The sequence below is a fragment of the Falco cherrug genome, chromosome 6, assembly GCF_023634085.1.
Source record: "Falco cherrug isolate bFalChe1 chromosome 6, bFalChe1.pri, whole genome shotgun sequence".
In the NCBI taxonomy this organism is placed as follows: Eukaryota; Metazoa; Chordata; class Aves; order Falconiformes; family Falconidae; genus Falco; species Falco cherrug.
In genome coordinates, this window is record NC_073702.1 from 87436926 (window position 1) to 87579750 (window position 142825).

General features: G+C 40.7%; 4 protein-coding genes and 1 long non-coding RNA gene across 11 annotated transcripts; 3 read left to right on the forward strand and 2 right to left on the reverse strand.

Moving 5' to 3' along the window:
- Positions 1-10113: 10113 nt before the first annotated feature.
- Positions 10114-17435, reverse strand: LOC114015841 (uncharacterized). The gene is made up of 5 exons (XR_008732734.1): positions 16243-17435; positions 14724-14866; positions 12897-13032; positions 11994-12121; positions 10114-11236 (listed from the first exon to the last, which is right to left on the reverse strand). It is a non-coding gene; the product is annotated as an uncharacterized LOC114015841 (long non-coding RNA).
- Positions 17436-17593: 158 nt separating this feature from the next.
- PPP3R1 (protein phosphatase 3 regulatory subunit B, alpha) lies at positions 17594-58569 on the forward strand. Of its 4 annotated transcripts, XM_055713504.1 has the most exons (8): positions 17621-17820; positions 38514-38750; positions 38856-38880; positions 41067-41106; positions 50510-50686; positions 52952-53011; positions 54010-54194; positions 56397-58569. In XM_055713504.1, exons 4-8 carry the CDS (start codon positions 41094-41096, stop codon positions 56442-56444), a joined length of 483 nt encoding a protein of 160 aa, XP_055569479.1. In that variant the 5' UTR covers positions 17621-17820; positions 38514-38750; positions 38856-38880; positions 41067-41093; the 3' UTR covers positions 56445-58569. The 4 variants fall into 4 exon arrangements, with proteins under 4 accessions (XP_055569478.1, XP_055569479.1, XP_055569480.1 ...); XM_055713505.1 differs by lacking the exon at positions 38514-38750; XM_055713503.1 differs by lacking the exons at positions 38514-38750; positions 38856-38880 and having other exon boundaries at positions 17594-17820.
- A 1326-nt stretch (positions 58570-59895) lies between these two features.
- Positions 59896-65310, reverse strand: PNO1 (partner of NOB1 homolog). Its single transcript, XM_055713502.1, has 7 exons — positions 65064-65310; positions 64690-64839; positions 62648-62731; positions 61923-61983; positions 61250-61367; positions 60653-60723; positions 59896-60160 (listed from the first exon to the last, which is right to left on the reverse strand). The coding sequence occupies exons 1-7, from the start codon at positions 65241-65243 to the stop codon at positions 60093-60095; spliced, it is 732 nt and encodes a 243-aa protein (XP_055569477.1). The 5' UTR covers positions 65244-65310; the 3' UTR covers positions 59896-60092.
- A 7-nt stretch (positions 65311-65317) lies between these two features.
- On the forward strand, positions 65318-73912 carry DNAAF10 (dynein axonemal assembly factor 10). The gene is made up of 8 exons (XM_055713501.1): positions 65318-65587; positions 66508-66608; positions 67632-67762; positions 68244-68345; positions 69729-69844; positions 70199-70333; positions 71803-71900; positions 72658-73912. Exons 1-8 carry the CDS (start codon positions 65396-65398, stop codon positions 72863-72865), a joined length of 1083 nt encoding a protein of 360 aa, XP_055569476.1. The 5' UTR covers positions 65318-65395; the 3' UTR covers positions 72866-73912.
- Positions 73913-85530: 11618 nt separating this feature from the next.
- C1D (C1D nuclear receptor corepressor) lies at positions 85531-100814 on the forward strand. 4 transcript variants are annotated; one of them, XM_055714223.1, is made up of 5 exons: positions 85531-85661; positions 95445-95591; positions 96943-97009; positions 97483-97538; positions 100266-100814. In XM_055714223.1, the coding sequence occupies exons 2-5, from the start codon at positions 95445-95447 to the stop codon at positions 100440-100442; spliced, it is 447 nt and encodes a 148-aa protein (XP_055570198.1). In that variant the 5' UTR covers positions 85531-85661; the 3' UTR covers positions 100443-100814. The 4 variants fall into 4 exon arrangements, with proteins under 4 accessions (XP_055570198.1, XP_014135417.1, XP_014135416.1 ...); XM_014279942.3 differs by lacking the exon at positions 85531-85661 and adding an exon at positions 85668-85905; XM_014279941.3 differs by lacking the exon at positions 85531-85661 and adding an exon at positions 85668-85864.
- Positions 100815-142825: the final 42011 nt, after the last annotated feature.

Here is a 142825-nt window from a genome sequence, read left to right on the forward strand (position 1 = left end):
ATATAAGCAAGATAATAAGGAGTTGGGCCTCAGTGGATTTTTGGTATTTAACAAATATTAGGTTTATACATCTTCTCTCCTATAAGGATAATTAAAAAAAAAAAAAAAGTATATTTCTCCTCTGCTCTATGGCCTGTTTTCACACAGAGAACTTAGTATTTTGGAGAATTTTGCTTGTCAAATGCAGCTGGATCATCACTGCATACACCTTGTTCCTTAAAGCAAGCTATAAAAGGCTTTGCAAAGTGTCAGTGGGAGCAATACTTCTTCCCTTGGCGATGGGTTTTGGTTTTTTAGGTTTTTGTTTTGTTTTTTCTAAGCTCAAATAGTTACTGGCATTCACACCATTAAAGATGCAGCTATCGACAAGATTTTAAACCAAAAAGGGGTGTGTGGGTGTGGATGTCTAATCCAGAACACTTACAGCCATGATGTACGCTCCACTGCAGCTCACTGCTAGCATACCTTAGCCCTCATCTGGGAGGACCACATTTAGCCTTTGTATCCATTCCCTGGAAGAGTAACAGGAACTCAAATGTTCCAACAGCATTCTTTTCATCAGCAGTGCCAGAAAGTCAATGTGCACAGTTCTTTTAGGAGGCTACCAGATCACTCAATCTGGCTAATAGATGAAAACCTTGCACGGTACTAACACCACATATGGAGAGCTGCAGACTCCAGTTTTCTTACATCTATGTTCTTTTTTAAACAGTACTCAGAACACGCACAAAATGTTTTTATTAGAGCTGCAGTCAAGGACACATCAGCTATAATGAAACAGTAAAATTTAACTGCTGCCAACAACATTCTGCTTTGCTCTACAGTCAGTCTGAGCTCCTGCCCAACATCCACTTGCTATCAGGCTCCCACAGAGTGACACGAAGCTGCTTCTTCAAGAGTCCTAAAGTTTATTTTGCTTTTACTGCAACTCTTCACTATGCAGTTACGCAGTAGTAAACATGACCTTAACATCAAGTGGAAGTTTGGCAACAGCTTGATTGCAAATGTAATCTACAACAGCCACAGAAGTTAACCAAGCCAAAAGCAGATACAGCTCTTAAAACCTCAGACTATAAATGGCTACACAAAATCACATTTCACACTGCAGTTTGCTAGCGTGATTAACTGTAATTTGCGTTACACCTGCAAATCATTTATCTTTTTGCAAATGCTGCAGAAGTAACGTAGATGCCTCAGTACCTGATTGCCTTCAAATCAGGTAACAGTACAGGAAGAGGAATAATTCAGTGGTACCAGCTGAAATATGCATCATTAAACAAATGTGCAGGTCTCCATAGGATCAGGACCTTGGATTGTGAAGTGATGATCTAAAGTGCACTGGAAAATAGAATGGCACCATAATTTTAAAGACTCAAAATGAAGGCCTGGTTAATGTAGCAGATAAAAAGTAAAAGGTTTCATCTGTTTTTAGGATAAATGTTTTAAAAGTTGAGTCCGTAAAGATTTATAGTTATAAAACACATCCTATTGCAATGTTTTATAAGACAGCCAGAAAAGAAATATATGTCAGATTTATTTACAAATAGGCTACAGAAATAGCAAGCTACTACCCTTGCTGCTGTTAAAAAGAAAGCTGAAGTAAAAAGAGGAGGCTTCTCTGAAAGTAATTGTCTAGGTACAGACAAAAAGAAGATAAAACTGAAAATAAAGAGATGCAATATGCTGATTGTAACAGAACTCCTGAAGTGAACATTCTGATTAAATACTATGGCCACTTTTCAGACGTCAGCATATGAGAAGAGACATCAGTTTTCTCTCCATTTAGCATTTTCCTTTCTCAGAACAGCACTTTGGTATAGGCAGTAGGTATACTTGGCTCCGGAATATACTGCTGAACTCACAAAGCTACTTCAAGTTTAATACGGGTTAGATCATTTCCTCACTTGACCTGGTTTAATTTCCAACCCAATACCTGTTTTCCAACGATTTCAGCTACGGCATTGTCAGGCCCTAAACAAGAAGCTTTGTGAACAGCTTAATTGGTAGCTGTTTCTCCCCACACTTATCACAGTCATACATTCCTGACTCTTCCCAGTGCCTCAATAGTGCTCATGCAGTCACGTGGTCAGCCAGATCGGAAGGTCAATTTGGTGTACACTAATTTGGGGGAAGGTTATTTTTCAGTCACACTAGCTCCCTGTTTCCACCACACTTGCAGCCACAGAATACAAACGGTGGCACAAGGAAGAGGTGAAGAAGGTATAGCAGGGACTGGCTGTGCCTCAACCAAAAACGAAACCGTGCTTTCATACGGGAGCTCAGGCCTTGGCTCACTACAGTGTTTGCAACCCTGCTGAAAGCAGCACACTGACTTGAGACCTCAGTTACTATGGTGATGAGCATTGAATAAATGTTTATATATCATTAGATAAATCCTCCCTTCAAGAAAGCAGTAGTCCTTCTTACATGCAGCTACTAATTTTTTTAAATAAACAGATTTTAAAAAAGTATTAACATTTTAAAGCTTAACGATTGCTACTATTCAAGTTAATGGCAATTTAAACCTATGGCAAGAATTTTAAAAAGCACATGAAAAACTGGTCAATGAGAATCCCATTTCTTCCGAAGTCTAAACTACTAAACTCCCTAGAGATTAAGTTAATGCTTGTTTTTATACATTTTAGGTTTTTGCTTAAGAAAAACAGGAATGATTAATAAAACTACCTTATTTTTTATTATTGTTTAAGCTTATGAAATACTTACTCAATAAAAAATGAATGTATGAGTCCTTTTCTTCTATGCAATCACTTAACTAAATCACTTTTATTTGTAAAATACAAGCAGTATTTCCTAACTCTAAGCTTACTGTAAAAGGAGTAAGCCGATATAAACAAGCTAATTTAGTTGAAATGCTTAGTTCATAAACTCATGAGTAGCTTACTTCCTTTTACAAAAGATTATGAATCAGTAATTACAGTAGAACCATCTGCCACAAAGATTAATATTCTGCTCAGGGTTTTGAGGAACCCTTTGCCACAGCATTTATGTATAACTTAAGACTTTTTATTATTATTAAGAAAATCCAGTCCTAACACGTGATCACTAGTCATATTACGTAGCATCTAAAATTGCTTTAAATTTAAGGAATACTAAACTCAGATTAGACAAGATGATTTCCTAGAATCAATGAGTATAAAAACTAATGACAAAACTTAACCAAATGCTGAATTCCTACTTGAAGAAAAACAAATTGGCAAAATGCAGCAGAAACGTTGCCAGCTGATGAGCTGCCTCATTCTTCCCACTACGATGCCATCTGTTGCCAGCTCTTCCCTGTCCACATGCACTACGCTCCCAGCCTGACCCAGTTCCAGCCCTGATCTCAATTCTGATAGCAAAGTCCTGCTTTACCCACCTTACGGGTGTCAGAAACTTGACAGCAGGCAAGTAAAGATATTTCTACTCCCAGCCATTTATTACAAGCTCTTTTCTTTCACTGAAATTTTTCTCCCTTCTCCCCAGCCTGCCAACTACATGTGTATTTGCTCCCCAGGTCAATTGTCAGAGTAATTAATTTTAGAAAAAACTTCAACCACATAAAGTGTTAAGCTAAGAGGGATAGCATTTTAACTGAGTTAGGAAGCAACCACATGCAGGCTCATGCAAGTAGATCATATGTGGGAAACTTCCAGTAAGAAGGGCAAAACCAACACCGTATACTCTTCCTACAGCACAGCAGGAGCATATGTATGCACCTGGCACCTACCCACACACTACAACCTACTGAGAATAGTGAGATCTTAACCCTAAAAAAATGATTGACTAAATTTAGTTATCCTTTACATTGAGGCTGTAAATTCCTCCAAGGCAAACACTTGCTGTGCAAGAGATTAGTAGGAAGATGTACATTTCATCGTGAAGGAGAGTGTAATTTTGACTTGCTCCAAGAACAGGCCAAACCCTTCCTCCAGTTTGCACGCAAATTTATTACTGAAAACAACGCAGGTATTTGAGGGAAGAAACTCAGCTTAGAATCTGAATATCTCCTCAGGGACCATCCAAATCAAAAACAGATCTTCACAAACACCAAGGTTTCCAGCTTTACCACCTTCTATCAAAGGATTTTTAAGTGACAAACATTTACATATTTACAGAAGTGATCTTTGTTTCAATTGAGTATTTAGCTCTAGCTGCAGCCAGCAACATGTTATAGCAAAAGACAATAACTAGATAATTAGGTCAAACTGAATCTCTTTTTATCCTTAAAACCCATTCACAAAACATTCATTTACAGTTACCAGATAATCCATAGCATGGAAGCAGACATCCCCAAACACTGACACTAGAGCTATCAGTTGTGCTGAGAGCCAGGTCAATTACTTATTGTTACAGCTAAGACATCTTGAAGTGGATTTTCTTATTTAATACCTTTAACATTTTAAACTCGTTTCAAACTTTAATGGCACACAGTCTTAAGAGATCCTGTTTTCATTTAAAGATGAAAGAGTAAAGAGTTTAGGTGAGTATCTTTACTTAAAAAACTGGATTCACCACAAATTTAGATTGTAGCACTGAAACAATGAAAATATGCAGCTTTTAAAGATTTTTCTCCCTTTTAATACCCAAAATTGTATTAGTGAGCTATTCTGTTTCTCTTTTATATGGATTTTTGCAGCTAATAAAAAACCCTCACCTAACACTTTGAAACTTTTATAAGGCAAAAAGACTCCTTTAATATTTTTTTCTCATTTTTGGTCTACAAAAAAGTATATAGGTTGGATGTGTCAAGCAAAGTTGGATTTACCATATTTGAATATCATGTACTTTTTTGTAAGTAATTATGGATTATACCACGCAAATATCAATGCACATATAAATATACCACACATTTGTGTAAGAATTTCTGAATCTTCCACCTAACCATGCTATGGCCTTTCAAAAAGGACATTTCAGAACGGGCCTTAAATTTTACACGCCCACCTGAGATACCTAGTGCGTATGGTCACACAGCAAATGAATGACAAATTTGGTGGTAAAAAAATCCTCTAAACTCAGTGGTGTGAGCAATATATTAGTGGAGGTGTTCCCAAAGTGATACCCAGGAAAGCATGTACGCTAGAAAATTTGTCTTAGACTTTAGAGTTAACACTAACCCACCTCATGGATGTTAAAGTGACTGATTTGTTAATAGCTGTAGCAAAGAATCACTGTGGTCCTGATCAAGGTTTGGCATCCCTAACTCTACAGTAAACTTACTACTTAAGTGCTTAGTAATCCCATAAACCAGAACAGAAATAACAGGGTGTAAGCTAAACATTATGCAGATAAGAATGTCTGGACCTGTTCTGTGGCCTTCATCACCACAACAGCCAGCCAGGAGCACACTACTACACATTAGGAGACATTGGCCAAGGTGTGGCTCCTGAACAGGACCACACACCGCATGGAGACATTAAGGATGCCAAAGAGCCTATATGCTAGCATTACCGGAGTGGCAAGAGGGGCTGCTCACAGCAACAGCCTTCCGTTGGTCTGCTCAGTGATTCAGCATGCTTCCAGCTGAATCTCATAGCTCAGCAAAACCAGACAGTCACTGGGAAACTATTTTCATCTCTTAACTGGAAGTTATCTGCAGATTAGCCCCAACCCAAACTCTCTCAAAATATAATTATCCCAAAATCGTTATGAGATACACAGGAGAAGACTCAAAGCTGGCTTCTCATGAATGGAGATCTCAAGCAAACACTTAAAGTGGCGGCTATCATGCCAAGTACAGAGTATTTTAAGCTTTCATTACGTTCTATAGCATACATCTATGGATGAACGCAGCCAGAACGAACACCCACATATTCAAAAGAAGATAAATGCACATGTTCACTAACAAATTAACCATTTGAGCAGTAAAACGTGCACTGAATGTTACTACAGTAACAATAAACTGAAGGACATCACTGGGGAGGTGAGTTCTTCCTTAACGATTATACAAACCAGGTACCTAATTGAACACTGTTCAATAAAGCTCTTAATTCTTAGTACTTAATTAAACAAGCTATATTCCCAAACCTGGAATTACCGTACTGCAAGTTCTTTTTTTCTTTTCTTTTTTTTTTTTATTCTTATATACATTTCACTCCACATTAACAGGAATTAGATGATGGCATAGCCCCTGGTTAAATTGTATTTTAGTTTGGTTAAAGAACTCCTAAGAATTTAGTGCTTGGTAGAGTACCATGGGATAAAGCCCTGAAGAGAAGTGGAGCCCAAGATGGCTGGTTAATATTCAAGAATCTCCTCCAAGCTCAGGAGCAATGCACCCCAACAAAGACAAAGTCAGGCAAAAAATCCAGGAGGCCCCCCGGATGAACAAGGAGCTCCTGGACAAATTTGAACACAATAAGGAAGCCTACAAAGGGTGGAAACAAGGACAGGTAGGCTGGGAGGAATACAGAGAAATTGTCTGAGCAGCCAGGGATCAGGTTAGGAAACCTAAAACCCTGACAGAATTCTGGCCAGAGATGTCAAGGGCAACAAGAAAATCTTCTATACGTACACTGGTGATAAAAGGAAGACTAGGAAAAATATGGGCTTTCTCTGGAAGGAAACGGGAGACCTGGTTACCTGGGAACTGGAGAATGCTGAAGTACTCAACAATTTTTTTGCCTCAGACTTCACTAGCAAGTGCTCCAGCCACACAGCTCAGGCCACAAAAGGCAAAGGCAGGGACTGGGAAAATGACAAACCAGTCACTGTAGGAGATCAGGTTTGAGACCATCTAAGGAATCTGAAGGAGCACAACTCCATGGGACCTGATGAGATGCATCTGCAGGTCCTGAGGGAACTGGTAGATGAAGTGGCTAAGCCACTATCCATCATATTTGAGAAGTCATGGCAGTCTGGTGAAGTTCCCACCAACTGGAAAAGGGGTAAGATGGAAAAAAGGAAGACCTGGGTAACTGCAGGCCACACAGTCTCAGCTCTATGTCCGTCAAGATCATGGAGTAGATCCTCCTGGAAACTACGCTAAGGCACAGGGAAAATAGGAGGTGATTGGTGAAGCCAACATGGCTTCACTAAAGGCAAATCGCACCTGACAAATCTGGTGGCCTTCTATGACAGGGTAACAGCATTGCTGCATCAGGGAAGAGCAGCTGACATCATCGACCTAAACTTGTGCAAAGCATTTGACACCGTCCCACATGACAATGACATCCTTGTCTCTAAACTGGATGTAGATTTGGTGGATGGACCTTTCAGTGGATAAGGAATTGGCTGGATGGTTGCACTCAAAGACTTGCAGTCAAAGGCTTGATATCCAAGTGGTGACCAGTGACAAGCAGTGCTCCTCAGGGGTCAGTACTGGATTGAGCGCACCCTCAGCAAGTTTGCCACCACCACCAAGCTCTGTGGTGTGGTTGACAGACTAAAGGGAAGGGATGCCACCCAGAGGGACCTGGACAGGCTTGAGAAGTGGGCCCATGCAAACTTCATGAAGTTCAACAAAGCCAAGTGCAAGGTCCTGCACGTGGCTTGGGGCAGCTCCAAGCACAAATACAGGCTGGGTGGAGAATGGATTGAGAGTAGCCCTGAGGAGAAGGACTTGGCAGGATGTGTGCACTGTGTTGGCAGATGAGAAGTTCAACATGAGCCAGCAATATGTGCTTACAGCCCAGAAAGCCAACCACATCCTGGGCTGCTTCAAAAGAATGTAGCCAGCAGGTTGAAGGAGGGTGATTCTGCCCCTCTACTCCACTCTCATGAGACCCCACCTGCAGTGCTGTGTTCAGCTCTGGGGCCCCCAGACTTTTTCCAAGGGCAGGTAGTGATAGGACAAGGGGCAGTGGCTTTAAATTGAAAGAGGACACATTTAGAGTATATATAAACAAGAAATTCTTCACTATGAGGGTGGTGAGGCACTGGCACAGGCTGCCCAGAGCAGCTGTGGATGCCCCATCCCTGCAAGTGTTTAAGGCCAGGTTGGATCGGGCTTGGAGCAACCTGGTCTAGTGGTAGGTGTCCCTGCCCACAGCAGGGAGGTTAGAACTAGATGATCTTTAAGGTCTCTTCCACCCCAAACTATTCTATGATATGATTCTATGCTTTATCCACAGATCCCAAGTGCTTTAGAAGATTCCAGCTCTAATTGCTTCAGTGATGGATGGTTTTTTTTTTTTTTTCTTAGTACCACAAGCTTTAATGGCTTTAGACATTCTCAGCTCTTTTTTAGCACCTTCAGAAGCCCTCATCAGGTAGCACCATTTCCTCTTTAAAAAGTCCATCTGCAGGGTCACTCAGACTTTGCAGGAACTGGGAGGCTCTGAAAGCAATACAGCTCTCAGATCAGGAGAATTTTTTTTGTTTTGTTTTATTTTTAAAACATTACTTACTCCACACAACTATTTCAAAGGCTTTGACCTCCCAAGGCTTGCAACAAGCAGTTTTCAGCTATATCCAAGCCGAAATGTTCTGAGTGTTGACAACCAGGTTATGCTGAAAATTATTTCCCTGGAGAATTCATCTAAAATATGCTCTATTTATTGCACTCAGAACAGCAGTGCTTAAAAAAACCTAACAGCCCACACAAGAAGAGCTGCAGGTTGTTCAATGTGAAAGGTAGATCTGCATTTATGTGTCTGAGGAAAAAAAGGAAGCCTCCACACACACTGGACAAATTCTCTGACTGTACCAGATGTGGGTACATCTGGCATGCTGTCAAGACTGTCCTGGTCAACAGAGGGAGAAAGGGGTTCACTCCCAAGAGGATTACATACATGCTTCTTCTCCATAAGAGCAGTCCTCCTCTCTTCCCTGACCCTAGGCTAAATCCAGTAGTAACTGCTGCTGTATTTGATCAGCAGAAGACTGACTGGCATAATTAGTCCCTTTCATCCCAGGGTACGATTACAGGATGCAGGCACAGGGAGTGAAAGCTTTCAGTTGCTTGCTACTGAGGTCTTGCTCAAAGTATTGCTAGAGCTGAAGAGCTCATATCCAGCAGGGCAAGACAGCATCAATTCCCCGTATTTATCCTTTGCTACGTATGCCAAAATCAGTAAGTAGCATGCTGCCTCACCATGCCACGAGGGGCGTTTCTCAGAATGGTTTCGATCTGCAAGGGGGCCACAATATAAACATTTCCCAGACACGTCCCACACTTTTAGCTCTGCTGGTTAGCAACAGGAAGGTAGCAAAATACTCCTGTGAGTAGAAGTCAGCCAGAAGACTGCAAATTACGTTGACCAAAGAGCCACCACAGCGTTGTTTATTCTAGTCCAAAACTGGCACGAGCTGTAACAGGACAAAGGCACTGACTGCAACTACACTAAGAAGGTTTCTCAGAATGGCAGCACTGCCTCATCCACAGGTCCAGCAGAACTGTATACATCTCAGTAAACCTTTGTCCAATTTCCAATCCATGCAGTTATAGCATTAGTCGGAGGCAACATGCTTATTACAACACTAAACAAGCTTCCATACTTTTTTTTAATACTAAGATTTACACGCATTACAGAGCTCTCACAGCATTGCGAAGTACTCTTGCGTACTTCGCCTACCTGTGCATTAACTCTCCATTGCAGTTTTACCAGCTATCCCTATGTCTATAGAAAGGGCCATGTGACAACTCCAGCTGAATGGGAGGAGATATAAAGTTGAAGTTCTTTACACACAGATATGATTTTTTTCAGCACAAATAGTCTCATAAGTATTACCCTGATAACGAATAATTTGTACTATTCTTTTTTGTGTGATACTGTCCTCTTAAATCTCCATTTGGTTTTTTATGCATAAACATATGCACCCATGTCACAAAATGTTCTGTTGAGCTCCCCACCAGCTGAAAAGCATTAGAACTAGTACTACTCTTATTCTTCCTGCCACAGACAAGGCTTAGAGGAGCAGGTCTTTTGAAACTAGACTCTACATTGAGGAGTGCCTGGAGTATGTCTTGTTGTATGATATGTGGTGCTTAAACTAGGGACAGCACATCTGAGGAGATTATCATCCAGTGGTAAAATTGTTTGGGCTGTAGGAAAATTCCAGTGGTGGCACTTCATAGTACAAAATTCAAAGCTGTTTTCAGTGTGCAAAGCAGGCTGCAAAATAAAATGCACAATTTCCGGGGAAAACTAGTACTGTATGACTAGCTCACCCGAAGTGTCATGGTATTTACTTAGGAACTTCACTTTCATTATGCATACCTTTGGTCTGCAGGGAAAGAGAAGTAGCGGGGGAAGTCTGATATGATAATATGAGCAAATGCCTTTATTCTGACTTTTGAAATCTCCTCTGGAAACTCTGCATGTCCTTCTGGAAAAGGAAAATCTCTGTTTTTTCCTTATGGAGAATTTCTTGTGGGAAGTTCAGTGACAGGATGATTGATGAGAAGCTAATGCTAAATCCACTAAAGTTATAAATCCATTCCACACCAGGAAGTAAATGGTACTTTGTCAAATAGGTATGAAGCAGAAACATCATGATTTACAGCATATCACAGTAACAAGTTGCACCTCGTCCCTGGCAAGTGCCCCTTTTAATTAGGCACTCTTTTGCAACCTGAAGGCCCAAAGATTTAAGTCACACAAAATCTTCAGATTACAACTTGGCTGGACTGGCTGTTAATCAGTGTTAATTCCTGTAAGGGATTCTTTAACCTCTGTGCAAACCAAGAGCTCCCAGCAGCTGTATTGACTCTGCACAAAAAAAAAGTTGCAGTCTTTCAACTGTTGTTTCTCTAAGGAAGAGGAGGGTGCCAGGAAGCTACATCTTTTATGATTCCTTAGGTGACCATACTATGCTAAAAGTGCAAAGTGTAAGCATTCAGCAGCAGTATCTATCCCTTCTGGCATCGAGGGGAAAGGATAAAACCTAGGATGTCCAAACACTTTGGATTCAGGACTTGAACCTGCTTTATGGGAACAAAAAACAGAATCCCCATCCAGCAGCGCGAGAGTAATTTCACTCTTCTACTGAAAGCAACAAAGCAGGACTGAAACTTCACCCACCACCAAAGAGCTAAGGCAATTTTCTAGTCCTGTGCTGCAGATCCAGAATATTTAAAGTCTACCACGGTATGAAAAAAACAGTATTCAACAGTGATCCAAACACTGGCAGACAGGCACAGGTGACAGACTAGGTGCTTTGCACTTCAAGGAAACAGCATCACCAAAACCAGTTTCACCATGTCTAAAGTAGTAAAAACCTGTTATATACACACAGGTTGTATTCTGTGTTAGCATCAAATTAGTTCCTTGCAATTCTTAGATGCACTTCTGAATTCCTGTGGCAAAAAAAAAAAAAAAAAAAAAAAAATCACATCCTGTGGCAAACAGACCTAGTTGACATACGGGGTTACACTCTGTCCTGTGTCTCAAACTGAAACTACAAACCACATTGTCCTCAATATACACTCTGTTAAAGGCAAAATTCACACAGCCATGGGTATCACTAGGCTTATTTCAATCACAACTCAGAGTTGGGCCACCACCTCAGTGACTGGCAAAGAACAAAGGGATACAGCACAGCTTATATACACTTATCAAATCATTAGCCAACGTCTGAAGTTTTTAGAAGTTTCCTTTGGTCTTGTCAGTTCTGCAAATCCATCACCTGACCCTGTCCCAGTTGATTTATCTATTTGGTTCCAGTCTCTGCCTCAGTTCCAAAGTCCTCCTCGGATCACGATCTTCTTTCTGCCTGCTTTAACTCACACAATCCTTCAAGCACACCTAGTTTTTGAACAAGCAATTCCTACTTACATATACTAATTTTTTAAAAAACACCTGTGTTTCTGAAAGCACCCGTGTATACAAATTGATCATCTATTTTTTCTCTATTCTCCCACTGATTAACTTGGCTGAGTTTTAAATCAGCCTTGGATTAGGGCCATACAAGTGACAAGGCCTGGTTCTGCCACTTAGCAGCTTCAGCACTTTACATTTCTTCATTCAAAATACATTTTCTTTAACACACTCCTAAGAAAGTCTCTGCATGGAACAGAGGCACACAGTGGAGAATCACACACGCATGGTGCTTACCTCAGTCTGGTCTCATCTCCTCAGCTGAGGGGGCCTTGAACATTTACATGAATACATCTGATCATGCTGCATCATGTTTTCCTTGACAGCTCTAACAAGCTGCTTAATTTTTCACACAGATGACTGCACTGTAAATGAAAACAGATTACATGAGTACTGAAAGCACAGCAATCAAAGCTATGGAAAAATGCACAGCTAAGATGGATGCAATTTACCATATCACACCACAGACAGCATTTGTTAATGCAATTCTTTTTCTCTTACATGAAAACAAAAAGGGTTAACAGACACAAAAATTGATGCTACATTCATTAAATTCCCTGCAACGGATATTGATACATTAAAAGGTACTCCACATGACAACAACATCTATTTTTATTAGTTTTGAGTCAGGTTACTTACTGGTTTTCAAAATTTGTCCCCAGCTCAAACTGTTAGGGGATCAACAATCAAGCAATTCTCATTTTCTCTCTACCACAAGAAAAAAAAAGAACTAGAACTTCTGGCATTGTTTCAGTTCAGACTCCACTGTTTCACTATTAAATTATAGGTCTAGTTTGCTACCTCAGTCATCATCTTCAGAATTTATACTGGCCCAAACCTGAACCTGTCAGCCAACATGTGACCAGTAATAAAACAGGTACCAACTTAAAATAATTCAAGTAATTGTTTCCACAAGATTGAAGTTACATACATTAATAGCTCATTAATATCTTGTGCAGGCCAATCTCTACTGCCTACTCAGTTACTGCAGGAAGATAAGAACTTCACAAGTCAGACTGCCACATGTGTATCTCTAGCAGAGTTAAACAAAAGCAGCAAGCCGTTAAAACAGTGGTAGGCAAGCACAACAGTGGAAGAAAAAAAACCATAAATCACTGTATTTCTGCTTGCAGCACTTACCTCAGTTGTTACAAGGTCTCTGAGCAGTCAGCCCACAGCTCTTAAAGGTTCCCCAGAACAAAAGTCTTCAGGAAAAAATGGCCAATTATACCAAGCGTAGCTACAGCTGGATGCCATCAAGAAATCTTATCAGCTGCTAGGCAAATAAGATCACTACATGAAATTATTATGCAAACAGCACAGTCTCAAGAAAAATGTAACCTTTTAGTCTCAATCTTTCTTGCAAATTGTTTCCATATATTTGTTCTGTAGGGAGCTATCTGATATCTTCTGCCATTATAGGCACAGTGTCAAAGATATCAAATGCATTTTTATCCCCAGTTTATCCTAGCCAGAACTGGCAGTAAGGTTAGGAAATCAGAAGACCACTCTTTATAACCCAGTTAAAAAAAAAAACCCACCAAGTTTCATGCAGTGATTTTCAGTCTCTAGCTTCAAGTCTCTGGGGGCTGTTAATTACCACCAAGAGCTGAAAAGGGTACCCGAAACAATAATCCTGCTATCAGGACTTTTAATTCACGCCACCTTGGGCAGCAAGATCCACAGATCAGAAGTATTTACAACCACTGTCTCAGTAAAAGCACATGTGCTAGAGACAATCATACATCTGCACATGCTCTAGCAATTTAAAATCCAATATCCTGCAGTGATGCAAAATGAACCAACGGTTAACCCAAAACTACCCTATTAACCTACAGCTTCACAAGGCTTCTGTGACCCACAGCTTTCTTCTGGTCTTAAGGAGAGCCGTATTCTTTGTTTTCTAGGTAAAGTGAAAAGCCTTCTCCTGTGTCCCTACCCTCTCATTTGACCAGTTCTTTCAGCTGTGCCTTACTGGATCTGAAAAGCATCATCTCCCTCTCCTCCCAAATCCTGGCAATTTATACATACTCTCACAAATATGCAAGAAAATAAGGGCAGATTCCCTTTGATTTCTTTCAACTGAAACGACAGATGTAGGTGTAAAGGAGATATAATGAGGCACGCTTTATCTTTCCAACCATTTGTCAGTTCTACTCAGTATTGTATCTTCAGATTTGCTTATTATCCTACCTGTTATTACAAATGAAATGAGAGTAATCAATATGGTGCATCGCTTTTACAGACATTAGAGTTCAAGACCTGCACTAACAGGGCAATTCACAGATGCTGAGAAAGGACAGTTTTAATTTCTATCTAAAAAGGCTTCCTCTTGTGCTGATAAAATACTGCTTCTCCCACCCACTATAGATGAAAGCACTTTCCCTCAAAGCCAAAGACGGTGGTTTTCCTTTTCTCCTTCTAGAGCATCAAAGAAGTGAAAGGATTTACTTATTTTTATAACACACTACTGGAGCCCATGAGAATATGCACATGCTTAAAAATCATGTATTCTGAAGCTTTACTGCACTGTCCCAAGAGCCTACCTGCTTTGCTAGGAAAAGCTGCTTACAGTCTGTAAAGGGTCAGGGCAGAAGATTATTTAATTAGGTGGCAGCCCTCACCTTGGGTTAACAGAGGGGGGGAATGCTTCATTCAAATTGCATCCAGTTATGTTTCTGAGTAAGGGATGTTTATATGGAGACCAGCGCAAGGCAAGTCAAAGGAAGATATGCTTGGGGGATCAAAGAGACGTGCTATATTATAAAAAACTCAAAACTTGAAGACAGATAAGGCATCACAAATAGCAGTTTAAAAGAAGCGTGCTATCAAAAGAACTGCAGCTGTAGTCCAGACACATAAGCAGAAACACAAAAACTGTTTTCCAGGCATTAGGTCAAGCACTATGTAAGCCAAGTCATTACTGTTAATAACACTGAAGAACCGAAACAGGTACAGTTTACATACCTGTTTATTTAGCTGTAGCTAAACAGGCTTACAATTACATGAAGATACATATTTATCCTAGTTTGAATGGTTGCAATTATGTTGCAGATGAGCTTTACTAAAAACCAGAAACTGACAAAATACAGACTTGTCTGAAGCTTACTCTAAAAAAAAAAAAAAGAAAATTGAAATACCGGTATTTGCAAAAAGACTAGTCAGAAATATAGATAATATAATGCAAAGTGTTAAATGCAAGTCATGTTTTTATATAGACTCTTATCTATACATTAACACATGCCATCTTGCGTTTTTAACTTTTAGAAGTCAGAAAAGAAAAGCAACTTCAACACATATGCACAACAGAAAAAGAAATTAACAATGAATTAGCTCATCTTTGTACTGCATCTAGAGGTTCAAAACTACTAGCAATGACATAACTGCATTACAAGGTAAGAATTATATTTTCTAAGTTCTTGGCTGTCTCTACTTGGAACTTAAAAAGGTAACAATTAAGGTATTGTATTCCTCATTCCTGCTTATTTCAGTCCATTAACATTATGCAATAGAAATTCTAGCCATATTCAACTTCATTTAGTTCATTTTACTCCAGAATTGCATCTGCTAGATAAGGCTGCAGTGAGAGAGATGTAAGCAGCAAAACTGTTTTACATCAAAACTTTTTTTTTTTTTTGAGATCTTAAGTTATTATAATTTCATTTTTTGGCTAGAGTCCAGTTAGTTTTAATACAAGTTTTAAGTGAAATCTAGGAATGTTTTATTCCCACACATCCTAGCAACTAGATTCTGCAACCCCCACCCACCCCCCACCCCCACCCCAAAAAAAAGAAGAGTTGTCCTAGCCACACGTGTCTGTTAATAACAAAAGCCAGGAGATTCCTTCCTTAGATCAGACTATTTTACAGTTTATAATCTCTCACTGAGGCCAGGCAGAGGATCTTACCAACAAGGCCTTTTTTTCTGATTTGCTATTAACTCAAAGCTTACGGTTATGCATTAGTGGTTGGTTTGTTTTCTTCTGTTGAAAATTACCTTTTATTCATAACCATTTAGTTTCACTCATCACCATGTTCTTTTTACTTATTTTTCCCAGATTTTTCTGTGCAATGTCCCTAATCCACTCTTACTTCCTCCTGGCCAGCCTCACCCCGTTCTGCAGATGTGAAGGCATGCTGAATATCAGTTTCCAAACTGAACCTGCATCAGTCATTAACAGTTTCTAAGATCTGCACATTTATAGCCATGCTTGGCTTCTATCTTTCAGATCAAAACTTCTAATCTGTTCTTGATCTTCACAGTCTCCCTTTATTTATCTAGGTTCCTGAGCAGGCTTCGCACGGAGTATAAGAGATTCCCCATTCCTCTTAGAATTTGCACATTAGCATTTGATTTCAAGATCCCAGGTTTCTCCAGGAATTCTTAAGGTAATTTTTGCTAGCCTTAGACCAGCTCAGACTCCCACAAACAAGCCAACAGTGACAAGGCAGTTCCTTTTACAGAAGCTGAAGAGAGAAGAAATTACCATTTTAGACTGGAAAGTTCATGCTCGGCTATGGTCCTAAAAAATTAACCTGGTTTTAAAGTAATAATCCAGCCTTCCCTTCCCCCACAAATGAGGTTGCCATTCACCTTGAACTTGGCAGGATTGATTTGCATTTCCCTGGCAAAGTTTCTAGCTATTGTGAGCCAGATAGCAAATGCCTGAAAAACAACATCAACATCAACTGAATCTTCTCTTTGGCAGTATTAACACAACAGTATTTTATATGTAATTATTATTTTCACATCACCACTTCATTTGTCAAGTGTTATGCGCTGTGTCATGGTGCTCCAAAATAAACACATTCAGCAGATCGAGCACAGAGAGAAGGGCAAAAACAGCAAAGGGAATGTGAAATCAACCCATCATTACTCACTATCTTTCTTTACCCTTCACAGAGATTTTCAAAGGTGTCATCTGGCCTACTTAAAACTTTACAATACAGAGATCACTCCCTGAGGGTCATCCTTCCTTATGCAAGCAGTTGCATTGCCCTAAATCTTGCTTCAAAGGGCTTACTAAGACCGAATCTTTCATCTTTGTTTGCATTCAACTGTTTCAGTCATTTTATTTTGTAAACTATCCAGGATACCAAGCACACAAACATACATGTAAATGCATTTAAAGAATAATCTAATTACAGCACAATTCCTTTCCTTTTGTGTAATTAGCACTACTGAAACACAATACCCTAAAATCTGTTAGGTGCTGGAGCACCTTCCAGCCTGGATGGCCTCTTGAGCTGTAAGGTTAAAAACCCCTGAGGGAAGTAACAACTAGAACATCAGGAAAGCAAGCACCACTCCCACCTATGCTGAGGTTTCTCCCTGTCTGCGTTTTTTTTATTTTTTTATTTTTTTTAGCAAAAATAACCTGTGGAAGAAAGCTAGAGCAGCAAAGACTCCAGCAACACGGCTGATGAAGTAGTTGAGAGAGGCCAACCTAAGCAGAGGGCACGTGGGAGAACCAGGGCAACCAGCTGCTTGCTCTAATAGCTCCTGAACACCCGAGGGAACCTTTCCCTAGGAGGAGACCTGAGGAAGCTAGCACAGGCCTATCTTGTGGCAACAGATAACACTCAACGCCTTACAGAGGGGACGTCCTAGCAGCAGAGCCAAGACCCCACAACTCTGCCTTCACAAAGGCTTCTCCCCCACCCCGTACCCTTGGGGAACCCCGCAGAGCAATCGAAACCGCCCCCACATCTCCTCTGGCCGCCATTTTGTCCTGCCCGCCTCTGCCTTCCCTCCCCCGCCTCGCTGCCTGACGTCACGGCCGCGCCCCGCCCCCGGCGAGGGCGGTGCTCGGCGCGGCGGGTGCCCGGATGTGGGAGGCCCCGCCCCCGCTGCTGAGCGTTAGTGCCGCTCGCGCCCCCTCCCTCGTTCCCTGCGCGGCGTTGCGGGTCAGCGCGAGCCACTGCCGCAGTGAGGGGAGCCGGAGCCGGCGGCAGCGGTGGGCCCGGGGCACGGCGGCGGCGACGACGCCGAACGGGCACAGCGAGGCCGGGCTTCGGTGGATTGAACTGCGGGGGAGACGCCTGAACGCCCACCCGCCGCCATGGTGAGGACCCTCCTTCGCTTCCTCTCCCCGCGGAGCCCCCCGCTCCCGCCCCGTCGGAATATTCCAGACCGGGCCAAGCCGCGGGGGTGGGGGGCGAGGCAACGGCCCCGCGGCCCGGACCGGCGGCCGCCCCGCCTCGCTGCCGCTGCCCTGCCTCTGACCCGTCTCCTCCGCCTCCCGCCCCTCACCGTCCACGTCCTCCCGTGGGCGAGCGCCTCGCTGGGCTCCCCCCCGCCCCCCCCCTCCCCGGGCCACCGCGCTGGCCACCCCGCCTCTCCCCGGGGGCCGGCACGGCCCCCCGCTTCCCCTCCGCCGCCCACAGCCGCCGCCTCGGCCCCCCGCGCCCCGCTGCCTCCCCGCCCCCGCCCCGGCAGCGCTTCGCGGGCCCGGCCTCCCCCCCCCCCCCCCCCCGCCGCATAGCTCTCAGGCCCCCCCTCCCCTCACCCCCGCCCCCGGCGCGCCCCCTTTCCCCAGGCCGGGGGTTCGCGCTCCCCGGCCTGCGCTTCGGCTGCTCCCCGGCGGCGCCCTGAGCGAGCCCGGCGTTGTGGTAGCGGTGTCTTGCGAGGGTTGTTCTGCCCTCTCGGGGGGGTGCCCCCCTCCCCCCCGCGCCCGCCGTGCGGCGGCGTTTCGCTGTTCATGTGCAGACCGGAAAGCTATAATGCACGTAGCCCATGGCAGGGAGAGGGGGCACATAATGCATACGTTAACGGGGCCGGGTTCGGAGAGCTGACGCCTCAAATGGGATGGGGATGTGGGCTTTGAGGCTGCGGGGAGAAGGTAGGGCCGTATGGGCAGGTGTGTGCATTTGGGTTGCTTTGCTTTTTAAATCATGATGGTTTAAATTTCCCTTCTACTGCCGTAAAATTCACCCGGAGATACAGTATGGAGTCCTGTAGTATTTTACGTCGACACTAGGGGTGTCTCCTGCTTTTCACCGCTGCCAAGAAATCAACGCCCTTTTTTAATAAACATTTATTTTAGCCTAAATTATCCAGTACCCTGGCTGCAGGAAGACTGGCAATATTTTGGTTTTACAGCGGAGAAATACAAGTGGTTTGAACTTTTTCGTTCTTAAACCTTTAAAAACAAGGCCAGCTGTTTATCACATTTCATGTCAGACCTCACAGGGCCTGGGAGCCAAAAATGGGTTTCCTTTTGTTTTTAAGCAGGGAATTGCAGTCGTTCTTCTGAAAAATAAAGTTATAGCAGAAACCAATGCGCCGTGCTCCTACTGTCTTAGTTGTGTATGCTTTAATGTCTTGTTAAATGTGCATTTGGAGAAATACTTTGAAATGTCTACAGGTTTTGGTTTCAGCTGGGGACTAAACCAGCGTGTTTACTGAATGCCTTCATGCAGGCTTGGAGTATGTTAAGACTGAGAAAAGAAGGCTTGTATTTTGAGAACAAGATATTAATGAAGTGGAGACTTTGAAAAAAGTTATGATTAAAAATTACACCGTGGTTGCGATACCGCTAATTGCTGTCAATATATAGATGAACAGTGATCGCCTTCCATATGACAGTTGTGCTCATGCTGCCATTAGGTGGTGGTTCTGTGAAAGTTTTGTTCTCAAAGGCTTGCCTGACAAGATGTGCTAACATGCATGAAAGGAAAGAAAATGTTGTTTAACCATGATGTCCGTGTGTGTTAGTGTCTTGTAATGAACTTTCATGTATGATTAACTTCAGTTACTTTTTCTTGATTCTGCTGTAACTAAAATGGTCCTAGCATATTTTGATGGTATAATCATGACTGATTTTGTGTATGATCAGTTGCAATGTGTAAATGCAGATGCTAGGAAAAAGTTATGCTGGATGTTATGTCTGCCAGTAAAGGTGTTTGTTTGCTCGTGTAAGCAGTAACAACACCAGGAGAGTTGTCACCCTAGCTGTATCAGTACACTGATTCTGATAACACCTGATCTTAGATGCCTTGTAGTCTGAAAACCAAGCTAAAACTAAACAGCTGGTAAACATTAAAAAACAAAACCCCAAACATTTCATTTCAGTTAATTTAGTTATTTTTACTGTCATTACCTTGTGGATTTTTCACTGAAGGAGTTGACTTTTAATGAAAGAGTAGACCTTGTTTCAACCTTTACTTTATTAAATAGAGCAATTCTCTTTCACAGTTTGGTGTAACATTTTTTCTGTGTTCTTACAGGGCCAGGGAGATGACAGTTACAGTGAAGAGAGATGAACGTATTGTTGTGTTCCTAGTAGGTAGCTTAAGATAACACATAAACGTCTAACGAGTCAAAGAATGTAGTTCTGGATGCTTTGGTATTAGCGAGTTCTAAAATAATCGATCAGGCAGAGCATAAGATGAGTCCATTACATAATGCTAGAAGTAATGTTGATAGGCTACTTCCGTCAGAGTTGACGTAGCAAGTTTTTCCTATGAGTAGTAATTTCTAGGAAAAGGTAAATAGCACAGATAGATGCTATTCAACAAGTTTTGGGTTAGGGTAGATAAATCTGTTTTCTTGGTATGGTCTGTATTCTGGTTTATATCCAGCTCTTGAGATTTATAGTTGTAGGACAGAAGACAGAATTCCACAGGAGTCACCCAAACAGTGTTATGTAGTGCACCTATCTTCTTAGACTATTCAGATATTTTAACTTGTTTTACTTGAGTGGTGGTGCTTCTGGTGCATTTCTTCCAGCTGAAGCTGATCTAACAGTGTTTCTAAATCACTGAAGCAAAGAACTACCAAAATATTTTTTGCAATAAAACCCTCAGAAGACCATTTTTAAGCATTGCTTACTATTTAGCAGGGAGGAGGGTATTAAATAAGTTGGTTTTAGCTGAAGATGACCCTAGTTTTACCATTAACAAATAATAATCTCACCGCTATCATTACAGATATCTGAATAGTCTATTCAGTGTTGTAACAGGTGGCAGGAACTGAGAGGCACTCACATGGTCCATCTTACAGCTTACTGATGGTCTTCTGCTGCAGGTGGAATGACTTGATTGAGGATTCAAACTGTGAAGCTCATGTGTTGGTCTTAAGTATTTGGTAGGCTTATTTAAGCCAGTTTGTTTAATAAAAGTTTTTATTTTGGAAGTAATTTTCAGAGGAGTAGTTCAGAGGCCAGTTTGAATATGGAAGTTTATTTAACTCTGTGATCTACAGAGGAAGAATCTTCCTGTTGGTGAAGAGAGAAGAGACTTTAAAAAGTAATCCTGTGTCACTGTGTGGTAGAAGTAGAATTCTGTATTTTTGTGGTTAAACTATTAACAATAGGGAGGATTGGAAGTTGGGTACTTCAAGAGAAAGCGGTTTGTGATGGGCATGCCTCGGGAGCTTCAGAACCACCCCTCTTCTAAGGCATGTGGCTTAACACGAAAGGGGAAGCATTAAGGGATTGAGTTAATAACATCTAAATTGAGAGTTTATTCATATTTTAAGAGATGGGAATATCTTCTGTTGATCAGTGCTAGAAAAGGAGCCTTCAGTAATTCTGGTATTTCTGGGGGGACAAATGAGGCAGAAATGCACATTTTAGTGACGGTTTCTCAATCTGCTTCTGCCTCCTTGTTTCCCTTCTTTTTGTATGTCAGAAAGACATACAAACTGATGTTGAGTTGTAGACCAGGCTGCTATGAGAAAATTATTTATCAGTTTTGATTGACATAATACATACTTTGAAGAAGAATCTAGCAACGAAGCTCTTAACAGCTTTCTCGTAGCTGGATGTTGAATCAGTGCTTGCCTGACAGTGTTGCAGAAAGAGTAGCTTTTTTAAATTGTAGGTGTACTTAAATATTGTATTCTCCTACTGTAGTTCATAAATTACACTTGCATAAGATTTTCAGCATTGCTTTGATTTCCCTGCTAAAAAAAGAATTTTTGCTTTCCCTCCCCTTTTTTAACAAAACACAGCTAAACACAGGCAGTAAAGACAAATACATCCTTATGGTAGTGGGGCATGAAAGTGTTAAGACTTTTTTGGTTTAGTTTCATGGAGTGGTGACCAAAAATTGTGTTCATAGGACAAACTTTTTGTAATTTGAGCTAATATATAACTTGAAAGCAATTTGCTCTTGTTTTCCTTGCCCCTCCTCTTTCCTCCTGAGCCTGTTCTCCCAGCTTCGGGTAGTATCATTTGTGAACTTCTGACAGGAGAAAAATTTCGCTGCACTGTTCTTTGTTGATTAGCAGCCAATTCATTTAGTGACACATTTCCCTGTTTTCTGTCCTTTCCTTCTTCTGGCCTGTAGGTTTTTATCTTTTCCTAAGCTTGTTTATTCCTGTGTGTTTCCTATAGAAGGACCACAGGGGTAAAGCGGGCTGGCTGTTCCCACGCTTCCTACGTGCTAGTTCTTTGCCAGAATCATCATCAGAAATAGGCAAGGTGCTACTGTGTGATGTCCTTGTCACGATAAAACTCCTCTGCTTCGGGGAGAGCAAGCATGGGAGGGATGGGGGAGTAAAGATTGAAGTGATGGGGAAGGAATGATGGGAGGAATGGGTCTACGTCAAAAGAGAGGAGTGAAAAGTGCTTATGCTTAAAGGTTACACAGCTGGAACCTTCTGAGCAGGGTATTGTAAGAAAATTAGTATTTTGTTTTACTTGCATGCCTCTGTTAATTAAAACAGAAAAAAGTTAGGACTCCTGGAAGCTGTAAGAATTTTATTGGCTGACTTTATTATATAAATTACTTAAACATGTTTTTTCTTTTCCAAAGACCATAAGAGCTTGTCTTGCTGTGCTCTCGTGAAGCTGGTAAATATTGGCCTTGTTCTACAAATGAAAAAGTTTGAGGTCGTGGTGGGATAATAACTTATCCGAGGTCCTTTTTATTGTTTAGAAGTTAATGTTAGTATGTGATGTAGGAAATGGATAATGTGTTTGTAGCTCTGAAAATAAGTAAGTCTAAATCTAACTGCTATAAATTTTGAGAATTTGGGGCTGATAAATTGTTTGAGTTGGTGCAGCCACTAGAAAACGCGTTGCGTGTGTCCGTTTGGCTTAAGACATGTGATGGTGTGCAGCGGTTGAAAGCTTGGTCATACACTGCCTTTCAACATCGTTGTAGCGTTGTTAGCCACTTAAAGTGACTTATTTTAGAGATTAGACCTGGAAATGGGCCTTTTATATCTCATAAAAGCGATTCAGTTTCTTAGATGTCATGGCTTAAACTAATCTTGACACCAGCACTTTGAGAAAGATCTGCTGCAAAGATTGCCTTCATGTGCTGAATGAAGTGGGACAGACTTGAATATGGACCAACATCTTTTAATCTGGAATGGATAAATCTTTCGGTGTACCAACTCAAGTATTTTGGGAATGTTTTCACTGCAGTTTCCCTGGATCAATGATCTTAAAAGACTTGAAATTCGTGATTTCTTAGTGATTTAAGTACGGAACTAGAAGCAATATATTCTGCTTGACGTATGATGTAGCTAGATTATTTTGGTCACTATGTGAAATACTATATTTCCTTAGTAATATTGAATATTGAGATGAGTTTAACCCAGGTTAAACTATGGCTTGTCTTCCTATACAGGTCTGTTCTACAGAATTGGAATGGCAAGTCTGTGGAGAGGTTTGTGTTTGGTGGTTTTTTTAAACTTGCAAGTGTTTCTAAGAATAAACCCCACATTTTTCAAGTGAAGTGATTTTTGGAGTGATAGTTCTTTTAAATAGGAAAATTTAATCTTGACATTTTATGTAACTTTCTGAATGTGTATCTTGAAAATTTTAATTTAGTAACTATTGTATTAGGCCTTTTCCACAAACAGAAAGACCATTAAAATGTTTTATATATCGCTTTTAGATTATACCTAGCACAGTCACTAGGACATTGTTACTTTAACTGCTTGGGAAAATTAGGTAGTTGGTGCAAAATGGGCTGGAGATGATAGCTGACTTGCTTGTAACTTGGCAGTCAGTTGGCCCTGCTATTGATACTCCATTCCACAATTAAGGAAGAATCCCTAGTGATATAAATAATCCTTAACTGCATTAAAGAAGTCTCAGAAACCCTTGAAATGCTTTGGATTGAAGGATGGCATTCCTCATGAACTGCCAATAAAAATCTTGGCATCCAAGCTGTGAACAGGTTGTGCCAGTTAATACACTCAGGTGAATATTTGTGAAGTTGCTGTTGATGGACACTTTTTAACAAACTTAAGGCAAAAAACCGGAACTCCCCCAGTAAGCTGATACCATGCCTATTTTAAAAAGCTTATGCAGTCAGATTGAAGTTCACAAACACTTTAAATCATTGTCTAAGGTGAAGTAGGAATTAAAAAAAAGTACCAAGACATTTGTTAGTTGAAGAACTTCAGTCAGCATTCAGGAGGGGCAGAGAGGAAGGGGTAGGGTCACAGATAGGAAGCCCGGGAAGGAGGGCCAGGGTTAATACGTTTCTGGGAAGAAACTCAGCTACTGGGAAAGTGGATTCAGCTGTGATTCTTACAAGAATATAATCTTCAGATCATCTTTAAATGCCGTGGAAATACTTATCTTCCTCCAGTATATTTGTGACAAATGTGGAGGCTTTTTGCCCTTTATTTTAAGCAGCTGGAAACTTGGGAAGGAAGACCTCTACTGCTTCTCTGTTATCCTGTGAATAGCTCCTCTATGTATGTTTACCAGGTGTTTTGGGTTTTTTGTAATGGGTAGTAAAAGATAAAAAACAACTGTTGTTCCATTGCTGAACATGTAAGTTCTGAATAGCATCACTGAAGCTGAAAGAAGTCACTTGGAATTCCCTCTGCTCAATGATACTATGGCTAGCAGAGGGGACTGTTTTTTGAAATAGACTCCATGAATATGGCTTTAGGCCTGAGCTTATGAGGGAGAACATAACTATGTACTTTGCTAGCTTGATGACTGAACAGCTTTTTCAGTGTTGTATATGTAAGGATGTTCCCTTGGGCAAGTCTAATTTAGTATTGAGCTGCTGCTTAACAGGCTTAGCACCTCGGTATCTGAGCAGTCGTGGGTCCATTTTGTTGGTAACACCAAAGGAACACTTCAGATGTCCCAAATAAGTTTGATTGCATGTAGAGCTGCTAACAAGTCTAGAAAAAAGTCATGATAATCATGACAAATAGGAAAATGTTTAAATGACAGTAACAAAAAGTGCAGTATAAATAGAGACTTGATTTTTATATTTGACTTTAAGTAGGCTATCTTAGCACTCTAACCACTGTTCTTCATGGGGCATCTAGTGAAATATCTATACCTTGCTTAAACTTTTTCAGTGATTCTTAAAAAAAATGGTACTTTCCTGAAATATTTTATTGGTTTGGTTATTCTAATAATAAGATTAAAGCATTTGCATTGGGTGCCGCTGCTGTTAGCTTTTTATTTCAGATAGTGCATTGAAAAGTCAGATTAGTGATAAGTGCAATTTACAAAATATGGAAGGTTAGCGAGTTTGAACTCATGTAGTTTTGAATGTTAGAGTGCAACATTCTGGTGTTGGTGCAGCTGAGTTTGCCCGAGTTCGATCCGAAAAATTCTCTTTTGAGAGGCCTTGAAAAAACGAGCTAGAAGGCAGCCAGATTCCCTTCCTTGGTGAGACACCAAAAAGTTACATAAGTGAAAGACTAAAATTGAGGGGAAATAGAAGATGGTGATTTAAGATTAAGGCATTGTATGTAATGCTGTAGTAGTACTGTAATGCTCTGTAGTAGGGGACAGAGCAGCTGAAGATCCTGGAAGAACTGGTAAGAGTTGGTTTGAGTGGGAGTCAGTGGTTTTTAGTGATGGTTTTATCTTGGCTACTTTCTCAGAGGTGGTGTTTAGCCTATGTGTAGGGTCATAAATGTTTTGTGTAGTCAATTCATGTTACCTAGCATCTCACAAAGAATAGTTAAAACACTTTGCAAATCAAAGAACATTTTTAATTTTAGTTCATACTACAGACTGGTGTACGAACGTATGCATGTATGTTGCCTTTAAGGTTTCCAAGCAGTAAATGTAGCCTCTGAAGAGAGAAGATGGGAAGTAGCAGAAAGATGGTAGCCTGTGGTTCTGTGGTCAAATTGTGTGTACGTGCACAGTTGTCTCAGTCCTTGGGGGATGAATGCAGTTACTTGTGCTGAGTCTTGGACTAGAATCACTAGATTGACTGTGAGGCTCCAGAGTGACTGGTAATTATTACTGGAAGTCACCAAGGCTCTGCAGGGGTGCATCCACTTGACTTATTTTTGGGACCTGTGGACCCTATAAATAGCAGTAATTTTTCTAATGCTGCTTTGTGTGTACTTTTATGCTTGCTTTTATGTACGTTTACAACTCTGGAAAACTTACAGCTCTTCAGGACAGCTGGTTTTAATTTTACAGCGATTAATAAGCTTTGATTTCTGACAGGATGAAGGAATATTTTTTTTTAGCAAGTGCTATTAGTCTTTACCAAATACAATGCTAACATCTATAAGTAAATGAGATGTAAAATGTTTGAAGAGTTATCCAAAATATGATTCTTTATAAGCTACTGAGACTGAGTTGGAATTCTAATTACTTTGAGTACCCTTTTATTAGCTTGTAGCAAAAGTGCTAGGTGTCTCTATGATACTCAATGTTAAATATTTGCATTCCTTTACATAAATACAAGAACCAAGTCAGTTCCTGCCCTAAAGAACTTAACATAAAATATTCTATCTTTTTAATTGCATTTGAATATTACTTCATATAAGCAACTCCCGAATGAAAATCACCTCAGCATTATGATTAAAAGAGTCAGTATTTTCTCCATGACACAGGTTGCGTAAAGAAAACAGTTTCAAGATTTTGGAATATTCCATAGCAGTGAAAATCTTAATTGAATGCAGTGTGGTAGTTTTCTGTCTTCTACTGTGTTTCATTTTGCTTTCCTTTGATGGGAAGTCTGTGATAAAGATACTCAGAAGACTTTGGAAATTTGCACTGCATCCTTTTCAGAAAAAAAAATTCCTAATTTGCTGTAAATTAAGTATTCACTTAGAATGGAAGCTGGTAATGCCCAGAAGACCTGTTTAATGTTTTGTAAAATTCTTGATATTTTAATTACAATGCTTTTCATAGCTCTGTATTGGATCACAGTGCTGGTAGAGCCTGTTTTCAAACCTTATGACTCATCTTTATTCTTTGCTGAATTCTTCATGAGTCCTTGAGTGGCATAAAGTATCTCAATTTAATAGCTGTAAGTTCTGATGAAGTTTTTTTCTTTTGAAATAATAATAAAAAAGGCACTAAGTATTAAGATTAGCATTAACTATTAGAGATGGTTAACAATACTGGAATACAGTCTCTATTTTGCAGATTCTCTGTCTATGCAACAATTCCCCTTCTGTATGGTCTGCTTCTCGCTTCGATTTGCACATCTTGCCTAGTTCTGTCTGCATCTTTGCCTCCTTGGTTATCCTCTGTTCTGACTTTGTGAAATCAAATCCCATTTTTGAACTGTCTTCTCTTTTCAGATGTGTCCTTGACACAGTTATTTGCAGTGTTCTTCAGTCTCTTTTGTGACAGACCCTGAATGACATTTTAGTAATTGTCTGCTTTCATTTATGATTTTTTTTTGTACTGTACTGTTTCCATCTTCTCTCTTCTTGTTCGGCAGCCATAAGATGCTTATCTGCTTTGTTTCAAACTCGGCTTTCCCTTTTTCCTGCTAAGTGGCATTGAACTGTTTGTAAGTTTCTTAAATGGGAAGAAGGGTTGGTGATAACATCTATTTATGCAACCTGTTTCTGTGCTCTTAGACCCTTTGATCAAGTAATGTATACTGACTGACCTGTGTGACTTCCTTAAATCTGTTTTAAGTCCTTGTGTTATAGCCCATGTGAATTGGCAGTATTTGCTGAATTGGCACTTAAACTTCCCTGCTCAAGGGTGTTTGAGTCTTTCAAACTGTTGGTAGACTTGTATGCCATAGAGCTGCATCAGCTTTCTTTTTCCTCTAGGCCTTCTCGGATCCATTAAAAAATATCTGTATAACTGTTCCCAAAGCCTTAACCTTTGCATTAACTCATTACTGAATACACTGTTAAAATCTAAAAACTTGAGATAATCAGTTGGTAGAGAAATATGAACTGGTCACATTGTTATTGGATATTTCCAACCTATTTCTGTGAACAGGGAATTATATTCAACTGTAGTATATAGCCTTGTGTACTTTATATGATGCAGTATAATGTATTTTCTTAATTTCTAGAATGTATCTCTACTGTTTGCTTCCCCTCTTCAAATACCACTTGCAGCAGTACAGTGCATCTGTTATGTTGAACCCCCCTGAAAAAATGAAACCTTCTAAATTACTTCCTAACTGATACTGATCTCCCATTCTTTGCTTGCACAAGTTGGCGAGCAGTTTGTGGCAAGGAAACTTTACCAGATACGTTGGAAACAAATAACATCAATTTGTACATTTGTCGGTTGCTGTCAGAGGATAACATGCTCCATTTCACTTCCAGCTAGGTTCTCACCTTTCATATTTGCCTCAGCCTGATGGATATGTGAGATATATCTGATCAGGCACAAGCAGGCCTGTAGCCATGTCTTAAAGAAGTTAGGGAGTAGGTTTGTTTTCTCTACTGAGGGTTCTGTGGCTACGGTAGGTCGTCTTCTGCTTTTGAAAAACCCTCTGCAAAGAGAAGTATTATTACTCCTTTCTAAGGCTCGCAGCGTTGCTGAAGAGTAGTAGTATGAAACCTATCTAATGATTATCGGTTTTCTTCCTGCCTGTGGAGTCAGGGCGTTCAGTGTTATTTCTGATAATCTTGGTACAAGCAAAATAAGGAAGTTCAGAAACTTCGGAAGAGTGGGCTACTCTTCGTTTTACTCGCTTTTTGTATTTGGAGTGTTACAAATTATTTTTAAGTTAAGAGGTACAGTTTTTGATTCCACAGATGTTGGCAACACTTGCCCTTAGCTCTTTGAAAATTATTCCAAAAATAAGTTTAAATTTGCAAGCATGGTAACAAATACTATACCTTCAAGTGACAGTAACTTCCACAACATACTGAAGCATGTTTTTTAAACAATGCAGAGAAAAGAAAGCCTACCTTTCACATCCCTCATCAATCTAGTGGCAAGAGTGCTTGATGGGAAGTATTACAGAGAATATAATTAACTTCTTGACTGTTGCTGTTAATTTTGGGGGGAGGTATTGAACTACCAATTAATTTGGCAGAGTTTTTTAATGGGATTGTTCTAGAGGACTGTTTGCTCAAGCTTCCCAGTTCTTTTTTGTTTCATTGTATCTGGAAGTGCTGAGAATTAAATTGGCATAATTGAAAGCAGCCTCATGAGAGTATATATATAGAAAATTGTATTTCAATATGGCTTTAGGTCAAGTTAATGTATTCTTGTAAAGTAACTGTTCTGTCCCTATTTCTATGTAGGTCAGCCAGTGGTTAATTCTCAGTTTTGCTGGATAACTTTTATTGTTTTGTGTTGAAGTTTTGAATGTTGTCTGTTTTCTGGGAAGGTGCTTTGGACAAAACCTGTTTCATCTCCAAGTTATTGCAGAGAAAGAAGACACTGAAGGAGGCTTAATTGCCTAGTGAATCTTTTACCTGTAAAATGGGTGTTTGGACTCTTTTGGGGTAGTTTTGTCTTCATTTGACAGACTATAGGATGCTAAATGATAGTTTATGTATAATATCTTTTAATTACTGGCAAACACTCTGATTTTGTTCATAGTCCCTCCAGGTTCTCAGTGATGCTTGCATAATTTGGCTTAATGTTTTGAGTGAAGTTTTGTTTCTTTTGTTCTGTTATTTACTTTTCTAAATTTGAAGTTGTTACTCCACACAAGCATGACACGATTTACTGTTTGTTCTTGTTTGGATTTTCCATGTTAACATTTGCCAATGAAGGGAAAAAAAATCCTTATTAATGAAGTGAATAAATGAAAAAGATAAGTGGACGATATCCGATGTGTATCCATCAGTCTCCTGAAGAACAAGATCAGTACGCTTTGGGTTTAGTTTCCTTTTAGGTATCCCATTAAGTGTAAGTTGGTGTCATTTCTTTGTTATTAAGATGTTGACCCTTAACTGATACTTCCATGATGCTTTTAGTCATTGTCAGTCATGTTTTATGCTTCCTCCCATAAAGCTTTTGCACTACACTTACTTAAATTGTCCTCTTTGAAATGCTCTGTAAAACTCTTCGGCTCCTTTTTTGTTATGCATAAAGATCTATATTTTGTTCTGTTTAAAATTTGTCATTAATGATTCTGTTGCCTTGCAGTCTCCTCTTCTACCTTGTTTTGTGCTTGGATTACAAATTTTCTGCTTGGATAGCGTAGTCTTGTTTTCATTTTCCCTAGTGTGGTCTCTCTGTGTAACAGCGGAGTCACAAGGTGAACCTTTATTGCAGTTACCTTTAAAGTTGAGAAAGAAGGCTGCTGTGGTCTCTTCGCTTAAGTTTATTCAATTCCCTTAGCTAAAGAGGAGGCTTATGTAGTAAACCTAGAAAGAGGTTTTGTAGGTGAAACAGTATGTTAACATAAGTGAGTATCCTGCAGATTTTTTTGACTCTTCCAGAAGCCATGGAGGACCAACCTGTCCTACCCCAAAGACTTCCTAATGTGAATTGTTAATTGCATCAGAACTTACTTTGATTTAGTGGTGGCAGAACTTTATTGTTCACCTACTGAAGGCTGAGTTGCTTTAGAATCTTTCTGGGAAACTACTTTCCTTGGCCTTTGGAGAATTAGTTACTCGTTTATGCTTTTAAAATTACAGGGTTCTGAGAATTTTCAAGAGTGATGCAAGCTTTAGAAATGCCAGCTCTGTAGTGATTACATAAGTAAACTGGGTCGTTGCTTCTAACAAGGAGTAGCTGGGAACTGCCAAAAGTGAAATTATCTAATATCACGCAGGGAATTGTACCTTAGCTCATAAAGTTAACACTTCTGTTCCTATGAATGGTTTTCTCTCAAGTTTTATTTACAGATTGCAGTGATGCAAGTTTTTTCCAGTGAGAGCTCTTATTTTGTATGAGAGGTTATGGTTTCTCATACATACGAGGTTTTGTTTTTTTCAAATAACAAGATTTGTTAGTTTTTTAAATGTGGCACAGTCTTTTCACTGCCTCACCTTGTTTTTAAAACACTGCACTGTTTCTCTAGCACTGTTAATTATCTTATCTACCTGACATATTGCAAATTCCACCAGGGAGATAGTAAAATAGAATAGAGAACTTTTAATATTCACATATATTACAGGTGCAACAACTGAGATAAGTGTAAAGCAATCCAGTTATCCTTTTGTTTTTATTCTGTCTACATCAAACTTGTGTAAGGTGATTTGTGGGGATAGACAGGGATCTAGTGAATGGTACAATCAATGTATGCTCTGACTTGGTGGCTCCTTTTCTCCTTCCAAATTCAGGAAGAGGACTGCAGTAAAATCATGTTCCACTCTGATCGTGCTTTCTTCTGAAGCAGCTTTGCAAATTTTTCTTCGGTGTTTCTACTGGGTCCTTATGTCTCACTCTGACAATTTTTTTTCTTGAAGACAACTTTAATTTATCTGCAGCTGAGTAGACAGTGTTGTGTGTCTGTATATATAGGTGCAGGATTAAACCAAGTACTTCACCGTACCATCAAGGTTATGCTCATTTAGACTTCCTGAAAGCTCTGTAATTGCAACTGGGTTCAGACAGGAAAAGCTATAGCATTTATGTATATGAATATAAATTGTAGAATCCCTACTATAATTGGACAGACTTTGCAGGTTGCTTTTCAGTCCTGAACACTTAGAATAAACCCATGCATTTTAAATTTTAATGTTTTGAATTTCATTTGAACATATATACTTTTTATTCCAATGTGTTCTGTAAGATTAATAAAGGTAAGGGGTGTTTTAAGAGGATTTGGCCTTTATCGTTATAATTACACTCTTTGATTCCTTTAGTTTTCCTGTCTGGTGGAGGCTTTGGCAGCAGTAGCTGTCTCTAATTTCAGGTTCGCTTCTTGCTTCAGTGGTTTAGGGCTTCCCTGTGATATCCTAGAATAGCTACTTGACTGTGAGATGGCCTTAAGCCATTAATATCTCATATTGGAGGAGACCCGTGGACAGTGGAGGATTTAAATAAAGCATAGCAGAAGTGACTGGCCAACTGCCAGCCAGAGGCCAAGTGGCTTCCCTGAAAATGACTGACGGAGCTTGAGCAGAGCCATGACTGGATTAGGTGGTGACTAAGGAGTAAACTGCAGGCTTTTCCGAAGACTTGTGCAGTCTTTCTTGCATCCTGAGGGGCGAGGTGGTAGAACCTGATGTACGTATGAAGGGAGGAATCTTCTGAAGAATCATCCCTTCTCTTGTTATCGACAAACTGAATAAATGCATCCAAAATAAGGTTTTTGTAGTAAGACTTGTTCTTTTTTAAACGTGGTAGGGGGAATTACAACACTTACTCTGTGTACTTGCAAAGAACAACAGTGCCAGAATGCTGTAACGGCTTTAACCTGACTTGATCTCTACTGTAATCCCAAATCCAGCAATCCCCTTTGCCTTGGTTCATTATCTCTGATGTCTGCAATTTAAATGCCATGTTGAAGAATTAGGTATTAATCTTTTTTTTTTGAGTTCCTCCAGCACTGAAGGTCACAGTGTTTTCTTTAGAGGCAGGATTAACAAATTTAGGCTGCTTTGGGGATAACACATTTAAAACTTGAAATGTTCTGCTTCCAAAGGTAAGTTAAAACAAGCTGTAGTTTGTATGTTTGTTTTTCCGGCAGTGCCCTTTTTTGTCTACAAAATGCTTGTAGCCTTCCTTGATGATTGTGTTCAGGTGAGATACTGAGCTAGGATATTAACATCAGCTGTAAGACCTCTCTCTTCTACCTTTGTAGTTTCACCTTTGAGTTAAGATCATATATAAAAACTGAGAACTGATACGAGTTCAGTGGTTTATCAGAATTCTAGGAAAGCTTCCAAGAAGTGTAACTGAAAGTATTGGGCAAAAAGTTACTATAGCTTCAAGGGACAACGATTACACTCATCAGCAGGCATAGGGGAGAGCACAGTTCATGCTGTAGTTCCAGGATGGAGACTAACTGAAGATGGTGGAATGAAAGGCTGTCGGCAGCCTTATGTAGTTGGCCTTTAACAGCTAGGAATTGTAACAGGGATGCTGAGGAGCTGTGGGTGTATCATGTCTAGATAGTTGTATCCTCTTGAAAATCGTGGCTGCCAGAAAATGGGAAATGCCGCCACCTCCTCAAAGGAAACCATAAATTGACTGGACAAGTGTGTTAACTAAATATAACTAAGGGTTTTTTTAATCCCAAATGAAATTTATCTGCTTTCTCTAGCTTTTTTTTTAAAGATAAACCATTAGACTTTATAAAGCATTTGACACTTCAGTTACTACGTTATCTGGGCTATCAAAAACATGCCTCAGTTTTTTCAATTCTTGTAGATAATATTTGTTTATATGACTAAAAAGTAGAGGAGAGCAAGTTAGCAGTCCCTTGGCAAATTCAGAGTTGAAAAATGTGTATGTGTTTGCATTAAGGTGCAAGAATTAGACGATAGCAGTTCGCAGTTTCTCTCTGTTTATTGGATAAGTTTGGTTTAGTGTCCTCAACGCTAGAAGCTTCGAACGTGGAGTTGTAGCTGAGTCAAGGAAGTTAAAAATCATTAGACAAATTCCTAAATGAAGGAAACTCTTGTGCTAGAATAAATAGCTTCTTTTTTTTTTTTTCTTCGTGGGTTTTCCCAATGATTAACAGTCATAGTTGGGAAAGCAAATGTGTCCCAGAAAGGCATGGAATAACTTAAAAGGAAGTTCAAAGTGGAGTTCTTTTTTAATATTTGGGGTACTTTCTGAAACTTGGTGGATGTTTGATCCATTTGTTATCTCTGTGTGCCTAGGGAACTCTTAACAGCTTGTAGGAAGTACTAACTAAATACCAAGATTTAAGGTCAATACATATATTTTGTAGTCTGCTTCTATAGATGTATCTTGTGTTCAGAGGTCCAGAAGAAAATAACTGTGATCTATTGCTATGATATGCACTCTCTTTTGGGCTAACTAAAGAAAACAAATGGTGGATACTTTTCCATAGAAATGCTGTTTATTCTTTTGCTAACATACCATTGGAATATTTCTTTGGTAAAGACTATGTCTGTGTTTCTTTCATGACCCATGCCATTCTGTGAAATATACAATGGCAATTCTAGCCGTTGGGATTTTGTTAAAAATTACTGGGTTTAGTGGGAATTTTTACTCAGAAGAGCAGGAGGTCGCAACTCTTCAACTACCAAGTGAATGACAGTAGTTTACTGTCCCATTTGTGATCTGTGCTACTTACCTGGTACAATTACTGCTGCTTCTATGTTTTTCCCTTGCCTTTTCTTTTCTTCTCCCCCCCCCCCCCCCCCCCCCCTCCACTAATCCCTTGCTTTTCTGGATAACCTGTAAAAATGTATTGCTTACTTGTAACCTGTTTAATTCATTCTGTTGCATGGCACCCAGATTTGAAGTGAAATGAGATGGTTTCCAACTTTTGAGTACTACATTGGGTTTATGGTCCGACAAGGTGATGGCTATAAAATGTGTGGCGGGAGTTTTTCACAGCTTTGGACACAAAAAATGAATGGGGCATAAGCAGAACTCAGATTGTGAACATTGTGTAATTGTGAAGGTTCAATAAATTGTTGACTTGGTTGGGTTCAGCTTGGAAGTCTTGCAGCTTAAACTGCTGTCATACTGTCTTAGGTTCGGGGTTAGAAAGGCAAGGACTAAGGCTGCCCCTCAGAAGAGTGAATGGATTTGTTGGTGGCCTGGAAAAATAATGTGAGATTGGGAAGTGTAGTACAGATGCTTCTAGAAGAAGAAACTTAATTTTGGAACTTACTGAATGTGAGGTGGGTGTCAGGCATTTGTATGTAAGTATTTAAATTCTGGTGGAATCCTAGAAACTAGGTTGAGAATTTGGGGTCGGCAGTGAAACTGTCACTGCCCTTAAGTTGCTCGAACTTCTACATGCCTTCTAATTTAATGCCCTCTAATTTCTTCGCTTTGCTTAACCTTAGAGGTAGATGTATTTTCTTAGTATTTCAGTAGAAGTCTTGTGCTAGACTGCTGCTTATTCTGAGGAGGTAGTATTTAGGGGAGTTGCACTCTGTGCCTGGAATACTTTTGCAAAGCAAGTACTTAGTAGTTGCTTTGCATAAAACAATGTAAAAGCCACCAAGTTGTTTTAAAAGTTAATTCTAAATTTTGGCAGTTAGTCAGCACTATTGCTGGCTTCTAAATTAATTATAGTCCTGTTTTCCTGTAACTGTTGTGATATCCCAATTTTAAGTAGACTTTTAGTGGCTGCAATGAAAAGCCTAAAGGTGACTTAATTACTCCAGAGTCAAACACATATGCTAGATTCCCTAGTGACCTTATCTGTGACATCTCTACAAGTTTCCTTTAGATAGTGTACAAATTAGGTATTCCTGTTAAATATACTGGAAGATAACCAGTAACATGTTTTTCTTGATTCACAGGCTAAGACACAACTTCTCTGTATTGAGTAGTTTGAGGGTGTTTTGTCTTTTTTTTTTTCTAATCAGACTTAACCAAAAAAGGTGAAGTATATTCATGCTGTTGCCAAATGGGGTATATGAAGGTGTTTTTCTTGCTGCTCTTTTCCACTGAAACTGTATTCCTGTTTGTCTTGTCTTAAACCACATTTCTTGTACTGTCCACAGAAATTTTGGGCATGTCTTTCATCTGTGCTCTAAACTCCTTTTAGGCTTTAATTGCTCTGGTAATTCACATATGAAATGTACAAATTACAGTAGGTGACATCTTGTGTATTTTTGTGACTGACATTTAATTCAGAAATTCAAACATTAAAGTGGCTTAAAGCCTCCTGACCTTTGTCTGAAATTCATTTTAAGAAATTTAAACCACTGTGGATGTGTCTGGCATGTTCAATTGATGCAAAAGTTTTTTAGAGCCTTGATAACAAATGCCATGCTTTTTAGTTTGCCAACTTGCGTAGTGTTTGTTGATGAAGGGTACAGTGCCAACCTATGACAGCCAAAGCTCTAGTAACTTATTAAACAAGGGTCATTAAAAAAAAGGAAAAAAAAAGAAAAAACAAAAATCCAACCCCCGAAGTTCTCTTCAGCAAACTGGCAGTTCTTCATCATTAAAGCTTTGTGAAAATGGCAGTATATGGAAAATGAGCTTGAAGGAAATGAGGAGAAAGAAGAATTCTCTGCAGCAGGTAGTTTTCATTAACTGTTAATTTTGGTGATATGGAGGAGAATGAGAAAAGATAAAGAAGCATTTTGTTTGTGGAAGAGGAAGAAGGGTCTTTTGAGCAGGTGCTTTTTAAATGATCGCTTGCCAGCTTCCACCATCTTTCTTAACACTCCCATTCTTTTCTAGTTGTAGTAGTGGGTGATGGAAAATTAGCTTTTTGTGTAACTTGAGAATTGAAATTTATTATCTTAATAATCCCCGGTTCTGACCCCCAACTGTTTCACCTGCCCACTCTAGTTTCTTTCTTGTGGTAACAAAGATAATTAGTAATGTAGAAGGTGCAGGAGCAAATGCAGGAAGCACAGCATATGGTGTGTTGACAATACCTCATGAGGTGCCTACATGTCAAAAACACAAATGCAGATACACTAATAATGTTCTGTTTCTGCGGAAAGCTTTGGTGCCTAGGTGTAAGCCAACTGGAGTGGCAAGGTGGTTTGTGTGTTTAAGGCCATTTACAACAAGGAGGAGCTTATTATGCTGCTTTCTATGTTGCTGCAAGAATTGTAGTAAATCTCAGACAGCTACTGCTTGGACATGTACTAAACAGATCTTAAGAGACCGCTCTTGCCACTTGTTAAATTAATCCGTTGTCTGGCTAGGGAAACAAATCAAACGCTTTGAAACAATCTAACTTTTCAACTCTTCCAGGAGTTCATTTGTATTTGTAGGCCCTTACAACACTGCCTTCTGAGGACTGAATTGGAACCAAGTCCTAAGCTGACACTGTGGCTTGCTGGCATTTAAACACATTTTCTGCTTTCTATAAAAGCAGAAAACTAATTGAAGACTGATACTGTAATTTAAGTCTCTGAACTATCTACAAAAAATGTTCCTTATGCAGCAAAGTAACATACAGTCAAACAGATCTAGAAAGTATCTGCTGATGTGTGCTGAAGGACTGCTCTGCAGTCTGATGTCTTAATGTGTACAAGCTGTTCTGTATGAACAACTTCAGCTAAAAATTTAGATTCTGTTGCTAGTTTTGCTAATTGCAAATTTCATTTTTATTTTCTATCCGCAGCTCTTCATGTCTTTTGCTGAGGAAACTTGTCAAGATAATTGCCTTTAACTGTTCTGTCTTGGAGGAGCATGTACAAAACTGATCTTAAGAAGAGAGAGCGATTAGTGTTTGAAGTAACTGCCAAAGAAAGAGAAATAAAGAAACATGTTTTTATGGATAATCTACAGAAGAAATAAAGACTAAAGTCCATTAATAGGTTATCCTTAATCAGTAAAGGCATGGCTGCTGGAAGGAGAAAAGGAGAATAATTACTAGAGAATGAAGTTGCAAGGAACATTTTTATTCTTAAAGAAACAAACTACATGTCATATAACTTCAGAAATACTTTACTGAAGTGGTTTAATTTCTCTAGTAAACTGATATTTCTGCAGTATTCAGTCTGTTAGTAGACTCAGCTGTTCCTTGATCCATAAGTATTTCTAAGTCATGGTTTTGCTGCTGTTTAACCAGGAATTAACTTGCAGGGATCTAACAGCATTTGAGAAAACTTCCAAGATTTTTCCAAAAGGATAAGGCTATTCAAAATAGCCGTAGTATGCCAGCCACTTGTTCTAATTGTATAACTTGAGAGAAAAGAGTTGGAACTCGAGCAGAATGGTACTAATACCCAGATGCAGCTGAGGAAAGCATGTTTTATACTAGGCGTAGGTGCCAAGTAAATCTGTTGTGGAGTGTTGATGCTGTACAAGCTGCATTTCTTCAACCAAGCATGTGTCACTTGTTTCTAAATGTGCTAATATGGTGTATATGAGAGGATACTCTCACTTCATGTGAGGTATGCTAAATATATATCTGGCAGGAAATACTAATATTATAATGAGGTTTTTAAGTTGGCAGTCTTAAGAGTGGTATTGGAACCTTACTTTACACATTTGTTTGTATAAATCAACTTTTCTGCATCAGAGATGAAATAACATGCTGTTCAGAGATTTTACAGTAATCTATGTCTTCATAAATGAGTATAATCTTAAAATCATAAAAAAGTCAATGCTGTGTTATTTTACTGAATAAGGTTTATAATTATGATGATATCTTGCAGTAACTGTCAAATTTTCTTTTAGTGCATCTAGTCTTGAAGTAGTATTTTCCAGCATTCTTTTGAATGCTACCTGGTCCCAATGTTAAGCTTTGGTAGTTCTCTGCATTAAAACTGCACAGATGAAAATATGTACCTGGTTTTCTTCCCTTTTCTTAAAGGGCTTATTTGACACTTTGAAGTCTCATAGCTGGGCTTCCCTCCCTGCTTTTTTTCATAATACATTAATGTGAGTATAGCTCTAGACCTTCCATCTTACTGTGTGCTCGTTCTTACAGAGCAAGAAAATGCACAATCTATTTAGCACTTGTGTTTCAAGGCTTATATTGCACCTTATAGCATGTGCACACATACTGATTGTATTTGGGGACAAAGAAGTGACGTTTTCATATTGCTGTTCAGAATAGGATGAAAAGTGCCTGCCCCCAAGACCAAACCATTAATCATCATCTCTGAGGTTCAAGTCTCTGGTATAGAGGAGCACCTTTGTATTTGTCCAGGTCACAGCTGTGCAAACTGGAATCTTGGCGTGAGTAGCGTGAACATTTATTTGTACAAAAAAAAGAGAAAGATTAAGTCTTTGTAAAACTCACTTTTGGATTCTTCTGTGAAGATGAACACTCAGCACATCCATAGCAGGTAACTACTTCTTAAAATACCTTAATTAAATACCGTGTTGCAAATATTGAGCAGTCATGTAATTTGTACATTTTCACTTAATATTTTTTTCTGATTTTTTTGTAGATACCCAAGTTCCAGTCCTGGATAGGTAAGTATTCTTAACACTTCTTTTTAGCAGTAACAAAGTTTCACAGTAAAATTAAGCTGAAATGTATTCACTTTTGTCCTCTGTTCTCCAAATATTTTTTATAGGCTACTTCATTTAGATAACTTGATTATGGTTTAGCACGTGCATCTAAATGCATAGTAAGACTCCTTATAAACATTACACTTACTCAGTTCGTGAACTGAAAAAAGTTATTCTTGTTTTTGTAATTCTTCCTGCTCAGTTTTCAGAAGCCTTTAATGCAGCTTTAGGGAGATTGATTTTGGTACCCTGTGCTAGAAATGAACTTTCTCCCAACACCTGAACAGGGATATAATTGCCCAGAACAGTCTTCTAATGTAGTTATGATTGTATATTTGTGTGTGCATGTGCATAAGTGCACTGGTTTTAATTCGACTTTCTCCTTTAATTTGCAGCCTTCCAGTCTGGTGTTTTTCTTGCCTCTTCATGACCTCGTGTCTTGAGCAGCCTAGCTGGATCCCCTGGTTCCTGTTTCTTCTTGTTTCAAAATTCTGCTTTCCCCCATTTTAAAACCCCTACCCTTTTATATTCATTTATGTACACTAGGCTTTTACTACCTGTTTTGATCTTCACTGTTTTTTCTAAGACTGGGTTCCATCCAAGATTTTCATGTGGCACTGTTCTCCTGGATTCCCTGCCACAGTGGGATAAGTTTCTCTTGTAGAGTGTCTCAGTCATGCTTTTGAGGTTTTAGGGACCTGATAGTCCTCATCCGTGTTTGTCTGCTACTTTGTCTTGCTATGAGTAGGCATTGGGGAAGAGTTAAGGCTGTATCTTTTGCTGCTCTACTTCTAAAGCAAATGTATTAACCTTTTCTAAAGAAGCAAGAAACCTTGTGGATTGGGGGGATGAGCAAAGTGAATGTCTTCTGGAGGTGGGAAAAAAAAGGCAACCCCCTGCCCTGAACAACACATCTCAGACATGTTTAGATTCATGAAATGTTTGTTCTGCCCCTTTCTGTTCTTATTAGGAAATGCAGTTGCATGCTTCCAGGCTAAATGTAGTTCTTCCTTATTTTTCCCCCCCCTTCTGTCAAGTAATCTCTGTATTTCTGCTCAATTTTATGTAATTTTTTGAGGAGTCTTTCTGTGCAAGTGCTCAGCTATGGAATCCCTTATGCTCCACACAGTAAGAGAATCACTGCTGAATAGTGTGTGTCTTAGACTCATCTTAAATGTGTTTTGTTTTCTTGTTTAAAACACTCCCTAAAAAAATAATTCTCGGTTATGAATCGCTTCAGTTACCTGGTCACTCTTTTGCTGACTGATTCAGAAGAGGCATTAAGCCAGTGTGTGTTGTGATCTTCTCTGGCTCAAAGCGAGGCATTTGGAGAAAAAATACTAACTTCTAATACTATTGTCTTTTGGCGTTCGTGTTGCAGTAGTTGCAGATTTCAATATGTGCAAATTCAAAGTGACTGTACCCTCAAGGTTTTAATTTTTCTTGCTCTGACTGTTATAGTGCAGCAAGGATTTAAAATCTTGGTATCTTAGTTCAACTTTCCACTCAACATGTTCCTGTTTTGTAGCTACCATAGTATGTTACAAAAGTATTTAATTGTAAAGCTGTTAACATCTGAATTTTTGGTCATGTAAACCACTTTCTTGCATCATTCTTCCTGTGTGAATCCTTTTTTGGGGAGTGGGCATGGTGGCTTGGGAGAAAATAATGCTGATTTTCCTATGCAAAGTGAGTAATATTTGGCATGGTAATTCATAAGGACGTGCTTGTTTCTGTGTATAAAATAAAATGGTAAAGCATATTATGTGAAGTTTTGAAATTAAATACTATTTTTTAACTTGAAAAGTAGCATTTGCACAATATATAAGTAGTGATTTTTTTTTTTTGAGTTTAGAATATGGAATTGAAGTTCTTATCATCGTGTGGACTGCTGATAAGTTCATGGGAATTCTCATCAGAGGAGACTCAATGGTTTTATATTTCTTTGTATGTTTTGGTAACATAGACCTATCCAAATAAAACATTGTCCCTGGTTGTTGGGTTTAAAATATGTGGTGGTTGTTTTTTTTTTAAAAAAAAAACATATAACTGGTATTGCCTGAGATGTTTACAGTGTTGAAACTTAAGATAGTTCCCCTGAGCTAATTTGGGAATAATTGCAACTTTGTTCTTTTTTTGTCTTTCAGGGAAATGAGGCAAGCTACCCTTTGGAAATGTGCTCGCACTGTAAGTTAACTGCTGCATTATATTGTTAGATTAATCTTATTTGGAGAAATTTCATGTATGAATTTACTGCATGAAGTTACGCAGTTTAGATACTAACCAAAAGAGTAAAACTAAAAGGTGAAAGATTACCTTTGGAAATAACGTAGCTTTTGCTGTTGGATTATAAAATCAAAAATCAGTCAGTCTTTGGGGGAGGGAATTGCTTAAAGATACTTTTTTTTTTTTCTCCCCATTAGAGCACAAACCAAACTTATGGTGGTTTTGCTGTCTAACTGGTAGTTCACTGATGGGGCTTTGCTGTCGGTCGCAGTGCCATTTCCTCAGAGCCGTGGAGCAGCTCATGGTGCAGCGTGTCCTGTGTTAGGAGCGAAGCGTATATTGCCTAAGCTGCCTTTGTGCCCTCAGAGGAAAGAGAGGTTGAGGCTAAAAAAGCGTTTTTTCCTGTGTATGCTTGCAGCCAGGCATTTAGGTGAGAAGCCACTTGGTGTTACTTGCTTTTGGCTGCGTGCGCATAAAATACGCTGCTCAGTCTCGTGGGGTTAGTCTGCCCTGTAAAAATAACAAAAGTATTTCTTGCCGAAAGCTAACCAAAGAAAGGGTTGTCTTGTGAAATGGCCCCATGGTGGTATGCTAAGCGTACTTATTTTTAATTGCTCTTTTCCTTGAATGTTTTTCTCCAGCACAGTTTGTGTGTAGACCTGTGTGTGTGTGTATGGACTGATGGATAAAAGTCCTCCTCTTCGGTGAATCAGATCTTGTTTTTAAATAGGGTAAATAAATTCTTCAAGATAGGGACTGTCTTCTAGATTGCTTTCACAATGCTAGTCATAACTGAACTCCAGCTCTAAGTCAAATAGTAATATAAATTACATGGAGGAATCTTTCTAAATATGTTTTTCAGAGAAATGAGACTTTATCTAGTAACTTGCAAGACCTCTATGCCTCATACACATGACCACATGAATTATAATTTGAGTCATCAGTCTGTAAATACTTGAGAATTTTACCCACAGCACTGCATTGCTGTCTTACGCTCGCTGTGTGTATTTTATTAAACATGGATGCGTGGGCAGAAGTTTCATATTTGATGAAGACTAAGTCTTTTTCTGAATCATGTATATCTGTCGTAGGTTACTGTTCCATTGGTCAGTTTTTCCTTAGGCACAAACATGCTTCTGGAGGTTTTAGTTGTTTTATAGCTAGGTATGTCTCTGCCAGTGTTGTAAGCGGTGTGTTGCCATCCTTAACTTCTGATTCTAGGACAAGTTATGTTTATTGGTAGCAACTGTCATCCTGAAGGTTTACTACTGGGCTTGTTTTCCCCCTTTTATTGTAGAGAAAGAGAAGATTTCCACATTCGATTCTGTGTTTAAACTGTATGTGGAGGATGTCGGTTGTGTAAATCTGAGGTTTCCCAGATTTTCCCAGAAAAATGAAGCTTTTTCTGCTTTGATGGCCCTTCTTGAAGTGTGAGCTGCTTCTCTGGGCAACATAACTATGGGAAGACGTTAATTACCACAGATACTCCTTTGCTTGATTGTGCCTAATCACCACAATGATTGTGCTGTGCTTAAAGAACTTGCATGCCTGAATATCCTGAAGGAGCAGAGTTTTTTGGAGACCTGTGCAGTAGCATGCCTGTGAATGAGTCCTCTGAGTAGGTGTTCACCTTTTTCTTCCAGTGTTAAATGTTCACGCTGCTTCTGGGTAGTGGTCAGGAACAGGACAAAAGCCTTTCAGAGAAAGATGAGGCAAGGTTTTTGAAGATCATTTGATCAGCTTTTGGAATGGATAGATTTTTGGGAGGCTGTCAGTTGGCAATAATGTATTTATGCTGTCTGCACAATGGCATTGGGTCATAACTTCTGCCTGGTGCTGCAGTTGCTACTTCGGTGTCTTGTTTTATAAGAATAATTTTGTTTTAATCTTGGCAGTTACAGAAAGCAAATTTCTGTGCCTAATTAAATAGTCAAGAATATTCTTTTTACCCTTCATTTTAGAACATCAGTTCTTTTCAGTGGGTCAATTAGTGTTGTTGGATTCCTTAAAGCAGTATGGTTTTGTTTCTCAGCTATGCTGTGTCTGAGAAATTACTGAAATCTAGTGCTTTTTTTACATGGTGAAGGTTTTGTCAGCCAAGCTGTGTCAAATTATTCATAAGAAAACTTCATAGCAAAAAGCTGTGAAGAAAACTATTTTATAGATTAGTAAACAATGTTTTATAGTGTAGTATTTTATAGTAGAGAGAAGTTCTTGGTATAGGATTTTGTAGTATAAACAATATTGTATAGTATATTTTGTTTTTAGGATGAGGAGGCCAGTATCTGTTTTCTAACTTAGGAAATTGTAATTGATGCATCTGAAGTCATGAAAAGGATTAGGCCAGCTGTGTGTAAGCATATACAAGACAAGTGGTTGAATGTGTTCTCAAGGGCGTCATCTTTTTGAAATCGGATCTCCAAGACTGAAATGGCTGTCTTGGTTGCTACTCTGAAACACTATATTCGTGAATCAGACAAGACTGTAGATAGAGGTGAGAGCGTTTGCTGAAGGTCTGTTTTATTTTGAGATCTCTGCAATCCATTCTTATGGGGGGAGGGAAATAACATTTTTTTTTTAAACCTGAAAACACTTAAAATTTTCACAACACGTTTTATTTACAAAACTTTTTTTCCAGTGCCTTAGCAATGTTCTTGTTTATAATGATCTCATATTTGAAAAATATGTGGAAACTGGACGCTCTGACCACACTGTGGTCTGGTTTTTGCTAGTTGTAACTTTGAGCAAGTATCTGAAATGCCAACGTTGTAAACAGAGGTTTAAACACTTAGGTAAACGCTTACTTTGCAGAAGTGCTCAGCATCTCTTTGCTGAGAGATACACAGCTTTTCTAAGGCTTGTATGCTTTGCAGATGCATACAAGGGTACTCTGCAGCAATGGATGTATGGTGCTTCTGAATACATAAGTAATTACCCTGTTAAAATACCACTGAATGTAGTGGATTTCAAGTATAGTCTTTTTATGGTGTTCATTACTTTTGACTATCATGTTAATAGGAAGCTAGCCTGTGTACCTTTATGTTGACTAGAAAAAAAAAACAGTTAAATGTTTTCTGAAATTACTTTTCAACATAGAGCATACTAGACTCCAGAAACTTGGATTTTAATGTAAGGTTTTTGGGTTGCCATTTAAATAAGTTTTATGATGCCATCTGAGCACCAGTTATGTGAATAATAGCTTGAAACAAACAATTGTTTTAAAACGTAATGGATAATCCTCTGCTGTTGTGTTGGGGGAGAAGAGTGGGTTATTCAGCATAGGTAGCAACGTATCTCCCAGTTGGATGCTCGCTAAAAAACCTCCTGTACTAAAACATTACACAAAGCATTTACGTGTAGTTTCTTGGAAATATGGAGTCCTTGCATTTTAACCCGATTCATCACATTTTTAGAGATGTGCACATGAATTTAAGATACGAAGCAGATATTGCTGGCTCTAGAGTTTTGATGCTTGGATGGAAGAGGAATCTTTTGAAAATAATGATAATTCTTTAACAATAAATCCTTAATACTGGAATGGCTTTAAACCACCTTGATGTGTTAGTTACAAGGTGAATGAAATTCAGAATGGATTATGAAATAAACATATATTACTCTGTGTGCTTTCAAACAGTGAGTAAATTGATGTTTCTACAGGGCTACCAACAAAAGCCTTTTAAAGAAAAAACATGTAGCAGGTGGTATTTCCAGCCAGGTAGTAAGTTTGTAGGCACAGGCATCTGTGCTAGGCTGATGGGATACTTTCAGATTCTGCTGAAAAGTGTAGGGAGCATAGAGCCTCGTGTTGGCTGGTGAGCAAAGCACAAAAAAGGCTAACTGGAGTTTGAGGTTGGAGGAATGCTCACTGTGACCAGAGCTCGAGGAAGCTCACACTGCTGGGATGAGTCACAGGCAAAGTCTGCCTCAAATGATGTAAACAAAGCTTGCTTCTCCTTATTTTGCTCAGTGATGTTACCACCCTTTTTACGCTGTTGTGGACTTGGACCTCCTTGGATTTCCTGGTGTTTTCATGTCTCTCCTGGTCTCCTGAGCTTGTCTTGGAAAACTTTTGTCTGCTACTGCCACCATCAGTCCTTCCAGCTTAAAGAAAGCTTCACTGTATCTGAACTGTCTTGTGCCTTACATTTCCAGTATAGCTTCGGGACGTTCATGTGGGCACTGGGATGGCTGTAAGGAGCATTAAGAGAAGAAGGAACACAGTAGTTTATCCAGGCTTTGAAAATTTAATTCAGTACTCTGTTCTTCAGTGAGATCTATGTGAAATTTTAAGCCAGTCAGTCTGTTGCTGAGTCCTGAGGAAAAAGCAGCCTTGTAAAAAGGGGGCACATCCATCATAGATGAGGACTGCTATATATGCACATTCAGGGAGGAAATCTGAACAAAAAATGAGCAGGTTGTTATTGAAATGTGCTGTTACATATAAATGTGTGCTGTTTTCATTTAAAAAATCAAAATCAAACCAACCCCAGAAAACCTATGTGGTTTTTAGGTAAGTTCAGCCCAGGCAGAGTTAGCAGAAATGGTGACTGAACAACTGAAGGAAGAAGGAAGAGACAAAGACTATGCAGATTTAAGGCTTATACTGTAATTGTTCCTTCCTTACTTTATACCCTTATTTTATTTATAAAGCTATTTTATGAAGACAAAGGTATTACTGAAATAGGAATTTTTAAGTGTCTATGCTTTTTAAATTTTGGCTTGTGGAAAGGATTTTAAAGGTAAGTGAGGTGCTCGCAATATATTTAAGGAAAAAATAGTTAAATTGTTCTGATATGAAGTTCTCATACACGCAGTTATAAAACACTGATCTGCAGATGTTAGTTTTGTTTATATATGTTCATTATGAACAGAAGTTTTCATGCTCATGAGCTATTAAAGGAAGTTTTCCTATTCCTGTAATTACTTTGATTTTTCATTATTTCCTCCTCCAGTACTCTCATCCACAGCGTGCCCACTGCCAGAAACAAAACGTTGGACGAGATTGACACTTTGTCAGGTTTTGGCAGAGATGTAATTTCTTTGGTACTGGCCTTTGACTTGCTTTTTTGTCCCCTGAGAGTAGAACCTTTCTCGGATCTCTAGTGCAGACACCTTCCTTGAATGTCTCAAGGGTTGGAATGAGGGATTTGTCATCCCATTTCTAGTAGAAACTGCTGCTGAAGGTCTGTACCTGGACTGCTTATTGCAGCTGAACTGGAATTGACTGTATGAGCTATGAAACTGGATGTGTGTTCATGTGGAGAAAAGTTAATTAACATTTTCTAAGTGTGAAGACTCTGATTTCATAATTTAGACAGCGGTTGCTTTGCTACAATTCAGCAGAATACAAAAAACATTCTTGAGAAATGTTCTTTCATGCCTTTCCAACATCTTCCCCTTCCCGTCATCTGATTGTCTCTATCATCCATAGTCTTGACCTCCTTGACTACAATCCTTAAAAGAAAAAAAATAATTTCATGCTTTCATCTTCTCTTCAGCATCGCTGGTTTGTACATTTAATTATCTGGCTGATTGTAAATGCAAGGCTGGGTAAGTGAACCGTGGTTCTGGGGCCCAGCAGATGACGGCAGAGCATGCAGTTTGTGTGGCATTGCTTGTTAACATTGCGTGTGGTGGGTCAGTTTCTGAATGTCCCAATAAAACGTTCTTTTTCAATTCATGTTGGTAGGTCCTGCTAGAGACAGATTAGCTCTAGATAGAATACCTCTCTGGCAAAAGATTTTCTTAGCACACCTTGCGTAGAAGATCTTACCTCTCCACTTCAGGCTGGTGTGGTGGCAGGGTTGCTCTTGCCTGACTTCTGTGCAAGCTGTAATCATTGAAAGCTGTCGCAGTGTTTGACTGACATACATGGTAACGAGCCCCACTTCATAGCAGAACATTCACGGAACTCTGGGTCTCGCTTTCAGTCTTTGCTTATATATTTGTGAGGAAAAACTACAAAGTTTGGCTCCCGAGACAGGAAATGAGCTGGAGTCATGAAATAAGACTTTTGCATAATGATACTTCTGGGTTCTGAGAAAATGATGCTCCTCGTGCCTGCGGGTCTCAGGCCTGGCTCAGGTATCTGTTTGATTACATTCTGATTTGTAAAAATGTCATTGCTCTGTTCTGATGCTTAGAGTTGTCTGAAGTAAGCTAGAAATGTTTCAAAGCTTGCAGTCTGTTACCTCATTGGTTTGTGTGGCAAGGGAGAGGAGAGTCAGCCTCTTTCATTTTCATCTTTATTAATGCTTCTGTCATTCTTCTCCATTGTGTTTTTTGTGAAATTGCAGAACTATGAAGTATTTCGGATTGCTTAGGAGGCTTTAATCTTTCCATCTTAGTCAGTGCTAGTCTTAATATTGGAAGTGAGATTTCACTGATCTGGTAAGAGGATAACAGTGCATTATATACACTATAGGTTAATATTCAACTTCCTGTTTAGTTGTTTTAAAGTGAAGTTTTTTGGTGTTTTTACAAAGTAATTCATGTACCTTTTATTGCTCTTGTTTTTTTCAGTAGGAAATAGTTCTAATAGTAACCCTCACAGAACTTGTTTCAAGATTCCCCACCGTGAGTTCTAGATGCAGCCGCAAACTCCTGGTTGCAAGAATAGATCATCTGTGCAGGACTTGTCTTAACAAAATAATGGCCAGTTACTTGAAAGACATTGTGATTTCTGAGTCCAGGTAAGGAAGCAGGAGAGTTGTGGTTGGACCAGGACATAATTTTCAACGTGACTAATAAAAGTAGACAGAGACCGATGTAATGGCCAGACAAGTCCTTATGTTATTGTAATATAGGTATAAATTTTATCTATTCATACATTTGTTTTACATGGGAAAAGGTATTCATGTATGTAGTGTGACAAGCCATGCTTAATGTTTTGGGGTTTTTTCAAATGCTTTTGCTGTAAGGATTTTTTTTAGGATATTAACACTTCCTATGCAAGTTGCAAGTCTGGAGTAGAGCTTGTAGTAAAAATGAGGTTTGCGTGTTAACAGCTCACCAAGGTGCTGGCTTTGCATTAAGCTGTAGTGGGTCCAATAACTGGCGGCAGGGCAGGGAGTGAGGGTGGATAGTGCCAACCATTTCAAAAACTGACTGACTCCATTTGCAGTGGCAAGGTTTTGAGGAAAACGGGGACCAAGGAGTTTCTGTGGACAGAGGTGAGAGTTGATAAATGCCTTCAGTGTTTTGGTGAGAAGCAGCGTTTTGTGCTGGTGGAACTCCTAAGCAGCTATAGGGGCTAACTGCCGGTGGAACTCTGCTTTGCCGTTTTCTTTTAATACTGTTTTTTAGTCTCATGATTATGTACCACGTGGTGAGATGGCTCCTTTTGTGAGATCCACAGGGGTTTCTGTGAGCTACGCCAACAGTAATGTGCTCCTGACGCTGTGGTGCAGTGCTGTGCCGTTAACAGTACATCCTCATCGTGTTCTGGGCTTCCACGCAAACGGGTGGAAAAAGGAATGTGGCTTAATTAATAAGGCTCTCGTTTGCAATAGAAATAGCAAATTGCGTACTGGGAACTGAGGAGAAACTACTTTAAGCCTCTACCAACGCTGTTTAGCCTTATTTTTGTAGCCTTAGGGGCAGAATCAGATCTGTAAGTCGCTGGCACGGCAAAAGGAAGATCATCCTTTTTTGCCCTCTGCCTTTGCAGTTGCAAGCAGTCACCAAGACTGACAAACTGCGGAATGTCAGAACTTACTGTTCGGTAAAATAAGTCTTGACAGAAAATAATCTGGGCTTCTGGCATGCTCTCTCCCTTTCTTTTTGCAATAGCATGGTTTATATGTATGTGTGTTTGGATTTGGGGCTTTTTAGACAAGGATATCAAGAAACTGAGCTGAGAGTTTGTTGCTGCTTTGGTGGAGAATCAGGTCTCTGAATCGGCCACCGTTTCCGAACAACGCCCTGCACGTTGGCTGACCTTGTGTATTGGGAAGGCTCAGTGCTGGTCGTTTTTAGTGCTGCACTTCTACAAAAGCCTAAGAAGGTATTAGCGTGATGTAAAGTGGACCAGATGGTATGTGCCTTATAGAAAATAAGATACAATTATTTTTTTTTTTACTGTTGGAGCAGACGCTCTAAATGGAGCTAAGAAACGTTGAGGAGACTGCGTTAGGAAGGAAATCGGTATGGGGAGTTCGAAAGCTTCAGGTTCTGTCAGGTGTTGGTGGTTTGCTGCATGCTGGCTGCTTCGAGGACTTCCGAAGAACCCCGCTTCCCCTTCTGTGCCCAGACGTGGCGAGCGATGTGTGAACTAACTTTGGGCTTGTAAATCAAGCTGCTGACAGGGAATTTTCAGGTTGTTGTGGGGAAAATTTTTCAAGCTTTTCAGCAGCAAACAGTACAAGACTTCTTTTAGTCATTTTTATGGCTTTACAGATTTAGTCCATTCCTGGCAAAATTAAGGTGTAAAGTAGGGTACTAAGTACATGTGTCATTTGAGATGCTCTATAAATTTGAAGAGGATAGGTGAAGCGGTACAGCTGCAGAACCTGAATCTGCTTTAATTTCTGGGACAAAAATAAATAAAAGTTTGTAGGTCATGGCTACATGTCTGTTTGAGGTGGAGGAAAAAAATTTAAGTCTGTTCAGGTCAGGGGTCCTCAAACTACGGCCCGCGGGCTGGATACAGCCCCCCAGGGTCCTCAATCCCTCCCCTGGTATTTACAGACCCACCCCCCGTCGGGGGTTGGGGGGGGGATCCAAGCAGCCACAGATGACCGCCTGCCACTGCATCTGCGCTGGCCCCCTGGTTAAAAAGTTTGAGGACCCCTGTTTTGGGTGATGTTTTGAGTAGCTGCATGATAGCTGGTCAGCAGTGGGACTGTGTTAACCTGCTTAACCTGGCATGTATCCCAGGAGACCGCAGGTTTGGTGTGCTGAAGAAGCGCTAGTTCTGCTAATGTGTTTACTAACACAATCGTCTTTCTCACTTATTACATTGGTCTAGTGTAAATGTGTAATGCTAGCTCCTTTGAACAAAACTTGGGGCTCTTATAACTTTTTTCATACTTGGCATTTGTAAGAGCTGTCTGACTAAGAACTAGCTAAGCATCCTCAATCCTTAAAAATGTTGTGTCAGCATGTGGTATTCAGTGAGACACAAGACAAACTGTGTTATGGCTGGTGCAGGGAAGAAAAAAGGTAAGGCTTGTTTAAAATAAAATGTATTAGTTTTCAGAATTTGTTGTTACCTTTATAATCTTCCATGAGAGCATTTAATAGCTGTAATAAATCAGGAGGATGTTTTGGTAGGAAAGCAATGAAATATGCATTGTGCTGAACTGGCGAAGGGTTTACTGAAGCCTTTCCGAGAATAGATGTCGTTTTTTTCTTTTCCTTTCAGTTGATGCTGATGAGATAAAACGACTAGGAAAGAGATTTAAGAAGCTTGATTTGGACAACTCTGGTTCTTTGAGTGTGGAAGAGTTCATGTCTTTACCTGAATTGCAACAGAATCCGTTAGTACAGCGAGTAATAGATATTTTTGACACAGATGGAAATGGAGAAGTGGACTTCAAAGGTAAGACGTGGTGCTTTGTGACAGGTTGGTGGCATTTTATCAGAATTCCTGCAGCTTGGAATTCAAATTTAGCTTCAGCTGAGCAAGGAGGGGTGAAGAAGACTAGTTAATCAAAATAAGGTGCTAATTCCTAATGAAACTGAATACCAGTAAAACTAGTTTCTCTGGCACATTAGGGCACTCCTGAATGAAATGCTTAAAAGGGCAGATTGTTTAGTAATAGCTTTCCAGGTCATACTGATTTGGGGCTACTCACTGAGTCTGTCGTAAGAGCCTGAATTAGTGTACTTTAATTGTGGTGCTGTCTGAAGTATATTCTTAGGCTGAAGAGACTGAAAAAAGTGGGATGGACTGCGTAAGTGGTGTCTGTGCGTAAGCTGTATTTATGCAAACTCTATGGGATCTGCCTTTTGTTGGAGGATTCTGAAAATAGTTTTCTGAATTGTGCAAGTGGTGCAGATTTTCTGTTGATGCTTCCTTTACAGGATTCTTTTGGTAGTTCTTAGGTGGGCGCTTGAAGTAAAAAACTAAAGTTCTGATTTAGTACATTCCTCTAAAATGTTAGACTTCCTTTGAATATTGATGATTAAAAGGGCCAGCAGGTGAAAAAAAACTTCATTACTAGTTGATGTTAAAACAGTCTCTGACCCTTAGAAGTGATGTCTCGTAGTACTTAGAATTTCTTGTTGCTCCATGACTAGAAAAGGTTAAGCAGTTTTTCTTGGAGTTTTATTTAATTGGAGAAAGTTCTTAAACCTCACTTTTATTGACAGGCTGACATTTTAAATAAAATATTAACATACAAAAGCTGCTAACCTAAAAAAAAAAAAAAAAATGCACCTTAAATTTCTATAGGGGGAACTACAGTGTAACTGGAATGTTGCATTTTTGAGACTTTTTCTAGGTATCGGCAGTAATAGTTGTATGTAATTGCTTAAAATCCCCTTGTGAAAAAAATACTGATGAAAGATGACGGTATAGTGTGTATGACATTGAGCTGTTTAATGTAATTAACAAGAGCTGTTCCTCTTGGGTGGGAAGAGGAAGTTGTCAGAATCAGTTTTCCATGGTAAAGTGATGCTGTCGCAGTAAGCGGCAATGAATTCTGTTGTTGTCTGGCCGCGTTTGGTTTTGATTCAGTTACTTTCTTTATATCTGTCTCGGAGGGAAGCTCAAAGGAAAGATCTGTAACCTGAAAGAGGGTAGATCAGTGCAAGAGATCTTTAACGATGGGGGTGGCGACATGCTGGAGGAGGCTGCCCACAGCACTTGTGGTACCCCTGCCCCCCCCCCCCCCCCCCCGGCAGCACCCAGGGCCAGGCTGGATGGGGCTGGCAGCAGGTGTCCCTCCAGGGCAGGGGGTGGACTTGTAGGATCTTTAAGGTCCTTTCCAGCCCAAACTGTTCTGTGAGCCCATTGAAAAGGAAAAATACTGGTCTGAGGAAAATGGCATTCTTGTGTTGAAAGACCTAGATGGTTTTTTAGATAGATCTTTAAGCATAATGTGGTGGGTTGTTTTGTGGTTTTTTTTTTCAAGTTAATAGTCAAGCAATTTATTGATAAATCGTATAGGAATTGTTGACTTAATTTTACAAAACATACTGACACTGTAGTAGGCCTTGCAGCCTAATGCTATATTTCCATACCTCTGTGTTATTTCTATACTGCAGTTTAGTTCGTGGTTTTGCACTATTGTTGTTTTTACCACCCAGAACTCTTAAGAAATCTAGTTACAGGATCTCATCCAGACACATCGCATCCCAGGGTTTTAGTGTTTTGACAATGCAGGACTTTGCTCCTGGGATAATGACTTCATTGTTAACGGTGTAAACATATATATATATTTTTTTTTACCCTATTTCTTACAGGAAAATATTTTTTTTAGGTATTTATTGTAGAGCAGTTTTCAGTTTAAATGTAACTTTGCTTTGAGAAATGCATCTCCAGGAGCTGTACAATTAAAATCCCCACTGGCGCAGCTTTAGTAGATTAGTATCAGAAGCTTGTGGAAGTCTAGCAACAAAATTACCTAAATACTGGTGTGAACAGGTCTGTTAGGGGAGTGCAGTATTGGGTTTGGAGTACTTTCTGCTAACGAACATTAAAGTATCAAAGTGTGTGGACACTTAAGTGTCTCAAGGCAGGCAAGATTTCAAAGTTTTTAGGGTAATTTAAAAAAAAAAATTCTAAAAATTTTTTAATGTTGATTTCCTTGATTTCTTAAAATATAAGCTTTTTTGTAAATGTTTTTCTTACTTTCTTCAGAATTCATAGAAGGAGTTTCCCAGTTCAGTGTCAAAGGAGATAAGGAACAGAAGTTGAGGTGTAAGTATTTTGATTTTCCTTAACAAAGATTTTTTTGATCCTCAAAAATACACTTTTGTTAGTTAACGTTGAGAAATCAACAGAAGTGGGAAATCACGAGGGGAGATTGTAAGCATTTTGCACGTGTTGTCATTTGTGTGAAGAATTTGCCACTGCTTTTCTCTGCCAGGAAAGTTTGAAGAGGTTGCCTTCTAAATATCTTCAGTTGCTTCCAATTTAAATTTAAAAAAATAATAAAATTAAGAATAGTTAATTCACAGAACTGTGTAGCAATGTGCTTTGCTTTATAGGAGCATAAGAATAATACAGAAGTTTTTGCTACTACAGCAGAACAGCACTAAATTCTTGTTTGAGGGCTGCATCTCAGGAACACAACGTGACCTAAGCTTCTTGAGTGGGGAAGGGATCCGGTTTAGTCATGGATGTGTAGCTTTTGATAACTAAGGCTAAAATGTTTCAAAATAAATGGCAGGTTGTTTGTGGCAAAGTAACCAGGTGGGATTTTATTCATCTGTTCCCTGGAAGGCTGTAATTTTTTCTGCTTGCAGATGAGCTGCTGCCTGGGTGCTTTACTTGTGGTAGTGATTTTCCAGTTCATTGTTTATAGAATTCATTTACTGTTGGTGCTAAAACAATTTCAATTGAGATTATTCAAGAATTTTTTTCTTTAAAAATCGATAGAAACATTAGAAACAATACAATGAATGGTGCCGTGTGTTTTTCAGAATGAAACTGCGAGGCTGTTTGAAATCTCACTTAAAATACAGTGTTTTTCTCAGTTGTGTAGGATTCTGTCACCAGTTACTGTTAATGCAACACACGTGAATGTATCTTGCTCTTTTCTGACCATAGTCGTTACGGAAGGCTTTAAGAAATATATATTTAATATATATTTATTTTAATGTTATTAGATGTAATATAATGATATGTAATAATATAATAATATATTATTTAATTTATATATTAATATATATTTTTAATATTTTTTACTTTTGCAGTTGCTTTTCGCATTTATGATATGGACAAAGATGGTTACATCTCAAATGGAGAGCTCTTCCAGGTGCTGAAGATGATGGTTGGGAACAATCTCAAAGACACTCAGTTACAGCAAATTGTAGATAAAACCATAATTAACGCAGATAAGGATGGTGATGGAAGAATATCCTTTGAAGAATTCTGTGCTGTAAGTAACCTCTAAAGACAGCTTTGATAATTCGGAATTAAAAAAAAAAAAAGGAGGAAAAATGGTGAACAGTATAAAGGATAAGATTATAGAAGCAGACTTGTTTCTTGGTGTGACAGCTTTATTACAGAGGGCGGTTTTGTTGTACGGCTTCCAGTAGAGGGCTGTGTCTGATGGTGTATGAGCACGTCATGGGTCAGTTCCATCAGGGTGCAGACTTTCCTCCTGGATCTAGTGTGCCTGAGGAAGATTGCTTTGTTCAGAGCACAGTGACTTTTACAAAGTAATTTGTGTCATTTTATGACACACTAAACACAAGACCATTCCCAGTTACTTTTGCGTGTAGACAAAAATGCTGTCCTGACACACGGACGTATTTTGGATTCCAGCCTCTGTGCCAGTAGAAAAGGGCAGCTCTGAAGATGAGTTGCAAGTGACTGGCTTGTCATAGGAGGCCGGTTTTCCTCATTTTCAACAGTTATGTTTGATTAAAAAAGAAACAGCACTTCCAGTTGTTTTAAATGTCTCTAGCTGCTTAACAGAATACACTGAGTGAAAAAAAAAACAAAAAACACCAAACCACAAAAGCATGGTGGGCAGGCAGGTACAGTCTGCCAAGGCGGGTGAAAAACCCCAGTGTATGTTGTAGCAGCTCTTTCCAAAAGTGTCACTGTTGGGGTGGTGGGTGGAAGGTGTGTCCTGCAGAGGTTAACGTTGGGTTAATCCCCTGTCTCTAAACTAGGTGTCTGGCCTGCCCCAGATCACCCTTTAGAAAGGTTTATCTTTGCAGAGTGTGGAGATTATCCCCATCTGCAGAACGTGGGGATTTTACGAGGCCGGGGTAGCGGGATTTGTGTCAGTTACCAGGCGAGTAACCCCTCGAGTGCTGCCCTTGAAAAAAGGACAAATGGGCACATTGTAAAAACTTCTGGGTTGAGTGTTTAGTGCTTGAGACTTGAAATGGTTGATTTTCATCTAGTTGACAGAGTTTTCAATTCCTACCGTCTTAAAAAAAAGTAAATGACACATTGAAATGCCAACATTTGGAAATGCAATGATGAGTATTTACACGTGAATTGTAAATGCTGTATTAATGAGCATACAGCTGGCTAGCAGAGTTTGAGTTGACAGGCAGTCAAGCATTGTTGTTTCCTACTCTTTGAATTTACAACTTCAAATGTGATGTGTTCATGATCAATGTGAGTTCTAAAAAAACCAAAACACCCAACAAACAAACAAAAAAAAACCAAAAGGGAGGGAGGGAAGTAATCTGCCCTCCCCCAAACTATTAAAGCAAAAAGGTTCTATTGGCTGCGTATGTTTTGGTAGAGTTTAGTTATTTTCATGGCATCATGTGACACAGTGTGGTCATCTGCAAAGAATTACCTCGATTGGCGAGATACCCGTTCCTTTCTCGGATGGCAGGAAGGCAACAGGCCCAGTACATCACATACAGTGTTGCCATTTCTTTTGTCCTTGGGCTTCTGCCCAGGGTTCCTGTCTTGTACTATGTTGGTTTTCCTCTTCCTTTCTCTTAGTTTCTTCAATTTTTGTTGACTCTGACAAGACACCTTTCATTCCTGCAGTCTCTTATCCTCTTGTTCTTGTGTTTCACCTTTGAATTTTGTGCCATCCATCTACACAAACACTTTTTAGTCTGTGGCACTCGGCTATACCTTTTGGCCTTTGAATATTATTTCTGCATTACAAAAAGTGCCTCTGACATCGCACCTTCCCTTTTTGCTGTGCATGAATTGCTCGCCATTGAACACTGGTAATTCTTTTTTTTTTTTGAGTGTGTGCGGTTTTGTGAGAAATCCTGCCGCCTTTCCTGAGGCCCTTTGCATCTCAAAGGCACACAGTTTTACTGGGTGTTTTAGAAGTCAAGTCAGCACTTCACGTAATGTGCAGGAACGTAGTACAAGGCCCGAATGTGAGGGGGGGGGAGGAAAGCCAAAATGGTGTCATTTGTACTGTTTTTCAGACCCTTGAGTGTGTAAATTGTACTAACGTAATTATTTTGGTTTGTGTGCATTCATTGGTGTATATATCACAGTAGTTGTGAAATGTAAATGAGTTTGGAGGGGCCAGGGAAGCGTGGCAGTTACAGTGGACCTGAATGTGCGTTCAGAATACAGTGTGTTCTGTGCATCTCGCTAACTGGCAACTCTCTCGTTGTTTGAACGCTTGTTTTTCTCCCAGGTCGTAGGAGGCCTAGATATCCACAAAAAGATGGTCGTAGACGTGTGACTCTGTAGGGCACCACCCAACACTTTTGCTTTCTTCTCCATCTCTGAAGATCTGCTCAAGACGTCCAGCAATGCTCTCTGTGTATTTCAATGGAAGTATTTTTCTCTGTGAAGCCACATTTTCCAACATGAGCCTCATGAAGCCAACTAAGTGTTATTGAACTTTTATTCTCTCAATAACTCAGTGTAGCACTTTAAAGTCTGAAGGACAGCAAAGATGGAAAGAGCATATCAGTGTGGTGGAGAAAGGGAAGGGGTTGGCTTTTTAATTTATTTTTCTTCATCTTTTATAACAAGGAAATATCTATCTATATATATGTGTGTGTGTATTTATATATAGATATATATGTAGCTTTCTATATGTAGTAGCTAGGTGGGCTTTAATTTAATATACTTGATTCAGAAACAAATCTAGAGTACAAAGTGCCAAGCAGAATATTAACAGTTCAATATATGGATATACATCCTTACTTTTATTTCACACAGTTTTATATATATAGTAGAAGAATGTAAAATTTTAACTGGGTGTTAGGTCAGCTCTTCCTTTTCCTGTGACTGTTGAGATGTTTCTATATATTGACTGGCTGACAAAGCATTGCTTCTTATTAATTCACCTTAATTACATTTTTTTTTGTAACACAGGAGACTAAGTTTATTTATACCTGTTAATATATTACCAGGGACTGTGTCTCTTTGCTAAATAACTTAGGACAATTCTACGTAATATGATAATATAGTTTAATGCTACTGCCAAGAACGAGCCCTCGTGCGCATATAGCAACTGCAGAACGCTTTGGCCGCTAGATTTTGTCACCTAGGAACAGGGAGCAGTGACAGCTGTCCCGAAATTAAGGCAAATCTGCTGTTCCGGATTCGGTTTAGATACAGCTGCTCAAGGTGTTAGATGCATTCATCATTTCCTCTTGTGCTTAGCTTAATGAAATTAGGATCGACATAACTGTGCAGGAATTCCCATCTACTTATTTTATACAGTACTTAATTATAAAACGTTCTTGCCACTTAAATTCTGTTGTTTCAACCATGATGGTTTCCCCTCTGCATTTAAAGAATACTACAGGTAGCATAAATAACTGGTAATATTTTATATATATATATGTATATAGGATTCATATGGGGGAAAATCTTGTTAACCTATGCCATAGAGGAGGAAAACTTCACACTATCTAAATTTATACCTCTTGGGGTTCTCCAGTCCTTTGCCTGGAGAATTTTTTTCTTTTCTAGATTTGTCCATATCATAATTTGTAATGGATGGTAACTTGATATATTTGTGTGATATAAAAGTAGCGAGCCATGTTTTACAACTTTATATCATCCCTTCCCTTTTCTGCAGTGGTACTATTGGCTGGAAGAAAAACATTTGCTAGATTTTTTTAGGACAGTACATCTTTCCTGTATAGTGGTTTTTCTATTAAAAAAAAATTGTTTTATAATCAGCAGTGGGAAGTGCAGGTTGTCTGAACCTACTTCAGTCGAGCACCTGTCTGCCATAGCTGTTCCTTCAACTGAGTGCTGCACATCATGGGCTCTGTCTGTGAGAGAGAAATCCAGGTGCTTGGTGTCCTTGCATGACATGGAGTTTTGCATGTAGATCAATTTGAAATGTTCCTCTTGTTTACATAATTTGCATAATTTAAAAGATAATGTTGCCAAACTTCGGTAAATGTTAATGTTCAAAACAAAAATCTCCACTACATGTAACTTTTCTTCCTCTGGATCAGTACGTGGTTTATAATCCCAGCCAGTGGTTGTATCTGTTCCAGTGTCAACTGCCATGTGCTCTGCTTCAAGGGGGAACTAGTCTTTTGTGAATTTTTTTGTACATAAGTATTTGTTACAAACATTTTAGCGAACGCTTTCGATTTCTCTTACTTGCTTGTGCATATCTTGGCTGGCATTATAGAAATTAGTGCTAATGTTATTTCCTTAGGGGGACTGGAAGGGGAGGGATGAGGTGTTTTGGTTTTTTTTTTTTTTTTTTAGTTTGTGTGGGGAAAAATGATTTGTTGAATGTTTAGTTTTTCCTCTGCATGCTACATCATATGTTGTGGGAACTATACGAACCTTCATACTATATGAATACAAAATAAAATATTCGAACCTTGGCCGGGGTGCTTCAGTACTTGCCTAGACCCTTCCTGTGTTCAACTTAGAGCAGCTTTGCGCCCTGCTCTGAAGAAAAGATGACTTGCTGCTCAGTCTTTTGTCCCTTCTTTGAATATGAAGATTTACTGAAAAACTGTAGAGGGTGCAGACAATCCAGAACACTTCCAAGTTTGTTTCAATGTTTTGAGACCACTTTGGTGTGTGGTTCTGTTAAAGGCACATCTGGATCTCCTTGCTAAACATCCCCAATTGGATAAAATACCTTGTTTTAAATCCTACATTCAGGATGATGGTCGAAGTGGCAGGCAGTTAAACACACACCCCCCCCCCCCCCACACACACCCCCCCGCTAACATTAGTGCAGGTAGAGAATGACAGGCAGCTGCTTTCTTGGGGAAGGGTCTGAGACCTGCTGGGGCAAGCGGCCCTCCCTGCGGCAGGTGCGGCCTTTGCAGGAGCCCTTTGCTGTTGCTCCTTGTGGTGTGGTTGTTCGGCCCTTCTGTGTGCTGCCCTCTCTGCTGCTCGTGGCTGGTGTCACCTGCCTTGGGATAGAGATCGGGTCACCCTTGTGTGTCCTCGCCTCGCTCTCCCCTGTTACATTTCACACTAATTGAGGTAAGTGACACAAGCAGCCAGCAAACAGAAAAGATGCCAACCAGGTAGGTGCGCCTTCACCTTGAGCCACTTCGAATGGACGTGCTCTTCCCCACTGTAGCTCAGGCTGCCAAGAGCTGTATGTTGGGGTCACTCAGCCAGTCTTAAATTTTGGTGATTGAAGCCTTGAATTTATTTGGCTATAATAATAATGCCATACTATAGAGTGCTGCGCTGGAATTGCAGACGGCGAGCAAAAACCACAAGTTTGCTAGTGGTTTTGATAATCTCATTTCAGTTTTTGTTTTCCTTCACAAACCAAATTATTTTGTGACTCGGCACTGGGTTTGGCTGGCAGGGTCAGGAGGAAAGGGCCCACATTTATGTCGGAGGGAGACTGCGACTGGTGTCACACATGTAGCATTTGAAGCAGACACAACACTCTACCGTTGTGCTCTGGTACTCTGGCAAGTTCTTAACCTGGTGCCTCTTAGCTCCATGAGGCTGCCCTGAGAGATAACTTTTGATAATAAAATGAAAAAAAAAAAAAAAAACCCATTCATATGCTATTTACTTCTGTTGTTTTACCGTTTTCATGTGATATGCTGTTCCATCAGCAGCAGAGACCAGCTGGGCAGCCTGCTGCTGAACATCAGAAGATCCCTGATGAAGCACACTTTTGAGGTTAAGTTTAAGTCAAATGAGGTGCCTGTACTTCTGAGAGAGACACAACAGATTTAAAATAACATTTAATGACTACACAGGAACATGAAGTGTGTTCCAATCAGACAGCACTTCTGAAGAGAGTCAGACTGCAGGAGTAGTCGTGGTTTTCTTCTGGGCATCCAAATCAAAGAGAAGACAGTGCTGCTGGCGCTTGGGCCTGGAGCACACAGGAAGCACCGCCAGCCCCAGCCCTCAGTGGTGCTCAGAACCTTTCTGCTGCTCTGCTGGCCACTGCCCTGATATTGCCATAAACTTTTGATGGAGGGCTTCCTGCAGAAGAAAGCACAAATGCAGTCAGCAAACAAGGTAACGTGTGTCAAACAGGTGTTCTGCACTTGTGTCTGTGTTAAAGTGGAGAAATAAGCCCAGGGGTGAGAAGGATGGCCAAGATCAGCCACCTTCTCTGTTACTGCAAGTGCAGAGCTGAACTGCAGTGGATGGGGGTTGCCTCCTTCAGCTTTCTAGACAGTGCATTCACAACAGCCTCTTGGGGAATGCTGCAGCTAAATCAAAAGGCAGAAAGTGCTTTCTGCACCACAGAGAGGCGTTTGGAGCCAGAAACCAAGCTCTGGGCTCCCTGCTGCTTCTTCCCCAAACCCTTCTCTTTATATAAATATATATGGGCAATGAAGCCAACTCCCAGAAAGCTTCCTGCTCCAAAAGCAGGTGTGGACGCACCAGGGGAGAAGGTAAGACCCACAGAAAGCAATCTCAAACTGCCAAGATCTGTTTCTATGTAATAGAGAAGATAACAGGACTTACCTAAAATTAGATTGCAAATTGCTGTTCGAGCCATTCTGATGTTCTGAAAAGATCCCAAAATATGAATTTTCCTGTAAAAAGCAAAGTAGCATCAGTTAGGCTTTTCCCCACTATCTGATTACATAATTGATGAGTTGGATGTTGAGAGGAATGTGGAATTTCAGACCAGTGTACTAGTTCCTTTTCTGTACTTGTAAATAAATCCCCCCACACCTCAAAACAAGAAAACTTACAACATAAAATCTGTGCTCTCCTACATCCTTTTTAAAATAGATGTTAACTTTTTGTGAATTTAAGAGTGTAGCAGCTTTATGGAGGAAAACATTGCAGGGCTGGTGGGTTCAACACCGATTATTGCTAAGGAATTCTTCGCTGTGGGGAATTACTCAGTTCTAGGTGGGCTGGTGACATTGGCAGCATTCTCATAACAAAGGGTCAAATAAGTACGCAAATAGCAGTCATTAAAAACACCACTTCAATTTGTTTTACTGCTGCTCTCCAACGGTTTTGAAAAACCCTCAAGTTGTCTTTCTTCCTGGAAGAGGATACGGATCAGTTATGGGATGGTGCTCTGCCTGGAAGAAAGTCAGTACTTACGCGTCAGCAAGAACAATTCGTGTCCTGGTTACGTTTTCTATCGTGAACTTTGTTTTTCCGCCTTTTCCTGCTATTCTCCCTATTGCTCTTGACAGATGATCTCCCTTCAAGGGTTTGACTAAAATGAGAAAAATGCTCAGTGTAACAACATGGAGTGTATTTTTGTAATGCTCCCCTTGTTCAAGTTACCAGACACAACCCATTTGAAGTAATACAAAAGCAACTTTCCAATGGTGAATACAGAAGTGAAAACAGCATCCAGTGCTGCCAGCCGTGAGGTCTTTAGTATCAGAGAGCAATTCTCATACAGGGCTCCCCTTCGTTACTGAGCAGTTAAGACTGAGGAAAGAAACAGAGCCCAAGTACACGCAACACCAGTAGAAATGAAATAGAGCAGATTTAGGTGCTGCTCTGAGGGGTGCCAGTGATACATGAAAAATCACTTTGAGTGATGTAATTTTAAGGATGAGGGTTGGGGGTGGTTTGTTGGGACATGTTAGAAAAATGACCACCCATTCAAGCCACCTCTACCTAGACAGTAATTCTGTGTAACGGCACAAAGGTTTTCCTGATCCCTGAAGGTAAGTGACATGCATAGCAGGGGGGAAACAAGAAAAAAAAACCTGCAGAGGGTATGCACAACTACTTCAATACTGCAGCAGAAACTACTCACCATCTGTAACTTCAAATGATTCTAGAAAAAGATCATCTAATCTGATGAGAGCAAGAGCATCCTGAAATATTAACAGATTTGTTACTAGCATGAGTGTTACAGTACCACAAGAGTTGAAAGCTCACATTTTATTTATACATGTAAACAGGGGACATGAGTAGTAGTTCACCACTTAACAGATCAAACAGGGCAGGCTAGACTGACTTTTTCAACAGCAACATAAATTTTTATTTCTGTGTAGAGAACCCTACATGTGCTTAGCCACCACCACCTTCACCCACCCCCAGCAGTACCAGTGAAGGCCGTAGGAGACTGCCTGCAGCAGTGCGCAGCCCCCGTAGCACTGCAGAAACGGGGCTGGTTTTCTCAAAGTAAAGCTTTGAGTTTGGGAAAGACTGAAGGGTCACTGGCTGGGCCTAACGCAAAATGAGCAGTCTGCACAGCTGCAGAGCATCTCAGAGCCCTTTACTGCTTCATGCTTGCCTCTCACATACAGTATTTCCTCTGTTTCGTCATTTTAATGACGTGCTGTTTGAAGGTTACTTTTTTTATCCTGCATTAGCCTAAGAAACTAGAATTGCATGCAGTCACAATTTCAAACAAATCTATTTCTAGAAGACCACCGAAACATTTTTATTCCTTTCTTACTGTAATTTCCAGAGAGGCCAAAGATGACATGCAAGTAAATTCAATTTACGTCATGGTCCAGCCACTGGGAGACTTACCTCTACTTGAAACCCAAGTATAAATGCTTTTACAAAATCAGCTGCTTTCGTTAGAGCACTGAGATCCTTTGTCTCTTGGCAAGTCTGCAAGGCAAGAAGTTATATTTGCAAATTAACTCTCTGCAGGCAGGATGAGGACTTGAAAAATCTAAGAGATAACAGTCTAACCATAAAAAAAGCCACATTCAGGTCATGCTCCTACACCGTCTTTTACTGAAAGTCTCAAGTAACACACTTTGTGCCTTTTTATAACATTGAACCTCAAGAACAAGAATGCATCAACTACCACAGCCTGTGCCTGGAGGGGAGGGAAAAAGAGATGCTCCTGAAAAAACCCCACCACTGACTGAGGAGAACCCTTTTTATGGAAAAAACCACCCCCAAACCAACACAAACTAACCTGCAACACAGAACAGCTGGAAAAAGAGAAGGATGATGGCAGGAGGCAGCTTAAGGAGAGAAAGTTAATCTATTGACAATATCCTAAAGGTGTTTTAGCAGGTGAACAGAAGCCTGGACAGGCTTAATAAAACATACGGGATTAGAAAGATTAACAAGGTACTTGGAACCAGGAACAAACTGACCCGACAAAGGAGCAAGTATTGCAGTGTTTAAGTTTTATATATGGTTTTTCCCCACCCTACCAGCAGAGGCCACAGGATTTGCCGTTTGGCACATTTTTTTCAGTTCATGTTCTAAAACCAAGCATTCCTCTGCTACCAGTGGAAAAGCTTGCGCACATCTGCATTTACAAAGCCTAACGGGGGCAGCTTGGAAAAGAGCAGTTTTTGAAGCTGTAAGAAAAGAAAAGCAAAGCAGGAAACTCTAATTAAGGAAGATACATTAATGTCTGGAATACATAAAAAGTATTCTGAAATGCCATATATGGCTTCTATGCCACATCAAAGAAATGACAGAAACTCATTCCAAAGTTTTCAATCATTTTACGTTCATGATAGATACAGACAAAATGAAATCTGCTTGATCAGGAACACAACCACCTCACTTTCCAACCAGACATCATTTTGTATCAAAAAGCGGTGTAAAATCCCAGCTTTTTCACCTGCACAGTTATTCAGTGGAATTGCAAGAGTTCCTGCTCTTCCTCACCTTTTCTTCCAAGTTATTTCTAAAGTGTAAGTAAGGGATAGTTCTGTCACCTTTCCTTTAGTTGCTACCATTGAACTGGCAGTAAGGTTCAAAGTTAGGACGCAAAATTCCTGTTGGTGTCTATATTTTCACTACTATGTTAGAAGATCTCATAACGCCAACGTTGCTAACACAGTAAGTTGTATGTCAAAAGCACAGTGTGAGCTTTGGATGTACATTTACAAACAGCTGGGCTCAATATTCCTAAGAAGGAATAAGGCTAAAGAACGAGCACCTACAAGATGTACAATTATGTATCGGTATCTGTACCATAAGCTATTGCAGCGCAATCCATTGAAGAAAAATCAAAAGCTATTAAATTACAGGCCCTTCTGCCACAAACAAGACATTTTTAGCTTCGGTGGCCCCCTCGAAAGATGCTGTTAATTCAAAACTGTCAGTATTTAGGAGCATACCTAAGTGTTTAGTAGCCTTAAATATCTGGAGAACATTGCATTCCAAAACTCTTAACACGTAGCCTAAGATCCTTAATCCTCGAGTATGTCATTTTCTCCTGAGGAGGCAGGAGTGATGTCCCCCCACCAGCTTGTGCTGGCCCCTCCTGGAAGAGATCAACACTTCTGAGCTTTTCCTGCATCAGCTACTGGCTTCTAAGCCGTAACTGGCAGATTCTGATCCCCAGTGAGGGTTCTCTGGTCAGGTGCAACTACACAGTTCCCATTTTCCGAGGCGTTATCTGGGACTTCCAAGGCTCCTCCAGCACTGAGATCTGTATGAGCCTGGAATTCTGGCCTGCTGTAGATGTTTTTTTGTTAATCATCTCATTTATTTCCTCTAATGTCCCAGAACTAGACCAAGAATAACTCTGAAGCACCCAGGTGAGGGGGGGGCACCCCTCGGGGCCAGCCAGGGGGGGCAGGAGCCGTCCTTACCTTGATTTCAACGTTCCTCGTTTTCAAATTAAACCTGATTTGCAGCTGCAGATGCTCCACGATGGGCGTGAATATCTTCATCCAGTTCTCCTTCAGCGGCGTGTACCTGTTGGCCGGCACGGGCACCTTCCGCAGCTCGCCCTTCCCAACCTGGTGGGGGGAGCGGGCGCTGAAGCGCAGGAAGGGCCAGGAAGGCGCTGGGGGCGCCTCAGCCTCCCCCCTCCCCACGTATCCCCTCAGCCTCCTCCCCCCCCGCGTACCCCCTCAGCCTCCCCCCCCCACGTACCGCCCCAGCCTCCTCCCCCACCACGTTCCCCCTCAGCCTCCCCCATCCCCCGCGTACCCCCTCAGCCTGCCCCCCGCTCCCCGCGTACCCCCAGCGCCTCGGCGGCCACCGGCGGGAAGGCCGGCCTCTTGCTGGGCCGCGGTTCCGCCGTGTCCATAGCCGTGTCCGCGGCGGCCCCCCCGGCCGCCCGCCGCTTCCGCCGGCCGCGCCTGGACACGACGCTGGTGAAGCCGCCCTCGGCCGGGGCCGCCGCCGCCTCAGCCTCCATGGCAGGCGGCCCGCGCTCCCGCCGCGCCACGCGCCGCCTCAGCGCCCGCCGGAAAGGGCCCGCGCGCCGCCCCGCCCCCGCCGCCCTGCTTCCGCCGGTGCCCGCGGCCCTGCCGGCTGCGCGGGGGGCGGGCGGGGGGTGCCGGCCCGGGGATGGCGGCGGCGGCGGGCCCGGAGCGGCCGCAGGTGGTGGCGCACGTTCAGCAGGCGCTGAGCTACACCCTGTTCGACTGCAAGTGGGTGCCGCGCAGCGCGCGGGTGCTGTGCCTGGGCAGCGCCGCCCGCGGCACCGGGCTGCTGCAGCTGTACGAGCTGCGGGGCGGCCGCCTGGCGCTGCTGCAGGAGGTGAGCGGGGGGTGGGGGGTAGGGACCGTGAGAGGAGTCGGGGGGGGGGGGGGGGGATAGGGACGGCGAGGAGTCGGGGGGGTGAAACGGGTCGGGGTGGGGGCCTGTGGAGTGAGAGGAGTGTGTGGGGTGAGAGGGGCGGTGGGGGGGTAGGGGTGTGAGAGGAGTCGGGGGTGAGAGGGGGGGGGGTGTGGGGTGAGAGGAGTGGGGGGGTTGAGGAGGGTAGTGGGGGGTGGGGTTGTGAGTGGGGGTGTGTGTGGGGTGGTGGGGTGTATGTCTGTGGGGCGAGACGGGGGGGTGTGTGGGGTGAGAGGGGGCTGCTGGGGTGCGTGGGGTGAGTGGGTGCAGGGCTGCGTGGCGGGGTGTGTGTGGCTGTGGGCTGAGACAGGGGGGTGAGTGCGGGTACGTGCAGGCTGACAGGGGGCTGGGGGGGGGGAGTGAGTGGGTGCGGGGCTGCGTGGCCCTGGGGTGGTGGGGTGCCTCACCCCCCGTGCCATCCTCTCGGCAGCACGAGGCCCCCAGCCCCACTCGGGACGGGCCCAGGCCCTTGCGCCACGCCGGCTGGCGCTGGGGGCAATGCGCAGCAAGGTGCAGGATTGGGCCTGGCTCCCCTCCTGGCTGGCATCCCCTCTGCCCTATATATGCAAATCAGCAGAGACAGCAGCCTCTAATGACTATCATTAACAAGCTAAAGTGCAAATACGTATTTTTTTTAAGACCGCTGAACTGGAGTCTCTGCTTTTCTCTGAAATAAAGGCAAAGTGTAATTTGCCTGTGATAGCATTTTGATTGTGTTTTATGCCAAAAAACCTATGTACGTATTTCACTGAAACGTGCCACCCACGGACTCTCAAGAACTGCTGCCGCACTGGTGTCGTGTTTTCCCATGTACTGACACAGAATGTATCCTTTTTTAAAAGATCGAAAAGGCTAAACCTCTAAAATGTGGAACTTTTGGTGCTACATCTCTGCAGCAAAGATACTTGGCTACAGGAGATTTTGGTGGAAACCTTAACATATGGTAAGCGCGGATACTCTCAAAGCTTTTTTATTTGATGTTGTCAGAGTCTGTCTGATGTTTCTGTACAATGGCTGCCTTCTGTGTAAGATGCTCCTGGTGCTGCATATGGTTGGGACCTAGTTGTAAGCTTCGCTGGCTACTGTGTTTGGACCATGCCCGTTTTGTAAAAGCAATGTGAATTCTGCACAGTGGTTGAATTCAAAGCTGTTTTCACTTGCATCTTCTGCGTGCAGCTACAAAAACCTGTTAAACCTCTGCGAGGCCCTCTTCTGAAAAAAGGCTTTTGAATGGATGCATGAGTGCAAGTAAGAGTTTGTGTTCAGCCTAATTTTGATGTCTAGATTAAATACATACTTTTAATCTTGAAGTTTCAAATGTTGTTTTCAGGTCCCTGAACGATTTGTATAATTAACTTGTGTAGATAAATTGATTATCAAATAAAGTTACAGGCTGAAAAAGAAGGTGTTCATTATTATTATTCTATTTCCTTTGCCAAGGAACTCTTCGTTCTGTTTTGCTGAAACATGGATTAGTCACTAGTTGAAATCTAAAATAAAATTCTGCAGGATTCTCAAAGGATGAGAACCTGTGGGAAAGAACTGTGAAACTCGTAGCTGGATGCAACTTCCATTTGAAGAGCAGTAGTCAGAGCTGGGTGGGGATCAGTGAATAAGGTTGGTTTATATACTTACTGAAAGTAAAGTTAATTGGAGTATTTTGATCTGTAGTGTGATTAATTTTGAGCCCAACATAAAACCTGTTTGTTAAGGGTTTCTCTGGTGAATCCCACAGCTGCCTTTACAAACAGGGAAGTCCAGAACTGAGCAGAAACTTTTGCACTCGTCTAAAGCAGTAGCCAAAGAAGGAACAAAGACTCATGGTTCTTAATGGTGACATCCATATTTTGTTCCCACTGTTAATCTGAGCTTATATACTTTGTGCTCAAGTTTCCTCTCATTTTTATACAGATCTTGAGTGTCAAGGAAAATGCCATATTGTCTGTTCTTTTTCTTTCTTACCTAGGAATTTAGAAGCTCCTGAAATACCAGTGTATTCTGTGAAAGGTCATAAGGAAATCATAAACAGTATAGATGGTGTAGGTGGCTTAGGAATTGGGGAAGGTGCACCAGAAATTGTGACTGGCAGTCGAGATGGTGAGTTAGTGAACTCTGAAAGTCTTTTCAGTTACGCTGAGAAAGTAGTCTGTGAGCTTTGATGGCCGGGCTCAGTCTGCCATCTGAACTAGTTACAAATCTGTTGCAACTAGTTCTTCATACACTGTCTTTTGAATCTCCCTTGGCACCAATTTTCTCTAATTCTTTTAGAGCTGCAGATAAGCAAAAGATACTGTTGTCACTGAGCATGGGACAGAAGGGATACAAAGCAGAATAAATACAAAATATCAGCTAGAGAACATATATCCTTAACAAATACTTTCGCTTTATTTCTGGTTTGATATTTTTTCCCCCTCCTTTTCCTCCCCCTATCCACTAAATGCAGTCTGGCTTTCTGGAATTGAAAGAGGTGCTCCTGTGTTTTGAATGGTCAGGCTGAAGAGCAGAGGCCTTCCCTGGGAAGATGAGCACAATGTGACAGTGCACCCAGAATCCAAAATCCATTGTGCTTCTTTCACAGGAACTGTGAAGGTATGGGACCCCAGACAGAAGGATACTCCTGTCGCTAATATGGAACCTGTACAGGGAGAGAGCAAAAGAGACTGCTGGACAGTAGCATTTGGTAATTTATCAGATTATAACCGTTCCTCTAATATGACTGTGCTTTGACAATTTACCAGAGTATTTCGGGATGTTATGGAATAGCTTATTTTGTATGGACACATAAGTAACACATTGTGGTTTTCAACGTTGCCAACTGTAGGTGTTTTTAATGTTTTTGTTTGGGTTGGTTTGGTTTTTTTCCCCAAACAAGCCAATTTTGTTATAGCTGGGGTTTGGACTCATTCTCTTACCACCTTTGGTCATCATCATCCATGATGTTGAAGGTCTTTTCCAACCTAAATGAGTCTGTGGTTCTGTGGTTTCACAGATAAGCTGTGCAAGCTTTATTTGTATGCCTAGGAACATAAAAACAGTATATCCAGCTGCGTTGTCCCAAGGACAGTAAATGTTGCAGTGCTCATGTAACCAATCACTGTTCTGTAGTTCCAACTATCAAGCGTTAAAGCGTTAATTTAAGAAAAGATCCTTGTAGCTGAGAGCTAATTAAAGACAACTGCGATGCTTGATGTGTGCTCTGCATTTTTCTTCTGGAGAGAACAAGCTGCTTGGGTTCTACACAAGCTAGTATTTCTGGATTAGCTCTGGTTTTGCCTCCAGAGTTGGGGACCAAGTTTTACAACTGCTAATAAGCGCACGGATTATAATAGCAAATTTGATAGTAAGGAGATGATATTTCCTGGCAAGAAAGTGCAACTGTAATGCTTGTCGCAATTGATAGCTTTGTTTTCTGCTTTGATGAACAGAGCAAAAAAGCGTCCTTCAATTTTTCTTTTGAGTTACTGAAGCTTGAGCCAAGGCCAGGTTTATCTTGAACTACGTGCTCTGGGCTAACTGATTTCAGACACTGATGTGCTTCCTTGATCCTGTGAGCTGAGGGGTTTTGGAGGTGGTGATGTCTAGTGATGGCCATGGTAACACCTGGGGCCTCCCTGCGGCTGTGTCTGCAGAAAAGCCTTCTTGTCCCACTCACATTTCATGCTTGAGAGGCTGGTTCACGGGCTGCTGAACCACTTTCCGCTCCGGTGCCATGGTCCTGTCTGAGGAGTGTGGTTTATAGCAGATGAAGATTTAAGAGAAGGAATGTATTTGTAGAAGTTTACAAGAACAGTGTGCAGTACTTAGTCTGTGCGGTTTAGGCAGTAGTTGGCAGAGGGGATAAGAATTTTGTTCGTATTTTTAAAAGAAACAGACTTGTCAGTTTTGAAGCTGTATTTTTCTGTACACTTTAGGTTTGAAAACCAGCCGGTTCTTTAAATCTTAATATCCCAATAGTAATATTTCTGTGGCATAAATGTAAGTTGAAATTTCAGGCTTAGGAGGTCTGAAATGTACAGATGAGAGAGGGTTTCTCTGTTTTGATTAACTCTTTCTCTGTGCCCAGGCAATGCTTACAATCAAGAGGAACGTGTTGTATGTGCTGGATATGACAATGGGGACATTAAATTGTTTGACTTAAAAACAATGTCACTACGATGGGAGACCAACATTAAGAATGGGGTAAGGAAACCATAAAAGTATTTTTCATTCCAGCTCCTATGCAGGATGGAAAAATTAAAAGGACTGTTCGTCTGAAACTTACTGAGAAGACAGTTCTGCTGAGATTGTACCAAGGAATCTTTTTCTTTAGGTTCAGCAAATTGAACCTCTTAAATTCCTGGTCTGGATAGCATGGGGTGTTCTTCAGTTGATTTATGCTTTCAGATTATTTTTTTATTTCCAAATAGGTGATATCATTGTAAAAATAACCAATGATTAATATATATTTACAAATCACAAAACTCCCTTTTTTTTTCTCTTTAGCAGTTGGCTGAATTTCAAGCCTGAATGTTGTTGTTTGTTTAATATTTCCAGGTTTGCAGTGTGGAGTTTGACAGAAAAGATATAAATATGAACAAGCTAGTGGCCACATCGCTTGAGGGAAAATTTCATGTTTTCGATATGAGAACTCAGCATCCAACCAAAGGTTTTGCTTCTGTTTCAGAGAAGGTATGGGGAAACAGAATTTCTTAATAAGAGACGAACCTTTTGAATATAGGCTGTCAAAGTTCTACTGGTCTAAAGCGCTGTCTTTGATAGGTGATTAGATACCCAGGGTACTGGGACGCTAACTGGTGTGGCCACAGGTGCACGCAGTGGAAGGGCTCCTGTGCGTCCAGCTGCCAGCGCTCACCCAGGTTTCCTCCCTTTTATAACCTGATATTTGGGCTTCTCCGGCCTTCGGGTTCTGTTGCAGTTGCACCTCTGTGCACTCAGCTGTGCCCCTGGTCTGGGAGTCATGTTATGGAAGGCCATATTAAATTGTGATGAGCATGCAGATTCAAATCTTAAATATATCCCCAAACAAAGTGAGCCCTCTGCAAACGCTTTTCATCCTGCAGTCATCACACCTCTTGAAAAATAGAAATAATTACTCTTCTTCAGAACCAAACTTTTTTGACTGGGATATTAAGAGTGAGTGAAAGGATATATAGGAGAGACTTAGTGGCCTGGAGGCTGTTAAATATAGAGAACTTTTATAACCTTGTTTTCTTCCATCTGTGACCACTGTGTTGGTTAGTTTAAGGTCTTTATAAAACAGTATTTTTTAAATTTTTTGTTTTTAAGTGAACAAAATCTGATGCTAATTAGAGAAAAGTTAACTTTTGTGGTGAAGTTGTCCAGGACTTGCCTAAACTAGAAAAAGCTGAGTATCAACTTAATATCTTTATAAATTAACATGTTCCAGATCACCATTCAAAGCAGATAAGATGTTGGAAGTACTTTGATTAGAGAACGCAAAAAGTATTTACTGAATTATTGTTTGTAATAATCAAAATGTGAAAATGGAATTTCTTACCTTTACTGCGTTTAAGCTTTTCGTTTTGAACATTTACAGACAAAGATGCATTAAGCCAGAGTACCTGTGTTGAGGTTTTTCCCTAAGAGGTTTCTTTTGCTGTCTAGCCTTGCTGTGCTCTGGCTGAGATGTAAATCTGAATTGTAGATTGCTTGTTGTTTTTGCACAGTGTTTGTAATATATTCCCTTCCAGTCATGATTTTGAGAGATGTCAGTGAAGTGAACCCTGTGACCGGGTCATGTGAGAGCCTGGGAATCCCGTAGTTCTTGAGCAGTTCCAAAAGCCATGCTTATGCAGCCGCGAGCAGTTTGCTCGTGTGGCCGGTCCCAAAGAAGCTGAGGTCCTAGCGAGTGGTAGCCTTGGTAGGGCTGCTGCCTTATCCCTCTGGAAGAACGGGGCGGGTTGCAGGCCTGACTTGGCTCCTCCTGTGTGGGAACTGGCTGCTCCTATGCCAGCAGGTTGCAAGGCTGGAGGAAGGAAAGGTACCTCAGAACGAATGTTCCAGTACCCATCATGGGAAGGCCAGGTTCTCTTCTTTTAAGATTCTGCATGCTTTCCTGTAAAGCTCATCCGTAACCGACTTTTATGTAATGCTGATTATTTTATTTTTTTTATTAGGCACAAAAATCTACCATATGGCAGGTTCGACACCTACCACAGAACAGAGATATATTCATGACAAGTGGAGGAGCTGGGAGCCTTCATCTCTGGAAATAGTAAGTGATGGTTCTCCAGCCTGCAACAGGAAGAGTAAGAAAACCATTTAATGTTTTAAGAAAGAATCTTCCTGAAAATGATGAGTGGGGTCCTGCTTCCAGCTTCAGAACATCTAGTTAAAATTACTGCTTACGAATGCAGTAGGAAAGGGTGATTTCAGTGTCAGTACTTGATCTGGAATCTTGAATTAATCACTAAAAGAACATAACAGCAGCACAGGTGAATTTTGCCCTTGTCAGTTTTCTTAACATAACCAAGAGCTAATTTTATCCTTGGTTAACAAGGTGATAAATGGAAGAAAGTGGATTTCTTAAAACTCTCATATAGTAACAGTGATGTCTGAAAAGAGTACTGAAAGCCTGAACTTTTAATGGTTCTAATGTTTACATCTTCTTCTGTTAGATGGCAAAATAATTTAATCATCCTGAACGCAGTGAAGTAGGTGCGTTAATTTTCAATGGGATAGCTGAGATGAAATTTTCTTGCCTGTGGTAAAAGCCAAACAGTTGAAACATGAGGGGCTATAGAAGAGAGGGGTAGGATTCAAAACTTCCTGCCTTGTTTTTTCTTTCATGAAATATTTACTAAGTATACAGTGTGAATATAGCTGGATGCGATCATTCGTTATTTTTAAGACATTTGTTTGCCTTATCTGTAGCACAGAGGAAACCCTTCTTTTGAAAATAAAGAGGATAGTGGTGTGTTTGTATCGGTAAATTCTAAGTGCGTGTTTTTGTGTACTTCTCTTATTGCCAGTGAGTACCCAGCTCAGCGCTCGAAGAAGGATTCTGAAGGAGCCGAGATGGGGGTCGCAGGTTCTGTCAGTCTCCTGCAGAACGTGACTCTGTCAACGCAGCCGATTTCTAGCCTAGACTGGAGCCCTGACAAAAAGGGACTGTGTGTTTGTGGTGCCTTTGACCAAACTGTGAGGGTGCTGATAGTTACGAAGCTTAACAAAGTTTAACAGGAAAACTAGAAATTCTGATGGAGAAAGCAGTATAGTTTGCAGTCTCTAAATATGGGAGGGAGAGCCCTCCTGATTTTAATTTAATTTCTCCCGTTCTAAAACTGGATTAAAGAAATAGAAACCAGATCTGTCTGTTGAAAGTTGAGAGACGTGCAGTTCGAGTTGTTTCAGTGATTGTGCCGCAATGGCTTGAAGTTGCCTGGGCACAGAAGTCTTACCTTCTAGAAATGTGAATTTACATTTAAAATAAAATGTGCCTTTGTGTTAGCACAACCTGTAATTTCAAAAATCACTTTAAATCGTGTTCAGTTTAAACACATTGCAAATCTGTTCACACTTGTTAAATGGCTCGACTTTTTTTATATATAGTATTGTCCATATGCATTCATGCAATGGAAGCTACTATATGCTCCCTCACAGAAACCCTGTGTTATTGGATACATTAATTAGAATGTGTGTTAAAGTGACTTAGGATTCTTTAATACATTACAGAAACTATAATGAATGCTGAAATATTCAGATTTAATGAAGTAAGCTTTTTTTAAAAGATCATATTAAAATTAAACTATTGAGAAAAATGCAGTGTTTTATTATTTTAGTTTGGTTTTGTAACAAGTTTTTATGTTCTGGTTTTGTATCTGTCTGCAACTTGGTATTCTACAAATAAAATTGTGTGGAGTGTTGTCTTAATAAGAACAAAACCTCTTATTCAAACATCTGGAGATTTAGAGAAGGAATGTACTTGTGTAAGTTTACAGGAACAGCGTCAGTACTTGGGTAAAACTTCACTAGTTTTGCAGCAAAAGTCACTAAAACTTACCTCCATCCTGAAAAACTTTATAAGGTAGCCAGCTTGCTGTCTCTTTTTAGTGGATTTGGTATTTCTTCAAAACCTGATGTGACAGGGTAGCTTTGTTACTGTAGTTTCACCTGAACTTCTCATTGTAATTCCTTTTATCTCCAGTGTGTTTCTTTTCGGATTTCACCAGCGTGTGCTGCTGGCAGTTCTTTTTAGAAGGCACATCCAGTGACTGTCCCCTATTTATGGATGTGTGGTTGGGGCTTTCATAATTTCAGTAAATGATGATTTTATTTGGCACTTCTTTGCCTGCTGTTGGCTTTCAGCTGACTCGTACGTGTTTATGCAAGTTTCAGTTTTTAACTATTGGTGAAACCAGATTGTCATAGGAAAATGTCGACTTTCTCCAGGTTAACAACGGGAAAGCCCCTGTGTGGCCGTTTTTGCAAAGAAGCTCTGATTTCTCAGACTTCGGGATGAGGAATGGGTAGCTGACAAATTCAGGCGAGTCACCTGTGGCACACCAAGCCTGACCTCCCAGGGACGGCTCCCGAAGGTGGAGGCTGGGCTGCCGGGAGAGACCTGCTGGGGCCTTATGTCTGTCCTGGGCCTGCCACCAGCTGCCATCCGAGCAAGGTGCAGCTGGAAACGGCCACGTACGGAGGGTAAGGCAGGGAAGGTGGCAAATGGGGGAAGCAGCGTGGAAGCCAGAGAGCAGAGGGGGAAACTGGCTTGAAGGGAGAGTTGAGGAGATGTGGTGGAAGGGCAGCACTAGGGCTGGGGTGAGGTATGGCACAGATGCAGACCTGGCACTGTGTGACGTCCTCGGCTCTGCAACCTTCCCCAAAGCTGTCTCTTCAGTTTGCTGGGGCTGCTGAGCGCTCTGCTGCAGCGAGTCACATGCTAGAGGCTGAGGCAGGGCTAAAAGGTCTGAATGTGCTGATGGATCCAAACTGGACCTGGCTATACTGCTGTGCTACTGCTGTGTTACAGTTATTTATAATACAAAAATTACAGCTTCCCAAAATCTAGAAACATTACCCCTCCAAACAGAAAAATGTTACTGGGATAGTGTTAGTAAAATGACACTGGGATAGCAAAATTGCAAACTTAAAAGGGAAATGGGTTGCAAATTTGCCTGTGTATTGTGTATTGTCCAGCAGCTCTGTTCTGGAGAGCACGAGGTGACAAGCTTTAGACTGAGAGACTTTGGACTTTTTCTCTCATCTAAGATTCCAGCTAAATACAATTATTTACATACATAAATACAATAAAAAATGAAATAAAATTGTCCTTACTAACTCCTGGGTTTCTTAATTGATTAAACCAGGTGAGGAAAGAGAGCAGCAGGCACCTGTGGGTAGAAAAGGCTCACAAACTATTAAACCTTAAATACTGCAGAACGGAGAAATCATTAATGCTCGTGTAGTAGAAGAGGGCCAGCAGGAAAATTGCAACAGACCGTAAACCTGATGCACCTGTGGAGGTGTATGCTGTTAGTAGGCTGCTGCTGCTGCTGGGCTCTAGCCTGCCTTCAGACGCAGACTCTTGTGCCTCAGGACTAGCAAGGGCCAGCGGGGATGAAAGCCCATTGATCAGACCGGGAGGTATCTGAAACAGCAACAAAAGCTTAGCTGCCAGGAGAGCAGCCCTGAGGTTTGACCGGCGGGAGCCCACCCCCCTGTGAAGGAGGCATTGTGCTCAGTGGCTTGGTGTGGGGAGGGTGCCCCGGCTGTGGCCAGAACCATGGGGATGCTCTGGTGAGGTAAGTTCCCAGTGCTGTGGGCCAGCACCGAAGCTGCTAAGGCTGACCTCAGAATTTCAAGACCCCTGAGCAAGGGCTAATGAGGTCTGTCCATCTGTCAAAAACGTGCCTCGCTAACCTCTGGTGCAGGTATATGTGCAGGTTTCACTTTGGCTTGGCAAGCAAATGGCAGGTTGTGTAGCACGCTAGATGTACGTAGGTCCGCAAGTGTTCTTTCAAGGGATGTAGGCTAAATATTTGGTGGAAGACCAAGATTTATGAGATCCAGCTGTCTTCCTTATGACTTGATGGTTTGCCTTCAAGTGTAATATTTAGTATATGATTTTTTTTTTTTGACACAAGTAATCCCATCTGTTTGTGTGCATAGTGTAATGCTGAGAGCATATTCTGAAATTATTTTAAATGTTGTCCCTCTTAGGGTGCATCCCAGCAGGAGGGAATAGGGAGAACTACTGCTCTGCAATCTTGGCTGCAGCTTGCTTTGAGAAGCTGGGGGTGTGGGAGTTCAAAGAACCAATTCAAATGCTTTGAGTCTAAAATGCACTGCTCAAAGATGGCCTCCATTAGCTTTGTGCTGTAAATAAAATATACTCTCTGAAAGGCGTGCTAGGCAGCAGAAATTTGTGAAAATACGGTTTCTCTCTTTAATAGTAACTGAGTCAAGCACAGAGAAAGCTCTCAGTATAGGTTCCTGTGAGGGAAAACAAAGAACTCTTGAGTGCAGGCCTGGGCTTTTGGTGATATTTTTATTATGTACTTAGCCTAGAGCAAAAAATGTCCTTTCCTTATACAAACAACTCCAGGGAGCACTCCTAGCGAGCCTACACGATGGTGATACAAATTAGAGCAAGAACTAATAAACAATGCTTCTTAAAGCTCCATGGGCCTCAAAAAGATTGAACGTATGTTGCCTCTGGGTACTTAATTTTGGGATTAATTTTATTTGTTGATTTGCAAAGGAAGGAATGCATTTCCCTCATGAGTGGCTGGTTTCATGAAAATACGTGATGGCTGGCATGGCAAGAGTTTTCAAAAAGCTGAGAGCTGGAAGGAGGCACAGATGAAGGGTAGTGCCGTCTTTGTTCAGGAAAGGTAGTATCTGTAAGTATCTGTAGTATCTGAAAGTAGCTGTATCTCTGTGCCTGGAAAATGAAAGATGGTTAACTGGCTGGAGAGAAGGGCTGTTGCTAGTGCCTGTACTATGCTGTATCTCCTCAGAGGATTGGGTTTCTGCTTCTCCCAAGCCAAACAAGAAACTTAAGCAGACCAAAAGCTGCTTGTGGCAGCCTAGCCTGCTCTATTTATAGTCCTTCCACCTCTTGCTGAAGACTGGCACCTTGCCTCTGCAGCCTGGAGGCTGAAGAGCTTAAGTGTGTTCTAAATAAAATCATAATGCATCAGAGATTAAATGCACAGGGCCAAATCCTCTCTGGTGCAGCACGGAGGAGCACTCTGGAAAACCCCTGCCTAGCCCAGGGCGAGGGAATGGAATGTACTACCGAGTTGGATGGCTCTGCTGTGAGTGACCACATTTAACAAGTATATCTGCTTGGCAGCTATCGCTTGTTTCCTGTGCAAACTATCCCTGTATGCTCATCGAAGAGAATAATCTGTTTATGGGCATGACTGCAGCCAGAGCATAGGTACGTGTCACACAATTTTGCTGGGGGTTTTTCAGTTTTTTTTGGCAGGTTTTATTTTGTTTTTACCAGGTGCTGCCCAAATCCCTTCACATTAACATAGTTACTTCGGCCTTCACCATTGGTACAGGTCCTCGGAGATTACAGCCTTCCAAGGTTTCTGTGCAGGTAGTCTGTATTTGGCTGACAGTATATAGTTTTCATCACCAAAAAAATAATAATCATTAAAAAAAATTACAGCTTTGCCATGACTTGGATTGAATTTTAAGCGAAGTAGGGCAAGTTATGGCTGTATGGGAAGCTACAACACAGTGCACTGTCAAGGTGGGTGAAACATCACCTATTGTCTCTGATTTTAGCAAAGTTCAGCTGTGATATAGAAGGTATTCAAAACCAGAATCGGCAACAAAAGAGCCATGACAGAAGAAAGGAATGAGAAGAAAGTTAAGTAGCATGCCAGCATTTGAGAATTTACCCAATCAAGTTAGAAGGGCTCATGTGTGAATGGTATTAGTTTATAATTGCTTATTGCTTGTGCCATCCAAGATAGCAACTGTAACTCTGAAGGGCAGAGTTAAAGCAGGGAATAAATGGCAAACCTGTGCACTGCACAACATACACTAACATCCGGAAGTGCATGTGCCCTTACCTCTTCACAACCACTGATGGTGTTAGGGACATCACGAAACTGGTGCACAGAAGATGGGGAATTGTGTGGAAAAAAGACACCTGTCCTCCGGTAGTAACTTCAGACACAGCAGATAGAGCTTGGCAATACTGTTCAGTTAATCTTCTCTAAATTATTGCCGTCAAATATATTCAATAGCAAATAGGGATTGTTTGGCTAAGCCGACTGATTTATAAGTGAGAAGCTATTAATTTGTGCTCTGCATATTCATCACTGTAATAAACTTGTCTGAAGTTGGTATTGACAAACTGCCAGAAAAGATGTTGATTTACTACTCTTCCCTGCCCGCCCCCCCCCCCGCCCCCCCCCCCATTATTAAGCCTGCATTTTCTTTCTCCTGATGCCGTTACTGCTGTATTTTCAGTAGTACATGCTCTGAACGCAACAACTGCTCACTCCTCAAAGAATGTCTGGATCACAGTCTGTATGTCTACAGCGTATTTAAAGCCTTTGTGCAGGCAAGATATTTTGCAGTAGCAAACACAAGGCCCAGCACTTTGGGCAAGGGGAACGGTTGGGCAGGAGCTGGGTGTGCAGTGTAAAGCGTGGCTGTGGGGCTGCCCGGGGCAGGGCAGGTTCAGCCCAGAGGAAAGACCAGGTGGGATTTCTGTGGAACCGGGCAAGAGCTGTTTGGTGACTCGGTGATGTGGCCAGTTCTAGCCTTGGCTGCAAAAGGTTTTCATTCCTTGCTGGCTTTTTTGGGAGGACCTGCTTTTCACCCGCATGGCCTCCCTTGCAGCTGCACAGTGTAGTCCACAGAAGACACTGGAAGGGGGTCCGTGTTGCTTGATGGTTGCAAGAGTATCTAGGGTCTCAAGGGCAGTGAGTAGCTGCCCCATGCTCTGGTCTTCCTCCTCCTCAGCCACCAAAAAGGTAATTGCCACTCTGCAGCAAAGGGGATTGCAGCAGAATATCTCCTCCCATAATACTCTCCAGTGTTACACTTTTAACTAGTTGATCTGGGCCAACTAATAATTGTCCCAGTAATTTGCTGGTGTGATTCAGGACTGTAGTGTGAACAGGAGCTGCTCCTGATAGGCAGCCTGTGTGTGGTGGCCCTGCTTTGGAGACCAGCTCAATTTAACAGTATGGTCACAAACTGTCTCTGAGCCTGAGAACAAGCCTGTCACTGTTTAGCTTAATAGTACAGCCCCAAGCTCTGGGACAGATGTGTCTGCTCCAGTTTTCTCTACTTCCAAGAGATCTCCTTCCCTTCTGCCTGTCCTCCCCTACCTCCACAATGTTAGTAAATCTTTAGTCACCGTCTCTGTGTCTGGGGATGTGCAGAGAGAGCTGAGCTGCAGAACCACATGAAGGCACCTGTAAGTTCCCTTCTCTGTTGAGGCTGGTGGTAAAAACAGCCTGTACGGAATGCACAGATTGGGGTTCCCTTCCCAAACCAGTAGCTGCTTGTTCTCCTGTCAGTGTGCAAGAAGCCACCCAAGGTTGCCAGCTTCTCAGGGTATTGCCCGATCAGAATGTTACACCTGACCTTAAGCATGGCAGTGAAGCTGAATATTTTTCATCACTGTAAAAAGCCCATCAGCAACATAAATAAAACAAGCACAGGCAAGCTCTCCTAGGTTGCTTGGGATTTGAAGGTTATGAAACATTTAAGACATTCTCTGAAGCCAGAGGACACATCGGTTGCAGAACGGCAGTAAGGCCCACAGACCTGCAGAGCAGTCGAGATGCGATGGGACCTTTTTGTGTGGCGGTCATTCAGAAATAGCAGCTCAGCCTGTTTACCAGCTTGCATTGTATCAACTGCCCAGTGTTCGACTGACTGTTACGGTCTTGCAGTTGAAACTACTCTTTCTTTCAAGTAAATTACTGTTAAAGTCTCCAAGTCCCAACTGCTTCCAGTTCCTTCTCTTACAGGCTGCTTACATTAAAACCCATCGCTGGCAGTATTTGTGTTTTATAAAATATTGAGGACCTGATTTTTTGTGTGAACATTTCCACCAGCACAGAAATGCTACTTACCCTCACTTTGCACAGACATGAATGGCTACATGTGGTGCAAAGCTGTAAGTTGTTCTTATTCATGGATTTGATGGGAGGGCTAACAGAGCTGCACCCTTCCCTGTGTCACAGAGCACAATGGAACCGTGCACCCCTTCTATTGCAGTTGTAGCCATTTCTGGCTCTGATGATGTGGGGATGTTGCTCCAGCCCATCCTGCATTCGCCCACCAGAAATAATCCGACAGTAGTGGTGTCCTCTGTATACTAAAGGCTTTTTCCTCCTGCTCTCTTCATCTTTTGTCTTTTGCTTGTTGCTTAAGATTTTTGAGAGTGAGAATCTTCTCATGAGTATTTCCAGCTTGGAAGCACCATGAGGCTCAGGTTTCTAGGTAGCACAGCAGCAACAACGAAAAATAACAAAAAAAGGTATGTGCAGCTAATGAAATCTGTTAAGTTCAGTTGCATGCCATGCTAAACCTTTCATTTTCTGAGTCATCAATCTTCCTGCAGAGATGACAGAATCTCTCCTTTGTGTTTCTTTCTGGCATAGCTCAACCAGGCAGGACTTTACGGCCTGTTCAGCAGATGTGGGGGACAGACCCTTCCTGCTGCCTTGCAGAAGTGCACAGTGGCACGGGCCTATGGCATCTTCATATCCGGCAGTGTTTTCCCTTCCTGACATTCACATTCCCTTCCTCCCACATCCTGCTGTGGTGGAGTGTATGAGAAACATAACAGCAGCCACACTGGGTGAGACCAAAGACCCTTCCAGTCCCATATCCTGCCTCTTCAGGGGCCACGTGCAGATAAATTAATATAAAAAACCCCTTTAAAATGACAACTGCAATTTGGGTCCTAAGTTTAATTTACTCCTAAAGTTGTCCTAGGCTTCCTGCTAAAATGAAGTTGGAGTATGAAATATATCGTTCTACTGAATTTAGGCACAGAAGCTAACCACTGAGAATGGTGGAATGCTAATGCATTTAGAAATAAACCTCAATTTCTAAGACAATTTACTTCCACAGTCTTAGTGAGAGAGACAGATATAAAAAATTACAGCTTTACATACTAATTGTAAGAAATACAATCTTACAACAGTATCAGAACAAATACTCTACACATAGTAGATTGCTTTCAATTTATTTCTACAGTTTCCATATATAAACATATATAACTTAATAGATATATCTACATTCAGCGAATAAAGCTTCGTATGTAAAGTAACCAGATATGGTACCCAGCACTTCACCACATCCTGTCATTTAATCTAGTTGGCATGAACACAAGTGCTTTTGATCTGTACTATCTTTATCTCAGTGTAGATCTCATCCCCCCTATCTGTTATGTTAAAAAAGCTTTAATCAGAGCGTTTAAGCTAGTTTTATTAAATTATATTATTTTTCCTCCTCAAAACAAAGGTACATCAAGCTCATTTCCTTCTTTCCATGTACTTTTACATCTGTGTTTTGATTAGAAATGTTGTTTTCAAAAGGGAAAAGAGTCTGCATTTAGTAGGTTTAAAGCCATTCTAATTTAATTTGAGCTTAGAAAAAAAGGTATTTCCAGAGCATTTTAACTGAAAGGTGAGTCTAAGTTCACCTGGGCTTAGGCTGCCACATACACTGTCCCCAAGCCCAGCAGACTGTACTGCAACATGGGAAACTTTGGAGCTTACACTCCTTTCCCACTGTCCTAAGTGTCGCTCTAGAGTTTTTTTAGTTCCTGAAGAAGTGAGGCAGCCCTGTGGGTTACCCTCAGGACTCTGTTCCCCTTCTTACCCTATCTAGTGGCTGGGCACAAACCTGGCAGCTAGATATCTTGCACTCTTTTTCTGGACTCACCATCTGCCTTGTAATAAACCACTGCAAGATCTCTCATTCCTGCCCTGCCTCCATGCTCTCTGCATATATCTGGCCTCTGTAGAATGCAGGCAGAGACTGAAGTTACTATAAACATGCCATTGAGCCAGGCAGCTGCCTGTAACTGTCCTTTTATGAGTGTTTGCCTTCTGATTTACCAGAGGAAACATCAGGTACTCACCCCTCTTCTATGGAGTTGCAAGCGCACGTAGGCAGGCAGGTACTGGCAAGCAGATGGGTGTTCATGCTTCAGTTTACTCCTGCTACACCCTCTTCTGGTAACTTGCTGGTGTGCCTACACATCAGATTGCAAATTCATTAGATTACACTGCAGAGAAACAGGCCTCGCAATCGCAAAATGCCTACCCTAGCAACGCCCAGTGTGGCTGAGGCCCTTCAGACACAAGTGTACTAAACACACTAACATCTCCCAGACCGGTCTGCTCACTCTGACCTGGGATTTTGAAAGGTACCATCTCATCCTCTGCTTTTTAATAACTCTGGCCATAACTTGACTTTAAACATGCTAGGCCAGGAACTGTCATGAAATGGTCTGCAGCTCAGGGAATGCAGGTGCAGACTAACTCACTCTTGAAATGGTTTAAAATGTGATGTCGCACAAGTTTAGACAAACGCATCTTAAATGCAAGCTACAGACTGACTAGAGGTAACACAAAAATTCTCAGTTAATTTCAACACACAGCTTAGCTGTACTCTCACTGACTTAATCTCGTTTAAGTCTGTGTCAGTTTAGCATTTTCAGCGTGGTTGCTGAATCTCTAGAGGTTAAGACAGAGACCGACAGAATAAAAGGCATTCTCTCTGTGTTTGGATGTACTGGCTTTCCAGTAATTGCTAGAAAGGGCTTATGGTGGACACCTGATAAAAGTGTCTACTTATAAAGGTTGAATTATTTAATGAAGTAACTCTCCTGCTCTATTAAGACTCACATTAAAAGGCCAAAAAGAGCAATTAGTGTCAGCAGCAGCTGGATTTGCAGACAAAGCGATTCTATTGCTTTATTTTCTCCCTTAGGATGACTATAGATGCCTATTACAACCACCTTTTGCTTTTGGTCTGATTTTAGTGTCTGCATTTCTATCCTGCTGATGATTTGTTAACCCTTTTGCTACAAGTAGCTTCTAGCATCCTTCTTTGTATTCATACCAGATTCACAGCAGAAGAATATAGGCTATTTTTTTATTATTTATCTTGTCTTCTATATGAGCATCTCCAAAGGCTTTTTCAGTGGCATTGCTTCTGGGAGTTGGAGTTGCCACAGTTGGTCTGTACATCAGACTGTGATGCTTTGCATGACCCAGGCTGTAAACATAATGTTTCCAGTGACGTCAAGACTACAGGATTTGGCCTCCACATCTGCTCAACAAAGAACATTGTGACTCTGCAGGAGGCAATATATAGTATATACAATGAATAAGATACATCATAATAAAGGAGTAATTATGTTAAAGATGCCTGTCACTGACTGCTTTGGAGAAAATATTCAAGATTGTTTTCTGTTGTTTTGGGAATGATGGAGAAAAATCAATAATCATTCACAGGCCTCTCAAATGAAATGGCTTCCATTAAGTACTGGATGGCAGTATAGCTTTTTGTGGATAGATTTTTGTATAGATATCCATATATATAAAAAAATAATATATTTTCAGAGTGGCATCAGCATAAAACAATTGAATTATATGAGCTGTATCTCAACCAGATTTTGGCTAGAATAAATGTAAATCCTTAACTCCTCACTCTCTGCTCTTGAAAACCAACCAACAGCACAGCCATTTTAAGCAGAAAATGAATGCTAATATACCTAGTAATCCTCTGAGTGAACTGCCTCAAGAAATTCCAAGACTTATGGCGCCTAATATGGGAACTCCAGTTAACTGAACAAAAGTATTAAATCTGTAGTAGTTTGGAGCCAGTAGCAAATCTCTTAACAAACATAAACCACTAGAAGGAGACAGAGAGCCACACTGTATGATCATGAAATACTCTGAGTACAACCTGTACTGCATTAATGCTATACATGGTTACAATCTTCTACAAACAGAGTTGGCTGAATCTGAACACTGATCAGCATGCGTTGCATTTTCCTTTGATTTTGTAATTGAAACAAATTACTTGGTTTAGGAAGTAAGACTCTGGCAGAAATGTCTACCTAACTTTTGGTAAATCAATTAGTCCATCAGGTGACTTCTCTCTCTGCATTTCCCAACCTATGATGTGAATACTGAGGTACGGATGAACTAAACATACGTCAACTGTTCTAAGGTCCTTATAGACATTTGGCGCACTGGAAGCGCAAAGTATTATTTCATTTAGGAGTGCAAGTCTTGCTATTTCTCTGCTACCCTTCAGAGTGTTATATTTCTGATTTTTTGGGGGGGAAAAACCAAAACCAAAACTCTTCTAAATTCCTTTTTACCTACTGTGCATAATTCTGGAGTTGTACTAGTAAAAATGAACAAGATAAAATAATTAAGACCATGCTTTTTGAAAATAAGAAAAGGTCATGAAAATTTAGTGAAATGTTATATTATTACACTAAAATATTATGAGACAGTAAGGATACCATGCCCTACTTCAGTGGTTCTACTATGCATATTTTCACCCCACATACAGCTGAAAGGCTCTTAAAGAATCCCTGTGTTTGCTGGTTTCATAAATACTGGTTTTTTAAAAAAATATTTGTATTGCTTTTGCAGCCATTTTTGGTTGAAACTGAAAACCTAAACCTCTAAGTCTCCTGGAGGAAAAGAAGATGACAAGATGTGAACAAGTAACTGTTCCATCTGAAGATCTTTAGATATGCTTTCAACTGGGAGTAGGGAAAAAGACTCTCATTTGCAGTTCATACCGATTTAATTAGAACACAGTATAGCACTTAGATGTAAACCAACCTATTAAAAGGAAGCTCACTTTTGCAGTATTTTAAACTACATTGAAAGCACAGAGAAGTGCACTGAAGCTAGGTCAGACCCCAGACTTCCAGTCTTGTTCCCCCTACAAGTACACTCTTCCACTTTCCCCAGTCTCTACCTCATCCTTCATCAGACTGGACCTGTTTCTCTCTTCCTCTAGAAACACTGATGCTGAGAAAGCCAGCTCAGTACACTTCGTTCAGGCAACCAGCCATGACTTAATCAGCCACATATACTCCTGCATAACCTACAGTTGAGAACAGGCCCCCTTCAACCACCCTGAAGGATTCCAGTGATCCTATCTTAACCTGCCTTGGAGGGGACAGGCTGCAGATTTTAGTTACAATAAGCTTCAGATGAGGTTGTGAACAGAAAGGAGGCGAAAAAGGTTGTTGGCTAGGAATGCAGTACTTTTGATGCAGATGCCGACTTCTGTTTTACTGTTTATCAGAATGTAAATTGGTGAAACGTGGATCTTCTCTTTGGGAGCCACAGATGTGTTTGTGCAATATTCCAGTCAGCAAGCTCTCATGGTGGAGAAACACGCTGCATTTTGAACCCAGGAACCCAGATTTATTTGTTGAAATCGTGAGGAGAAACACAGCGGAAATTACAACCAATAATGATGTCAGAAACCACCCCTCACTCGGGGATGAGGTGAAGCAGTGCAGCCTCAGTCAGAACTGACACCACCCTGCTGGGCTGCCCCCGTGCAAACACCGCATCTCCGGCATTAAGGAACCACATCCAACACCAGTTTGTGCCTCTCTTTTTCCACGAAAAAACTGAAGTCTCTGGGAACAGCAGGAGATTTTATCAGCTGTTTACCTCCTCCACCTAAGCGGCCTGGCTGCCGAAAAACATGTTTTCTGCCCTAAGAAGAGCGGGCCCGGTTAATTTTGTTACGGCCGGATCCCTGTCATCCGCGCACCCGGCACGTCAGCTGCGGGGAGGGGGTCTGTGGCCGCTCCCCAGGCTGCCATCCCCGCCGGGCCGCCACCCCCCCACGGCGCAGACCTGCGCAGCGACGGCCGCGCTCCCGCCCGACGGCCCTGCCGCTGACGTCACTGCTGCGCGCCGGGGGAAGCCCCGCCCCCTCGCCGCTCGCCCGCGCGCGGGGCCGGGCCGCCTGCCACCCTGAGGTAAGAGCGGCTCCGGGCTCCTCGCCCCGCGGCGGGCCTGCCTGCTTCTCTCCCTTCCCCGCCGCCACGGCTCGGCCTTCGGGGCGGCGGCGGGCCCGGGCGGGGAGAGGCAGGTCTGCCCGTGGGGTGGGAGTCGTTACCCGGGCCGGCAGAGCGCTTCGTGTGGCGTGAGGCGTTTTCCTGAGGCGTTTGAAAGGAGCGAAGTGCGTGGTCGGGGATCAGGGGCCTCGATGGCCGTTCGCGGGTGGGGGTGGCTCGGCCCTGGGGGTTTTCGGTCCGCGGAGGTGAGGTCGGCGAAGAAGGGTCAGGCTTTTTGAAGAAGGAAGTGTCCGAGCTGAGCTATAAGCAGCGGTCCTGTGCGGGTCTTCGGGGGGTGCATCCACATCCACCCCCCGCAGGAGACGCTGTGCCCGAATGCGTGTGGGGAGTCGGGTCAGTGCCCCAGTCCCGTTATACCGTGGCTCTAAGGGATCCGTAATGCCTTTCGTCTTTCACAAAGTGGTGTTAGGACAGGAGATATTGGTTATAAACGATTGGGAAAGCCTTGCTCTGCATGAATCCTTACTTCACCTGGTACACGTGTGATCCAGGAGCCTGTGTGTGGCCTAAGAGCTAAACTAGGCTTCCAGGGGAGCTGTAAGTCGGCGCTAAACAGTGTAAATTGTTTTGTTGTCACCGTCCCAAATGTGTGGACAGCCCTACATAACCTCCCAGAACTGGGGGTCAAGTTGTGTGCGGTACTGAGTTTGTTACTGAGCGTAAACATGGTTTAAAGTATGACTTGTTTAGTTACCTATGAAAAAGAGAATATGCACTATAGGCTTTTTAGCTGGAGTCATGCCTGGAGGATGGTTGTACCTAGCAAAGCTGTGCTGTAGGCAGTAAATGGTTATGTTCCTATTAAAAGTCAGTTAGAGTTGCAACTCAGGGAGCCTTGAGGACTTGGTAACTGTTGTAAGAAGAGTGTGTTTTTTTCAAAGAGAAGATACGTATAGTTTGCATGTACAGGCTATGGTTAAAATAGTTCAGCAGCACTCTCTTCCCATAACGGAAAGTGACGTGATACTTCAATTTACAAAGCTCAAGTACTTTGTAATAAAGCGTATCACATTGCGGTTTTCTCATGTTGCTGCTAAAGTGAAGATGTCCCCTTCCTTACACTTTGTTACAGCTTTCTGACTGCAAGCTTAAACTGCTAGCGACTTAGAAGGGACTTTGGCTTGCAAATTAAACTTTAGATTATGCTAATTAGAAGGCCTCATTTTTGAGACAAAGAAGAAAGGAAAGACTTGATCCAGAGGGACCTTGAAGGTTTGAGTGGTGGGTCAGTGTGACTGTCATGAAGTTCAACAAGGCCAAGTGCAAGGTCCTGCACATGGGTCAGGGCAGTCCCAAGCACAAATACAGGCTGGGTGGAGAATGGATTGAGAGCAGCCCTGAGGAGAAGGACTTGAGGTGTTGGTTGATCAGAAGCTCAACATGAGTCAGCAATGTGCACCTGCAGCCCAGACAACCACATCCTGGGCAGCATCACCAGCAGCGTGGCAAGGGAGGTGATCGTGCCCCTCTGCTCCGCTCAGGTGGGACCCCACCTGCAGTACTGCATTCAGCTCTGGGGCCCCCAAATGAAGAAGGACACAGACCTGTTGGAGCGAGTCCAGAGGAGGCCACAAAGGTGGTCCGAGGGCTGGAGCACCTCTCCTGTGAAGACAGGCTGGGAGAGCTGGGGGTGTTCAGCCAAAAGAAGAAAAGGCTCTAGAGAGACCTTATAGCAGCCTCCCAGTACCTAAAGGGGGCTTATAGGAAAGTTGGAGAGGGACTTTTTCCAAGTGCAGTGATAGGACAAGGGGCAATGGCTTTAAATTGAAAGAGGATACATTTAGACTATATATAAACTATATATAAGGAAGAAATTCTTCACTGTGAGGATGGTGAGGCGCTGGCACAGGCTGCCCAGAGCAGCTGTGGATGCCCCATCCCTGGCAGTGTCCAAGGCCAGGCTGGACGGGGCTGGGAGCAACCTGGGCTGGTGGCAGGTGTCCCTGCCCATGGCGGGGGGTTGGAGCTAGATGGTCTTTAAGGTCCCTTCCAACCCAAAATTCTATGGTTCTGTGTAAAATAAATAAAAATTGAAAGGTGTCTGACACATTTCTTGTTTTAAAAAATATAGAACATTACTTCCAATCTAAAATACTTGGATATTGCTGATCCTGTGGTTTATCCTGTGGTAGCAAGTATGACCCTTGCTAAAGAAATCAGAAAGCACTGAACACAAGGCTATACCCCACAATGTGAGAAACTTGAAAGTGATTGTTAGAATTCTTAAGCTTCCCATCAGAAATATGGTGCAGAATCTATGCAGACCTTTCTGATAAGCACATTTCTCTTTGAAGTGGCTTAAGATTTTTATAATAAATTCTTCATCTGTACGCAGTTGGTCTGCTTTTCATATGAAGTGCCTGCATTTAGTAAAGATTGTTTGTTTTTAATGGCAGCAGTAGAAAACTGTAGAGTGTATATGGAATGGTGAACTGTGAAAAACATAAATTTCTTTAAATAAATAAACAGTGCACTGAAATGGTGTTGGTCACCACAGCTCCAGATGGGTGTTGCAGAATCAGAGCTGGAAGAGGCAGCACAGAAAGAATAATCAAATGTGACTGACTGAGGGATAACAACGAGAATGAAGCTTGACATTGTTAACTTTAGAGATGATGCCAAGGGGATGTGATAACAGACTATGAAAGCTTTGAGGTTGTGGACTTTATTACCTTTGTCTGAGCTCTCTGTTCACTATAACTATTTGCTTTTCTCCATTCTTCCTGCGAGCTTGCTATGAGGCATTCTGCTGGGCCTCGGGATACACACCACATTTAGTTACCTCTTCATGCAGGCAGTGTTCCCTATGCATGATGCTCTGGGTTCCCTTTTCCTGGCTTCCTCTATGCTGGTTCTTTTTTCTCCCTTCCTTGTCAGGCTGTGGTTATTGCCATGCCCTCTCTTCCTGTGCCAGGCTAGAGTATGTCTCTGTTCTCCATCCTACAATGTTTTATTTCATCAATTTCAATCCCTGTGAAAACTCCATGTCCCCAAATGAGATTTCCCTATTACTCCCTCACTTCTGTGATTTCACACATCCCTTTTCTTTGCTGATAGTAGTTGGTCTTCTTTTTGTCAAGTTATCAGCCCTTAAATTCTATTTAGGGGATGGGTAGAAAAGATTGATGCAGGAAAAAAACAGGGAAAATAAGATTGATGCTTAGAACATAATGCTCAGAACACAACAGCCCACAGTTACTGCATTATGTTCAATCAAAAATGGCTAAATATGCTTCTAACAGTTGAACAGAGTCTTGTTAGCACAGTTAAATAATGAACTGCCAAAAAGAGATTTGGGTCACTATTCTAAACAGTAGAGAAAGGTACTGCATGAAGTACAAATACAGGAAATTGAATTCTGATGAAAGCAAGTACTTTTTCATGCCTTGTGGAACTAGTGGCTAAAGGAAAGAAAGGAGGTCAGCAGTTCAAAAGGATTTTTAAGCTCCTTGGCTTTAATTCTGGATGTTCATGCTCCTGATACCAGTGGAGTGTGGCAGCAAATTTTAGAAGATGTAGTAAACTCCATGGTTTAGAGTATACAGCAACTATCGACTGGAGACAGGTTATTTCCTGTTAGCTGCAAATTTGGTAGAAGTATTCAGGACTGATTGGTTTCACAAACAAAAGCCCTCTGTGTGTAAAATGTTTTGTACAAGGAGACAGTATTTTGCTGTATGAGAAGTTCTTGCTAGGTTCAGTGTAACCAAAAGTGTATGTTTTAAAGACCAGTTTAGATGTATAAATTTAACATCACTTTAAAGCCCCAGTCATGAACTGAGCTGTGGTAGCATAGTCTGAGTGTGAGAGCTTTTATGAAAACCTCTCACTGAGAAGTCTTCTGGACATACCTAAAGAAGGCTGGTTTCATTGTTGTATTTACTGATGGGTGTACTGATGGGTTGGAGCGGAATGAGAGCCTGGGTATATTTGATTTGTTCAGAAGAGGAAACAACTGTGTCATCAAAATGTGGAATTTAGGACAGCTGATTACAGAGAGTAAAAATGTTTTATGAATCATGCAGATCAAGCTGAAGGTTTACATCAAAGTTGGTGTGGATATAGATGGGGCCGTAGTGAATATGGGTTGTTTAATCCAAGTTGAGATACCTGTTTTCTCTTGTGATACCTACCATGGGCTGAAGTGTAAGTGAGCCTTAGAAGTATTATTCCCTCCCTTTAAATTTGAATATTTTTTAAAGACAGATAAGAATAAACTTTGCAAATCCTTTGAGGCTCGAGAGACTTTATCTCAGTGGCATCAGCAAGAGCCTGATGGCTGTGAGCTGTTCTGTAGGGTTCTTCTGTGCATACTGGAATGCTGACTGGAGCCCAGCTTTGAAGGCAGGGTTAAAAATGATTGCTCGGCTGTTGCCCGTTTGTAATATAGTACAAATTGTGCATTGGGTAACTACTGTGGGTTGAGTTGGGATATTTTTAGGGGATCAAGATAAGCCTGTTGATGCGTACTTCATATTTCATGGTAGGCTTAATTACTTCTGCAATGGAAATCTTTCTGGCGAACAAGATTGCGAGTTGGCATTGCAAGAGTGCTCTGACTAATTGTACTTGGATCTGCTCTCCAGCTGCCCCATGCTGGCTTGAAAGGCGGTAGTAGCAAAACAGATCTGTGAACACAGTGACGACTAGCAGGCAACTAATTATTTATTATGCAGCAATAATGCTGAGCAGTGTCTGTCACAGCTTAGAGCCTGTCGTACTTAAGAGCTTTGCAGACATTGAAATAAAGTGGATTTCTGTGCCCAAAAGAGGTTTGTGATCAAAGAACTTAGTTGTGATCACTTGTAGCTTTAAACTTAAGATGCTTGTTGCTCCGTTCTCCTACAGCCACAGCAGTGAACTACAGCGTTTGAGCAGAAGGGACATCACTGCTGCACTTGTGCATCAGCCACATTCACTGCAGGTTTGTGAGTCAGAACTCAATGAGAGAGAGGACAGTGTCAGTTTTTAGGAGTGACAGAGATGGTTTGTGATACTGATGCTGCTAATGCATTTGTTTTGAATTGGAGAGCTTTTTTATATGCCCTGACCAAAAGGTGTTGGGTTTGTTTTGGGTTTCTCCATATAATATGTAAATATCCATGAAAAGAAGGAAAGTCTGATCTGACTTTTGTTAGGTGAATAATCTGAAAAACTGAAAGATCTGAGCTTAGTATGAAGACAAGGTCTTCTAGTGTTTTAAGAAATAGGTAAGAATTAAAATGAAGTGTGAAGTGAGTTGCAATATTAAGCAGAATGGTTGCTAAATTGCTTTTGTCTTCTCTGTGCATGTTACAGAATATTACAAATACACCATGTTTATGCTGAACTTGCAGATATAATTCCAGTTGAAAACCATGTGCATGATGCTAACACGGAGCATTTTTTAATTCTGTCTTTTGGGGTTTTTCCAATTGCCATGTTGATATATGCATGTAGCTCCTGTTACTTTCACCATGCATCTTCAGCAAAATCTCTTGTAGAGGTACCCAGGGCCTAATTAGAGTTTGTATCTGTCAGTATGACAAATTCAGTTTTGCTGTGGAGGTGGGCAGGAAGGGAGGTGTGGTTTTGCTTTTTAAGCCAGCTGGCAATTACTTTCTAAGGCTTGTGTTAAAGCACCAGATATATTCAAAGATTATTCATAAAAGCCACCAGCAAATTGTCTGCAGTTTCCCTTTTTCATTTTCTCACCTTTCTATGCCAGTCATGGGTGTGCTTTTCTTGAAAGGAGTCTGCAGAGCTCTTCTTGTCATTCTCCTGGAAGATAAATGGGAAGATAGACGATTTTGCTAGTTGTATTGTGCACAATCATCTGTATTTTGTTTTTATTTAAACTTCCTTAATACTGCATTTAACTCAGTCTGATCTTAGATCAATAGCCACATTAGCACTACAGTAAACTGCTTCTGTTTGTCACCCATTTAGTCTTTATACCATCTGCAGAAGATCATGTATTTTCTCTTGCTTTCTCCTTTTCATATTTGTGTCTTTTCTGTGGCTCATCATCTCTGATATTTTCTTCCCTTCCCTTTTTGCAGGTTGAGTGTATTACTTGCTGTGGTTTATACTGTGTTGTCTAAGTAGAAGTTTACACGAATGTAGTCATGTTATGTAGATGAGAATTTATTCAGAAATTTTTAGAATATTCAGAAATTTTTCACCTGTGAAAGCTCGTAAGACAATTTTTGATTGGACTTAAATGCAGCGAGTAAGTTTTCTCATGAAAATGGTTTACTTATTTAAAGTTCTTTTCTTCCTCAAATATATTTCTTTTTTATGCTGTTTTCTCAGAAACTACATGGCAGTTTTTGATGTTCAAGGTTAAAAGGGAAAGTTGTTTCTAGTAGATTGATGTTGTGAAGTCATACCACATTTTTCATTGCTATTTATTTGCTTTGTGTCCTTAATCAAAGTAGGCCTTTTCTCTCCTATTTTATGTTTATGGGTTGTGAACTTTCCTGTGCATTCTCAGAATTAAAGCTCTTACGAAGTATTATCATCATGCACACAACCACAGATTATGTGTTCTCAGTTACAGGTGTTATTACTTAATAATGAAAATGCTGCCTTATCCTTATTTCCCTTAGAGTTCCCCATTATTCACATACTTACTTAGCAAATATTTTCATCATCATTTCTCTTATCTGAATATTTTTACTGTCCTTAATTTTTTTAAGCAGGATCTCTGTGCCAGATAAAATTTCACTGAAAATCAGCAAATTCAACAAGAGAAGACCTGTGCAGTAAGCATTGACTCCAGGAACTGAGTTAAATTTCTGTATGTTCAAAATATATAGAGAGGAACACTTGTAAAACTTTGAGGAAAATTTTCTTTGTGGTTTAATAACTGAAACATAACTATTGAGGGCAGTATAGCCTTTAGGTATGTTTAGAGAATCACTGATGTGGTCTTAGTTCCATCCTTGGCTTTGTCATTCTGCAGGTGCAACTGTGCAGTCTTTGTGTTGATTTTGGCAGAAAAAATTTTGCAGTGTTTCCAGCGTATGCTTTTTGTAATGTAGTGTAAGTTTTCTCTTGTTGATTTAATATTAGCAAAACTATTTTAGGCTGTTGACTGCTGCCTTATTATTGGCATGCGCCAACACTGTAACATAACCTGCTTAGAGATTAGTAATGCTGAAACAACAGCCTGATGAAAAGAGAGAGGTCCCTACTCAGCAGGAGTAGGAACTTACTAGTTCCTGTTGAAATGAAAAGAAAACACAAGTTCAACAGATTCTTCCCTCTCCCTGGGCGGAAGGAGCGGACTTATCAACGAAGGGTGATGTACACAGGCTGATGTACAGCCTTGTTTAACTGAGGGCTGATGTATTTCTGTCCCCCTCCCCCGGCTTTCCTTGCTAATTGATAGTGTCAAAATTCTCTTTCATGAGACAGCAATCATAGAAAAAATATCTTTTGGACTGTATCTCTTATCTTTCCTTCTATCTTCGTATTCTTTCTCTGTTTCATTCTTTAAGTCTAGCTTGGAATATTGGAAAGAATATCATATATGCTCTAGTGACTGTTTATCCTTGCAACTGCTGTAAAGTAGCTTAAATTAGTTTTAATTGATAACACATTACTGCAACTGGTTTTTGTTGCTGGTTTTTTATTCCTGCAGTTGCTGCTGCTGCTGGATGCCCTGATAAAGGGAGAGAGAAGAGTTGGAATTTATCACTATGTTCATATCTGTCTATCAAATTAAGACCATAGTAGATAACGTATTGTAGTGATGGTAAGCTCTGTAGAAGATTGTTGGACTGGATTACACCTCTCTTCCTGTATGTGTAGTAAATGTGTATTGACAGACACCTTCTAACCAAGCTTAACTGTATTAACAGCTGGGAAAATCTAGTTTCTTCTGTAGCTTTGAGTATTTTTTTATGCTGTATTATATGACTAAAAGTGAACAGCGAACATGGTTTCTGGATTCTTTTGATCAGCCTGAGAAGGGAGTAGGGAGGGGACCTTCAACATGTCATGGTTAGGATTGTGATTCTGTACCCAGTCTGAAAAGCAGCTCTGTCCGGGATGAAAAGTCATGCAGCTGAGTAGGATTATAATTCTTAACTATGCAAACAACAGCAGTGAAACTGGACTTGTTAACTGGCCAATCATATTTCTGGAATCACACTGGTGCGGTTAAAACTGGAGTTGCAGACAAGCTTGAGTAGCTCCACACTGTTTTTCCTCCCAATCCTCCTTCTGTTTGACCTCCAGGAGACAATATAAATAAAAAGAAACGTCTCTCACATGTACCATGCTCTTGCCAGGAAAAGGGAAAGATCAAATCGTTACCTAAAACAAATGCCAGTGATGTGACAGCTGGTTGCTGTTTCCTTGCTGTTTGCAGTGACTGTGTGGCTTGGTGTTTATGGAGAAACTGCGCTTTATCTAACTTATGTTCCCACTCTCTGTACTCAGTGGCTGGGTAGTGGGATTATTACACTGATCCTAAGTAGGAAGGACTGCAGTGATCCAGGTGGCCCCACTGTTCATGATGCAGCTCATCAAATGGGCAGGAAAATTATATATTTCTTTTCTTCTTTCCTTATAACATTCCAAAACTTGTTGCTCAATCAGTAGAAGTTGTAGAAAATAACGTAGCTTTAAGTAGCATTAACTCCCCAAGATAATATGTGATTTTTTATTTGAGAAGAATTAAAGGTATTGATTGTAAGCCAGCAGCCAGGTGGCTCAGCAGTAGCCATGCCATGTAACCATGAATGCTGGGATCAAAAAAGGAGTGCTTTGGGATTTTTCACATAGAATTGTAAAATCTTAAATCGTTTAGGCTGGAAGAGACTTTAAAGATCGAGTCCAGCTGTTAACCTGGTGCTGCCACGTCCGCTGCTAAACCATGTCCCTAAGTGTCACATCTACACTGTCTTTTAAATACCTCCAGGTATCAACTGCTTCCCCAGGCAGCCTGTTCCAATGCCTGACAACCCTTTTGGTGAATAAAATTTTCCTCTTTGCTTATCTCACAGTTGCTGTACATAGCCGTGTCTGCAAGATTTCCAGAGTATTTTGCAATGGCCAAATCAGCTCTGCTTTGTTACTGGTAGAGTTGTATCACAGATTAGAATACCCCATAGAGAATTCAGAAAACTGGATACAGCGTTCACAAGAAGAATTTCTTGGACCAACTCCTAAATTTAGCATTGGAAGATGTAACTGACCCTGACATAACTGGTGCTGCATAACCGCTTTAAAACTGAAGTAATGCCTGTTCCTATGACAGGCTGAAGCCATATTCCTGTTTGGTTTGGTTTTTTTTTTTTGTTTGGATTTTTTTTAGTGTCCTCCCTGTTGCTTGGTGTAGCTCTTTATATACAGTGATTTATGGAGCAGTTCTTTTAAACAAGCAAATAATTTCTTTCTATCACAGACTGTAAAAGCTAAATACTGTTTTGGGACTCTTACAAGAATAGGTACTACAGTCGTGTCATTTGTAATGCTCCTTCATGCCATTTTGCACAGCAGTTACGAGATACCCCTGAAATTATACGACCTTTAACTATGTCACTATTGACATTACCTGCTAGAACTCTTCAGAAGTAGGCATTTCTTATAATGTTTAATGAATTAATGCTAATGCTTTGTATTGTAAAATACAGTCTTTTGACTCCATAGAGACTTAATGAAAAGGATTATGAGGTTGTTTCCTCTTTCCAGATGGAAATGTCAGAAGATGATACTAATACGGAAGACTACCCCACTGAAATTCATGATTATCTTGCAGCATTTGAAAAATCTCTTGGTTCTGTAGATGAGATGCTGAAGACAATGATGTCAGTTTCCAGGAGTGAGCTTCTCCAAAAGGTAAATAATTTTCCCTTTGACAACCTTTTTGTTATTAATACAAGAACACTTGGGAACCCAAACTGAAATAAAAGGGTCTGTTAGGCTAGCAGCCACACAGAAATAAAAAATATGACGCTTCCTACCCTTGATACCTAATATTTGAAATTCTTACGTTTCTAAGATATCCAGATGGTCTTACAAAGGAAACAAAGCAATATATGCTGCTCCAAGCTGAAAAGTGATGATCTTACCAATGAGTCATTAGGTGGAGGACATTCTGGCTTATTCCTGGCCTTCCTTAAAATGCACACTGAATGCCTTTCATAACAGAGAGGTCATTCATGTTTTTTTTCCTTTTCACAACAAACTTAACGGAACATGGTATACCCAGAAGGATGTAGAGGTGGATTGACAACAGTGAGAATTGATCTGATTCTAGAAGTCTGGACTTGCAGAACCTGATGTTTGAAAAACTGAGCTGTCTCCTCTAGCTATGTTATAAGTGCAAGTCTGTACAACGTGGGTTTTTTTCGGGACATAAAGACAGAGCAAGGTACTGCCCAAAGACTTCATACAAGCCTCTCTATCTTTTAACATTTAAAGCCTAACATGTAATTTCTTTCTGTAGGGCAAGAAAAAGCTAGCACATGGGGGAACTTCTTTATCCTCTGAGGATTTCTAACACAAATAAATTATGAAGAAAACAGCCTTGACAACACTGATCTTTTGACAGTATCCATGTTAGAACTAGTGAGCTGTACAATGGTGTTATCAGAGTTTCTGGAAATCCTATAGAACTAAAATAATAAATTGACTCTGACAGTCAAGGAAAAAAAAACCCTCATTACCTTTATTCTTCCTTTGCTTTACAGCCCTAAGTATTCCAGCATGCGTTGAACACAGTCTACCATGTGTACTGTTATGTTAATGTTCATTGATTCTCTATAGCATAATATATTCACATATGGGCTTCAGCAACCTTAAGACTTTATTTATTTATTTTTATTCCATTGATAGCAACAACTATTTTGAATTACGTTTCTGTGGAAAAGCAGGGATTTAGTTCTGACTATGGCAACTGTAGTCAAAGAGCTATGTACCAAGAGATTTTTGTGTTTTCAGCCATATGGGACTGGCATTTAACATCAGACTGGGAAAACGACATGAATACTTGCAGAGGAAAGAACGGTTCTGTGATGGCATGGAAATAGGCATAGATATGGTCTCGGTGAACTGGTGGTACAGAAATGTGCTCATTTAGTGTGGGTTTGTTATGAATGCATTCACAATTATAAAATGTGCATATTACTAAAATTGTGCATATCTTGTTTAAAAATGTGCAAAAGTGTGTGGTTTTTTTTCATTCTAGTTAGAGCCTCTTGAGCAAGCAAAGCTGGATTTGGTTTCGGTGTACACATTAAATTCAATGTTCTGGGGTAAGTATGTGGTAGGAGGAAAAAGTAGTGTTTATGATTGCCATTTGAACACCTTCTAGACAGCTGCAAACATTAAATAATCATATTTCATAGCAAATAATCAGAAACTTGTAATTACTGTGAGGACACAAATCATTGCCATCTGTAGGGTAAATGATGTCCAAACTCCAAATCAAAAATAGGTATTTACAAAAGCTGACTTTGGACATGCATTAGGATGTTTCTTTCTGGGCTTTTTGTGGCAACCTTTCCTGCCCTTTTAAGGACAGCAGGTTTAACCATGTTAGATTTTATTATTTTTTTTTAGCTGCAATACTTGATGATAATAGTTCGTCAGATACTTAACAACACAGTTAACTTCAGTTCTTATTAATGGTTTTATGTGGAAAGTACAGTTTTCCTGTGTGACTGATTGATTGGGTCTGTAGTTATGACAGCCTTCAGTTTCAAAAAAACATGTATTTTTCTTGTAGTATACTTGGCTACTCAGGGAATCAATCCAAAGGAACATCCAGTGAAACAAGAACTGGTAAGATTCTAAGATTCTTACACTTCACGCAGCGCAGTATCTTACTTGCCCAGGACAGTTAACTCATTTAGAAATAAAATAATGTTTCTATCTACATTTAAAATTGGTATGTTGCCATAATAATATGGATATGGTACATGGTGTTGTGTAATGTTCATATGCCCTGCTGGGCTCCCTAAATTAAAAAAGTTGTATTTGTAGTTCCAAACAGTACTGTTTAAAGCAAAGAAAATTGTAGAGCCTGCTGAAATTAGAAAAGAACAAGAAGATGAATGATGTCATCTTACCTTTTCTTTTCTCCACCTTTGTTTGAGAATTGGATTCTGAACAGAGCAGCTTTTCACTTGTATCTGTTAAATGGAAAGATGTTACATATCTGATAATAATTTATAACTTCCACTATGGCATTTTTTTCTTATAAATACTTGGAATCATGTTAATCTCTGAGGCTGCCTTTTCTTACTTTTGTATGACTCTAAAAGTATAGTGTGGTTGATTTACTAGTGAAGCCGGGAAAGAGCCCCCCTCCCCTTTCCAAGTCCTCCATTAATTCATTTTCTCAGCAGTAAAGAATCCAGTTCAGCAACAAAGCTAAAAGCTTTTTTGGCACCAGTTGTATGTGTATTGTCCAGTAATTCTGCATTAGTGACATATTTACAACCTATAATAAATCTTCTAGGTTTGTCTTTATATTCCATTTAGATGCACGACTACAGTATAGAAGGCTGGCTATCTTGAAAATTCTGCTGACTTAAAAAATCAAATAATTTAGCCTAAAGAAAAAATACCAATCAAAACTTATAGCTATCCACTTTAATTCCTATATAAATGAAAATATTAAGTCTGGGCAATCATAAAATACTTAGCTTATAATGTAATACTTACATAACCAGTAGAACGGAAGATAGGACTGAAAAATGTGGAAAGCTAGCCTGAATAACAAGAATACTTCTATTTTTAATTTTGTGAGCTTTTCAGTAGTCTAGACTGTATCTTATTAAAAATGAATCAGTTAATATTTCATGAGCTTTCAGTCAGTTTCTTGTTCCTCCTACATTATATAGTGTCTGAATATTGTGTTAATTTAGCAATGCTAAATAATAAATTTTATCTCTTCTGCTGTGGATATTTTTTGCTGGTATTTTACTTCACAATTGCCAGTCATTTAAACTCTGAAGAATGAGGGAATCATCATAGTCTGGGTTCTTATCCAGTTCTCTTTTCCTTTTACAAGTATCGAGGTGAATGAATGCACATTCCTTCCTTCCAAGAGCACTGTGATACTCTTATTCATGTTGAAAGGGAATAAAAAAAAGACTTATATCACAATTGTTTTGTTTTTAGAATTGCTCTTCTTGTGTACATACAGGGAATACACAGGGCTTCAACCTGTATTAAAACTCACATTCAAGTGATCAGAGTTCATTTCTTTTGTCACGTTGACATTTGTCAGCTCCTTTTTCCCATGCTGATACACGTAGGTTTGCCATCTGTTCTCATTAGCCATCTCAGGCACCAAAGAAATATTACAGTCTATCATGTTTTCAGACCCTGTAAAGCTCTCCTCATTAAAGCTATGTTTTTGAACAGCAAGAGCATCCAACTTTTTGTCAAATCAGTTGCTTATAATGGTCACTGAAGAACTGAAAATAAGTCCCATAGTGTAGGTCTTGTAACTTTTGTTCCAGATTCAAAGAGCTGTCAATGGCTGTGTGATAAATTGTGGGTTACATAACATCAACATTTATTTAGTTAGCAGTATCCAGAAATGTTCTGTTAATCCACATTTATAATTCAGCTATTGAGTAGAATGCTATATATATGTGTGCGCATATATATATATATATATATATATGTTACTGGTTTTTGTATTACAGTAACACCTAAAGGCCCTAGAGTTGAAGGCCATATTAGGCTAAATATGTAGACATGAAATCTATCAACCAAACTTCTGTGTATGTTACATCAATCCAAGCCATGCTTTGTTCAAAAAGAACCTTAGATACCAAATGACTATGGTAGGCTAAGATGGCAAGAAAGTATCTCCTTGCTTTGTGGAATGGCAGTGGAAACAGAGTTTGTTATTTATGGTCATAAAGGAACTTATGGTACAGCTGGAAATTCATCAGGCTGCCTTAAATTGATAGGCTCCCTTGACCATTTCAGGATCTTAACCATAAGACTTCTGTGTAGTTGCATGTGTAATGCTTGGTTTTGTGTAAGATGCTTTTTGGTTTTACTTGGATGTGCTGAAGGTTTTTTTGATTTGTTTGGTTGTGGGTTTTGTTGTAGACAGTAGTCAGGCAGTATAATTCATCTATAAATATGTCAAATATTTAAATATTATTTTGCCCTCTTTATGTAGGCCAAACTCTAAATTGAGTTCAGTATTTTGTTTTCTGACTTTGCTTGCAAGAACAATTCTCAGCTCACTGTAAATTAGATGCAAAGTCTTCATCTCTGTAGAACTTCATGTTCCTATGACAGTGGATGTCACACAGATATTAGTATGGTAGGTGCCTGTGATGGAAAACTTGCTAAAGGGGAAAACTCAAGTTTGCAAAGAGCCTGGTATATATATTCAAATGATGCTGGTTTTCTAGGTATTATAGTTATAGAAATGTACAGTGTGGAGAGCTTCTACTTACTGTTATTTTAGCAGCAATCTTGGGAGAATGGTGTGAAATATACTACTTATTTTTTCTCCCCACCCCCCCTTCTTCCTAGGAGAGAATAAGAACATACATGAACAAGGTCAAAGAAATAGCAGACAAGAAAAAGGCTTCCAAACTTGATAAAGGCGCTGCTTCTAGATTTGTAAGAAACGCACTCTGGGAACCAAATGCTGAAGATGAACATACCTCCAAAACTCCTGCTAAAGGAAAAAAGAGAAAGATGGACTAACTTTTTGTTTCCCCTTATATAAATCAGAGACTCCTAGAACTTACTTCAAAATGTGTTTTGCATACTGCATGCACCTTGCAGAGGTGCTTAATCTTGATTAAGTTATACTTAAGAATTTTATAGGATTGTATTTTGTCCAGAACACTTGTCACTGAGGTGATTGAATTGTATGTGTATCTAGAAGTCCCATTTGGTGCGAGAAGTAACATTTCAGTATTCAAATGATAATGACCTGACACACTCTTGCTGGTAACAGACACTAGTGATGTTTTGCTCATAATGCCTAAGAATTCCTTCTTTTTTTTACTGCTGAATGATTCTTTTTTATACGTCCTTAATCTTCTGAATATTAAAAAGTCTCAAAGAATGCTATCCAGGCTGTGGTGTTTATGAAAGAGCCATGTTTACTTTCTCATTACATCATTGTGTGAAGTGCTGTATTTGTAGTTAAGGTTTATTCATTGTGTTAAACTGTTTCCTTTCCAGCTTCTGAACTTGAACATATGCCACATTCCCCTCTGTTGCCTCTGAGAAAATCAAGCTTCAAGGGCCACAAGCAAACAGCCTGAATTCCACTCTAAGCTACCGTGTCTAGTCAATGGAAAAACTAGGTAACCCCAAAGGGAAATTTGTAGGGTCCAAAAAAAGGAGCAGGCTAGGGACAGTTATTAGGAAACAGCACGTGCAGGAACTTGATTGGAATTTTGGCTGCAGTGCTTATCCCTTACTGCTGACACTGTGAGAGAAAGAATGTGCTCTGAGGTGGTAGGAGTGTGGTCATCCATTGCTATTTCTCAGATCTTCATCGGGAAGAGTATTCTCTGGTGCAATAAAAGCTGTTGTTCTGTCTTGCAACCATTCTATTTGTTTTCAACACGTGAAGCTTAGTCATTTAGGAGAAGAGGTGTGTTACTTTCTTCTGAAGAACCTCACTAGTTCATTTTTCAATATGCTACAAAGCAAAACACAATTATCTGCCCAAAAGCTATTTAACAATTAGCAGTAACCTAACTACTTATGAAGGAAAAATAAACAATTAAGTTCACCAAAATGCAGTTTGGGTAGCAGTCTACAAAACTGGTTGGGAAATATTGTTAATATGAAAGACTAAATGATAAGAATGAGTGAATCCAGTATCCCTGTAGTACTGCAAGCTGAATGATGTGTAGTGGATGGTTACTGTCCTTCCAGAGTTGTACTGTTATCATGCCATGCAAAATATGGACTAAATTGAATTACATGCTAAAATGAAGGTTCTCTTGTCATTGACAATCTAAAAATATATATTTAAAAGTAAAAGTTCAATACATTGACAAGCATGCAGCTTTTTGCTGGGGTAGAGTTAATTTTCTTCATGGCAGCTGGTATGGGGCTGTGTCTGGGATTTGTGCTGGAAACAGCGTTGATGACACAGGGATGTTTTCATTACTGCTGAGCTGGGCTTACACAGAGCCAAGGCCTTTGCTGCTTCTCACCCCACCCCACCAGCCAGTGGGCTGGGGGGGCACAAGGAGCTGGGAGGGGACAGAGCTGGGACCGATGACCCCAACTGACCAAAGGGATATTCCATGCCGTATAACATCATGCTCAGCATATAAAGCTGGGGGAAGAAGAAGGAAGCAGGGGACATTCTGAGTTACAGCATTCGTTTTCCCATGCCACCATTCCATGGGATGGAGCCTTGCTTTCCTAGAGATGGCTGAACACCTGCCTGGTGATGGGAGGTAGTGTGTTAATTCCTTTTTTTGCTTTGCTTGCACGTATGGCTTTTGCTTTACCTATTAAACCGCCTTTATCTCAACCCATGGGTTTTCTCACTTTTACCCTCCCAATTTTCTCCCTATCCCACTGGGGGTGGGAGGAGTGAGCAAGCAGCTGTGTGGTGCTTAGTTACCAAGACACAAGTTTATTAAACTGAAACAATTGTTGTATATCTCTAGAAACTTCTTCAGTGGCTGGTATGAATTTACACATTTTTGTTTATGATAAACTGAATCAATAGTAGTTCCTTCAATCTAACAAGAGAATTTGCTTGTATATATATTCATGTAGGTGCCTAACTTTGCTGCCTCAAATCTGCAGAACTGCTTGTGCAGTCAGAAGCCCTCAAACATTTGCCAGCTGAAAACTAGAATGAGAATGCTTTATTTCTACAGGTTAATGTCATGGTTATACCAAACAAAAGAGCTGTTGGACTTGGGAGTCTTTTGTGTGTGTGTGTGTGTGCAATTAAAGTTACAAATGCAAAGGACCCAGAGTGTGTTCTTGGCCAAAGACAGCAATACTTGTGTAAAGCGGTTCTTCCCTTGGTGTACTCTGTAGATCTGGAGAGTTTGGAAGTGTGTGTGTCCTGTCTTGTACCTCTTTCAACCTGATAGTGCAGGTGACAGCTGTAGACTGTTATAAACAGACTTCGGGACTTTGTGTGGATGTAGAGGTCTGCAAGTGCAAAGCGTGAATTTTAAAACGTTAATCTCAAAACCATCAGTTTAAAAAAAGAGAAAAGGCCAGGTGTCCTATGATCTACTTGGGAAGACAATGTGATAGAAGCGATCTGAAGTGGCACAAGCCAGAGCGCTTTATTCTATACTTTGAGAGGCATTGTCTTGAGGAAATTAGTAGCTCAGCTTTTATTTACACACAGTGCTGTTAATTAAAAGGGGACCGAAGGACATTTCCATTACATGATTTTCCTCTTAAGCTTCAATTACAGTTTTTGTTTTAAATGGATCATTTCTGAAAAGGATCATAAGTCATGTCCAGTAAAGTACACAAGTTTCATTGGTAAATGTTTAAACAAGAATAATGCAAGGCTATTAGTGAAGACTTACTGAGGTACAAGTCCATTTGGTATAATTAATTATATACAGGTCTTTGGCATTTGCAATAGGGCAGTTTAAATAGCTGTAACAAATGCAACTTCATAAACTTTTTTTTTTTTTAAGGCTTGTATCATTCAGTATGGCTGTTCACAGCCTGGATCTGTGGCTTTTCTACACAAAAGAAAACAACTGAACAAATACCCCAATACCCCACAAGCTAAATAGTATCACCATGTGTTTATTCACTAACAGCCCTATTAGAAAGAGGCTTGAAATACAAGATCATGAACGCTAAGTGTTCTTTATATCACTGAAGTGTTTGTGGAACATCTAGACTTGAGGACAGGTATAACTTTACTGAGGCCTCAAATGTGAAATGACTTGACTGAACATTGTTCATGAAAGTTCCTCCCTGGAAAAGCTATGGCTATTGGAATAAAAAATAACTTTCCTGTCTTAAAATAGGAGGCTGGCAAGAAGAACATTTATTGCAGTGGTTGTGTACATATATCTGTATCAGCCATAGTTCATACAATGGTTCTACAGGGCCTGAATAGGAAGAAAACATCTGGGAGACTTCTAGTCCCATTGCTGTATGTGCTGAATCTGGTGCAGAAATACCAATTCTGCATTAGTTAATGCCAATGTAATGCAAAGAGTTGCTATTATAATGGTAAGTTATAGTGAATTAAAGTATTAATGAACTTAAGATATTTAAAGAGAACATTAAGGGGTGGTGTGTGACATCTCCCTGCTTTGTCTTGATTTTGCTGTAAATGTATTATGGGTTATTAATATGTTAGCCATACCAGCTAAGAGAAGCACTGGCAAAATTGCTGTTTCTGAGAATGCTTTTAACTATGAGAAATGAGAAAATTACATAAAACTCTAAGTTAACGGTAGAAATATACATGTAGTTGGACTAACTAGAGCTAATGGATGATGTCAAAATTAGGGTTTATGTTAATAGTGAAAATAGTCTTTATTTTATTAAAGACTGTGCTTTGATACATGTATTTAATGTGTTACCTGTTCTTGGAACTTTTCTTCCTTTCTAGTCTTTGCACCAAGAAAGTGATGAGGCTGGCAAGAGCTTGTGAAGTTAGCAGCTCTGACTAGAATTTGATACGAGTTTGCATGGGGACTTTTCCAAGCTTACAAACAAAATACTTCAGAAGAGAAATGAAAACGCAAGTCAAGATCTTAAGCCCCACTATTGTTAGTGTTAAATAACTACATTACAATAGCAAACAGCACTTGGGAGCATCCATGAAGCTCTGCTTGGCAAAAATTGGAGGTCATTGGGTAGTTGGGACTTGACCCATTGACTTTAAATTTAATGGGAGACTTTCTAATTGGTCCTTACAGGCTTTGGTCCTTGAATTAGCATAGCTTCATTGAACTGCTACAGTGGGACAGGAAAAGTAAAATATTTGGTTATCAAATCGATGTCTCAGGGCTTTGTAGTAGATGTCTGGCCACTACTCTGCGTTTTTTTCAGTTGGTGAAATATCTTTTTCGTAGATGCATCTTTAAATGTCTAGTGAAAGAGTTGCTCCCCACACCTCCCACCTATGCTTCTCAAAAAAAAAAAAAAAATTGCAGGGAGAAAACTCCATGTCATTAACTGTCCCAGCCATGCACAAAGATTTTTAGAATAACAAAATGGGCATCTTTGACTTGAGAAACTAGGTCTTCTCTCAGATGTCTAAAGTCTCTGCAGATGTAGATGCCCTCTCTCTCTGACAGAGTTTACTGACTGCAAACACAGGAATCTTACTAGAACTTAAATTCCCACCCTTATAAATGCTAGCCATGATTTGGGAAGTCAACCCATCACTGGTGCTCATGTCTACTCTGACAGTATTTTTATTGTTTGAGAACTGCATCCTCAAGAGTGAATGTTTTATTAAGTTATCCTATTTTTTCCTGGCCCTGAAAATCAATACTAGCATGAAGCTTTGTCAAAGAGTATTAATGTTGCGGTGTCATTGGAAGTCTCAAAACACAGTTATATATAAACAAAGTTATCTGGAATGGTAAACGTCAAACAAACTTAAGTCTCTTGCAATTAAGAAATTTCTTGGGTTTAAGAGGGTAGACGAATTCACTGGGGCTGGGACCATTACAAATGTAAAGGGAAATCCTGGTTTCCATAGTAAATGACATACTTCATGCAGGGATTGATGAAGACCTCGTTCTGCAGACCCAGAAGGATGAGACCTTGGTTACCTGGATTAAGGCTTCTATCTGCTGTTGGCCACAGGAAGGCTTTCAGGAATTGTGAACAGCAAACTCCAGTCTGTAACTGGAAACACAGGTGGAAGTACATTGGTGTAAGTGGCACAGGGTTCCGTCTGGCAAGATGTCACTGAACTTTTGACTCAATTCATGCAGATTCTCCTCTACTGCAAGCAACTCCAAATCTCCCTTACACAAGAAAAAAACACTTTTCTCTGTTGAACATTGCTACAAGTTGGGATATGTGCCAAGTTATGCATAAAAAAACATATGAAACAACTTGATTGGAATGTCAGTTCTTTCTTCCATCAGACATGGCTGGCTAGTAATGTATAGCTGCTTTAGAGAGTTGGAGTGTAAGGAAACAATAGCAAACTATTTATTTTTGATGTAAATCAGAAGCTGAAAAAAATTTTAGCTAAACAGTGACATGCAAATCAGAATATAATTGGAGAAATGATCATAAGGCTTTGTGGACATGTTCTGCTTCTGCAAGAGTAAGTCTGACAAGCATAAAGCCAAAGAAACTTTCCAGCTTAGAGGGCCAAAATAATTGAAACACGTTGCATCCCAAATGTGGGCAGGTTATTCCTTTGTCATAAACTCAAATTTAAAGATGCCAAAACAGGGCATTAGTTAAAAAGACTATATATGTTTCTCAAAAGTTTACTTGCCAGTGATTAAAAGAAGTGTTAGGCTACAGCAGTTTAGGGGAAGTAATATAGAAAGTAAATAATGCAATTTGTCATTTTAGAATCACAGGTGACACATATTAGGAAAAAATGCATTAAAGTTCTGCACTGTGACAGTGTAATTTTTATTTTTGCTAATTTGCTTTCAGTGATGCTCCTTGCAGAGAGTTCCAGAAAGTCCACATGAGCCACATGAGTGCTTTCGTTTTGTAGATGACTCTTAGCACCCTTAGCATTAGTGGTATTTAGGGTTTTTTTCTTCGATTTCTGCGTTCCAGTATGATGCACTTGTAATATTTTACTGATAGAACAACAGTTTGCCTTTTTGCTGACTTTTAGCCTTCCCTGAAGGAGAAGATTACACATCTATGGAATACTTAGTGCCGGTGATCTAAGAAGCAGACCTTGACCTGCTCAGTTTTCACCGGCTGCACCAAAGGGAAAAGAGCAAAAGCTTGTTTTTACTACTAAGCTGAGTGAATATGGTGTGGAAATCTTGTAATGGCAAGGTATCAATTTTGTAAAGTGATATATTTCAGAGGGGATACTAAATCTGACTCTGAATAAAAAGCTTTATAAATGGAACATTTAAGAGGCTATCTTTTACTTTTCAGTGTAGGGTTGCCGTGACATGCATCATTTCAATTTGGCAGCCCCAGCAAATGGATGGAAGCAATTCAGTATGATAATTCAGTATTGCCAAGAGGCTTCTTCTCGGTCTAGTGTGGACACATTCCATGGATGAATTTAAAGCCTATATTAAGTGAAAGGAAATGGGTCCAATTCAGCACTGTTGTTCCAGCTTTACATCAAGACAATCTTGATATCAAAGGTATTTACAGGGTATATCCAAAGAGTACATGAACAACAAAATAGGCAGAAAAGAAACAAAACTCAGCTGTGCTTGCAAATACACTCTTCTAAAAGTAGTAATTCTAGGGGCATGTTCTTAGCTGCTGTTTACTAGCAGAGTCTGTTAAAGTAAGTGAGCAGCTGCTGAGTTAAGTGGAAAAGTTGTCTGAAAAAGCAGTAGTTTCTGATACTCTCACATTTGATATGAATGATATGAATTCATTTTCATGAATATGTTATAGTCTTTGTTTCCTAGAATGTTTATTTTTTCTTGGTCCTCTCTTGAGTGTTTTTTGGCCTCACAGGAACAAATTAGTAATTGTTTAAAGCCACAAAGTTACTGTCCCTGTTATTAAAAGGTGAGAAGGAGAAATGCCAAGTAACAAACACTGTCAAGTTGATAGCATAAACAATCTTTTTAATTTGTTGCCCTGGGCTGACAAATCTACTCCCTAACTCACACACAAGACAAAACATGTTTTCTCCTATGAAGTTTCCATGGAGAAAGAGTTTCCTCAAGGCAGTTAATCTCATGAGGTGCTGTCTGTGAACGTTCACATCACCCATCCACCTGTATGGTATATTTCTCCTGACTGGCAGTGAGTTCTTCTCTTGGTGTGTAATAGAATACAAAGCGCCTATTAGTGAAATGCTATTGTTGGAGACTGTGTATAACATCACAAGCTTAATTCTGCATTGCTTTAAGTCAGTTTAACTTCTGATTTTGTTAGGGCCACAGCTGCAAAAATCCAGCACAAAAGAACAAAGAATTTGTCTTTATGTAGGTATGAATGTCTTTATGTAACAAAAACAGCACTAAAAATCTAGCTGATTCTAAGTCACTGACTTCCAGTGAAATTTACTTGTCTGTTAAAGCCCACTTCCTTGATGCTTTGACAGTATTAAGCTTTGTTTACCTTTTATTATATACTGGGCTTGCCACTGATACTTCCACACCAGCCTCAGCTTCTTACGGTAACGTTATGTACCCAGATGTTTATAATTTCGCCAGCTTTTAACTACATGTATTGGACTTCTGAACGCTTGGTTGCTGCCATGGATGAATTCCCTGCCCCCTTCACTACCCCCTCTGCCCCAGAAATGGTGAGCAGTTATTCTTAGAGTTAAGAACATGGTTTGTAAAGTATAGGCCACATTGGCAATGTTAGCTAATGTTAAACATTCTGACCATGTTTTTCTAAAGGTTGTAACTCCCCTTCATTGAGGTACAAGTTTGAAATGCACTGTCAGGAGATTAAAAAGAAAAATTACCCCAGTGAAAATCTATCCAGATTAAGGCTCTAGAGAAACCTCAGAGAACTGCAGGGTAGATATTGACTCTTAATTTGCTTGTATTCCAGTTTTCCCATGCATGGTCATCAGCATTACTGAGCTCCCAGCACAGTTTTGAAGCCACAAATAGCTTAAGGAGGAATATGGGCTCTGCAATTAAAGTCCAATTTATCTCATATAATGGCAGGGCTCTGTAACATACTGTATTTGCAGAATGGCAGATCTAGTACAACTTTGCAACTTTTAATAGCATTGTTTTAATGTGGCTTTATATGGATTCCAGATTTTTAAAAAGTTAATTCTTAGAAAAGGATGCTCTTGTATCTGATTAATTTACATTATGATCTCACTGGAATTTAACATCATACCAGTTGAACTAAAATGGAATTAATTCACGTCACCTTCCTAAGAGGTAACTCCAGTGTGAGTGTACTTCTTTTCACTGTTTAAGTATGCTGAATGTATTAGAAATCTGAAACTTAAATTTTTGTCTCCACTCAAACCATAATGAAACGAAAGGTTGCACTTGTCATACTGGTTTTTTTTGGTTGATTTTTTTTTTTTTTGCGGGGTATATGTTTTTAAGCTGTGGAGCTGCTCCAAATCTGAGCTGATAAAATGTCCATTTAATGTATTCTTTTTAGTAGGTGTTCTTGGGATACGTAGAAAGAAGTATCCTATTTTCTGGAAGACACTCAGATCATTAAACACTAAGAATGTGACTTCATCCCTTATATACAGAATTACACAGAAGAATTTTGGTAGATAAATTGAGTCATATTTGGGCATAGGTTAACATTCCAAGATGTACCTGTACCTTGTAGTGACCTTTTTTCCCCTCCTTCCTGAAACCAGGAAAAACTGACCAGATGGAGTCTTGGCCCACTTAAAAAGTTTAGCAAGAACAAAATAAGGTTGTAAAACATTTTTTTTTTTGTCTTCTGCCACCTAGGTAAGGTTGTATGAGAAAAATTAAGGGCCAGATTTTGCCTTTGGATTTGTTTGCTTAGGTTTTCAGAAGGCGAGGCCAGATTCTGATGTTAACTACTTTAGCTTCTGACTTGAGAGAGTTTCCTGATGCCATGGCACTTCCATTCCCATAGCAAAAAGCCAAGATACGTAATTGAACCAAGCCTTCAGTTAATGTATAGTTGGAAAGCTCATCTGTGTCCCGAAAGAATCTGAGGTTTTAAGTCATTTAAGACAAAGCCTGTATTGGGGTAGCCTGCTGGCCTCAGGAACCTCAGTGGCCATTACCTCAGCTGGCAAAGATTAGTAATGATTTACTCTATTTAAGCTTTTGAGCCAAGGTCCCACCAACAGCAGGGAATAAAAAAACCCTATGCAAAACCCAAAAGCTGATTGTCAGCTGGTGTTAACTAGAGTGACTTTGCTGGCAGTGTCTGTATTAACATATATGTGGCCCCCCATGTTTTTAAGATGACTGAATATTTCTTGGACATAACTGAAGAACACATCTTAAAGCTTAGGTTCTGAAAAGCATCTGGAAAATGAAACAGCCAACGACAAGCTTAGAAATTTGCCATTTTTCCCTGCTCAGTGCATCTGATACTTCCTTATTTCAGTAAGTTAGTTTACTTGTATAAGTTTGAGAGGCAAGCATTTTTCAGTTTGATTACACAACACAGAAGGTGTGCAAATAATCATGTTTAATTATCTTTGTACTTAAAGGCCATTTAATCTCTTTTTCAGTCTTTCAGCTGCTTTTCCTATGTCTGCCTTCAACATAATTCAATTGGGTGGCTCGCCTTCTGCCTCTGAAATTAGACCAAATGAAAGAAATACTACCAGAAATTCTTCAGGGCTTCTCACAAGTTTGTGCTCCTTGGGCACATCTGTGCGATATTACCTAAATGACAGTAATTGTAACAAAACCAAGATCTATTAAAACACAGAGAACATCTTATAGTAGTTTAAATTAGTTCAAATTAAAGGGGAAGGTGAACAGCATATATATCCCTTGAAACCAACACGCACCGTTTGGTTCTTTTGCAGCATCTGGACAGAAGTCTCTCCCTCAGAACTCTCCTCAGAGTCCTCCACACCCCTCCAGAGTGGGCAGCACTCCTGCCTCCAAAATATCCATAACACAATAAAGCAGATGCTTGTTCCTTAAACCACTGGATTCATCTCAGCAAGAAGCGCTCGACTTATCCAAGTAGGCATACTGTATCTTGATTTTATCCTTCACAGAATATAACCACTGATGGTATCTGCCCTGGCATGGGTTACCTTGTTTAAATACACAGGTGCATCATGCATTGTTTAAGCAAACACAGCAGCCACACTTAATGGTTCACCAAAAGACTTATTTTCCTCACCCCTGCCCTTTCCTCTCTTTGAATGTCACAAACCTCATTCTGCAATGGGACTGTTGCTTCAATTACCAATGCACTTCCAGGCCCAGGAGCTCAAAGGAGGCCATTTTCCTGTACCTCACAAAAATCCCCTCAGAGGCTACAGCCATCACCTAACCTCTGCTCCTTCCTCCTCAGCAAAGCCCTTCAGAGAGAAACGCCAACATCCCTTGCACATTCTGAAGGCAAACATGGCTCATCCTGAACTTGGTAGGTTTCATGTGTGGCCTTCCCCTCGCTCTCTGCACTCACCCAGAGAGCAAAAGCCGCAGCTCACCCTACTGCCCTGCCCAAGGTAGCTGCAGGCTCTGTGCGCCATTTTGTGGTCAGTCACTGCCCAGCCCCAGGGCTAAAATGGCGACGCCGCCTGGAATGACACACTGCCCTGAGCAGGGCTGTGAGGTGCCGTGTTTGCTTCCCAGCGTGTTTTGACCTGTTCTTCGGTCCCTCTACAGGAAGAAGTTAGAATTTACTCTTCCTTGTACATCTTACACCTATCAAGTGCACCTGTGGCACTTAATGGAGGAGCTGCAGCTCTCTAAGGAGGCAAAGTGGGGCTGTGTTACTGAGAAAATTAATTTAATGCTTGAGGAGCTCCTTCCTTTCAACGTTTGTTAGAGATGCTGTGTGGTGACACTGTGTATTTGTTATTTCTTTACAGCTTTTTAAATTTTCCTCAGTGTATGCCATGGATGGGAGTGCTGTCGCAGGCTGCTCAGGGTGGCTTTGCTGGGGACGACCCTGTGGTTAACATGGCGGTAGCTGCCATCTCCTTCTCCCTGCAGCAGCCCTGGAGGAGGCAGAGGCTGAGGCTGAGGGAAAAGCTGGCAGAGAAAAGCGGGAAAGCAAAATTTAAACGAGGCCTTTGACGCATGGCGTCAGCCAAGGGCTTTTCCGGCAAATTTTAGCCTTACTCTTTCTTTTCCACTTGGTGGCAGCAAAGGAGCATCAAACAGGCGGGAGGCAGCGGCGAGAGGTGTTTTTTTTTAGAAGCCTTAGCAATCTGCTCCTGAGGTTCAGGGACAAAAAGAAAAACCACCAAAAAACAACGAAACCAACCCAACCAAACAAAACAAAAAACCAGAAAAGGAACCCAAGCTTTCATTATCTTTAAAAATACAGAAATGCTGCATTTCTAAGACAAGTTAAACTTCTGTGCCACCCATCAGGTAGTCATAGTTTAAAATGTTTTTCTTCTTCCCTTGCTTTTTAACAAGCCTGTGTAGTAGACTGCACTGTGTCTGTGGCAGATTTTAGCAGCTTTTTATGAGCAATCAGTTACATTTCCATACCTCTGCTTTAGTTTCTATCTGATTTCTTGGAGAGGTTTTAAAAATGGTGTGTGAATATGCGTGTGTATGTGTACACGTAATATAATCTCTGCACGATTCGAAAGTAATAGGTTGACTTCTAAATTCAGATGAGTTTATAGACCTGTTTCTACTCTCACACCTGTTATAAAACATGTGTTATACTCATGGAAGGCTGCTAATGCTGATGGGTTTGTTTCTAATTTACAATGGTGTAAGTAAGAAGCAGATCAGGTCCTTTATACTTCCTCTCAGGATCCTGATAGATTGCAAATATTGAGTAGGAAAGGGCAGCCTTTCTCAACTGCAGACTGGAGGACAGGACCCCAGCTGGTGCAACGTGCAATGCGCGTGGACTCTAAAGGCTTTGCCTTTCTTTGGGAATGAAGTGATGCAGATTTGCCAGGATGGCTAAGCAGGTGTTGACTTGTCTTACCTGCTAACTGCCTATCAGACCTAGCTGGCATGATGTGTCATGCTAGGTGTGTTGTTTGAAGTTAGCACATCTGTGCAGTACCCCATTCAAATTGGAGTTGCGTCCTTCCCAGTGGGAGGGAAAAGATGGTCAAGGGCTGCAGCCCTAGCCAGCAAAAGTGGATGTTCTTCTACTAATGGAATGATGCTGGTTTTCCTCAGCAAAGGATGGTAGCCTCAAATACCTACTTTTAAAAAATAACTTTATCCAGGATTTTTTTTTGAGGTAAGGTCTAATTTTCACAGTGTTTATTCTCAGCTTAGCATCTGGTCACCAATGACTTTCATGCCTGTGCTTAAACCAGCAAATGAGCACATCACATGTCCAAGAAACTTCTATATTAAGTTTTGAATTTTGCTTTCACTCATACCTCTAAATCTTGGATAGCATGACTGATTCCTGTGGATTTACACCAATAAAATAATAAGAAATTAGTAAAGACTTATTTTAAGGGCTTCCTTAGACCTCAAGTTTGATTCTGGTTTTTAATAAATCAGGGCTGGCTCTAATGAAATCACCAGTATTATATAGTTGTGAAATCCCAAGGGTGGCAATAGACCTTGTGTTCCGGTTTGAATTCTTTGAGCAAAACTTCTGGTGATTCACCCCTCCTGCCCCAGTTTCCCCACTGAATTTAGGAGGAATGCAAAGTCAGGTCTTTTAGCTTCAGTCACAGCCCATTGACACGTGCAGTTACTTGCATACTGGTCATTCCTTTTTTTCTCTCCAGAATTTCATCAGTATGAGTCTCTTTGAAGATTTTGCTCCTGAATCAACCCATTGGTATAACATTACACTGGCTGAGTCCCAAGATGAATTCCCTGTTTGTATCTCACAGTGTGAATGCAAAATACTCGGCTCCCAGAAGAAACCCAGTAGAGAATGAATACTAGCTGCCAAAACCTTTAGCTCTTTAATTATTTTTTTTTAAGAGGTAAACCAGATTGTGTGTATTTCTTGAGAGAAAGGTATTTTTACTCTTTCTCCCCTTAGCTTTTCTTCATAAACAATGTGTCTGTACCTGTGCTGCCTTCTGTAATGCTCTACATTAAGACAAGAGAGGGCATTAGTCTAACAATTAAGATGGATTCTAGTACAGGGATATCAAGTCCTCCACTAGACACTGGTGTTTTCTAGTCCTCTTAAAAAATCCTGTAAATATCCTTAACTAGTTATGTTTGTTGGCCCTGAGAAAGTTGATCCAAAATTGTATTCCTGTATTTAAGCTGTTGGTTTAATGATACCTTTCTTACTTCGAGTCAAAATGTGCCCATGAGCAACTTAAAAGCCATTTTTTTGTGTGTCGAAGTACTGCTTTAGTTTAAATAGAAAACTCACTTTTGCTCCAACTGAAGTGAATTTTCTCTGGTTTTGATTGATTGCAATCTCTGTTAATCTTGGATTTGTTTTGTGATGGAAGAACTAGGACTAAAACTAGTAGAAACTGGTCTGTAGGTGCTGCAAATGCCATGCTAACACTCCTTTGATCTCAAGAACCAACCAAAACTCCCAGTGACTTTGGCTTAGGTTTTGCCGTTGTAAATTTCAATTATCACTCTAGCTTCTCAATCTGGAGGTGCGTCTCTGCCTGGAATGCAGAACTTAACTTACCTTTCTACTTTGTAGTGGGTGCTGTTCTCATCTAGTGGAAAAAGTCATTGGACTTTCTGAGCTCAGCAGAAAGGCCCAAAACTTCAGTAAACACTGGATTGGGCCCATCATTGTGAGTGATTGGAAGAAAGGGGCAATTAAAAAGCAACACTTTTGAATGAGGCAAATAGCTGAAGGGAAATAGCAGTTTACCATCTCACGAATGTTACAAAGTGAGACTGCAATGTTATCTACAGGTGCAGAGACCTAACCCTCCTAAAACCTCCAAAGTCTCCTGAAATGACAGCAAACAACCCTTCTGGGCTTGGATTCCAGCCAGTGGCAGATAAAATAGAATCGGGAAAGAAAAGTTTAACTCTTTTCACTCCATTTCCCTGAAAGGGCAGTTAAACTCAATTCTGCCCTGCGAGGTGAAGTCCCTTCAGCCCTGCGGTGTCCCAGTAACATCCGGCAGGCAGAGCACTTTGTTACTGTGGAATAGGTTGGAGTTTTTTCCACAGTCCCTATGAGGCCATTGTTACTGTTTTTGTATACTGTAGGCATACATGGAAAATTTTTTAAAAATTTTATTAAATTAAATTCGTTAAGGAAATATTGGCAGCAGAGTTGAAGTGATATAATTTTGATTATAAGTTTATTATGCCTTGATGATGGATGAGTCAAGGAAACAGACATTTTTCATGACAGCACCAGGTTAACTTGCTGGTTGTAGCTAAATATAATTTTCCAGCTGTCTTCAGTGTTTATGGTGGTAAGGCCTTTTAAGTTCTGCTTATATCACTGCCAGCTGAAGGAGCATTATATTGAATTATGCCAGTTGGAGATGTGGACGTTCATGTGTGCGGTCATGTTGCAGATGGAACAATCTTGAATAGCACAGTTTTGTTTTTCAGCAGCATTTTAGCCAAGTTTTAGCTAAAAAAGTTAAAGTACTTTCAACTTTAAGATAGTGCCTTAAGAAGCCTGAACCTTCTGGCTTAGAGGACAAGACATCTCCCTACATTTATCTGTCCTATATACATAGTGAGACCCACATAGTTATCTGAGGGGAGGATGAGAGGGAATGGGTTTAGATGATCCCCCATGTGAGGGGAGGGGAAAGGATGGCTCATGTCAGAGGTGTTTCTGCTGTGGCGGCCTAACTGATGCTGTGATTTTAGGGGAACCCTTTTATACTTCTCTTTTGGTGATGGCTGACAAAGCAAGGCAATGCAGGCTTTAGCATTGTCCTTCTTAATGTAGCCATGGCAAGGCTTTTACTTGTGATATGTGTCATTCATGTTGCATTTCTTAGTGTCTATGTACTCAGTGTATGTTACAGGCTCCTCCCATTCCCTATGTACTACTTTGAAGCACTTTCTTTTTGAGGGGATAAGAGCTGTTTGGCCTTGCTTCAGCTTTGCTCAAGGACTAGCGAAACATCTGTCAGAAAAGGTGAGAGAAGATAATGCTTACATGGTGCTAGACCACCTAGAGTTGTGTTCTAGGTGCTGTAGCTTCTCGTTGTGCTGCACTGCATGCCTAACCAGGCCTCTTGTACTGCCTGTGGATATTGTTTCATTGTCTGACTATATATTGTCTTACCAGCAGTCACCAGACCATCAGAGTGCTTCTTGGTAAAACTGAAAGCTTTAAAGAAGTCCTTTGTGGCCTTCTTGCCTCAGACATTTTGTTTCCATGGTTCAGTTGCATCTTACTGTGTTTGGCTCATGGTTGTGATTTAAAAAAAATACAATAAGCTGTTTCCTTTTCTCTTGACTTTGGTTGGTGTAAGTGTGAGCCTGGAAAACATTTTGCTCCCGTGAGTGTCATTTTAAGGGTCCTGAGGGTTTTTTCTATGCATTTTGGAGTATGAAATGTTGTACCCCGCTTATGAATAACTGATCATCTGAACAGCTGCGCCTGCATTTACTTTGAGGTGGTTTGCTTTCTGCAGTGATGCAGGTGGGGATAGATGGTCACTAGGGCAGTGTTTTGAAACAGCATATTGTGTTGCTCTAGATCTGAAGGATGGTAAGACTTATTTTTTATGCAAATAACAGAATAGCTATCTTAAGTTTTAATTTTATTGGCTACCAAAAGTGAGCCACACACTTTCTTACTGTCATTCACAGAAGGGATAGAACTGCTGGGTCAAGTTGTTCCAATTCATATGTCATTTTGTGTATATGTCATAAGAGAAAATTCTACACTTGTGGTTAGACTGGAAGATTTATTTTTATATATTTTTATATATATATATGTATATGTATATATATATATATTTCCCTCTTTTTCCTTTTGTTTCCCATTGTTCTTATTAACAAAAACAAATGTACGATCCTGACAAGAAAACCTAAATCTGGTTGAAGTTCTCTGGGGATGAGGATGAAGGGCAACAACGCTGTTCTTAACTAGTCACTAGGTGAAGAGGTTTATTCAGAGCTTCTCAATGAATCCCTGTAAAGGTGGGACCCTACTACAGAGCAAGTAGTCACGGTTTCACCAGGACTATATTTCAGACAAGGAGTCAGTGGGCTTCTCCAGATTCAGCCAGTTGCTCCTTTTCTGTAAAGACTGACCCTATTATATGGGCTCCCTTTCAGAGATTATTGCATAAAGATCACAAAAAATGTTGTAATACTAGTAAGAACATTAAAAATAAAAAAGTAAAGAATTAGGCAAGACGTACAAAGGAATGGAATGCAGAACTGCACCTTTTCCTCAGTATTTACCCTGGAGCGTTCCCCTTGGAGATCATCCTATAATGTCAGCTTTGTTTACTCCTTGAGTAAATGTCTGGTGTCACTTTAATAAATCAGATGAACTCTGCCCAGAGAGATACGAAGGCTGTCATTTGATCATTAACATTATTTACTATAGGGTATGTAGCTGAAATACAGTAGTAATACAGACACATACAAACTTAAACTCCTAAACAGGAAAAATTAATGGATGAAGCTGGCCATAGTATGTTTTAAGGTAAAAGGATGCTGCCGTAAATCAATCAATACCTAGTTTAGATCATTGTGGGGGTGTTGATTCAGAACCTTCTGAATCCATCCAAAATAGTATAGCGTGTTCCAAGTAGATCAACACAATAGATAGGGCTAATTATTATGGGCCATCTGTACGTGACAGGCTTCTTTCAGATACTTTTTGCTGTACTGAACACTATGAGATGTAACTTCCAGCTCACGGAGCAGCGTAGGCAGTATAAGCCTTGAGTGTAGGCTCGTTTACAATAGCAAAGCTGTGCTTTTACCCATGGAGTTTGCTTTCCTTAGGGAATAGCAACATGATGTTGCCACATTATCACCTGAACTTCTTAATTTCTCTTCATGGGTGCTTTACATTTTGCTGAGTTCATTTGCATCTTCACAATTAAAGCGCTTCTCATAGAGATTATGTCCCCAGTTGGCTCCAGAGGTTGTAGTTGGGGAATATTAAAAATTTGTTTGTGTACTTCTTGCTTTCAAGCTGCACATAGTTTTTCAATACACTTATAAATGTTGCCGGCATGATTTCTTGAGAAGCCAACAAAAACCAACAGAGACCTGGCAGCTCTAGGGCTTTGCAGTTCATGCAGTTTAATCCTGATTGAATTCCTCTGTAGCTGGGCAAGGCTCAGAGCAAGAGGAAGGCTCTGGTATCTGAATGTGTAATGAGATGGCATAGAGGGCCAGCCCTCCTTCTGAGGGGGGATCTGCAGGTGTTTTTTGATAGTGATCTGTGTAAGCTGTGATTTGGTGTGCACCCCAGTATTGTTCAGAGGAGGCAGTTTAACTGTAAAGGATCATGATGTTCCTGATAAGCTTATCCTGAAGAAGTTGAGTGGAGACTGACAGACTAGCGTGTGTACATTAAGAGCCACACTTTGGGCTCTTCCTCTAGGCAGGCTCTGCCTCTGGCCAGATAGAAGGGGGACCTGCCTGTTTATTACAAGTGTTTCTCTCCCCGCACCAAGAATGCCATAACACTTTCACCTTGTGATCCTCAGGTCCTCTGAAACAGCCTGGAGAAGTAACCATAGAGCTGGGGTGAATGCTGTCTTGCTCCCTAGATTTTGTGAGGCCACTGTGGTGTAGTTAATGCCATCAGGAGCTTAATTCTGCCATAGATCTGTTGCCTGCAGAACCCTGCACACTTGTGGGATCCAATTGCAGGCCTGAGTCTAAGCTGTATTAAGTTTCACAAGGAAGCCTTGTTGTTTAAAGTCTTGAGCTGTGGTGTAGCAAAGCTGTTAAAAATGTGCTTAGCTTTATACATGTGAGTAATCCCCACTTCTCCTTCCATGAGAGCAGGGGAGTGCTATTACTCAGGGCAACAGAAGTCAAGTGAGCAAACACTGACATGTGTTGTACAGAGCTGTTTTGTAAGCCCTTCTCTATCAGTAGCAGAGGCTAGTGTCCTAATACATCTGTAATATGTACGATTTAAATGGTTTCGTTGTTGTAACTAAGCTAAGGCAGACTGGGGAGTAAAGAATCCTATTAGAAAGAAGGCAGTTGAGGTGTTACATCCTATGTTCTTCTGTTGACATTTTCATGTTTGTAAAACCTCACAGTTTGATTTGTTGATCCCATGAAATCATCAAGGGAGTGAAATAAAATACCTGGAAAGACTGTCTGACATGAAGGCAGATTGTGTGAAATGTACTGGACCACTCTGTTAGTCACTTGAAACAGTAAAAAATTAAATAAAGAGAGAGAAAGGGTGGTGGGGAAGTGACACAACGAGCAATGGGAAATACCATTCTAAATTTCTGTGGCCTAGGATCTCTAATGATAGGCTTTTATCCCATTACATCTAATTGACATAGAACTTTATCATTAACAAATTGAGAAGTATTTACTCCCTGAAATATTTGGGACATTATAGTGACTTTCTTTTCATGATAGGCTGTTGAAAGGACTATTATGGCCTGGCTCACATGTAACCTGGGAAAATGATCCAACAGTCTTCAAAGTTAATGAAATGTCATTTGTCATAGGCTTTGCAGGTGTGACTCTGTTTCTACATTATAATACATGATGGAAGTAAGTGGCTGGATTGCAGGCCTGTTGCCAAGCGTAATGCACATTCTGTGAGTGTCACTGGTGCAGCATTGCATAAATCTTAATAATAGCGAGAAGTCTTGAAATGCATGATCTTTCTCTTCTAAGGTCAAGCAAGACTACTCCACAACTTAATTTTAGCCTTGCTATCTCTGCAGTCAGAATGGTAACATTCAACATTTGCTTTTCAGCGTCCTCTTTTGAAGGGTTAATTTTGAAGGGCTTAATTATTTTTTTTTCTGGTTCCCCACACCTTTCCAAGAATGGGGTGAACTGGCTCTGGAAAAGGGTTTCTTGAGTAAGAAATGTTTTGGTTTGCTTCCAGGCAGAGCACCATGTCAGAGCAGAAGAGGTGGCATTTATTCTAGCTGCATGACTGGGGAAGGGAAAAATTTCCAGATGGCCAGCGGTAGCTGTACCAGGACTTCTGCTGGGATGTTGCAAAGGTTGAGATACGAAAGCTGCTGAAGTAAATTGAATACAGTAATATGCTGTTTGCCAGAGCTCCAATTACAACAAATAGTGATATGTTTGTTTTAGGGGCCAGGTATTTAGTTGGTGTAAATAACTGACCATAAATATCAGATGTATGCAAAAGGGGAAAATATAAAATGCAATCCCCTTCAGTTTGTCTGTGTTGTGAAAGGTCTAGTCTGTTATTTCCTGAAAATGATGTTTTCACATGGTTACTGTGTGCATTTATTATCTGGACTTGGTCTCTCTGACGGAGCAAGAAAGCAAAACAATGGAGGAGAGCAGGCCTGATTCTTTGCTGTTGCTGATATGCAGGGGTGACACCCCTGCGTGCCATTTTCTGAATTGTTTAGTCAATAGTACCCAAGACATAAAATCTCCCAAGCTTGAAGTGCTTAACATACTTGTTTAAACATCCAGTCGGAGGTACCTGGCACAAGCCAGTTCATAGCGAGACCCGGAAATGCTCCTTATTCTTTTTCTTGTTTCTGCTGCTGCATGTTTATGTCCCTCTCTTTATGATGTTGACTCTCACAGATATGACAGGAATAGTTCACCATCTTGCTTTAATAACCCTTTTTTTGAAGAAACAAGCTAAGTACAGATCTTCCCCCTCCCCTTATTTTTTATTAAATTATTTATTACAGTATTACACAGCAGGTGAAGCTAGTCCATACTATAGGCTCTCATATGACTGCAAATGTATGGAACTTTAATTTTGCTGATGGCCTAAGCTCTAAGCTTTCCCCCAGTGGGAGTACACCAGTGCCCTATTGCACACACTTTACCTTCTAAGTAACCTTTCTAAGACAAAACTACTTCCATAGCACCCTTGGTGCTAAGTGCTGAAGGGCAAGGATGGATTTTTGGAGGTATGCTTAGCAGGATCAGGACTTGTGTTGAAGTCTAGTTCTTAAAATCTGTTATCGTTTTGGTCACATTAAAAAGCATAATTTTTTTGGTTGTATTTCTTTGTATATGTTCACTAATAAATATACCTCTTGAAGATTCTTTTCTAGTTCATGAAGACAATGGATTCTGTTGTCCTGAATTTTATTTTCCTTTAGAGGGTCTGAAAGGATTTTCTATGGCTATGTGGATACCTTGCTTTAAGAGTCATGGAGATACACCTTGCTATGTAGCCTTGTTCTAGCTTGTGTACTCCATAAGCCTAATTCATATTTTTTAAAAGTTTAATGTTACGGTCAGATCTTAAGTGCTATGGTGTATACCTTACTGGGAGACAAGTGAACAAAAATACACTTTTTTGCTTTCCAGTCCTATTTGCCTCATCTTTAAGAATCTTAGGCTGGCAAGAAAATTAAAAAGTTACAAAATATGTCCCCTTTGGCCCCTCACCTTCCTCCCTCATTGGTGCTGAGATCGAATTTCAAAAGAATTCTAGAAGGATATTGAATTTCAGGTTTTGTTTTCCCATAGCAGTGATTCTGGCCAAAAAGCTTTTTAATCAAAAGGACCAACTGTAACCTTGTTAATAACTAAGAAAACAATGGCCAAAGGGAAAAGACCTGCCAAAAGCTACAAGTCATTTCTGTTGGCAGAATAATTGGTAGATCGTTATTTTGGTTGAAAACAATGTGATTTGTATTTCTAATTTTGTAAAATTACTTAATTAATAACACATGGTCAGCAATGTTGATTGCAGAGTGGCTCTTGACAGAGGACACTTTTAAAGCAATGTTACAGGGGCAAAGGTAGGATTATGCAATAGTTCAGCAAATAACGCTATGACTGCTGCTCAACAGATGATTCTGCTTGTCTTGGAAAGACATAAATCATTATGGTATCCTTGACACCGAAAAACAAGTCATTGTTAAGAAGACAGTGGGATATATCCACGACCATGGTATCGTCAGTGGATGTAAACTGGGTTAATTCTTCTTGTGATGACAAGTAGATTGTCGGAGGAGAGTGTTACTACATGATTGTGCATGGGGACTTCTGGGTATTGAGAAAGTACTTGGAGGGGAACTGTATACCAAAAGCAAAGAAGTCTAGGGAGTGATGCTGGTTCTGCACTAGCTGTGTTGTCGTTCATGTTGTGTAAATATTTAGGCTGGCTTAGGCTTTAGTATTTGTGTATCTGCATGTTTGTGGACAGGGAATGTGGGAGCACTGGTGGAGAAGGAAAGTGTGGAGTTACAGGACTTGCCTATAAGGAGCACATGGTTCACAGGACAAAAGATCCAGATCCTTTGTTACAGTCCAAATGTGGGAGTCCTTAAAACTCTCCTTCTTGCTTCTCAGTGGATTTCTTTCTTGCATTGGTTACTGGCTGCCACAGAAGTGAACTCACAGCACAGCTTTCCTCTGGCTTGTTGTTTCTTCTGTGCAACTGCCTCCATTCCTTCCTCTGAGGAAACCAGCTGACAGTGAGTGTGTGTGTGTGGGAAGGGGTGGGAGAGACGCAAGCAGGATACTGCAGTTTAACTTCTGCTGAAACCATACAACCACCAAGAAACTTGCTGCCATTATCCAGAACATTGTGGCTCTTGGGGTGCCTGTCAGTGCTTGTCTGCTCTGTTATATACAGTACTTGATTAACTATTGTTTCACACTGATGAAGGAGGTTGTTCTTTCCGTGATTCAGATCCTCTTCACAACCCCTTTTCTGTAAACCTCTTCTTTTTTCATTATACGATCATAATTACTCCTTTTTGTAGAGTGCGTAGCCTAACACCTATGCACATTGACTGCCAAGGCTTGAAACCATAATAAGTCGAATGCTCACCTTAGAAGCCATTATTGCAGTCATTACAACACAGTTTATTTCTCTAGAGGACATTAACATTTGAAAATGTGTCAACTAGAGTATGAAATTTATCATGATCATGAACCACCTGCCAACTAATTAGAATACAACATTCTGATTTCCTGTACTCCAGTATTAATCTAATACTTTACAACCATTTATATTTTAGAGTTGTTTTGGTTTCTAGCAAACTTCTTTTGAAGGCCAAAGCAGTATGTTCTGATGTAGGAGAGAGCAGGTGAAGAATAAAGACCCAAATGTGGTCAAATTGCTGCTTAGAAAGGCTCAATCAGCAATGCAAACGATGGCAAAACTACTAGGACTGGGGCAAAAAGGAGAGGAAGAGATCCTAAAAAGTTCTTTATATACTTTATATATATATATATATAAAAGTTCTTTATAAAGTAGTTTTAAAGTGTTCTCTCTCTTAAATACATCATGTAAATACTGATGTAAAAATACATCAGAAGATTAACTGTTCTGCAAGGATGGAAGTGGGTTAAACCTAGAAAGAATTTCAGAGTATCACCTTGCTAAAAGTCTGAAAATTCATGATAACTTTTCCCATTAAGTGAGGGCTAACACCTCGAGCTGAAGTGTAATATAGCAGGTTTTGGTTCTGTCTGTTTTTTCAGGGAAAACATTTCTTGTAATGTTAGTAACTCTGGTATTGGAGCAAAAAGCTTTTCAGGATTTGAATAAATGCCGTATGTGAAAATGACTAAAGCATGCAATGAAGTTTACTGGCAAAGTCAGACTCCCTGAGGATACCTTACTATGTTTTTGTTAGCACCTGAAGATCCACTCAACAGATGACGTTGCAAATTTATGTCTTTTAGGGTGTTTCAGTTGATTAAAAAAGTGCTATGCAATGTTACAAGACTGAGAGAAAGTGTTCCTTAGTTTGAAGTTGGAATTTAGAGCTCAACTGAATTCTTTCCCCCACCTTGCAATGACCAAGCTCATCTTGCTGTATTATTTACCACACTTCTCAATTTGGCATAGGCCTTAATATGAGAGAAACATTTGCAGAGAGGTATATTAATTCCTGAATGGTTAATTATTTGCTGTAATGGATTTTAGCTGTGTGCTTTGGTTTTTTTATCACAGTAATTTCTAGTAAAATATAACTAATAAATATGCCCAGCACTGGGATGAAAATTAATGTTTGGGCTTGCCATCAGCAGGTCTGCTGTAAGGAGTTAAAATAAGTCTTAGGCAAACAACTTCAAACTGGTGCTTAAGGAGCTGAATGATCCCAGACTTTTCTGTTGACTTCTGCTCAAACCCATGGTTTTCTCCAAAACGCTTTTTTAATTCTTCAGGAAGAGAGAGAGAGATAGATATTGAGGGAATAATTAATGCAAACAGACAAGAGCTGTGCAGAAGAGTTAATGGAAAGGCAGTGGCAGGAAGAAGAGGGAGAGGGAAAATAATTCCTTTCTTCACTGTGTGAAAAGGCAAGACTTTAAAACATCTTCCTAGAGAAAAGGATCGTGCTTCAGAATGAAGCTTTATAAACAGGACTTTGTAATATAAGCTTAATTTATAAAGGATGACTAGATGTTTTATGTGTGTTACAGATGTGAGTACATTGTTAAGGCCCCCAGTCAAATGGTTGCCCTGGTGCCATTGGAGATGCTAGCAGCCTGCCGCAACTGCTGGCAGCGTTACGTGTGGTCCAACTGGTGGCCTGCAGGCCAGCTCCAGGCTTCTGCACTGATCCATCCGGCCCACCGGCTTCTTCCCTGGAGGAGATGGGGAACAGCTGTTTTGAGCTGTGACTGCACTCTCCAGCAGCTGAGCTTGTCCTCCAACACAAAGCCAAAATGCTGCTGTTGTTGACAGGAGTTATGTGTGTTTTAGGGGGAGATGGAGTCAGTTGCTACTGAGGGGTGAATGTCCAGGGTTTTTTACCCCACATTGCAGGCTCCATCAGGTTGCAGTCTGTGGCACTGCCTTGTTGCTGGTGTTGTGTGGATGGTCTCCAGGCTGTGCTTGGCAGTCACTGGTGTGGTGGGGGAGGAGAGGGCTGGCCACTGCTGGGGAGGGAGAGGCAGGATGCAACCTATGGTGAGGAAGGGGGAATTGTAAACCCAAATCCGTCCCCCACAGCTGTTGAGGTTAGACCACCCTGCACTATCTACAATAGCAGGATTTGGTCAGGAGTATGTGTGTGCCTAGCAGGCATCCACTGGAGATGCTGTGGTGTTGCATTCTCTGAAAAAGAAATCAAGTCTGGCTGAGAGGAGCATGATATTGTCCTTGTCCTCAGAAGAACTGTCCTGGCTGCCTCTTACAAGAGAGTGGGACATGTGCTACCCCCACTGGTTCAGCAGCCCTGGGCCCTCCCTTTGGAGGGCATTGAATTCCAGCAAAAAGGCATTTGGAGAGTCTCAGGTGGGAAACCTGAAGATGTGGGTGGGCCCAGCAGGGAGATGAGACAAGGAGAGGAAATTCCTGCCCAGCCTTTCTTCCAAATCAGCTGTAGACCGGCCCTGTGAAGGATGTATGAGGAAGGGCAATGATAATAGAGATCTGTTGCCATGAGGGTAAACAACACCCAGAACTCGCAACAGATTTTGGAGAAAAAGATCGAAGGTGTAATTTTTTTCTACCTTGCTTTGTATGTCCATATCTGCACATACAAAGAACAGAACAGAAAATCTTTTTTCCCTGAGCTCCACTCAGGAATATGCATCAATCAGAATTTATGCTTTGTCCAGGGATGTTACTGGCTGTCCATTTCTTCCACCCCCGGGGATGTCACAAGGCCTGTGGGGTGATGAAGCCATGGGTATAAACAAAATATGACTCATATGACTGCTTCAGGATATGTTTATGTTATTACCAATTGATTTTTTGTTAATTATAGCTCATTCTCTGCTCATCACCAAAGCTATCAAATTTTGCACTGTGCCATCTATCAGTTCTGTCGCAGATAAGACAACTTCTGGAGCCAACCTCTTCACAAGAACACTGAGGGCTCTATCTACCCCAGCAGTGGGGAAGGGAAGAGATCCTACTCTCAGCTGTCCTGCTGTAAACTAGAGCTAATCCCTTGGTGAAGCTACACTTGCAGTATAAGCTGTGCATGGGCTATGAGGATCGGATCTCCTGTGTCCTATAGGGAGACAGTTTGTGAAGGGGTTTCTGGTTTCCCTGCTTTGGAAGGGAAGAAGGAATCCTGCTGTTAACGACTGCTGTCTGAGCCCTACTAAATTAGAGCTACTTATCTAAGTACAGTGGGAAGGCTTCGTTCTTGGCTGGTGCAATAACTGGAAATGAATGATCTAAGTTGCATACGCTTATTTGTGGGATTGCTTACCTTCATACAAAAAGCCTTCTGCTGGATCCAAAACTTTTCCTTTTCCCAATGTTGCTGTAGAACAGAGGTTCTGATGTTCTCCTTGCCCAGTGCCATATGCAAGGGGGAGTGAAGCACAATGCTAGGTGTACTTCTCACAAGTGGCCAACAATGCAGTGGTGGGGCTGAAGTCGTGGAGAAAATAGCTTGCTCTATTCTTGAGGCATTTTTTTCCATGACTTGCCCAGTTCTGTGAAAGCTTGGGGTTTGTAATCATAGCAGGTGATGCCTGAAGGTCACAGCATGTCAGGTAATAGCAGTGCTGTTATTTCTTGTCTGCATTTATGCAGAGTACATTGGTCTGTAGCTACCAGATCCTATTCTCAGGAGCTAATGTAAGGCACTTCATGTACCCCATAAAACCCCTATAAACAGGTTTACAAACAAGCCCTGTAAACAAGGAGTTGGCAGAGGTCTGTGTTGATATCACTCACCACTCTGCAGCTCCATCCCAGTTGAATGAACTCAGTCAAACAGAAGAATCTCACCAAAATATCTGCAAGGGACTTCTGACATTATTCTTTCACTGCTGCTAAGTCTATTTGGGGTGTGTGGAAAATTTCTTCGGCTCAGAAGAATGGTGTAGTGTAATGCGATAACAAGCCCTGTGAAGGTTATCAGCAATATAATCAAATCTATCTGTGGGACAAAGAACCTCACTGTACAGCTAATTAAAACTTGTTTCTTCTCTGCCTTTTCCTGTTTGGTAGCCATTATTTAGAACTGAGCTGCAAGGCACTGGAGCGGAAAGTTAGCTCTCAATATTTTAAGACTACCTCTGTTCAAAACCTTGTATTGAAGAAACTGCATTTTTTTTTTCTTGCAGGCTACATGAATGGCAGAACATGCAGCCATTTGCAGGTAATTTCTCTCTGCCCATAAGGTCAGTAATAAGACAAACATTAAAAAAACCCTAAACAAACCAAATCAACTACACACACAAGAAACCCCAATCTAACCCCAAACCAACCAACCAACCAAAAAAAAAAAAAATCCCAACCAAAACCCCAGACCTGACCTTTTTAACTTTCTTCGAGCTGGCTGCATTATTGCAATGCAAGTATTTAACCTTTGTCTTGTCCCATAATAGAATGTGCAGCTGGATCTCAAATCAATCTCCAGCATTGTTTTCTTGCTTATTACAGTAATTATTTTTTTCCCCCTCCTCCCCTTACTGTCCATATAGCTATTTCAGAAAAGGACCATATGTAGGATGGGAAACTGATCAGTTTTGAGGCCAAACTCTGTGAATGCAATGCCTGTGATTTTGGTGCCATTATGGAACAGCATATGGGGTGTAATGTTGTTCCATGTTTGCTACAAAGAAGAGATAACACCTGTCACCAGCATGTGAGCAATCCTTCCTGGTACTGCAGTGCTGTGACTTTGTTCCCAAAAGCAGGACTCATATAGCTTAGTGAGGTGACAGCCAGCCACACGGTGATTGCTGGAGTAGGATTGGTCTGTGAATGGTATTAGTAATAGCACTTGTACTGTGGAAATGCCAAGGACCTCTCGCCCCGCTATGCTAGGCACTGCACGTATGTAGAGCAAGAGTCACACAATGTTCCCCAAGGCGTGCAGAGACTGACAGAATCCTGGGGAAGTGAAGGGCTCTTCAAGGTCATACAGCAGGTTAGTGGTTCAGCTGGGAGTAGAATTTGGAGGGCAAACTGTGTTGCTAAGGCAGATCCCCTGCTGCATTTCTTGAAGCTGGGATTTTTCCTCTAGACCTAGAGATGGTTTTGTTTATTAAACTGCCTGAGCAAGACAGCTTTGTTTGGGTTCCTGCTGAGCGCTTTCCCATTCCCCTGTATAGGGCAGGTGTAAATCATTCTCCGTGTGTGTGGATTGCACGTGCTAATTCCTGGTTTGTACCTCAGTAATGAATTCCCAAGACCCATGCTGAGCTGCTTCTCAAAGGTGATGGTACTGTTGACCCTCTCCACGGTGTAAATTCAGGGAATTCTTCCCTTCCCCACTGATAGGAAGGGAATGTGGGGGTACATGTGTTTTCTTTTGTCAGCTGCTGTCAGTATTAGAAACATCAGTTTCTATTGGCATGATATTTTTGACAGATAGATCTCTGCATTCTTTGCCACTCCATGCTTCCTCTTCCCACTGTACAGTTTCACATCAGCAGCTGTTAACTGCACCTTTCTGTTGTCTAGTTCCTGGTGTGTTTTCAGTGACTAAGTGATCTCCAAGAGGAAGTAGCTGAGATAAGATATTGGAATTTGAGACCTTGCTCTTGACTCAGTTAAAGCCAGAATGGTTTGACATTGAAAATGACCACAGACTGTGCAACAGGAGTAGTGATTCTCGCGTGAGGCCTGTGACTTCTGGGATACAGCATCTCTGCCTTTTTAGGCAGACATTCAGCTCTGTTTCAGTGCCTCCAGGAGTTGGAGAAGTCACTGCGTCCCTATGTACCAGTGTCGCAACTCTAATGGCCTACTTTCCCTTTTTAGAAATGGTCACCCTTCATGTCTCTGAATTTGCCTGGCTTTGGCTCCTGGCCATTAGATCTTGTCATGCCTTTTCCACTAGATTAATGAGACCTTTAGTACCAGAAATACTCCCTTTGTAAGCAATGATCATATCTTATGATACATTTAATAGAATCCGGTTCCATTTTCTTGCTGTAGTTCAGGCCCCTTGACTCATTGTGACTTCCAGCAGTCTGCATCTCCATCCCTATTTTTCAAGGTGGGAATAATGAGAATCCGAGTGTTGCCTCCCCTTTTTCCGTCATGTGTTTATTCTGCAAGCTGTTTTATGCCAGGGACATTTCCCTTCCAATGGCTTTGCAGAGTTCCTGGCCCATGAGATCTTGACCTGGGCTGGGACTTTAATGTGGTTACTGGGATACAAATAACAAAATCAAAATAAATACATTCTAACTTAGAGCTTGCTATGTTCCCCTCAAGTTTTTACTCTCATTCAGTTAAGAAAATAGCACATTCCCACAGTGCTGCTCAACTCAAATTAGAAAATCATAATGTAAATCATATTTGTATGAATAATTTAATTTCTAGGAAATGCATTAGGGAAACCCTTTCAGATAAAGTTCCAAATTTGCAATAGTAATGATCTGATAGGAAGAGATTGTTTGCCATGATGTAAATTATGCATTAGAGGAGCCTTTTAATATTCTTATTTAAACACCTAATATTGATATATTCATTGATCTACAGAAGCTGCAGTACTGTAATATGTAAATCAATTAGCTATAATTAAAATGAATATTGTGTACAAGCCCTAGGATATGTGACAGTATGTGTGTGTATGTATGGGGGTTTTTTTATATCTATCTATCTATCTCCTTCAGTTTCCTTGTGTCTCCACTCTGCAGTGACTAATGCTATTTTAAGAACAAAAGAAACTTTTCTGGGCATAGAGGTTTCAGTAGACAGGAGTCATTTGACTGTTAGACTGTGTGAGCTGTGATTGAGGCATAGCTTCCATTAGCTTTTATTAAATAAGTCTGCTTTTGGTTCGGCCAAGCATATACATGGAAGGGCCTGGGAGGAAGGGCATCCTTCAGACCTTTCACATTCTCTGGCTAAATGAAGACTGTTTGGTCAGGATTGAAAAAGGAGCTGGTGGTGTCATATGGGGTACAGGCAGCTGGATTTTCATCAGTGTTCAACAGGCAGCAATTCCAATGGAACTGTTGGTTCTATACATTTGCTGTGTGTCATTTGCAGGAGTATTTTTTCAAGCAGGCAAAGGCCAAGGACTTTCTTGCTCAAAAAGCCATTATCAGCTAGAATAGTTGGGTGCTGAATTTTGTGGAGGTTTTGCACTTTTCCTGAGGTACCTAAACAGGAGCCATTCTCCAGATAATACTGTCCTGCTTCTTTTTCTGTTGAAGATGTACAGGTGGCAGGTCAAAAACAGTAAAATCCTTCCCAAGGGTTTGAAACAATTGCAAAGGGACTCTCACTTTTTCAGCTTCCTCAGAATCCAGTAGTAATGTCTAATGCAGAGACACAGCATGATGCTGGGCTGTCGTCCTGGAAACACCCAGAAGGAAAAGCAGGACACCCTGCAGCATGTGCTGCAGGCCCTTGCATGAAGAGTCCTGGTACACCCCCATTCTCTGTGGGTCTGGCAGTGAGGGAGCAGGGCCCGTGACTTTCCACAGAGTGTTATATGCCAGTGAATTTAGCAAATCCATGCAGGGCACAGTTGCTGATTTTGCTTGGCATTTCCTAGAGTACAAGGAAGCCCTAGTGAATGTTCCCCTCTCATGGGGAGTGTCAGTGCATTAAGAGTTGTTTTGTACTTCCAGAGGAAGGTGAGGTTTTTGTTCCTTTGAATCTTGGCCCTTATTAATTTACAGACTGGAGTGTGATATTCCTGCCCTTCTGGAATAGCACTGTACGATGAGAAAATATATGAGAACCAATACCTTGCTTTCTTGCAGCCCACACAGTGTATCAGAGAGGGTTTCCAGAAGCACGCTCTTCCTTGACAACACAGGTGCTTTTCCTTCTTTGTTACTGTAATGATGCACTGACAGCAGCACTGGTGTTAACTTGTGTAGCAATTTTCTGTTCTTCATTGTCTCTGTAGACCTGGAGTGTTTGTAGGTAATTTTCCACTTACAGACATCTGTATTTGAGGTTCTTCAGCATATAGAATCCTTTCCAGGTGTGTCATTGGACTATGGTAAGTATTCTGAAATGTGGCAAAATGATCGTGACAAGGATCTGCCACTTTTGTCTTTTGCTTGGTTTGTATCAGAAACACCCAGAATGCTTGTGAAACTGCTTCCTCACCAGTTCCTGTCTAGCAGAAAGCTTCCCCCCACCCCGATCACTGTTCAGCTAAAGCAATAGATAGGTCTGGTCATAATTCTACTTCAATATCTATATGCTGTATATACATGTGTCTCTACAGAGAGATAACACTTCATAAAAACTTCTGTATAAACATCCATTCAAAAAGAAAACTTTCCAGTAAAATGTCAGTTAGACCAGATAAAGTTTCTTTTAAAGCAGGATTTTGTGTTTGACCCATTTGTGGGTAGGAAATACGAAAACCTGTAGATTTTCTGGAGATGTTTTCAGCTAAACAAAGTTTAAATGGTTTGAGGTCATTAAAGCAGTTTAAGTAATTGAGTCCCAGATCCACAGGAGAAGTAAGCAATGTGCAGCTCAGTGGCTGGTGGATGAATGTATGCTGATCAGTGCTTGTGTCTGTCCCACTGGTTGGGTTGTGTTCTAGGGAGCTATGCGTGTGTGCATACAGTAAATGCGTTCCAGGTTGCCCAGATCTCTTGAGCAGTCTTGGTATCACTGTAGCAATGGGGCCACCCTGGGTGGCTTCATGCCATTTTGATGTTTGTTGTCAAAACTATATGCAGCATTCTTTGCCCACCCCAGCATTTAGCAGAACTGTAGTCCATCCCCAGCATCACATAACTCTTGATAAACCCTCATCTATGTTGCCTGCCACTTCAGATTTTTTCTCTTTTCCATTGGCCTGTTGCAGATGGCGGAAAATCAGACAAGGTGCAGACAATTTCAAGTTTGTGGGCAGGAGTGATTTGCTGTGGGTGAAATTGGTTTTAATGCTGTGAGGATGAGAGTATAAGAAGGAAAGATTTTGCTGGCTTCTTGTGTTTTGAACTGGAAAATCAGAGCATTAATTGTAGGACTCTCTGAACATTGTTCCTCTCACAGCTCCTGCAGCACATCCCAGGGTTGTGTGGCAGACTGTGGCCTGCGTTCTGCTCTATAATGACTCATGGCAAAGGTTCAATCTTTGCTTTCGGTTCTTGGTTCAAGTATAGTATTTATGGCTGAGTTTGCTTGTAAAAAGAGCTATGCCTTTAAAGGTTGTTTTGGGGACTTTTATTTTTAAAGTGGAGATAATACAAGAGTATTTTGGAGAGTTTCAGAGTGCTCTTTGAAACTGGGTTGATTGTAAAGCAAACAATACATGAGTTTGGATCCAAGTGATACTTTCCAGTTTCTATCTGAATTTAGACCAATGAGCTACCTCAGTGAAATTAAATACAGAACTCCTTCTTGACCCAACTTCTGTTATAAAGGAATCTGATTAAAAACAAGGAAAGCAAAATCAGAAAGAAAAGGAGGTCTTTGTCACAGCATTTGTCCAGAGCTCAGGTCCACTTGGGATATTACTTAACCTCTAAGCTGGAATATTTGGTCACAAGTAGAGAGTTTAGGTGGAATTTCCTTTCATTTGTCATTTTGTGTTAGTCATTCACGCTGTTTAGAGGTTGCACAGAGTATTGTATTATCCCTAGGGTCCTGTTTTGTGAGTTCACTAAAATTAAACTTGGGGAGTTTTCCGGCCAAGAACTAGAGCTGAAAGCCAGGGTCCCTTGAAGGAACATGATAACAAATAGGGAAGGATAATCTTTCATCTGCAGCTTACATTTCTAGTCCATGTGATTTTTTAATTTTTATTATATTTCTTTCTTCTAACTTTCCTTCTTCTTCCCCCTCATAACACTCTCATGAGCCCTGGTTTGAAGTCATCCATATGAACTGCAGATCACAGTTGCCCTTTCAGATGCACCATGTCTGTGGTTCAGAATTTGGGGTGGGAGGGAGGTGGGGGAAGATAGAGGAAAACAAAACAAAAATCAGCAGTGTTGGAAAGCAGTTTTCTGGCTTAGTTCCTTTGCGATTGCCTAATATGCCTTCAATAAACAAGGCAAGTGAAGGTTGTTGTTTGTGTCCAAGGCTTGTTGGGAGCTCCATGCTATACCTGCTGAGGGTGAACAGTGAAATAACAAGTGATCTTGGAGATAGAAATTAATTCAGCTTAACTTATTTAGCTAGCTGCTCTGTGCAGGGAAGAGAGAATGTGGAAGTTGCACTTTTAGCAAGGTGACCCACAGACCTATTTCTGGCAGAAGGATTTAAGCCAGAGACGCCTAGAGCTGAGAGCAAGAAGAGCAGCTGTTCAAGATAAATGGTTGTCAGTTGGAGTAGCAACTACTCTCATCTCTAGTTTTGAACTCCTTACCTAGTGGATAGATGCTGAGAAGCAGAGTAGGTGACCATCGCAAGAATGGGATTAATAACTAGTCCTTCTAACTGCTTGCTTTTTTAAATCAGTTAGGGAATCGGTGAAAGATGGTGGATGTAGTGACTGAGATGTGAAGGACGAGAAGTGGTTGAGTTCATTAGACTTGTTGTGGAAAGGCAACAAGGTCGCTAGGTGGGTTGGCTATATGAGGCATAAAGGGAAATTTATAGATGTAAGAACATCTTTTAAGTCTTTAGCAACGACTGATCTGGGAAGTTTCAGTTTTCAGACATATTTTGAAGGTCACTTGTAGACTATCTTGGAGGATCAGGGCTGAGAGGTCAATAGTGGAGTGGCTACAGGATGTAAAGCCAATGTTACTGTTAGCTACTTGGTTTTTGTTTTCTGATTCCCTGGGATTTTGTCCTGGTGGGTTGTGCTTGTTTGCTTATGCCTGCATGCTTGCCTTTTTCAACAAGAATGAAAACCCTTTTGTGCAGAGAATATTATTACAAAAAGACTTTTATGGGAAGCTTTCTTCTAGCTTTTTGTAGGAGGATTGATTAATAAATGTTAAAATGAAGATGGAGTTTTGTATAGGTGGTGAGATGAATCATTGTATGGGAGAGAGATTAAAAAGCACCAAGGGATTTTGGAGCACAATTTCCAATGAAAGTTGCTGTACTTCTTTCTTCTTATGAGAATTTCTAACTTGTAATTTGACTCTTCTGGCCCCAGAGGACTCCAGGCTGTGGAGAGAGCTTTTTCCAGAAGCAGAAGATAGTGGTAGAAGAGATGCGTGCTTTCACCAGTCTGAGTGATTTGTGTGAGCTTTTAGCTAGCCAGCTTTTGCCTTGGACATGATAATGTGCCCTCACAGAATTGTTATTTGGTGGCTAGTCACACTGTTTACTGAACAAGGGATGGTAGTGAAAGCGCAGGGGGAAAAAATGAGGGTCTGGATACAGAAACTCCTTCCTTGGCACAGCTGGGGAAGAAACAGATGTTTGTCTGTGGCTGCAGAGCGCAGCAGGGCAATGCTGGCAGGTGTAGCTGCAATCCCTTCTGCCCTACAGTATTGGAGACCTGATATATAATGAAAGGGAAGGACCAATTCATTATTTAAAAGGGAATGAGGAAAACCACCAGTACGGGAAGGAAAACCCTTCAGAGTGGTATTAGTACAACAAATAGGATAGATTTTGTTTGCAGTAATTTTTTCAGATTGTCTTTTAGGAATAAACAAAATTTTCCTCTGTTTTCTGGGTATTCTCTTTCTGGAAAATATGATATTTTTTTTTACTGTTCTGTTTTGCTTCTTGGATGTTCCTTTGCAGGAATTTGCTATCTTGTGATATCTTCCCAGTAGATGGTGAGCTTTGTAGTGTGGGAATGACAACTGAAATCCACTTTACTCCTTAAACTGAGATCCGTATTGCTGGGACAGCATTATCATACTCTTGTCAAAATCTGAGGGGGAAAATGAACATTCTCACAGAAGTCTTACATGCTTATGGTGCATGGGCAGTTTTGTTCGGGGTTTTGGGGTTTGTTTTGTTTGGTTTTTTTGTTTGTTTGTTTGTTTTCTGGGGTTTTTTTGGTGGTTTTTTTTGAGGGGTAGGCTTCTTTCCTTCTTTGGCCTTTTATTATCACTGTTCTTTATTGTGAATGCAGTATGAGCAAAGTTGTTGCCTATCTTGGTTTATTTTAACAATGACTTTGCAAGGCTGAACAAGCATATTTATAGGCTTCTAAAAACTCCTTTTCAGGTTAGACTCGAACAGTGTCAGCCCTAGTGTTCACACTGTGAGAAGGAGTTCTGGGCTGGAAATGGTCCCAGGAACACTCATGCCTCAGACAGATGGGAGTCAGACCTGTTATTCTGGTACCAATATTGGTCACCTGGGGCACTCTCTGCACTAGCTTAAAATAATAAATTACTTTTTTAGTGCTATGCTGCAGTGACCATCTTAAAAGAATGAGAGAACTTAGTGGATCACAGAGTCATAATCCAGTCTATTAGAACAAAATTGTCTAGAAGACAATCACAGAGTTTGGGGAATGGATCTGAATTCTTCTCATGAAATGATTTATGACCACAGCTGAAACACCCAGCTTAATGTCCCGTTATGTTCTGTTCACTACAAAATTCCCAGATGCTTATATTTTAGGACTAGTATTGTATTCTGTAAGTAAATCACACTGCTATCCAGGATTCTGCGTCAGCATGGACTCTCTTTGCTAGAGGAAAATGTTTTCTCGTGGACCCTTCTGCTTCTGAAAAACTTAGAAATCCCAGTTCTGTTTTTCCCTAAGCTACATTCTTCCCAGCTATGAGAATAACTTGTTTGTAAACAAGAAGTATGGAAGGAAGAAGGTGACAATTAGGTTCTTGGTCTGGACTTCAAGGTCTTTGTTGATAACTTCACAGGGTATTGCGATTTTAATTGATGGCAATGTGGATGCTATTTCACCTAAGTGTGTGTTTATTTTGATTCATGGTGCACTCTGGGTTGACAACTGCAATAAGCTGTGTAAGGATTAAAAAATAAGTTGTACTGGAAGAAAGTGTCTTGATCCTCACATAGGAGAATCCATGTTAGAGCTCTTAGTATCATACTATGATTAACCAATCAAATGAAATCCATGCTAGCAAGAGAAGAGAATATGCTCCTCTTGGTAAGTAGGACTGCACCTATTTATTGCTTGATGTCAAACTTCGGTATTTATCCTGTGCCTACATCCAAGAGTTACCAGTGTGTATAGATGCACCAGCATGAGCTAATTTTGCTAGCCATCAGGTTGGTTTGATTATCTGTGTAAGCCAGGCCAGGATTCTGGGTTTTGCTGGTTAGTTTAAAAGCATATTGCTGTTCTTTGCTCTCAGTAGTGTCTGACCTGACCAGGTTTGTGTTAGCACAGATGTAACTGATCACCACACCTGTGATTGCATCATGGCCACCGAGTATGTGGACACAAGTAATCCTGTTGAAGTTGGTAAGACCATCTACCACCTTGATGACTGTGCTTGGTGTTGCAGGAAGCAATGGAGAATTCTTGTGGTTTCTGTAGAAAAGGTTCTTTTCCAACAAAGTGAAGAATGTCTGTAACTGTTTGTTTGCTGATTACACCTTGTGTTGTACTCTGCAAGGGATATTTTCCTATTATTACTACAGGAAAACAGATTATTAGACTGAAGATGTCTAAATTGCTTCAAGAGCACAAATCTATTGCCTTGTATGTTTAAGTCTGTTAGAACTGTTTGTTGTGGTGTTTTTTTTTTAAAAAAAAGTTTCAGATGCAGGGGGTAAATAACAGGCAGAATGATGATGAGAGATTAATGAACTACTGTGCCTGGAGAGCTTTGAATTAGTACTCCATAACAAAGTTAAAATTTTTCAAATACTAAAAACGCTAGGAAAGTAGCTGTGCAGTGATTTAAACTTACTTTTTTTTCCCCCTTCCTTTTTTACCATTTTCTAATACTGTTCTTTGAACACTCCTATGCATTATGCAGGTAGCTAGAATATATTTTTATGTGTGAGTAAATGGTATTTCCTACAAAAAAAGGGAAAGAATGTTCTGCAGGGTGACAGTATGTCCATAGAGGGCAAACAAAGGAGTTTTTTTTGTAAATCTTTTGAGAACATTGACGTTCTTCTTTAACTTTAATGGCAACAAGAAAATCCAGACTAAATAGATTCTATATCCAATCCTAGCACTTCAGGAGAATTAAGACAGGGCAAATGCATGAGCAGCAGAATATACTTCCATGAACTTTCATTGCACTCAGATGCACATGCATGTATTTTATTTACATATTAACTTGAGACAATGAGAGCATAAAGACTGCTAGCTAGAAGGATTTTTTTTTTTTATCCAACATCACGAGGTGCTGTAAATGCACCTAAATATTTTAGTACCTAGTTAATACCTTAGCCCCTGGGAAGGTCTGTAACACCAAGCCTGCAGTCTAAGGAGGTGATGTATTTTCAGGCCTGGGTGTGAGAGGGGAGGTGAGAAGACCTGCTTTCTGTTCCTTACTGTTGCTGAGCTGTTTGGTGAGCTTGGAGCAGTTGTTTAATTTCCTTGTGCTTCTGAGAATTTTAGGGGAAAATCTTGTGTGTTAGAGACTTGTAATCCCTCTTTAATATTTGTGCATGCAAATTTATCCTGAGCTGCCATCTGCTTGCTTCTGCAGTACCTAAATAGTTTTCTCCAGGTAACTGGGATCAGTTACATTTAATGCTATTGCTGACACTGAATTTGTGTAAGCAAAGTCTTTGCAAGGAACTCTAGCTGCAACTGCTCTTATGAAATAAGCGAGTTGTATCACAGCTATTTCATAGCATGTACAGAACAGTTCAGGGAAGATGGTTAAAATGCAGTAATCTGTAATGAGAGTGGGATTTAAACTTGTAGCTCAGAAGCTTGCATTCTAGATTTGGCTTTGATACTAGCAAGCAGACAACTCTCTTGAAAGTGCAAGTGGATCCCAAGGATCCCTGTAAGGCATGAATTTGGTTTGTCATCTTTTGTCAGACAGTGGCTGTATGTGCCCTACCATTCTTCTGATGTGGCTGATCAGAAGAGAGCACTGTGTACAGAACAAATGACCATGCCTGTTTTCTCAGCTGACACTTGACCAGACCTGAACCTATGTAGCTTGTGAGCTTTGGAGGGATAAAAGGACAAACAATGCTGTAGGGAGAGGAACCAGATCAGGTTTTTTGTTATTTTTTTTTAACTCTTAACGTTGCCACTGCTTTACTGGTTTTGAAGTCTTAACAGAATGGAAGAAGAGTAAATAATTGTAGAATCGAGACAAAAGAAGGGATTTTCAGCCCAAGGTGAATCAAATGTAAACCACAAGGAACTTCCGTGCAAAGTCTGCCAAACAGATTTACAGTCTGTTTCTAAGGCATGGAGTTCTATTTTTTTATTGTGCAGCTCCTATGCCCATTTGACCTGATGGAAAATCAAAAGAAAATCACATGTAGCGGTAACAACATATGAAGTAGATAACTGAATAAGAAAATACTGGAGAAAACAAGTGCTTTCACAAGATCGATGCATCTTCTCCATCTTCTGCCTCCCGACTATGCACATGCATTAATCTGCTTAGAGGATCAAAAACAAGAGAAGAAAGACAATTGCAGCTCTTGCCAAACCCAGGGAAAAGAGAAGGCAGAGGGAAGGCAAAAAATATCCCAAGGCAGAGTGAATGACAACCCAAGCAAAAAGCCAACACTTTTGCCTCTGGCAGTCAGGCAGGTTTTGTGAGCTTTTTCCCTTCCCTTGGCCTTAAACTAAATAAATAAATAAGTACATCAACCAGCCTTATTAACGAGGACTAGGAAGCTGGTGGTTGTAATAATATCCCCCCTTCACCTAAAGCAGAGGTTCTATTCTATTTCCTTTCACGTATATGGCAAAGGTCAGCTATTGAGAGCGACTTGTCATTGCTACTGTGTCTGTGTCTCTCTATTACTAGCTACTACTGTTTCAGTCCCAAGTGTTTGTGTTTTGTTTTGTTTGGTTTTTTTTAAAGCTTCAGCATCCCAAGATTATTGGGAGAGGAAATATATCAAAAAAACAACCCACAAACAGGTTAAAAGCACAAATAAAGACTAAGAGAGAAATAGAAAGGGGAGGAGAAAAAAGGAGGGGGGGGCGGGGATCAGTCCAATTTTCTTTGGAGACGTATTGCATTGTTGGGGCTGTCTGGCAGTGTTCCAGTGCTTCAATTGAAAGTGAATTTCTTTTATTGAATTCCATCCAGAGATATCATAACCTCAAAAGGCTACCATTACCCAGAGGGTTTCAGATGAAACCATCTGAGCGTGACTTTTGAAATGCAAGAAGTCACAATTGTCGTTTGACAACACGGGACCTGTCAAGGCCCCTCTTTCCAGACAGACAAGCTGTTTACATAATCCTTCCACCCACTGTATTGAGGTGAAAACCCTTCCATGGCTGGTCTTTTTTTTCCTCAGCAGGTGCAGAGTTTAAACAACAATAATGATAATAATAATTAAAAAAAATCCCTGGTGAACCCCACAAAACCATGCCATGCTTTGATAAACAAAATTTAAGCATGGGCTTTTTGAGTGTGCATTGGAGGGCAATGGGGTGGGCAACTGAAGGGCCTCTAGGTTTCAATGAATGAGATTACTCTTCCTGTAGCAGTCATATTCATAACAAGCCAGAAATGGAATAGCAAGTCAAAGATCAAGGTGTTAGAAAAAGACATTAAAGAAAATGCAGCCACAAACCTCAGTGAAACCAAAGGGCAAAACATGATTTGATGTGGTCCTCCAAGCTGGTGAAACACATTGAGCACCCTTGGCTTCCCCTGGCGATGGTAAGAGTGAAACACAGGTGGCTGCTGTTGGCAGCAATCGCTGTCACATACTCTTGTCTTTCACTGAGTGGTGTGATGTGGCTGTGAAAGTGTGACGATGGGTGGCATCCTTCCTTCAGCTCCTGGAGGGCAACATGTTGTTGTGAGTCTTACTAGAGACATCTGAAGTTAATTGCTAGTTTGGCAATTTTGACTCTTCTCCACAGATGTTAAGATAGTGTGTGTGTGTGTATGCATGCATGTTTTCAACAGATTTTTTTTTTTTTGACACTGGATAGCTCTCTATCTGTAGAGTCCAAGGTGGAGTTGTAATGGTCTTCCCACACTTACTATCAGGTTTTGATGTGAGAGGAATCAATATATGGGATGTATAGTGCTTGTTTTTTACTGAGGGCGAAAGAAACTAGCAAAAACCCAGCATTCGTGTTTTGATACAAGCTCCACTCACACTGTCTGTCGAGAGGGCAAAGAAGTCTGCAGTGAAAAGGGGAGGAAGTCATAAAGCATGCAGTAGTCAGGCTATATAAAACAGTTGGGGGAGGCAAATGGAAATAAATTTGACTGAGATCTGGTAAGAAGAAAAACACATAAAAATGGTATGTGGGAGAAACTGATTGAAAACTCAAATGGAGTACAGTGTTCTCCTTTTGTATGGTCACAACATGGCGTGCTTGGAGGGGTCGGGGGGAGCTCAGGTTGATAGTGGTGCTGCATTGGACGAGCTGGTTCAGAAATCTTTTGGCAGCAGTTTGAAACTGGTGACCGAAATGACAAGCTGCGATTTGGTTGCACTATGTGGGTGAGAAGGTAAATGTCACTTATGATTCACTGCTTGGCAAAATCCCTGGTGGAGATGAAAATGCCTTTGAAAAATGCCTTCAGTATCATGCCTTTCGGGGGGGGTGGGTGGGGTGGGGGGTGGGGTGAAGAAAGAAAAAAGGAGGGTATATGAAACATTTGTTTTCAAGCAGGAGAGACAAGATGTAGGTGCGAAAGTGATCAGTTTGAATTCCTCAATACGCCCACAAGTACTTATAATTTTTGTGCAACAGAGTGTGAGATGAAGACAAGTTTAGTTGACGAAAATTTCATAGAGCTAAGTGTTTCAGATCACATGTAGGACAGACTGGTGGGTGTCAGATGAGTGTAGATAGGTGGTGGAATAATTAACGTGTGGAAAACAACATAAAGTCATAGAGGTCGATAACATCCTCACGTCCCCAAAAGCCTAAATAATTTTTTTTAATTATTTTTTTTTTTTTACATGCAAGGCAGAAAACAAACTGAGGAGTAACTTTACTGGGCAGGGAATAGCTGAAGGAGAAGACTATACAAAGAAAAGCATGAGTACATTTACCTGTCTGCAGAATAGCTTATATTGTAGAACCCCTGCATCTTGAAAAGTGGTCTTGATGTCAGACTTTCAAGTGTACTCCTTGAAACTTCCTGTGTGAAAAATGATACTGGCAAACCAAAAAGGCTGAAGAAAGTGGAAGATAAAAGCAAGCAATACTCTGGTGATTCGCCAAATTAAAAGGAGATACTTGGAAAAGAACATCTGAAGTTTGGGAAATCTAATGAGACTTTCCTATAAATTCAGAAAAAAATGAAAATGAAATCATAAAAATTATGTGCTTTGAGGTTTTGTTGGCAAACCTCTCCCCAGCGTTGTGTTCTGTATCTAGACACCGATAATCTATCAGAGGCTACTTAGAACTGGCCGTCTACTGCAGGTCATTCAGAGGCATCAAAAAGAAAACACAGAAGAATGTTATGCAGGAAAAACATGCCCTTAAGTGGCAACAGGTTATAGATGGTAAAATGGCTCCATAAAAAAGCTTTGGAACAAGGACTTCTTTAGAAAAAGAACTGATGTCTCCTATCTCTCCTAGCTGCAGAAATGCGAAGGCAGACAGGAGTGACAGTATACATAACTGCAATAGTGAGAGGCTTCCTGGGAGAAGAAAGCTGTAAGCTTATATTTCATAATGCTGAGTAGGTTTTTGAATTCTAAGTGGAGGAACATATTGATGAGCTCTCTAATAGTGCTGTAGTAAACTGCAAAATCCAGTGCTATTGGAAGTTAGTCAGAATACAAGATACAAGAGCATATGGAACAGATGCTGGAGTTCTGCTGCAAGAAGAATACTAATTCTGGATATGTGCCTGATCCAGATGTCCTTTCATGGAAAAAAACAACCCAAGGTGCAGCTATTGCCTTAGAAGCCACAGTAAATCCATAAATATGATAACAGAGCAACAGCAGAAAATGTATTAGCAGCAAATTTACAAGGCATGGTTGCTCTTTTATTCTACCTTTAAGTAAGGATAATTCTATTGATCATGCTTTTTCTTCTGTCGGGAGAGGAGATCAGGGCTTAGCATTGCCATTTTTTTCTAATTAATGCAAACAATCTTATCTCAATTGCAGTGCACTGTATGAGCTGGGTAATGAAAGAGTTCTACATATCTGAGAGGGTGAGTTTGTGCAAAAGAGAGCTATTGACTAACTCTCCCTGTTCTGTCTCTCAGTGCGGCAAAACTTAGTTTTGCATCTGCAGTGATTTGGAATATGAAGGACCATGGTTTTATTTTTGTGAGAAAAGCTATTATGGCAGAAAATGAGTCAAAGGATCTTAGGGGCTTGTGCAAGTTTGCTGCTACAGGCTGGGAGTGAAGATACCACTGAGGTTTTCTCATCTTCATACAGTAAGAACTATTGGAGTTTAAAAATATGCTATTTGTGGTGTACTCCCCCCCCCCCCCCCCATGTTATACAAGGTTGTAATTAAACATGATCTGTGAGCATATTTAGGAACAGAAATATTCCTGGCAGAAGAAAAATGGTATTTTTGTATCCTATTAATTATTAGTAGTATAGTAATTGGTGTATTTTCCAGACTAATATATGTTACCATTGTGTGTCTGATCTGTCAGTGGTGTAGTTAGTTGAAAACTGAAATGTTGTGAGGCACTGCAGTAGGTCAGGTGAACTCAAGTGGGTATATCTGCCTTGAAACTGGATAGTTCTGTGCTGATTATCCTAAAAGAAATAAACGGAAACTTCTTGAATGAAAAGTTTATTTTTACAGAAACTACTTGCTTCACTCACTTGAAGCTCTTGTTAGAAAATTCCCAGCCACATGACTGCAATGTGATTAAATCTTGGACTCATTGTTATTAAAGCTAATAGTGTTTGCTGTAATTTGATTTTATCTGATGATCCAAAGTAACATATAAAGCATGTTAGCATTTTACCAGGTGCTTGCTGTAGTACTAGCTCAGCTATACCCTGGTTCAGGTGATCTCTGCAGGAAGTGCTTGAAAACAGGAGGGGAAAAAAAAGTGTGAGTCAGGTCACTAATTCTGTCAGTGCACTTGCAGGGATTTACACAAGAGTGTGTATAAGATCCACCTGGTAGGTACTAAATGGTATCCATTGACCAAGTACAGCTGGATACAGGGGAAGTGCTCTCCTTTCTCCCTCATTCCTAAACTGCTGCAGAGTTTCAGAACTCCTTCTTCAGTGCAAGGGGGAGGAGAGGGTAAAATAAGAGGGAGGATCCTTGCAGTTGGATTTGTGCAGAGCATCCCTTCTCTGTGTGTATCTGAGTCAGAGAGCATGGCTCTCCATTAGCAAAAGAAACACATCTTTCCAAGTCCTTTCTGTCGTCATCCAAA

Excerpts from the sequence above, each read along its gene's own strand:
- PNO1 (XM_055713502.1), bottom strand. The coding sequence starts at position 65,243 with ATGGAGGCTGAGGCGGCGGCGGCCCCGGCCGAGGGCGGCTTCACCAGC. Across the intron at positions 61,368-61,922 it reads ATCATTTGAAGTTACAGATG|TCAAACCCTTGAAGGGAGAT; the intron begins GTGAGTAGTTTC and ends TTCTCATTTTAG. Across the intron at positions 60,724-61,249 it reads CGAATTGTTCTTGCTGACGC|GAAAATTCATATTTTGGGAT; the intron begins GTAAGTACTGAC and ends TGCTTTTTACAG.
- PPP3R1 (XM_027805446.2), top strand. The coding sequence starts at position 50,247 with ATGTGGTATTCAGTGAGACACAAGACAAACTGTGTTATGGCTGGTGCA. Across the intron at positions 50,308-50,509 it reads TGGTGCAGGGAAGAAAAAAG|TTGATGCTGATGAGATAAAA; the intron begins GTAAGGCTTGTT and ends TTTTCCTTTCAG. Across the intron at positions 50,687-52,951 it reads TGGAGAAGTGGACTTCAAAG|AATTCATAGAAGGAGTTTCC; the intron begins GTAAGACGTGGT and ends TACTTTCTTCAG.
- C1D (XM_055714223.1), top strand. The coding sequence starts at position 95,445 with ATGGAAATGTCAGAAGATGATACTAATACGGAAGACTACCCCACTGAA. Across the intron at positions 95,592-96,942 it reads GGAGTGAGCTTCTCCAAAAG|TTAGAGCCTCTTGAGCAAGC; the intron begins GTAAATAATTTT and ends TTTTCATTCTAG. Across the intron at positions 97,539-100,265 it reads ATCCAGTGAAACAAGAACTG|GAGAGAATAAGAACATACAT; the intron begins GTAAGATTCTAA and ends CCTTCTTCCTAG.
- DNAAF10 (XM_055713501.1), top strand. The coding sequence starts at position 65,396 with ATGGCGGCGGCGGCGGGCCCGGAGCGGCCGCAGGTGGTGGCGCACGTT. Across the intron at positions 68,346-69,728 it reads CTGCTGGACAGTAGCATTTG|GCAATGCTTACAATCAAGAG; the intron begins GTAATTTATCAG and ends CTCTGTGCCCAG. Across the intron at positions 71,901-72,657 it reads AGCCTTCATCTCTGGAAATA|TGAGTACCCAGCTCAGCGCT; the intron begins GTAAGTGATGGT and ends TCTTATTGCCAG.